The 144179-nt window shown below is 40.2% G+C and overlaps 2 protein-coding genes across 12 annotated transcripts in view; both read right to left on the bottom strand.

Moving 5' to 3' along the window:
* STX17 (syntaxin 17) overlaps window positions 1-34543 on the bottom strand; it is a 77046-nt gene extending 42503 nt beyond the window's left edge. For 2 of the 3 annotated variants that reach the window (XM_017949693.3, XM_031654356.1), the window contains exons 1-3: window positions 34470-34543; window positions 25525-25709; window positions 11846-11911 (exon numbers count right to left, since the gene is read on the bottom strand). In XM_017949693.3, the coding sequence (XP_017805182.3) occupies window positions 11846-11911; window positions 25525-25647 (189 nt within the window). In that variant the 5' untranslated portion in view covers window positions 25648-25709; window positions 34470-34543. The remainder of the gene's footprint in view (window positions 1-11845; window positions 11912-25524; window positions 25710-34469) is intronic. The other variant, XM_017949694.3, reaches the window with a different exon arrangement.
* Window positions 34544-77202: 42659 nt separating this feature from the next.
* Window positions 77203-121466, bottom strand: NR4A3 (nuclear receptor subfamily 4 group A member 3). 9 transcript variants are annotated; one of them, XM_021927319.2, is made up of 9 exons: window positions 120467-121465; window positions 117048-117225; window positions 116084-116155; window positions 113908-114860; window positions 110071-110200; window positions 109440-109612; window positions 98006-98205; window positions 95208-95386; window positions 77203-80667 (listed from the first exon to the last, which is right to left on the bottom strand). In XM_021927319.2, the coding sequence occupies exons 3-9, from the start codon at window positions 116112-116114 to the stop codon at window positions 80420-80422; spliced, it is 1914 nt and encodes a 637-aa protein (XP_021783011.2). In that variant the 5' UTR covers window positions 116115-116155; window positions 117048-117225; window positions 120467-121465; the 3' UTR covers window positions 77203-80419. The 9 variants fall into 9 exon arrangements, with proteins under 9 accessions (XP_021783011.2, XP_021783010.2, XP_021783013.2 ...); XM_021927318.2 differs by having other exon boundaries at window positions 117052-117225; XM_021927321.2 differs by having other exon boundaries at window positions 116088-116155; window positions 117052-117225.
* Window positions 121467-144179: the final 22713 nt, after the last annotated feature.

Here is a 144179-nt window from a genome sequence, read left to right as displayed (position 1 = left end):
GGTAAAACTGAGTAGGAATCTTATTGTGGAAGTATATTGGATAAGGATATTAACATTCAACTAAACTGTAAAGTTTCTAAGAACGAGGATTGTGTCTAATTTCTTTGTCAAATATCCTAATGGCCACGTTTGGTCCCTGGCATATGATATGATTTAATCAATATGGTAAAAGAATGGATGCTTTCTTAATACTTTCCACAAAGTGGCAAAGTAGTAGTCCAACAACATGGATCTCCCAACTATCAAGAAACCAACTAAAATTCTTCCCTAGAAAAGTATAAGTCACTAGCATACGAAACATTCCATGTTTCATTAGGTGGAAGAAATAATGAAAATAACTACTCCTTTGGAATTAATTCTGACATACAAGCATAAAATAATGAAGTGGAAGTGAGACGCATGAGAGAGAAACCATGATGCCATCTTTCAGTTCACAAGAATTAGAAGGAACACTAGGATTAGCGATTCTTTAGGAAAGAGAATTTGATCAAGTTTAAAGAAAAAAGCTGTATGATGCCATAGCAGAAATCATACTGTAATAAAGTTTTTTGAAAAAGAGATAAAGTTTCTAAAAAGTAAAATTCTGGGCCAGGCGCGGTGGCTCACGCCTGTAATCCCAGCACTTTGGGAGGCCGAGGTAGGCAGATTGCCTGAGGTCAGGAGTTTGACACCAGTCTGGACAACATGAAGAAACCCCATCCCTATTAAAAATACAAAAAAATTAGCCAGGCGTGGTGGCATGCGCCTGTAATTCCAGCTACTTGGGAGCCTGAGGCAGGGGAATTGCTTGAAGCCGGCGGGTGGAGGTTGCAGTGAGCTGAGATCACACCACTGCACTCCAGCCTGGGTGACAGAGCGGGACTCCATCTCAAAAAAAAAAAAAAGTAAAATTCTTACACTATACAAACAAGTTAATCTGACACTATAAAAACAGTTAAGCTCACACCTGTACTCCCAGCACCTTGGGAGGCTGAGGCGGGCAGATCACTTGAGGTCAGGAGTTTGAGACCAGCCTAGTCAACATGGTGAAACCCCATCTCTATTAAAAATACAAAAATTATCCGGACGTGTTGGTCGGCACCCATAATCCCAGCTACTTGGGAGGCTGAGGCAGAAGACTCACTTGAACCCGGGAGGTGGTGGTTGCAGTAAGCCAAGATCATGCCACTGCACTCCAGCCTGGGTGACAAGAGTGAGACTGCCTCTCAAAAAATAAAAAATAAGTTAATCTGATAAGAAAGAAAAGAAAGTGGCATCTAAAGAATCCAATATGGTTGTTGCATAAGGTGTGCTATGATAAGTTCAGAATTTTAAGAGACTTGTAAAACAAGGAGAATCTTGTAAGTAAAGTAAGAGCCCAGAATGAGTGGAGGTTGATGAGAAAATGTTAAGAACAATAAAAAGGACTTGAAAAATACATGTAGAGTAACAACAAGAAAGAAAGTTCAGGCCCACTGCTTGGGGCAGATGGTGCAGTGTTAGCAGATGATGCAGAGAAAGCAGAATTATGTAACTCCTATTTTGCTTTGATTCTCTATTAAGGGGAAATATTCAAAATGAAAGGGGCGGAAGGAACATGCTCAAAGGAAATCTGAAACATATCATACAGTAAGGATCTAGGTAGGCTTCCTCAAGGAGGGGAGACTTGTGCTGTCTCTGAAAAATAATACTGGGAAAATAGAACATACTAAATAGGAAGAATAGATTGGGAAAAGACCGAGGTAGGGGGTGAAGCCTTCTAAATACTGTATTTCATCAATTTTAGAACACAGTATCTTGTCCACATTTTAACATCCCTAAAATTGGAAAGTATCCTAAAATAAATGGTAAAAAGCATTGTGCATAGTTAACTGGCAGTACTTTTTTCTTTCTTAGAGGTATACAGAATAACAGTGTGTCTTACAACTGATGATGTTTTAGATTTAATGTCCTCCCTGAGATTCTGTAGAACCTATGCCAATCAGAGTAGAGGTCAAGGATCCTAAATCCTGATTAATCAGCTCATAAGAATTTTAAGGCAAAATTTAAGTTATAAATTCCTCTAAATCTCACAATAAACTAAAACAACTCATACCCTAATAGCATTAATTTTGGAATCTACTCTTGTATCTTCTTTTCCATTCTCTGTCGGTTTTGCTTCTTCTTGTTTCTTCTTTTCTCCTAACCAGTCTACTACATTTGCTTCTCCACTCTCCTCCTTATTCCCTCTCTTTTCTATTGTTTCTCCCTTTTAAATCATCCCCCTTTTAAAAAATTAAAAAGTAGACAGCTCAAATGTTCTACATGTTTCCTAGTAAAATCATGAAAGTCACATCTCACATCTACAAATTCCATGGCTGATTTTATTTTTGTGCATCCGTGTACTTACGGAACTGGGATAGCTTCTCCAAAGCAGTATCTTTCCAAATGTGGTCTGAAATCTACTGAATCAGAATCTCTAATGTGGATCCCAGAAATCCGTGACCTCAACAAGTTCTACATTATCACTATTATGAAGAAAAAGCTAGGCTGGTAGCTTCCTTCCTTCTTCCCTCCCTTCCTCTCATCAGGTCCCTCCCTAAGTCCCTCCCTTCCTTCCTTCCTTCCTTCCAGACAGGGTCTCATGCTGTCACCCAGGCTGGAGTACAGTGGCATAATCATGGCTCACTGCAATCTCAATCTCCCAGGCTCAAGAGATCCTCCCACCTGAGCCTCCCAAGCAGCTGGACTACAGAGCACACACCACCATGCCTAGCTAATTTTTTGCTATTTTTTGTAGAGACAGTTTCACCATGTTGCCCAAGCTGGTCTTGAACCCATGAGCTCAGGAGATCCATCCACCTTGGCCTCCCAAACTGTCAGCATTACAGGTGTGAGCCACTGCGCCTGGCCTTTATGAGATTTCGATAAAAGCCAAGTTAATGTTCTTCAGTGAATTATTACAGTAGTAACAATTCCCAACTCTTTCATTTAGTTTCAAATTTTGATCACAAAATGTTTCTTAATCCTAATGTTTTCTTATCCCAGAGAAGAAAATTGTTAAGTATACTGTATTTGCAGTTTCAAAACTATAATAGATGACTTCTGGTGCTTTCCAAGGTGAGCACAGTTCACTTAATTGGAGAGGAGAGTACAGCACAGGGAGAGAGAGCCCTGGAAATATGCAGAGGGATCAGTGATACATCAGTATTTAGAGGTCACTAAATACCAGAATTCAGCAAAGAACTGATCAGAACATGTATGTGAGGAAATTACCCAAAGCTGGGGAGGGAACCACCTGAACAAGTTAGAGGGAATAGTACCCAGCACTCACTCAACACTGGAGACATTGCCTGTTGCCACTAGCCAAAATGGGAAAACTCTTAATTCACAGGGCATTGAGTAGAGCACTCAAAAAGGTTTTGCCCCCATGATGAGAAATAATTAGCCGCAGACTGAGCAGTGCTGTAGTTAAGCCTAATGGATCATAAGAGTAAGACCCTAAAGGATCAAACAGTTTCAAAGCAACTTAACTACACTCCAGAACAAAGCTCACTGTTTTATATAAATATAAGATTTATAAAAACATAAAAATATCCAGCACCTACCAAAGTAAGAGACCCAATTGAAGATCACTAGACACAAAGAAACAAGGAAACATCACCCATAATGAGGAAAATAATCACTGAACTGAAATTGACATAGAATTGCCATAGATATTAGCATTAGTAGAAAAAGATTAAAATAGTTATTGCAATTGTATTTCATGTGTTCAAAAAGTTAATTAGAGACATAGAAGATATAAAAAAGACTCAAATCAAAATTCTGGAGAAGAAAACTACAATATGTGAGTGAGATGAAGAAAACATTGAATGGATTAATGTCAGACTAGACACTGCCACTGCTAAGACTAATAAACATAAAGGCATGGCAACAGACACTATCCAAAATAAAACACACAGATAAAAAATCAAAAAGAATTAAAAGAGCATCAATGAGCTGTCGGATAACTTCAAGCAACCCAACATATGTGTAACTGGAGCCCTTGAAGGAGAAGAGAAGGGAGGGGACAGAAAAATATATGAATAATGGCCAAAAAATTTCCACATTTGATGCAAACGATAAATCCAGAGGTCCAAGAAGCTTGATAAATTCAAAGCACAAGACACGAAGAAAATGCCACCAAAGCCTATCATAATCAAAGTGCCCAAAACCAGTGATTAAAGGAAAATCATAAAAGTAGTGAGAGAAATGAGACACATTACATACAAAGGAACAATGACAAGAATTAAGGAGATTTCTCATCAGAAACAATGCAAGTGAGAAGACAGCTGAACATGTTTAAAGTACTGAAAGAAAAAAGTCAATGTATGTAGAGCAAAATTTCTTTTAAAAACAATGGTGAAATAAAAACTTTTCAGATGTACAAAAACTCAAAGTATTCGTCACAGCAGAATCACACTCCCTTTAACAAAAATGTTAAAGGAAATCTTTCCAGCAAAAGGAAAACCATACCAGATGGAAATATGGATCTACATAAAGGCATTAAGCACACTAAAAATGGAAATGACACCAGTACATATATAAGATTTTTTTCTTTAATATCTAAATCACTTTTTTAAAATGCCTATTTAAATGTTATTAAGTATATTACGTATAAAAGCTAAATATATGAGAATAACAGCATATAGGCTGGTAGAGGAGAAATAGAGGTGTATTGTTAAGTTTCGTAAACATATGTGAAATAGAATAATACCACTTGCAAATAAACTGTGATAAGATGTACACTAAAGACCCTAAAGGAACCACTAAAATAACAGAGGTATTAGCTAGCAAGGCAAGGAGATAAAATGGAATAAAAATTCACGAAAGAAGGAAAAAAGCCATAAGTAGTTGTAACATTTAGTTATAAAACCAAAGAGAACAAAAGAGAGAAGTTGTTTTTAACTTATCAAAATTCAAAAGAAAACAGAAACATCATTAATCATTAAGCAAATGAAGGTTAAAATCATGAGATACCATTACAGACTTAATTAGAATGGTTAAAATGTAAAAGGCTGACTATATTAACTGTTTGCAAGGACAATGGAGGAACTGGTGGGAATATAAAACGATATAATCATTTTGGAAAACAACTTGGCAGTTTCCTAAAAAACAACTATTATATGTTCTAGCCATTCCACTCCTAAGTATTTACCCACAGTAAATGAAATCCTTTGTCCACAGAAATACTTGTACCCAAATGTTCATAGCAGCTTTATTAGTAATAGTCAAACAGTGGTATAGTGGTATAGCCATACAATAGAATACTATTCAACAATAAAAAGGAATTAAACACTGACACACATTACAACATAAATGAATTTCAAAATATTTATGCAGAGTGGAAGAACCTCAGAAACTTCCAAAAGCTGTCTACTAACTCTGAGATACCATATCCTGCAAGGCTCTCCATGATCTGACCCTCTTGATCTCTTTGACTTCATCTCCTGTACTCTCCTTGCTCACAGTAGCCACACTGACCTCCTTACTATTCCTTGACTATGCCACATCCTCTCACCTCAGAGTCGTCCCTCTGCCTGGCAATTCTATTCCCCATTGTTTATGCCTTCACTTCCTTTAGATCTCTGCTCAAACATCATCAGAAGCCTTCCACAAACACCATTTATTTAAAAGAACACTCAACACCTTCTGTGATTCTTTGTTTCCTTTAACTTGCTTTACTTTTCTTCATGGCATTTATAATCATCTAACATATTACATATTTGTTTATTTTTTAAAAATCTCTCTCTGCTCTCTCCACTTGCCACCACCACAGTTGTATGCCCAGTGTCTAGAAGAGTATCTAGAACACAGTAAATGTTCAAATGCTTCTGCTTTTCTAATAATCAGGTCAGAAAAGCAGACATTGTACCAAATTCTGAAAATTTTCAGAAATATCCAGCAGTTAATCAAGGGATCTATAATCACTGACATAAGTTTTTTAAAAAGAACATACATCAACTTAACAAGCTTTGCAGTGCACAAATAGTAAACTGTTAACTATGGCTACCTTTCAACAAATTAAAAACTACTTCTCTCTTTTGTTCTCTTTGGTTTTATAACTAAATGTTATAACTACTTATGGCTTTTTTCCTTCTTTCAGAAATGTCCCAAAACTTCTGTCTAAAGATTAAAAAATATACTCAAATATATACTTATCTATATGGATAATTGTAAAAAGTAATTATTTTAAGTTAATTGAAAATTCTGAAAAATGGCTAAATATGTACTTAATGATTAAGAGTGGCTATGCATATATTTGCCTTTTTAAAATATTGATTTAAGGATTCTTAATGTGTTTTTACAACATGTAATTTTGAGAACAAATTGTGTACAGCAGAAAACATTTGGTATCATAATAATCTGATTTCTTTACAAACACAGAGCAGAAGTCCACTGGTAAACATTTAAATAACTTAGAGTAAACACATTCTAGACAGCATATAATTTATTGCCAAGGGCTCCAGAGTCATAGCTATTTAATTAAAATAAATCTGGACTATACTTTCATTACCTAACTATTATACTTAAGGCACTGATACTAACATAATGACTTCACACTTACTTCAACATCAAAAGTCACCAAAAAGAATATATATAGCTTAACAAGCATCAACTAAACCACCAAAAAGAGTAAAAATCAATAGAGAAAAAGGTCTCCGTCCATTTATTTAATAAATATCTAATGAGCATCTTATATAGGTATTAAGTGTAGCACTCGAGTCCCTACCCACCTGAATTATTATTCAAAATGTTTCCAGATTAAAATAAAAACATTAGAATACAACACTAGAATGGGTTCTCATTAAAGATTCTTATTAAGTGCCAACTAAGAGCATTGACAGTATGCCAGATAAACTGGTTTCCTACTACTTCTTAGACAAACAATAAATCTCTTCAGCTTTCTAGTATCTGAAAAATGAGGATAATACCCCTTATCTAGCATCCAGATAGCAGGTACTATATCATTTATTGGTCTCTATAACGCAATTGTCAATTAATCATATCTGACTTATATTAACTTTTACTAAGGTTTTAAACTATTGTTTAAATACTTAAGTTTTGTGAATTCCTGTCTAGGTAAGTTCCTTCAAGGAAGAAACTGTGATGTACTTTTCAGAATCCTCTATTATCAATTAGTGTTGTTACTAAATATTAAGTATTTGGGAAGGAGAGCTGAGGAAGACGCAGCTTTGTAAAATATTCCTTTTGTACTTTTGTATGACAAGTGACAAAAATGGGGAAAATAATGTAATTACAGTGTGTTCTAAATTAAACTAGCAAGTCAACAAATAAGCAGCTTTACTTCTGTCCAGATTCAAGAGAAGGGGAATTAGACTCCACCTATTGGTGGGGGAGTAGCAAGGTCATAATGTAAAAGGCCATGTGGAATGGGAGATATTTTTGTGGGTATCTTCAGAAAATACAGTCTACCACAACCTGTATGCAAAAAAACTATAAATATTCCAAAATATTAAAGAAGATAAATACAAATGCAAGAATATCCCATATTCACAGGTAGGAAAACTAGATATTGTAAAGATGTCAATTTCCTCTACCAAGGCAACTCCCAACTTCCCAACAAGACTGTGTATGGACTTTAAAAAGCTGATTCTGAATTTCATGTGGAGGAATAAAGAGCCAAGTATAGCCAAAACACTCCTGAAAAGGAAGCATACTGTGGAAGTATTGTACAATCAGATATCAAGCTTTATCTTAAAACTGTCATAATTAAGATAGTATGTGGAATTTGGTGCAGAATAGACTGACAAATGGAATAGAAAATAAAGATCAGAGACATATGGAATTACATGCAACTCTGGAATTATAATATGCCTCAGAAGTAGCACCACAGAAATCAGGTAATAGTGACATACAAGTGATTTTTCAAGATGGAATAAAACAAAATTTTATTGATGTCTATCTCATACCACCAATTCCAGATGGATTAAAGACTTGAATGTTAAAAGCAAAATATTTAAAACACTCAATTAAATATATAAAGAAATATCTTCTTGAATCCTCCAAGAGAGGATTTCTTGAACAAGCCACCAAAGTAGGAACCATAAAAGACTGATAATTTAAACTATTTTTAAATTGAGAACTTCTTTTTATCAAGACACCATAATGAATGTGACAATATACCTCTTACTATGTAAATCTAATGATGATAAATCTAGAAAATCTGTGATAATTGTTGATGAGATTATTTGTCCCAAAGTAACTTTTACACTAACTAGCAAAGTAGAAATCTTTGATTTCTACAAAATTCAGAGCAGATATAAATAAAACTCACCAAATACCTATATCTAACAATAGCTTCGATCTTACTACTCTAATGGCACCCATAAATCTTTTATGCCAGATGGAGGTCAATACGGTAAATATACATGCAAATTTTAAAAATCAGTAAACAAATACTTTGACCATAGCCAATGTCTCAACCAAATCATGTGATTTTTAAATGATAGATTAAACAGTGAAGATGGTAAGAAATCTAAGTCATAATAATCTCATTAAATCATTAACATGCTCAGTAGCATTCAATAGACACCAAATCTTGCTGGGCACCAGGTGCTGCAGAATATACAAATAGTGGAGACATAGTCTCTACTTGTTAGGCCTATAATCTAGTTAGCAAGCATTAAATACAGCTATAGAGAGATAAGTCAAATTTCAATCTAAATCTCGAATCAATCTGTTTTCCTTCATCTCCACTATCTCTAAGCTACTAACATCTATTTCTTGGACCTCTGTAACCCTTCCTAATGATCTCTTGAATTCATTTCATTTTATCATAATTTAATCACTATACTGCAGCTATAATAACCTTTCTGAATTCAAGAGGACCACAGATGTATTCTTTGGAGCAACTGACTCTAGATTCAGAAACACCAGGCACAGGGCTAAAAAGCCTGTACTGAAGAAAGGCCAAAAGTCTTTATCTAATCTTCCTCTATAACTTTGTAAGATGAGCACCTACCTGCCGTAGGGGGAAAATGAGAATTCTTCTTCAGAAAACTAAATAAGAACAACCTCCAGATACTGATATTTGGAGGTATCCCTAAGGAAAATGCCAGTTTGCCCAAGCACCCTTAAGTGAAGTCCACCAGAAGACAAGCAATCTAGTTTTTAATATCTCAGAAAAACAAGCAAACAAAAAAACCTATTACACCCATAGACACAATGCTATCAAGAAAGGAAAAGAGAACAAGAAAAAGCTCTTGTAAACTAAATATCATAATAGCAGAAAAAAAGAATTCAAAGGGAAAAGTTACAGAGAAAGCTGAGGAAATCTTTCAGAAAATAGAGTGAAAATCAGACAAGCAACCCAAGAGTTCCAACACCCAAGAGAACAGGGACTGCCAAATTTTTTCTGCAAAGAACCAGAGAGTAGATGGCTTAGGCTTCGTAGTCCATACAGTCTCTGTTGCAACTACTTAACTGTGCTGTTACAGTGTGAAAGCAGCCAAAGAAATGTGTAAGCAAATGGGATGGACAGAGGCCAGACATAGCCTCTGAATCAGTTTGCTGACCTTTAGAATTAAAGAGAAAAAAAAAAAAAAAAAGCAAAATGAGAAGACACAGAAGAATAAATGACCAAAGAAAAATCTAAGAAAATTACCCAGAACTAAAGAACATGAATTTTTAGAAAGAAACAGTCCAACACAATGACATCATCATCAAATTTCAGAATACCAGGGATGAACTAATCACAAAAGCTCCCAAAGAGGGAAAAAACAAAACAAACAAAACCAGGACTGGGAAATCAGCTGGGAGCGGTAGGTCATGCTTGTAATCCCAGCACTTTGGGAGGCTGAGGTGGGCGGATCACAAGGTCAAGAGATTGAGACCATTCTGGCCAACATGGTGAAACCCCGTCTCTACTAAAAATACAAAAATTAGCTGGGTGTGGTGGTGGGCGCCTGTAGTCCCAGCTACTCAGGAGGCTGAGGCAGGAGAATCGCTTGAACCCAGGAAGTGGAGATTGCAGTGAGCGGAGATTGTGTCATCGCACTCCAGCCTGGGTGACAGAGCGAGACTCCATCTCAAAAAACAAAAAACAAAACAAAACAAAACAAAAAACTGGGAAATGATATCATACTAGCTTTTTAAAGTATAAACAAAAAAAAGATAGAAAGGCTTGAATATTGAAAGAGAATTCCAACTAGAATTCTATATCTAGTGAAATTAGCAATCACATATCAGGAGAAAATAAACGCATTTTTAAAGAAATACAATTACTTATATTTATCTCCAAAGTACCCTTAATTAGAGGGCTACTGCAAGACTACTCCAGTAAAACAACAGAATAAACCAAAAATGAGGAGGGCATAATACCTAGGAAAATAGAGATGTAAACACAGAAAAGCAGCCAAGGAAAGTCCCAGAACAGGAGTTGCACAACAAGTCTTGAAAGTCCACATAGGAAGTGGGGGGAAGAAGAGTTCAGAAGAAAATCTTTAAAATAAAGAATGGAACTGATATATTTGAGCATATAAGAAATATTATTGGCCAAGTGCGGTAGCTCATGGCTGTAATCCCAGCACTATGGGAGGCCAAGGCAGGCAGATCACAAGGTCAAAAGTTTGAGGACAGACTGGCCAATATGGTGAGACCCTATCTCAACTAAAAATACAAAAATTAGCCAGGCGTGGTAGGCGCCTGTAGTCCCAGATACTCAGGAGGCTGAGGCAGGAGAACTGCTTGAACCCAGGAGGCACAGGTTGCAGTGCGCCGAGATTGTGCTATTGCACTCCAGCCGGGGCAACAGAGTGAGACTCTGTCGCAAAAAAAAAAAAAAAAAAAAAACGGAAAGAAAAAGAAATAATACTGATAGTATGTGACATAGATGTGGAGCATTTAGAGAAAATTAACCGCAGATACACAGAAAGCCAGGCAACTAAAAAATGAGGCAATTATTAACTTTTTAAAAAGTAAAAGGTGGTACTGTATTTCACTATTTGACTTATCAGAAAACAGTATCTCCATAATCCATATGATGAGTTTATATTATATTAATTTAACCAAAAATTGTAATATATGTAATTATATAGGGGAAGGGAAGTAGGAGAGCAAGGTGGGAAGCTAGAGCTTCACATACCATAAGAAAAAAAAATCTAAACCTGATTAATCAACAAATATCAGTCTACACATGTTATTTAGTAATAAAGAGATAAATTTCAGGAAGAAAGGCCAAAAGGATTAACAATGGTTTCTTCCAAGTAGGAGGACTTGTAGGTGGAGAATATAGGATATTATAAGCCATCTATCTGTATTTGGCTTTTAAAACCATGTACACATATTATTTTTTAAAAAGTAAATAACTCGCAGAGAATATTTGCAATACTAATTATAGACAGAAGATCAATATCTTTCAAATTATAAGGAGCTCTCACAAAAGACATCAACATAATATAATATATACAAATATATTAACAGGCAATTAACAAGAAAAAAATTACTGTCCAGGCAGCGTGAAAAAAAGTTCACCCTTCAAAGCATTTACAAATCCAGATTAAAATAACAAAGTGGCACAATTTTAATCTATCAATTAGCAAAAATTTAAGAAATGAGTAATACCAATGTTAAAGGATTTTACAAAATGCATTGCTTGTGAGAGTGTAAGTCTGTGTATCATTTCTGGAGGAAAATTTGGTAATAAAACAAAACTTTAAAAATATGTATGGCATGTGATTCAGCAATTTCTACTAAAAATGTATCCTTAAGGAAATAGTAACAAATGTATATAAAAGGGTTCAGCTGCAAAGGTAATATTTTAGCAAAATTGTCTTAAGACTGTCTTTTTCATACTGATTTAGCAGAAAAAATATAATAGCCTTACCTGAACTGTACGTCCTGCATTGATATGCTCTTCATGCAACTTGTCCCAGATTCTACACCTTTGATACTATACAAAAGAGAGGGGGGAGGTATTACATTTTTCATCACTAAAGGATTATCCCGTTACCACAAAAATTCCCACTCACCTACCCAAACTTCATACGAGCTAGAGAAGATAGTGATTTAGTAGTGGTAATTAATTTTCCAAACACATACAAGTAAGAAATTATTAAGAATACTGCATACAAAATTATGGAAATCATAAAATAAACAAAAAAACCCCACTAATCAGGTTATTTTATTTTACTGAAAAAGAGTATGTATTTTGTCTATGTTGCAAACACTCCTGAAATGGAAAATATAAAGAATGAGAATGTAAAATAATATTAAAAATAAAAAGAACAGTGTTCATAAGATATTCTTATTGTATATGAAAAATTGTACATGTTTGTCAATGATAGTGTAAAGTATTGAAAACTAAAAATCTGAATTTTAAAAAAGTAACACTGAAACCACAGACTAGAGAGTAAATAAAAAATGAGACTGAACTTTTAATATATATGTTTTCATTTTTACCAAGGCAATTGTTACCTTTCAGAGTATCATCCAAAAAGAATTGGGAACAGAATCATGGGAATTTTTTCATTTGATAGGAACCATAGGAATATGTGATAACATTATAGCCGAATATTTATATAGAATATAAATATCAACACCAAATATCATATATTATTTTTATTCAAAATTTAAAAATCAAATAATTAAAATGTTAGCAGATGTGACCAGCTACATTAAACACATTTTTGGTACTTTATACATCCCCAAAAAATCAACCTAGAAATAATTTGAAAGGACAGAAATATAAAAATGCCCTCATATATGCATAGAAAACATAGATTATAAGAGTAGAGCACTAAAAAAATTTCTAGGGCGTTTTTATATTCCTTGTTCTGCACAATTCTTAAAATTTGGTAAAGAATGATGCAGCAAAAACTTCTTTTGATACTCCTAAAATTTTTACATCATCTAAGAACTAAACAATAACTATTAAGCTTAAAACAATTAGACTGGCCAGGCACAGTGGCTCACGCCTGTAATCCCAGCACTTTGGGAGGCTGAGGTGGGCGCATCATCTGAGGTCAGAAGTTTGAGACCAGCCTGGCCAACATAGTGAAACTCCGTCTCTACTAAAAGTACAAAAAAATTAGCTGGGCGTGGTGGCAGGTGCCTGTAATCCCAACTACTTGTGAGGCAGAGGCAGGAGATCACTTGAACCCGGGAGGTGGAGGTTGCAGTGAGCTGAGATCGTGCTACTGCACTCCAGCCTGCACAACAGAGTGAGACTCATTCTCAAAAAAAAAAAAAAAAAAAAAAATCAGACCATATTGAACATGTATTTACCAAACATAAATTTAAAATCACTACCAAACCACTTTCATTTATAGGAAAAATTTAATTGATGCCATCAGATCCAGTGTGAAAGCTCTTTTAGGCAGTGTTATAACAGTAATAAAAGTTTGAGAAAGGAAGCCAGAGGTTCATGTTTGAAAATAAACCACTTTTAAATTTATTGCCCACTACTAATCTGTTGTGATGTTTCAAGAAAAATTAACACTAAGGAAACAGAGTTGAGAATTTGTAGATGTCAAGGCTATCAGAATTCATGGATCAGAGAATACCAGAGAGGAGAGGGCTGCATGGTGAAGGGCTAGTTGCACTGAGAGGAGAGGAATACGCTGAGAGAGAATGCTAGAGATCTGCAGGGTTTTCCTTTTGAGTCTTCAGCAAAGGACTCCTCCACACATGCATGTGAGAGAAGTACCCGTGGTCAGAAAAAGAACAGGTAGAATAATTCCCGGAGATCACACAAGGCTAGAAATGGTTCATGTGACCATAAGTCAGAGTGGAAAAACCTTGGAATACACTGGGTATCAGGTAGACTATTCCAAAGTATTGCTCTTTGTAGGAAAAAATTAGCCCTGAACCAAAGGCTGTTCTGGTCCTAAGCAAGAAAGGTTAAAAGAAAGACTCAAGGCCAGACACGGTGGCTCACGCCTGTAATCCCAGCACTTTGGGAGGCCGAGGCGGGCGGATCACGAGGTCAGGAGATCGAGACCATCCTGGCTAACACGGTGAAACCCCGTCTCTACTAAAAATACAAAAAATTAGCTGGGCGTGATGGCGGGCGCCTGTAGTCCCAGCTACTCGGGAGGCTGAGGCAGGAGAATGGCGTGAACCCAGGAGGCGAAGCTTGCAGTGAGCCGAGATTGTTTAACTGCACTCTAGCCTGGGCAACAGAGTGAGACTCCATCAGAAAAAAGAAAGACTCAAAAGGATCAAACTGTTCCCAACTAAACTGTGTTTCAGAATAAAGCTAAAAAATGTTTAAAGAAATTTAAAAATATTCAGTACCCAATAAAGTAAATTTCACAATGTCTGGTATCCAAAAGATAATTGCCATGCATGCAAAAAAGCAGAATAATATGATTTGCAATGAGATAAACCAATCAACAGAAATAGACCCAGATATGATAGGAATAATGGAATTAATAAATGAGGATATTAAGAACAGTTATTATTATGTGTTCCATGTATTCAAGAAGGTAGAAGAAAATATAAGCACATTAGAAGAAAAGACATAAGATATTTTAAAATATTAAATTAATGGAATTAAAAAAGAGTATCTGAAATTAAAATATGCACTACATGGGATTAATAGCAGATAAGACAATGCAGAAGAAAAGATTAGTAAACCTATGGAAATAGCAGTAGAAACTATCCAAAATGAAACACACAGAGAAAAATAAGTTGAAAATAAATTAACCAAGATCAACAAGTCATGGGCCAAATGAAAACAATATAAAATACATGTAACTGGACTCCATGAGAGAAAAATAATTTGAAAAACTTAATGGCCAAAGATTTTCTAAATTTGAGAAAAATGATAAAACCACAGATCCAAGAAGTTCAAAGGACAAGAAAAATGAAGAAAGCTATACTAATGTATATTACAGTAAAATTACTTAAAATAAATAAAGAAAAAAATCTTAAAAACAAGAAGAAAAAAGACACATGAAGTACCAAGAAACACAGATAAGAATGACAGAAGACTTCTTGTGAGAAACAATCCAAGCCAGAAGACAGTGGACAACATGTTGGAAGTATTTGAAAACGACAGAAAATGCAACCTAAAATTCTATCCCCAGAGAAAGTTTTTTTTTAAATAAGGCAAAACAAAGATATTTTTAAACATAAAAAAGCTGATAGAATCCATCACCAGCAGAAAGGTGTGCTAGAAGAAATGTTTAAAAAAGTACTTCAAGTTGATAGAAAAGGGATACCTGACAGAAACCGGGTTCTACACAAACGAATGAAGAGCATTGAAAATGGCACATACAGATATATATGTAAATATAAATATTTTTTCTTATTTTTACAATCTCTTTCAAAAATAACACAATTTAAAGCAAAAATAATGAAAACAAATGGGGTTGATAACATATGCAGAAGTAAAATGTATAGCAACCATAGTAAAAAGACCCTAAGAGAGGACCTGGAAGTATACTGTTAAAAGGTTCTTATATGTGAAGTGAATTATATAACATTACTTGAAGAGAGACTGTGATGTTAAAGATATATACTCTGAACCATAAAGCAACTACTAAAAAAATAAAAAATAAAAAACCAAGAGGTATAATAAGCCAGCAAAAGAAAAAAGATGGAATCATAAAAAATATTTAATTAAACCAAAAGAAAGAGGGAAAACAGATGGACAAATAGACAAAAATAGCAAGATGGTAGATTTAAAGACAATAATTTGACAAAATTGAACATTTATTCATTATAAAAACTCTCAGCAAACTAAAAAATAGAAATTAACTTTCTCAACCTGATAGCAGGAATCTACAAAACCCCTACATTTAACATCATACTTAAGTGGTGAAAGACCATTCTCTAATATTGGGAAGAAGGTAAGGATGTCTGATCTCACCACTCTTACTCAACTTCATACTGGAGGCCCTAGCCAGGGCAATAAGATTAAAAAAGGAAGGAAAGAAGGGAGAGAGGGTAGGCGGGGCAAAGACTAGAAAAAAATAAAATTGTCTTCACAGATTACTTGATTGTCTACATAGAAAATATCAAAGAATCTACAGAAAGCTACCTAACATTAACAGGTGGCCCAATGATTGCAGGCCATAAACTGAGAATTACTTGTATCTTGAAGATAAATAATATCTACCCCATAGGGTAGTTAAGAGTAACTCACCTCACTCTGCTTACCAAATATCAAAAATACAAAACCAATAACACAAAGGATATATCTCAGAAACGTTCTGAATCTAATGCATTAGAAACTATTAACTGATGGTGTCTGTGATATTATGATTATATAAATATTACATATATATAATAGATACACATTGGTCTTTGTCCACAGTTCCTTGACCATAACTCCCATGGCCCTTGTTAGTCTTTTGTTACAATGCTGGGGCACTTTCAGTGTCCAAAGCAGACCTCAGGAAACAGAACCTCTCTCTGCCCTCCTGCCCTCCGAACCTGCCAATGGCAGGACTCCAAACCCATTGTGGGTCAGAAGGGGTCCTGCCCCATACCCTGGAGGAAGACATGATACATGGAGAGGCCAATAAGAATCTGAACAGACAGGCCTTGTTGGGGTTTCTCCACTCAGTCTGTTACTATTAGACCATACCTGTTTTGTCCAATCACATTTTGACATGGTTGTCCATGCTTCCATCATGCCTATCCAATGAAGTCTCCATAAGAGGCCCAAGAGGACAGAATTTGGAGAGCTTCCAGAGAGCTGATCACATGGAGGTTCCTGAAGGGTGGTGTCTCCAAGGAGGGCATGGAAGCTCTGCACCCATTTCCTCATAGCTCACCTTATGCATCTCTTCAGCTGTATCCCTTGTAATATCCTTTATAAAGAACTGGTAAAAGGCCGGGCGCGGTGGCTCAAGCCTGTAATCCCAGCACTTTGGGAGGCCGAGACGGGCGGATCACGAGGTCAGGAGATCGAGACCATCCTGGCTAACATGGTGAAACCCCGTCTCTATTAAGAAATACAAAAAACTAGCCGGGCGAGGTGGCGGGCGTCTGTAGTCCCAGCTACTCGGGAGGCTGAGGCCGGAGAATGGCGTGAACCCGGGAGGCGGAGCTTGCAGTGAGCTGAGATCCGGCCACTGCACTCCAGCCCGGGCGACAGAGCGAGACTCCGTCTCAAAAAAAAAAAAAAAAAAAAGAACTGGTAAATTGTCTCCCTGAGTTCTGTGAGCCATTCCAGCAAATTAAACGAGCTCAAAAAGGGAGCTGTGGGAACTCCAACTTGAAGCTGGTTGGTCAGAAGTTCCAAGGGCCTGGACATGTGACTGGTGGGAGGGAAGGGCGTGGTCTTGTGGCACTTGGCTCTCAAACTGTGGTTTCCGAGGCTATCTCTAGGTATATAGCATCAGAACTGAATTCAACTGGAAGATACCTAAGCTAGGGTCTGCTGAACTGATTGCTTGCTTGAAATATGGGGAGCAACTCACACACATTTGGTAACAGAAGTCTTCTGTGTTGGTGACTATTGTTGTTGAGTGAGAGTATAAGAGAAAACATGTTGCGTGTTGATTTTTCCATTCACAGTGCCTATGCTGAATGCCTGGGTAGCCTAACTTACTTGTTATATTCTCCACTTCCAAGTATCAACCTTGCATGCAAGCTTTTTTCATATAATATCTTAATCCTTACAATAATCTTATGAGGAAGATTATCGTTTTACTATTACAACTGTCTAATATCATAGACATTTGCAGCTTTCCCATGAATTATTAAAATGTGAATGTTCAAGTACCATGCTCACTACCTGGTGAAATCATTTGTACATCAAACCCCAGCAACACACAATTTACCCATGTGATAATCCTGCACATATACTCCCTAAACCTAAAATAAAAGTTGGAAGAAAAAAAGAGAGAGAGCAAAGGAAAGTGAGAAAATAAATAGAAGAAGGAGGAGGAGGAAAAGGAGGACATAGAAAAGGGAACAAAAAAGGGTTGTAAAAAAAAAAATTGGTTCTATAGGTTTTGAGAGGTTTCTTTGTCAAGGTCATTTGTAAAGTTCCGCCAGTGGAGAGGAACAATTTTCTTCATCCTTTTAAAATTCAGATGAGTTCATTGATCAGTGTTTATACTGCTTCCACTGCCCGGACCTTGGGAAGAACAACTTTTGGCCTGTGTGACAGACACACACCATGGCCCTATAGGTTTGGAGATGGAGCACTCAGTCTAATTTTAGCAGTAAGATTAGACTAGTGAATGATAGTCCCATTTTTTCCTGCTTCAAAAGCATGAATAGGGAAGACCTTCCTTAAGCAGAGTGATTCCATCTTGCCCACCCCTTAAATGGGGCTCTGCAAGTTGCTGTCTCCACAGGGCTTAGGTCCTGGTAAGAGGCCAACTGTGAGACAGTGGCATTTAGGACCACACATGTGGGACACATGACAGACACAGAGGATGACTTGACAGAGATATCTTCAGCTCCCTTCCTGTCTTCTTGATGTTCTCGTTCAGCAAGAATATCCGCTTCTAGGTTGTTATAGTTTGACAGTAGATAAGGACAATTTTAATTAGTTCAATCAATATCTATTGAGCATGTACTATGTGACAGGCACTGGAAATACAGATAGGCGTTGGGGAAAATGTCAAAGTCCTTGCCTCCTTCAGTCTACAGTCAAGAAGGCAGTAAATATCCCTCATTTGCACAATATTTTGTACCCCTCCACCCCACCAAATATGGTCACATTTTCCAATACACAGAATGACTCCTGTTCCCTTTGGGTAAACAGAAAAAGGAAATCTTTGATGACCAGGAGATAAATAATCTGAAAGCCAAAACAAAAACAAAAAACATGTGAATGTTAAATCTATGAACCTTAAGGTCTGTGGCCCAGTACTGTGTAAGGGTGGTGTGTTTATATCTGACTGGGGATGGTATCATCAGGAGTGTTGAGTAGGAAGTAACTGAGCTATGCAATAGAGTCTGAAAGGTGACAAATGATAGGGTGGATATTGTCAATGGATGTAAAAGAGAAAGCAAAACTATTCAACTCTATAGTTTTTCCACCTTCTCTCTTTATTGAGGAAAATGATCTTCAAAATACAAAAATCTAAAATAAAATGATTAAGACAAAAAAAATCAAAGGAAGATTAAGAACAAATCTAGACACTTTAAATGATTTCAAGTCAACAGGCCCAGGGAAATTACACTCGAGAGAACCAAAAGACCTTGCAAATGTGATCACAGAAATATTTCTGCTTATCTATGAAGAACTGCGAAGAATTGGTAAGGTTCCTAGAGACTTGCAAATATTGACCCAATTTTCACAAAAGAAAGTATATTTAAAACACTGCAGGCTGTAAATCTTAATGTGAATCTTGGGGAAAATTCTATACTAGATAATTAGTGAGATGGTTTGGGAGAGCGTGTAGAAATGGTGACAGTATACCAGTATGCTCTGGCCCTTTCCTGTCCAATATTTTCATCAATGACTTCAAAACAAAGAATGCATAATTATGAAATTTGCACATAACATAAATTAGAAGGATTAACATAGATGAAAGATCACAATTCCACATAATAACAAATATAACAATGATAACTGTAAAGTCCAGCATTTAAATTAAAAACAGCAATTGCACCAGTATAAGAAATAGGTGTGATCTGATTCAATAGATATAATTCACATAAAAAAAAAGTCTTATGGAATTCATTTAGTTGATTACAAAGTCAATTTAAAAAGCTGGCAGTATAGAGTGGCTTCTAAAATGATGTAATCTTAGGCTCTATACATGTATATGTATATTCATTCATTCAACACACTTTTTTTCAGAAGCACACTACATTTCAAGCACATTAGAAGTTTAACACATTTACTGACATCTCAAGCAAGTAATTTACTCTAAATCTTTCTCCACCTAAAAAGCGAAGGCAATAACAATAACTAATCTACAATGATCCTATAAGGATTAAATGCTATGATATATAGAAACAACTAACACAGCACTCAGCAAATGAAAACAACAACTACTCCCTCCACTGTTATTATTTTCACACTTGTTTAGAAAACTAGAAAAGATTACTATATCAAGTGGAGGATGAACTAGATGACTTTATTTCTTATTGCAACAAATTATAAGAAAAATAAGGAATAATTCAGATTCCTATTGTTTACTACACGATTTTATAACTAAATTAGGAAACACTATTAAAAGTTATCAATCCAAATGTTTGAGAAGGAGAAAAAAACTTAAAATGATTTAATGATATGTGTGAAAAAAATTACAAGTAACTCCTTACAAATTTAGTTAAGTTGAGATCCCTGACAAGCATTGCTAAACAGCACTACTTTCACAAAATATCATTTTGGTATTGTCTCTTTGCATGGCGGCACTAGAGGGTAGATTAAAGCAGTGCTATAATTTAGCCAAGTACTATGTTTTGGGTTGCAAACAACAGAAAACCCAAAATTAAAAATGGCTTTAATAATAAGTATTTATTATCTCACATACAAAGCAATCTAGAAGTAGGATGACTCTACGTTAGTTTAATTCAGAAGCTCACAAGGTCATCAAGTGTCCAAGTTCTATGTTGCTGCTTTACTACTATCAATAAGGAGCTTTTGTCCTCAGATTTGTCCCCTAATGGCTGCAAGAGGATTGGCTACAGTTCTAGATACAACAGGAAGACACACAAGACCAAGAAGATGGGGACTCTTTCCTTCCATGCATATCTGTATATCTTCATAACAGCAGGAAAATCTTTCCAGTTTCCATATCCCAAACAGGTTTTTCCTCAGGTATAACTGGCCAGAACTACAGGATATGTCTATTGTTCACTGGTAACCAAACATTGACAAGATTGGAATTACCGCATTCATCAGACCATCATCATTCACCACCTGTGCTGAGGCTTGCCTATCTTGAAACACAAAGGAAGGAAACTGAATGGGGTTCTGTCAGAAAAAAGGAACGAGGTTGAGAAAGGTGATTAAAAGATCAAAGCAGATAGTCACACACCAAAAAGAGAAGTGAAAAATACTTTCATTGTAATCACAGATTAACAATAAATAAGACTGATTATGTCTGATTTTATACTACATAGTTCAGATTTCATGTTGCTTGAATAGCTCATGCCATCCATTTTCATAGTAATTATATGCTGCCTCTTATCATTCTTTGACTATTTCCTATCTTATTTCCTTAACTGGACTGCAAACTTCTTGAGGATTGAAAAATCCATCTTTTACATATTCTTCAATGCTAACAATCTAAGAAACAGCAAACATCAATAAATATCTATGAAAAGCTAACATTTATTTCCTATAATAAATAATCTCCCTTCTCATTAAACCTGGCAGATTGAACACAAATATTCAACTCTACTCTTTTCCAAAATCCCACTAAATGACAACAAAGAACTTTAGAAAGTATAAATTCACAAGAATAATGAGAATAGAATAGAAGACATCAACTAACAAAAAAATTTAACATTTTGTAACATTTTGGAAGCTGGAAAGAGTATGGATATGTTGTAACTGACTCAGCAAGCCAAAGAAAGCTAAAATGTAAGCCTGTAGAAGGGGTGCATGGTGGGGGAGAGTGGCAATGAGAAGCAAGCCACAGCCAGGCATGGTTGTTCATGTCTGTAATCCTAGCACTTTGAGAGGCCAATGCAGGAGGATCACTTGAGGCCAGCGCTTTGAGATGAGATGGGCCTGGGCAGCACGGTGAGACCCCGTCTCTAAACAATGACTAAGCAACTGAAGGTACCAGCTACCAGGTAACCAGATGGAAGTGTATGGTGGGGCAAAATGCAAAAGGTTTGGTTGAAAGTTTATGTAATGAAGAGGTAGTCCACCAGATCCCCTCTATACTTGCCCAAGCAACTGCCCTGTTCCACCACTGCACAAGACAATACTATAGGAGACAGCCTCTGGAGAGGCTAGAGACGCTAAGGATCCTGGACACCAAGCACAGCTAAGAGCAGGGATCAGTTACCACACCACAACCAGGAAGATTAAGCCTGGACAATAAATATCTGAATGGTGGTGAGCCTGCTCACCTCCTCCCCTACTTTCCTTCCTCTGGCTTAAAAGGCTGGTCACAAAATTCATACTATATCCACCCCTCCAACCTCCCCACTCCAACCCCTGCCACAACTATCACCTTTGAAAAAATAAACATACCCCAACAGGTAGGAGATGGAGGATTGCTCTTTCTTAAAACTGAACAGCTAAAAAGACCTAGAGTTACTGATATCTAGTGGTTCTCCAATTAAAATAGATTCTCAGCTATTCACCCCTCCAGACAGCAAAGCCCCCACTCTAACCTGCTATCCACATGCATACACACAAACACATTTACACACATACCTTCCAATCAGCACTTTAAAATATCAACAGTCAGCCAAGAAAAGCCTATAATACTATATGCTGAAACAGAAGAAAGAGAGAGAGAGAGAAGAAAGAAAGAAAAAAGGGACTTGGGAAAAACAGGACAAAGAAGCAGAAGAAAACTTAAAAAAAAACTGTAGAAAGATGTTATTATACTGCATCCACAAAATGAAAAGAGAATTCTCTTTAAAAGAAAAGGAGAGGTCAGGCATGGTTGTTCACATCTGTAATCCTAGCACTTTGAGAGGCCAATGAAGGAGGATCACTTGAGGCCAGGGCTTTGAGATGAGATGGGCCTGGGCCCATGTAGTGAGACCTCGTCTCTACAAAAATATTTAAAAATTAGCTGAACATGGTAGAGCACACCGGAAGTCTTAGCTATTCAGGAAGCTGAGACAGGAGGATTGCTTTAACTCAGGAGTTTAACATTATAGTGAGCTATAATTGCACCACTGCACTCCAGCCTGGGCAACAGAGTGAGACTCTGTCTCTATTTAAAAAAGAGAGAGAGAGAGAGACAACAAATGCACTGAGAGAAAAAAGAATATAGAAAAGGTATGATTGTGGTTATTCCATCCAAGCTGGAATGTGGATGTGATGGCTGGTGCTGGAGTAGCCATTTTACACACAAGGTAGAACCAAGTTGAGGATGGGAGAGTAAGATAAAAAGGGCCTGGATCTTTGAAGATTGCTGAGCAGCCACTGTACCCCTGGACTACCTCTGTTACTATGAGACGAAAAACAAAAGCAAAACAAAACAAAAAAACTTCTATCTTATTTAACATATGATTTTTTAGTTTTCTGCCTCTTGTACCTTATCCATATAATTAATACAGTATGTGCTATACAGGAAGTTTTTCCCCAAATCCTTACAATACGAAACAAAGAAAATTATGTTACAGGCTTACTATCTTGTCATTCCTATTAACAATGCTTAAGTCTATCTTACATTAGCCAAGAAAGCTGAATGATAACACTTCAAATTTCAGGATTACATTCTAATCAAGTTTATCATGTATAATAAAATGAAGGACCTATGGAATACAGCTCCAGGTGTCCACAGCACACTACGCTCATTGTTTTCAGATGTTGCAGAATCACCCCACTAAGGCTTACCTTCAATTTCCCTTCAGTCTGACTTTCTTCTTTTAAATTCATATTGGATGACTGATGTCCAGCATAATGAATATTTTATCTTTCTACACCTTTCCTCCAAGAATAATATGCCTTTTTGAAAGTGAGGCACTGTCAGACACCTGGAGTCCAAACTTAATTCTTAACTCTTTTGTCCAGACTGAGCCCTGCAGCTTTTAAATGTTTTTACATTTCTATAACATATCTATTAAAATAAGTTATTCAATCCTATATAGATAAAAAAAAAGTTGCTTTCATAATTAAGCTAGACATCCTAGATATAGTGGAATGATCCAGGATATGGAATAAAACATAGATCAGTATAAAATTAACTGTTTGGCTTAAGATGATATCACCTACATTATAATTATAATTATTCTGATACTGTCTAAAAATTCCACAGTAAGTAAAAATTTCATAAAATGCTAAAGAAAAAAATGTCCGGCAGAGATGGATGGATGTAACTCTAGAATAATCTTCTTGTGACATCTGGCACAACTAATGAAATCAGTAATATAACCATTCTATCCCCACCCACCTGGCTTTTCCATTGATGACTGATTGGGTGGTACATATAGCAAGGATCTGAGGGTACTGACAGCAGGCACTTTTGTATAGAATAAACATAAGAAAAAGAAAATCTAAGACAGACATGCCAAACCTCAAAGGAAAAGTAGGATAATAAAGGAAAGAAATGGCCTTAATTTGCTTCCATTCATGTTAAAAAGAACCCATTTACTAAACAATTCCTCTCCATCCTTAAAAGTCACTGTATTACTTATTGCTTGTAAGTAAAGAAGAAAGAAATGCAGGGATGACAAAATACTAATCCTGAATTCTAGAAAGACTTACATATTTGCATTAAACTTTTCATTTTAATATTCTCAGAACTGATTTTCTCCGCTTTTAAAAGGACTTGAATTCTAGAAAGACAGATGGTATCTATGGAAGAAAAAGGGACACTTTTCTGACTTCTATATGCTACTGAGTTAAGTAATGAATAATGTTTATATTGAAAGGCTTCATGACCATATCCTCTACTCCCAACCTTCAAATGAATGAATGAATGAATGAAGGTTCTGCAGCTTAAGACTTATTCTGGGAAAAGTCTTCTTGAAGCAAAAAATATCACTAACCTGTCCCATGGCAAATAAGACAACATTATCTGCCAAATTAATGCTCAGTACTGAGTAAACTTGATGTTTCCAAAAACGCCACAACCACTTCACCGACCAGGGCAGGTTCTATGCAACCTCTACCATAGTCCCTGAGACTAATTCATCTTCCCTCTACCTATTTCCTCAACTGACTTAGGCAGTATTTCTCAGTTGTGAGCTTTCCTCAAAGGGAAGCAGTGAAGTAAGGAAATTCCCTCATACCTCACAATGATTTACTTCTTTAATGTATGTACACCTAAAGAGGATATGAGTTACCGAAAGACACACACTCAAAGTTCAAAAACTTGCCATGGGGTGAATGAAATTAAGGCAGGTAGATTAGCCAAAGTTCTCTGCCTTTACATTAGAGTGTATTGTCAATCAATTTGTATCTTAATTACTAACTGCCTAAAACCTCAATATGTACAATTAAAAACATATAGACTTGGCCAGGCGCCATGGCTTACACCTGTAATCCCAACACTTTGGGAGGTCAAAACAGGAGGACAGCTTGAGGCCAGGAGTTCAAGACCAGCCTCGGCAAAAAAGCAAGAACCTGTTTCTTCGAAAAATAAAAGTAAGTTAGCCACGCATGGTGGTGTGTAGATAGCTTGAGTCCAGAAGTTTGAGGTTGCAGTGGGCTATGATCCATGCCACTGCACTCCAGCCTGGGCAACAGAGCGAGACCTTGTCTCTTAAACAAACACAAAAGTATAGACTCTATTCCTATATCCCTTCCTAGAAAAAGGAATATATGAGAGGTATATATGCAGAACAGAAAAACTAGCTAAAAAAATGCGTAATGTTGCTAAATCAATAGGAGCTAGGTGTTTCAGCAAAGCCTCTTATCTAATACTCTAAATTTAGCTGAAATGAACAAGCAATATAAATCAGACTATGTAATTATTTCTTGTGGTAGTAAATGAAACAGCTCACCTTCTCAATATTTATCTGGTGCTTTCTTAACCTTTCCAGGTCTGTTGGGATTACTATCTTAATGAATTTCTGGATAGCTGGTTCAAGACGGCGTAATTTCACTTTTTCTTCATCTTCAGACATCCTAAAAAAATGATATATGACCTCCCTGGTAACAGCTGTCTTCTCCACTCATATAGAAAAACCTAAAAGAAAAATATTTCTTTAAAAATGTTTTCAAATTAGTTTCCACTATTTTTAAAAGCCAACAATTAATTAGTTTTACAATTTATTCTAAATACATATCAACTTAATGTTGAGCTTGAGTGACTTGTTTTTTCTTTATGAAACCACTGATTTTTAAATCTTTTTCTCTTTACAAAAATTATATTTTAGAATGTTCAGACAATATAAATAAATGAAGAAAAAAACAAAGTCAGCAGTCATCTCCTCACCTTTTACAAAGAGTACAAAATGCACTCTTTACATTTTGGCATAGGTCTCTCCAGGCCTTTTTCTATGTAAGTATGTATGTATGTTTATAAATACTTTTTAAAAAAAATAGGAGTATACTATCCAAGTTTTCATTTTCTGATCTATCTTGGACATTGAATAACCCTTTTAAAAAAGGTATCAAATGGCTTAACACTGATGCTTGTATCAAACTTCACATCTAATGTCATCATAATGTAACTTTGTAATTACACAACTTCAAATATATTATAACATAATATGCAACTCTTCTCATTGATATCCTTTAAATTGCCTCTTCCATTTTCAATAAAGTGATTAGTATTGCCTATAACTGACTCAAATAACCAGTGACAGAGCTGGAATAAGAACCCAGATTTTCTAAAATTACATTGAAATACTTTTTCCATTCCACCAGTAGTTTCCTACTAGTGTTCCAGAAAGTCCAAGGGTATGCATTTGGGGCCAGAGTACAAGGGTAGGGTATACAGGTGAGCAGGTTCCAGGACCCCACCCCCTACTTCAGTTGTAGAAACTTTACTTACAACTATTTTATGAATTGGAGCTTATCAGAGCTTATATAAATAACGGGCTTCACAGCTTAACCAAGCTTGAAAGCCACCGTTGTAAACCATGCTTTCATGCCATTTCATTAACCACAACCTCACCCATGTTTAAAAAATTTTAAGTTGAGAATGTTAATACTACTGAGTAGTGCTATCTTAGTCCAGGGTCTATAGAGACAGGAATTCACATACAAACTTTGTGGAGCCCCTGAATCTTTATGAAAATTTATGAATGAAGGGGCCAGGTACAGTGGCTCATGTCTGCAATACCAGTACTTTGGGAGGCCAAGGCAGGAGGACCACTTGAGCCCAGGAGTTCAAGGCCACCCTGGGTAATATGCCGAAGTACCATCTCCACCAAAAAAAAAAAAGTGAATGTAGCTTATTTTGGAGAATAGAGCCCATTGTTTCAAGAGATTCTCAGAGATCTATCATCCCCAAAACATTAAATATTTATTCCCTTTCTTTCACAGTTGAAAATCTTGATGTGTTAGTTATACAGACTGCCTCTAATACCTACCCATTAGTAACTTGGTTTTTATGTCTGACACAAGTTCAAAAGTAAAAAAGGAAAATCTCCACGTACAAAAACAAAGAGAGTAAAACAGGTGCAACAGTGAATGGAAACTGGGGACATATGGAGAAATTCATTACCAAAAGAGACCATCCACAGACCCAACAAAACAGGAAAATTCATAGCTAATGGACTAAAGATAATAAAATAATTTTAAAAAGAAAATAAAGAAAGTATATTTTTAAATATCCAAAAACATAAAGGAAGGAATAAAATCTTTTAAAAAATAGATATTATGAAACAGTAAGAGGCCAGCCTGAATATAAACCAAGTAAAACTTCTAGAAATGAAAATCTCAAAAGATGTGTTAAACAGTAAATTATATAGATAAAAGACAATTATTGATTGGAAGAAATCACTCAGAACACCGAGGAATAAAAAGATGAAAAGTATAAAAAAGACATAAAGGATAAAATGAGAAGCTCAGTAACAAGTAGGAGTCCCAGAAAGAAAGAACAAAGAAAATGGTAAGAAGGAATTATTCAAAGAGAATATACTGGTAATTAAAATGTAAGACCTCAAACTGAAAAAGCACATCAGCCTCAAGGAGCATAAATTAAAAAGAAACCAAATTTGCCTAAATACATGGAAGGGAAATTGCAAAATATTAAAGAACAAGAATCATAAAAAAACAAATGAGAGATAAAAGACAGATAAAGCAATAATATCTTGCTTTTAAGAGCAAGATATTAAAAGACAGAAATACCTTCAAAGTGCTGAGAGAGTTGGTATATTCCCAGGTAAATTATCATTTAGAATGAAAGCAAAATAATCATTTTCAGACATACAAGGACTAAGAGAGTTTATTGCCAAGCTCCTCATTAAAAGTACTAAAAGGAATATTTTAACAATAAAGAAAATAAACCCAAAGGAGTGGAATAGCAAGAATAGAATATGGAATAGCAATGAATAGAATACACTGTTACCGGATAGAATAAATGGGTGGATGAAAGAAAATAAAATAAAACATTTATTTGAATAGCATGATGAAGTATAATAAAAATGTTTCCATGTAAATAATTTTCTATAATTACATAGATGCTTCACAATTTTACAAATCGGCTATTGTTGGCTATTTAGGTTGTTTCCAATTTTCCACTATTACAAACTACAGTGTAATTACCCTGCTTACACATAAATCCATACTGCCATCTATAATTATTTCTTTGAAACAATCAACAAAGACACAACCTATATAAAGGGAGAAAGTATTTGCAAACCAGTCATCCAATAAGGGACTAACATCTAAAATGTATAAGGAACTCAAACAACTCAACAGCAAAAAAACAAATAGTTCCATAAAAAAGTAGGCAAAGAACCTGAATAGACATTTCTCAAAAGAAGACACACAAATGACCAAAAGGTATTTTTTTAAATGCTCAATATCATTAATCATCAGGGAAATGCAAATCAGAACCACAATGAGATACCATCTCACCCCAGTTACAAGGGCTATCACCAAAAGGATAAAAAATAACAAATGCTGGTGAGGATGTAGCAAAAGAAGCCTCTTTTTTCTTTTCTTCTTTCTTTTTTTAGAGAGTTTCGCTCTTGTCACCCAGGCTGGAGTGCAGTGGCGCAATCTCGGCTTACTGCAACCTCCGCCTCCTGGGTTCAAGCAGTTCTTCTGCCTCAGCCTCCCGAGTAGCTGGGATTACAAGCACATGCCACCACGTCCAGCTAATTTTTGTATTTTTAGTGGAGACGGGGTTTTGCCATGTTGGTCAAGCTGGTCTCGAACTCCTGACCTCAGGTGATCCACCCGCCTCAGCCTCCCAAAGTGCTGGGATTACAGGCGTGAGCCATGATGTCCGGCGAGAAAGAGGACTCTTATACACTGTTGGTAAATTAGTACAGCCATTATGAAAAACAGTATGGGCTGGGTATGGTGGCTCATAGCTATAATTTCAGCACTTTGGAAGGCTGAAGCAGGAGGATCACTTGAGGCCAGGAGTTTGAGGGTAGCCTGGGCACCACAACAAGACCCTTCTTCTCTGAAAAATTTAAAAATTAGCTGGGTGTGGTGGTGTGTGCCTGTAGTCCCAGTGACACTGAGGTGGGAAGATCCCTTGAGCCCTAAAGTGTGAGCCTGCAGGAAACGGTGTTCTTACTATTACACTACCGCATAGGCAACACAGTGAGATCCTGTCTCAAAAACAAAAAACAAAAAACTGTACAGAGGCTTTTCAAAAAAATTAAAAATAAAACTACCATATGATCCAGCAATCCCACTACTGGGTATTTATCAAAAGGAAAGAAAATCAGTGTATCAGAGAGATACCTACAGTCCCATGTTTATTGCAGCAGCATTCACAATAGCCAAGATACGGAATCAACCTAAGTGTCTGTCAATGGATGAATGGATAAAGAAATTTTGGTATATATACACAACGAAATATTGTTCAGCCATTAAAAAAAAAAAAATGGGTTGGGCGTGGGGGCTCACGCCTATAATCCCAGCACTTTGGGAGGCCGAGGCGGGCCGATCACCAGGTCAGGAGATCGAGACCATCCCGGCTAACATGGTGAAACCCCATCTCTACTAAAAATACAAAAAATTAGCTGGGCATGGTGGCATGCACCTGTATTCCCAGCTACTTGGGAGGCTGAGGCAGGAAAATCGCTTGAACCCAGGAGGCGGAGGTTGCAGTGAGCCCAGATCTCACCACCGTACTCCAGCCTGGGCAACAGAGTGAGACTCTGTCTCGGAGAAAAAAAAAAAAAAAAAAGAAAAAAAAAGAATGAAATCCTGTCATTTATAGCAACATGGATGGAACATGTAGCCTGTACTCCCAGCTACTCAGGAAGCTGAGGTAGGAAGATCACTTGAGCCCAGGAATTAGAAGCCAGCCTGGGCAACATAATGAGATCCCCATTTCTTAAATAAAAACAGGGAAAAAAAGTTGATCTCCTGGAGGTAGAAAGTAGAGTGATGGGAAGGGGCAGGAGGGATGAAGAGAAGTCGGTAAATGGGTACAAACATACAGTTAGATAGAAGGAATAAATTTTTTATGTTTAATAACACAGTGGGTACCTATAGTTAATAATTTATTGCGTATTTCAAAATAGCTAGAAGAGAAGATCTGAAGTGCTTCTAACACAAAAAAATAATAAATGTTTGAGGTGATATATATCCCAAATACCCTGATTTGATCATTACACATGGTATGCATGTATCAAAATATCACATGTATCCTATAAGTATGTAAAATTATTGTGTATTAATTGAAAAAAATTTACATAAAAATAAAAAATAAATATCTAGAAATAGAATTATTAGGCAGACAGATTTTTCAAGGTTTTTTAAAATATATATTGCCATATCCCACAAAAGGTTATGCCTACTATGTTCCTACCAGAAACATAACACGATGTCCATTTATCCATATTCCAACCAATGTACTTAGTATTATCATTCTTAGATATGCCATTGGTGAGGCCGGGCACGGTGGCTCAAGCCTGTAAACCCAGCACTTTGGGAGGCCGAGACAGGCGGATCACGAGGTCAGGAGATCGAGACCATCCTGGCTGACATGGTGAAACCCCGTCTCTACTAAAAATACAAAAAAACTAGCCGGGCGTGGTGGCGGTGCCTGTAGTCCCAGCTACTCGGGAGGCTGAGGCAGGAAAATGGCATGAGCTCGGGAGGCGGAGCCTGCAGTGAGCCTAGATCCGGCCACTGCACTCCAGCCTGGGCGACAGAGTGAGACTCCGTCTCAAAAAAAAAAAAAAAAAAAAAGATATGCCATTGGTGAAAAAAATGATGTCTCATTATTGCTTTACTTTGCACTCCTTAAATTACTAACGGGATGGATTTATCAGCCATTTGCATTTCTTTCTTTTCTTTTTTTTTTTTTGGCCCAGGCTGGAGTGAAGTGGTGTGATCTCAGCTCACTGCAACCTCCACTCCCCGGGTTTAAGTGATTCTCCTACCTCAGCCTCCCAAGTAACTGGGATTACAGGAACGCACCACCACGCCCTGCTAATTTTTGTATTTTTAGTAGAGATGGGGTTTCACCATGTTGGCCAGGCTGGTCTCGAACTCCTGACCTCAGGTGATCGACCTGCCTTGGCCTCCCAAAGTGCTAGGATTATAAGCATGAGGCACCGTGCCCTGCTGCATTTCTTCTTTTTTTAATTTTTAATTTTTGTGGGTATATATTAGTTGTAGGTATATATTTATGGGATATATGAGTTATTTTGATACAGGCATACAATGTATAATAATCACATTAGGGTAAATGAGGTATCCATCACCTCAAGCATTTATTCTTTGTGATACAAACAATCCAGTTATACTCCTAGTTATTTTAAAATGTACAATTGAATTATTATAGTCACCCTGTTCTGCTATCAAGTACTAGATTTTATTCATTCTTTCTCACTATTTTTTTGTAACCATTGCATTTCTTACTTCCATGAATTGCCTGTTCATGTCATACATATCTGTGTTACTACAGAGGATGTCTTTCTCTTATTCTCTCATAAAAGGTTATTGAATGTTAAATATATCAATTACTTGTCTAACATTAACATTTCCCAATCTATCACACTGCCTCTTTTGTTTTCTATACTGCAAAGAGATATCTTTATATCTACCATCATTCCTATCAAAATGTTTTTTGAACACACCTGTTGTTCAATAGATGCTGCCTGAACTAAAATATTTCTTCACCATTGCTAATCCTATCACTCTAGTCAAATAGCACAATATGCATAGCACATGATAATGGAGGAGCTTCAATTAGTCTACCTTTAGACTCTTTCCCTCCAAAATGGAATAGAAACTATAAAAACATAAACTGTATTATAAATGAATAGCATAACCACACTGAAAGAAGTGAGGAAGAAAAATAATCTAAGCCACTTTAGAAAACAATATTTTAACTGAATACTGTAAGACTAGAGACAAAAGGAACTACACTGTCCTCTATTTAGTAAATGTGTTTCTCACAGGAATATAGGTCAGAAATCCTGAAATTATGTGTATACTAGGACTGAAAAAATAAGAAAACATTTTGTAGAATACAAGAGTCAGATTTCTCACTGTCAGATAAAGAAGCTAAAAATAAGGGACAAAACTAGAATGAACCCTCTGGTGTTAGACTAGAAGCAAAGCTACTGGGATGAACTTTTGTTTTTAAAAAATATATGGATAAATAAATACAGAAATAAATATAGATCTTTGTGTATACATGGGTATGCATATGTATAGACTGGTGTCTTCTGTGGGGCCCTGGAAGTAATGTTACCCCAGAGCAATGAACATCCCTAGAGCACAGATCTTTGTGTTTAAATACTATTCTCCAAAAAAAGAAACTGGGTCTTTGGAGAAGTGGCTGATTATCAGGGTTGAGGCACAGAAAACATATGATGAGCCTGGGGCATCATATGGTACCAGAAAATTAGGAAGTTCCAAAAAAGAAAAAAAAAAGGATGGAAGCATGCTGAAAAGCTACAGAAAGCAACCTGAAAAAAAAACAAAAAAACAAAAAAACTCCAATGATCAAAGCTGGAACAATTTCACACATAAAATAACACAAGTGTAAGATAAAAACCAATAGAAAAACACCTGAGTCCACATGGATACAAATAAATAACGGAATACAAATAAACAAATGGGAAAAGCGCAGCTCATCCTCACAGAATAATTTCAATTAATAAATAAAGAAATGAGGAAAGTAGAAAATAATCATTAGAACACCATAGTCATAATTGCTGAAGGCAAGATCCACCAATGGATGTGAAATTTAGCAAGGGAAAGTCTGAGGAGAAACAGGATATGCGTACAGTTTAAAAGCTCCCCCAAGATGTCAATTAATTATAAGGAGAAAAAATAAGACCTTTACATTGGAGAATCCCAGTAGACACTCTCTTACCAAGTGATCAAGAGTAACCTCACAAGCAATAAGTCGTATCTATCAGCTACGCTCATATGATGAACTGAGAAGGGCACACACACTTTTGTGTTCTTAACAAAAAAGCATAGCCTTAATCTACTCATGAGAGAACACTGGACAAACCCCATTTGAGGGGCACTCTACAAAATAACTGACCAGCATTCTTCAAAAGCTTAAAGATCAGAAAGAGTATAAAGACTGAAAAAGACTATCAATGTAAAGACAGGAAAAGACTGAGGAACTGTCACAGACTGGAGAAGACCAAGGACCCAAGAAAACTAACTGCAATGTCGGGTCTTAGAGTAGATCCTGGAATAGAAAGAGGACATTAATACAGGAAAAAAAAAAATCACAAGTCAGTAATTCGGTTAATAGTATTATACTAACTTCCTGCTTTTGATAATTGCGCTATGGTATCTAAAAAATTATTAATGGAAGCAATAGGGAACTCTGTACTACTTTTGAAACTTTTCTGTAATTGTAAAATTATTTCAAAATAAAAAGGTTTTTTATGTATAAGAAGATGTTTCACGTAAGACAGGTAGAAACATTTAGAAGTCAAAGAACTGCAATCGTATTCACTGCATTAATACTTGGAGAGAGAGGTGCCAGGACTATGCCAGGTGCTTTACAAACTTTATCATGTAGTGCTTACAACTAATATGAGATGGGTACCATAATACTCATGTTTCCCAGTAAGTTACTTGGGAGGTTATTAATAAGTGAAAGACCCCATTTCTCAGAAAACCCAGCCCCCAAAAGTGACGAACACCTTCCATCGGCTCAGAGGTCCCACTTTTCGGGATACTGGTGGCGCCCGATTTCTTCGGGCCCGCCGCTTTGGGTTTCTGAGTTATGGAAGAGACAGTGAATTTGGAGAGAAAAGTCAATGTGAGGTCTCCTCTCTGAACCTCAGATAGCTAAAAGGAGGGAGCCAAGGGGTGGGACCTTCTGCGAACCACCTCTGGGTCTGGCGAGCAGGGGCCTTCGGCCTCTCGCTCCCTGTCCACTCCCCACTATCCTCGAGCGTCGCGTCATTCCTCGCAGTGTCACCCACAGCACACCTGGGCCACACACAACAAACGCCCCCACCAGCGAACGGATGCGCGGGTCTGTCCCGGAACCCAGACGCCAGCGACCCTGGCGACCCGAGGCCTACAGCGCACCAGAGACAGGACGCGCGTCGGAAACTTTTCCACCCTGCGACCCCGGAAGGCCGTCCCGCTCGCATCGTCTGCGGCCTCCCTATACCAGTTTCTAATAAAGCTTCCAAAAACGAAACCGAGAGAGGCTCCGCCACTTCTGAAAGACAGGAGCAGCCACCATGGGGCTCGCACTTCTGATCCAATGCCCCACTTGCCTCCCAGCGCCTCTTGCGCGCGCCACAGGGCGCCCGGCCCACCAAGCCTATCAGGGCCCGACGCCCCCAGAGGCGGCCTCCAGAGAGCCCCTTACCTCCCGCCGTGGCGCTCGAGGCCGGTCGGTGCGCACGGCGCAGGCGCAGGAGCGACGGGGCGGGGCATCGCGAGGGGTGGGCTGGGCTGGGCCCCGCCCCCTCCCCGTCCCGCGAGGCAGCCGGGTGGGGTGCGGGGGACGCGCAGGTGAGTACAAATGCGGACGCCGCTCTGAACAGCGAAAGCCTTTTTCAAAAGTGATTTTGATTTACATTATGGGGTTGTGACTCGAGCCAAGAGGAGAGAGACGCACAAACCCTCTTCAGGTCTGCTTGTTGTGTTCAAGACAATTCATGCTTGTATGGCCGACTGCATTTTGCAGTTTTCCTGTCTATTTTCCTCTGTTCTTCCTAGAATTTTATTTGCGGGTTGGGCATGTATTCTTAGCTCTGTTTTGAAACTGAAGCTCGGAAAGGTTTTGCCTCCCCATCCCATCCCCAAAAACCCTGTGAAGTGGACAGGGCAGGAGTGCCATCTTAATTGCAACAGGTGCAAAAATTAAAGCTCAGTCAGTTGTGGTTTCCTCCAAAAACTGGTGGAGGGCTTAAGGCAAACGTCTTTATCCCGATTTTATAGATTATGACTCTGGGGTTTAACAAAGAGTTTTAAGTGACTCATTCCAGTTTAGCCAGCTTATGACAGAGCTGGAACTCCAACTGTGTGTCCTAATTTCCTTCCCAAGTTATTCCAGTTAGACCAGCTGCTACCACATGAACAAGCAGGTGACCGGCTTTGAAGCCTTGTCCAAGTCACAGGTCTTCCTCTCTTCATGGCCTAACTTCCAGATCCAGCCGTTTTTAAAAGATGTCTGTAAATATTCAGATGACGTGCTTAGAATGTATTCACTAATGGTATTGTCTCAGAAGTGATCAGGATGTTCAAACCACAGTTAAGGAAACTCAGTTCTTAGGGTCTTCCAGTAGAATTGGAGGTAGAAATTGTGGACCAGGGAAGATTAGGGGCCCGTAGATCCTTTAAAAAGCCTTGAAAGAGAATTTCTAAAACAAAGCACCAAATCTACCAAGCAATTTGGATTTTCTTTGGAAACATACTGTATGCTAATGTTTGTTTTACAATGAGCCCCAGAATGTGTTTATCAAATTTTGATTCTAAGGAGAAAAATTAAAGTATTAGTCAATACCATGAGAAAATGATGTTTATGCAAGGATCAGTGAAATAAGACCTTCTGAAATGAAAGATCATTTGTGTTAAGTTCTGAAGAACTTCCTCAGGTACAAAATCGGGAGGTGTGTACTCAAAGATTCTAAATTTGGACCTGGACTTCTAAGTTGCTATGTGTATGTTTGCTATAAGTTAGATGTGTCAAAGTAGTAGGATAAAACTTTTTTTTTTTTTTTTTTTTTTTTTTTTTGAAACAGAGTCTTGCTCTGTCGCCCAGACTGGAGTGCAGTGGCATGATCTCAGCTCACTGCAACCTCCACCTCCCAGATTCAAGCGATTCTCCTGCGTTAGCCTCCTGAGTAGCTGGGACTATGGGCTCCTGCCACCCTGCCCGGCTAATTTTTTGTATTTTTAATAGAGACAGAGTTTCACCATGTTAGCCAGGATGGTCTCAATCTCCTGACCTCGTGATCCACCCACCTCGGCCTCCCAAAGTCCTGGGATGACAGGTGTGAGCCACCATGCCTGGCCAAAACCTTTCAATCTAACTGTTGGTTAGCTTGATGTATAATCTTTAAATATTCAAACTTACAGTGTATAGACCTCTTTCTGTAATCTGGGTCATCAAGTTGTTAGGGGCAGGCCTGCTACTACTAGCCAACATTTTCCTGAAGTCCTAACTGAACCCAGCAAGTCCCAACAAAACAAAACATTAAGTATATATGTTGGAAAGAAAATAAAAAATAAATTCTTTTAGAGTATTATGATTGATTGCTTTGTTGGAAAATCCATGGAATAAATTGAAACTAATTCAATAAGGTGGCTATAAAATACCTCTCCTAAACAACAATCACCAATTTTAAAATGCAGTGGGAAGAAGACTGGGCGTGATGGCTCATGCCTATAATCTCAGCACTTTGGGAGGCTGATGAGGGAGGATTGCTTGAGGCTAGAAATTCAAGACCAACCTGGGCAAAATAGTAAGACCCCATTTCTAAAAAAGAAAAGAAAAGGTAGCTGGGTATGGTGGCATGTACCTATAGTCTCAGCTACTCAGGAGGCTGAGACAAGAGGACCAGTTGAGCCCAGGAGTTTGAGGCTGCAATGAGCTATGATTCCACCACTGTACTCCAGCCTGGACAAAAGACTGACACCCTGTCTCTTAAAAAAAAATTGAAATAGGAGAAATATTACATTCAAAAATAACAAAATTCAAGTTTGTGTTTATAAGGAATTACAAGACCTATTTGAAGAATTGAGAAAGCTAGATGAGGGATGGGGTGGAAGGAAAGATCACAAAGGGGCATGAGGAAACTTTGGGGGTGATAAAAATGTTCATTTTCTTGATTGTTGTAATGGTTGCATGGATGTTTATATGTCAAAACTTACCAAATTGTACACTGTAAATACGTTTATGTATAAGTGCTTATTGTGTGTCAATTATACCTAAATAAAGCCATTTAAAAAGGGAGGGGGGAAGAAGTAGCTTTTTATTTGATTGTATATGATGTGTAAAGCACTTGGTTAGGCACTTTACATGCAATATGTTATTTAATACTGATGACAACCCATGAAGTTGGTATTACAATCACCCCCATTGTACAAACTAAGAAATTGAGGCTTAGAGAGTAACTTGACCAAGGTCCAAGTCTCATATACTATATAACAGGAGTAAGACTCAGATCTTACCTAACAACAGTATTTATACTTTAACCTGACTTACATATTTCCATAAAGGATACAAATAAAGACTCGAATATATGGAAAAATAATACAGTCAATATTGTAAAGTTGTCCATTTCCACCAAACTAATTTAAAAATTTAGCAAAATCCCATTGTGATTCTTTCTTTCTTTCTTTCTCTTTCTTTTTCTTTCTTTCTTTCCTTTCTTTTCTTTCTTTCTTTCCTTTCTTTCTTTTCTTTCTTTCCTTCTTTTTTCTTTTCTTTCTTTTTTCCTTCCTTCCTTCCTTACTTTCCTTTCCTTTCTTTTCCTTTCCTTTCTTTTTGTATTTCCTTCCTTCCTTCCTTTTTTGTTTTGTTTTGTTTTGAGACAGAGTCTTGCTTTGTCACCCAGACTAGAGTGCAATGGGGGTGATCATGGTTCACTGCAACCTTGACCTTCTCCCACCTCAGCCTCCCAAGTAGCTGGAACCACAGGTATATGCCACTATACTGGGCTAATTTTTTTTTTCTAGAAATTGGGACTCCCTGTGTTGCCCAGTCTAGTCTCCAATTCCTGAGCTCAAGTGATCCTCCTACCTTAGCCTCCCAAAGTGCTAGAATTACAGGTGTGTGCCACCACACCAGGCCCCCTTTATGATTTCTATAATAAAACATTTTTAAAAATCCAAATTGATTTTGCAACTATTATTCTTTCTTATTAGAATGCCATTTTTTGCCTATTTTTCCCCATCTCATTCCCTCCACCCCAGAGTAAAGAAATTACTCTTTATTCTGTTGGACTCAAAAGTCATCTCACCTAGGAAGCTTCCCCCACTGATATGGTTTGGCTCTGTGTCCCCACCCAAATCTCATCTTGAATTGTACTCCCATAATTCCCATGTGTTGTGGGAAGGACCCAGTGGGATAAAATTTGAATGATGGGAGATAATTTGAATCATGGGGGCGGTTTCCCCCATACTGTTCTCATGATAGTGAATAAGTCTCATGAGATCTGATGGTTTTATCAGGGGTTTCCACTTTTGCATCTTCCTCATTTTCTCTTGCTGCTGCCATGCAAGAAGTGCCTTTCACCTCCCCCCATGATTCTGAGGCCTCCCCAGCCATGTGGAACTGTAAGTTCAAATAAACCTTTTATTCCCAGTCTTGGGTATGTCTTTATTAGCAGCATGAAAATGGACTAATACAGTAAATTGGTACCAGTAGAGTGGGGCATTGCTGAAAAGATACCCAAAAATGTGGAAGCAACTTTGGAACTGGGTCTCAGGCAGAGGTTGGAACAGTTTGGAGGGCTCAGAAGAAGACAGGAAAATGTGGGAAAGTTTGGAGCCTCCTAGAGACTCGTTGAATGACTTTTGACAAAAATGCTGATCATGATATGAACAATAAGGTCCAGGCTGAGGTGGTCTCAGATGGAGATGAAGAACTTGTTGGGAACTGGAGCAAAGGTGACTCTTGTTATGTTTTAGCAAAGAGACTGACAGCATTTTGCCCCTGCCCTAGAGATTTGTGGAGCTTGGAACTTGAGAGAGATGATTTAAGGTATCTGGTAGAAGAAATTTCTAAACAGCAAAGTATTCAAGAGGTGACTTGGGTGCTGTTAAATGCATTCAGTTTTATAAGGGAAGTGGAGCATAATAGTTTGGAAAATTTGTAGCCTGACAATGTGATAGAAAAGAAAATCCCATTTTCGGAGGAGAAAGTCAAGCTGGCTGCAGAACTTTGCATAAGTAACGAGGAGCCAAATCTTAATTGCCAAGACAATGGGGAAAATGTCTCCAGGGCATGTCAAGGTCTTCACAGCAGCTCTTCCCATCACAGGCTCAGAGGCCTTGAAGGAAAATGTGGTTTCATGGGCTGGGCCAAGGGTCCTCGTGCTGTGTACAGCCTAGGAACTTGGTGCCCTGTGTCTCAGCTGCTCCAGCTGTGGCTGAAAGGGGCCAATGTAGAGCTTGGGCTGTGGCTTCAGAGGGTGCAAGCCCCAAGCCTTGGCAGCTTCCACATGGTTTTGAGCCTGCAAGTGCACAGAAGTCAAGAATTGGGGTTTGGGAACCTCCGCCTAGATTTCAGAGGACGTATGGAAATGCCTGGATGCCCAGGCAAAAGTTTGCTGCAGGGGCGGGGTCCTCATGAAGAACCTCTGCTAGGGCAGTGCAGAAAGGAAATGTGGGGTCGGAGCCCCCACCCAGAGATGCTACTGGGGCACTGCCTAGTGGAGCTGTGAGAAGAGGGCCACCATCCTCTAGACCCCAGAATGGTAGATTCACTGACACCTTGCACTGTGCACCTGGAAAAGCCACAGACACTCAACACCAGCCCGTGAGAGCAGCCAGGAGGGGTGGTATACCCTGCAAAGCCACAGGGATGCAGCTGCCCAAGACAATGGAACCTACCTCTTGCATCAGCATGACCTGGATATAAGACATGGAGTCAAAGGATATCATTTTGGAGCTTTAGAATTTGACTGCCCCACTGGTTTTCTGTTACAGGGCATGTGCTCTGTAACCCCTTTGTTTTGGCCAATTTCTCCCATTTGTAACAGCTGTATTTGCCTAATACTTGTACCCCATTGTATCTAGGAAGTAACTAGCTTGCTTTTGATTTTACAGGTTCATAGGCAGAAGAGACTTGCCTTGTCTCAGATGAGGCTTTGGACTGTGGACTTTTGGGTTAATGCTAAAATGAGTTAAGACTTTGGGGGATTTTTGGGAAGGCATAATTGCTTTTGAAATATGGGACATGAGATTTGGAGGGTCCAGGGGCTGAATGATATGGTTTGGCTCTGTGTCCCCACCCAAATCTTATCTTGAATTGTACTCCCATAATTCCCACATGTTGTGGGAGGGACCTGGTAGGAGATAATTTGAATCATGGGGGCAGTTTCCTCCATATACTCGTAGTAGTGAATAAGTCTCATGAGATCTGGTGGTTTTAGCAGGGGTTTCCATTTTTGCATCTTCCTCACTTTCTCTTGTCACTGCCATGTAAGAAGGCCTCTCACCTCCTGCCATGATTCTGAGGCCTCCCTAGCCATGTGGAACTGTAAGTTCAATTAAATCTTTTGTTCTTCCCAGTCTCAGGCATGTCTTTATCAGCAGCGTGAAAACAGACTAATACTCCCACCCTCTCAAGTCCAGGTTTAATGTCCCCTTATTATAAGCTACTACAGCGATCTATGCTTATCCCTATAAAGGTCCTTATCATAATTAGTCAAATTCTTCATCTTCTTTTCTGTCACTCTACTAGATTCTAAGTTTCTTGAGGAAAGGTGTACATTATTATTTACTTAGAACTTAGTATGTTTCCTGGAACATACTAGGAAAACAGTGTATTTTACACGAATTACGAAATAAATTTTCTAGTATCATAAAGCAAGTATATGAAGAATCTGAAATTAAATCCAAATTTGGCATAATGATATAGGTTATCTTCCTGGCCCATTACTTTTCTGAGAACTGCAAAGAAAAGCCCAGGAACTGCTCCTCCCCTCCAGATCTGAATACTAACAGTTATGAGTCTCTGTTGTACCAGCATGAACCCCTTCCTACCTTTGACCAGAGGGAACTGATCCAGGAGCAGACACCTGAGTGGGCTTTTCTTTGCTGGAAGCCTTTTTATTACAGCTTCAATCTCATTACCTATAATAGGTCTGTTCAGATTTTGGACTTCTTCATGGTTCAATCTTGGCAGGTCATATGTGTCTAGAAATTTGTCCATTTCTTCTAGATTTTCCAATTTATTGACATATACTTGCTCATAGTAGTCTCTAATGATCTTTTGAATTTCTGCAGTTTAAATTATAATGTCTCCTTTTTCATCTCTGATTTTATTTCTTTGGGTCTTCTCTCTTTTTTATAGTCTAGCTAACAGTTGATTGACATTATCTTTTCACAAAATCATCTTATCTTTTTATTGATCTTTTGTATTGTTTTGTTTATTTTTATATCATTTATTTCTGCTCTGATTTTTATTATTTATTTTCTTCTATTAATTTGAGGTTTGGTTTGCTCTTGTTTTCTAGTTCTTTAAGATGCATTGTTGGGTTATTTGAAGTTTTTCTCCTTTTTTATTAGGTGGTTATTGCTATAAACTTTCCTCTTAGTACTGCTTCTGCTGTATCTCATGGCTTTTGCTGTGTCATGTTTCCATTTTCATTTGTTTTGGGAAATTTTAAATTTCCTTCTTAATTTTTTCATTGACCTGCTGGTCATTCAAGAGCCTATTTTTTAACTTCTATGTGTTTGTATAGTTTCCAAAGTTCCTCTTGTTTTTGATTTCTAGTTTTATTCCATTATGGTCAGAGAAGGCACTTGATATTATTCTGATTTTTTTGAGTGTTTTAAGACTTCTTTTCTGACCTAACATATGACCTATCCTTGAGAATGATTCAGATACTAAAGAGAAGAATGTGTATTCTATAGGCATTAGATGAAATGTTCTGTAAATGTCTATTTAGTCCATTTGGTCCATAGTACAGATTAAATCCAGTGTTTCCTTGTTGATTTTCTATCTGGGTGATGTGTCCAATGCTGAAAATGGGGTGTTGAAGTCTCCAGCTGTCATTGTATTGGGGTCTATCTCTGACTTTAGTTTTAATAATATTTGCCTTGTATACCTGGGTGCTCTGCAGTGTTAGGTGCATATATATTTAGAATTACTAAATGATCTTGTTGAATTGACCCCTTTATTATTATATAATGACCTTCTTTGTCTTTTTTTATAGAAATTGTCTGAAATCTTTTGTCTAATAAAAATACAGCTTCTCCTGCTTGTAATCCCAGCACTCTGGGAGGCCGAAATGGGTGGATAACTTGTGGTCAGCAGTTCAAGACCAGCCTGGCCAACATGGTGAAACCCCATCTCTACTGAAAATACAAAAATTCACCAGGCATGGTGGCACGGTGCCTGTAATCCCAGCTATTCAGGAGGCTGAGGTGGGAGAATTGCTTGAACCCGGTAGGGCAGAGGTTGCAGTCAGCTGAGATTGTGCCACTGCACTACAGCCTGGGCAACAGAGCAAAACTCCATCTCAAAAAAAAGAAAAAAAGAAAAAAAAAGCATATATGGCTGCTCTTGCTCCTTGTTTGTTTGTTTGTTTGTTTGTTTGTTTCAACTGGCATGGAACTTTTTTTCCATGTCTTTATTTTCGGTCAGTGTGTCTTTATAGGTAAAGTGTTTCTTGTAGACAACAGATCATTGTATCTTTTTTAATTAGTTCAACTACTCTGTGTCTTTTTGATTGGTGAATTTAGTCCATTTATATTAAATGTTACTATCAATAAGTAAGGACTTACTTCTGCCATTTTATAATTTGTTTTCTTGTTGTTTTGTGGTCTTCCCTGCCTGGCTTCTTGCCTGCTTTCTTTCCTCCCTCTCTCCCTTCCTTCCTTTTGGGAAGAGTATTTTCTCTGGTGGTATGTTTTAATTTCTTGCTTTTTACTTTTTGTGTATCTGCTGTAGGTTTTTAAATTTGAGGTTCTCATGAGGCATGGAAATAACAATTTATAACCCATTATTTTAAACTGATGACAACTTAACATGGGTTGTAACAAACAAATAAGCAAAGAGAAGAGTAATAAAGACTCTACACTTCAACTTCACTTTACACTTTAACTGCTTGCTTTTTAACTTTTTGATGTTCTTATTTATATCTTATACCGTCTGTGTCTTGAAAAGTTGTTGTAATTATTACTTTGGATAGGTTCATATTTTAGTATTTCTGCTCAAGATGTGAGTAATTTCCATACCACAATTACAGTGTTAGGCTATTCTGTGTTTGACTGGGCACAGTAGCTCGTGCCTATAACCCCAGCACTTTGGGAGGCCGAGACAGTCTTGGCCATGTTGCCCAGGCAGTCTCAACACCTTGAGCCCAGGTGTTTGAGACTAGCCTCAGCAACATGGCAAAACCTTGTCTTTATAAAAAATTTTTTAAAAATAAGCTGGGCACAGTGGCATGAGCCTGTGGTCCCAGCTACTTGGAAGGCTGAGGTGGGAGGATCACCTGAGCCCAGGAGTTGAGGATGCAGTGAGCTGTGTTATTAATAGCACCACTGCACTCCAGGCTGGGTGGGCAACAAATCTAGACCCTATCTTAAGAAAAAAACTTCTGTTTTTGTCGGTTTACTTATTATTACCAGTGAGTTTTGTACCTTCAGATCACTTCTTATTGCTTAACATCCTTTTCTTTCAGATTGAAACACTACCTTTAGCAATTCTTGTAGGACAAGTTTGGTATTGATGAAATCCCTCAGTTTTTGTTTCTCTGGGAAAGTCTCTATTTATTCTTCATGGTTGAAGGATATTTTTACCGGATATACTATTCTAGGATAAAAGTTTTTTCTTCAGCACTTTAAATATGTCATGCCACTCTGTCACGCCATGTGTACTGCCATGTCAAACCTGTAAGGTTTCCACTGAGAAGTCTGCTGCCAGACATATTGGAGCTCCTTTGTATGTTATTTAGTTCTTTTCTTTGGCTGCTTTTAAGGTTCTTTCTTTCCTTCACCTTTGAGAGTTTGATTATTAAATGCTTTGAAGTAGTGTTCTTTGTGTTAAATCTGCTTAGTGTTCTATAATCTTCTTGTGCTTAAATACTGATATCCTTCTCTAGGTTTGGAATGTTCTCTGTTATTATCCCTTTTAATAAATTTTCTACCCCTATCTCTCTCTACCTTCTCTTTAAAGTCAGTAACTCTTAGATTTGGCCTTTTGAGGTTGTTTTCTAGATCCTGTAGGCATGCTTTGTTCTTTTTTATTTTGTCTCCTGTGACTGTGTATTTTCAGGTAGCGTATCTTCAGGCTCACTCATTCTTTCTTCTGTTTGATCAGTTCTGTTGTTGAGAGACTCTGATTCCTTCTTCAGTATGTCAGTTGAATTTTTTGGCTTCAGAATTTCTGCTTGGTTTTTTAAAATTATTTGAATCTCTTTGTTAAATTTATTGGATATGATTCCGAATTCCTTCTCTGTGTTATCTTGAATTTTGTTGTGCTTCCTCAAAAAAGCTATTTTGAATTATCTGTCTGAATGTTCATGTAATTCTGTCACTCCAGAATTGGTCACTGGTGCCTTATTTATGTTTTTTAGTGAGGTCATGTTTTCCTTGATAGTCTTGATGCTTGTGGATATTCAGCAATGTCTGGGCATTGAAGAGTTAGGTGTAGTCTTTGCTGTCTGGGCTTGTTTGTACCTATCCTTCTTGGGAAGGATTTCCAGGTATTCAGAGGGAATTGAGTGTTGTGATCTAAGTCTCTGTTCACTGCAAGTATATCTGCATTAGGGGCCACCCTAAGCCCAGTAATGCTATGACTCTTGCAGACTCGTAGATGTACTGCCTTGGTGGTCTTGGGTAAGATCTGAGAGAATTCCCTGGATTACCAGGCAGAGACTCTTGTTCCCTTCTCTTACTTATCCCAAGTAAATGGAGTCTCTCCATGATGAGCTGCCTGGATCTGAGGGAGGAGTGACACAAGCACCCCCGTAACCACCACCACTGGGACTGTGCTGGGTTATACCTGTAGCCAGCATAGCACTAGGTCTCACCCAAGGCCTGCAGCAGCCACTGCCTGGCTACTACCGATGTTCACTCAGGGCTCAAGGGCTCTTCAGTCAGCAGGTGGCGAATTCAGCGAGGCTTCTGTCCTTCCCTTCAGGACTATAGGCTCCACTCAGCCCAGGGCAGGTTCAAAAATGCTATCTGAGAGCCAGGGCCTGGAGCTGGGAACCTCAGGCAGCTTCTTAGTGCTCTGTTTTACTGTGGCTGAGCTAGCACCTAAGCCACAAGACAAAGTCCTTTCCTCTTACATCTCCTTTCCTCAAGCAGAAAGAGTTTCTCCCCATGGCCACCACCGCCCCAGGCCTTTGGCAAATACTACTTGGTTTACTCAAGTCCCAAGGGCTCTTCAGTCAGCTTGCAGGGAATGCTGCCAGGCCTGGGTCTCTCTTTAGGGCAGTGTCCTCCCCTCTGGCCCTGGGTTAGTTCAGAAATGCCATCCAGGAGCAAAGTCCTGGAATCAGAGACCCCAGGAGCCCACATGGTGCTTTACCCTACTGTGGCCGAGCTGGTACCCAAGCTACAAGGCTTACTCTTCCCTCTCCTTTCGTTAAACCGAAGGAGTCTCTCTCCATAGCCTCTACAACTGGAAATGTGCTGGGTCACACCTGAAGCTAGCACAGCGCTCAGTCTCATCCAAGTCCTGTGACAAGTACTGCCCTGCTGCTGCTGGTGTTTATTCAAGGCCCAAGTGTTCTTTAGTCAGCAAGAGATGAATCCTGCCAGAACTGTGGCAGAAGGTCCCCTTCTGGCCCACAGTGTCTAGAAATGTTGTTCAGGAACTAGGACTGGTTTGGGGACTTCAGGACTCTTCCTGGTACCCTGTTCTACTGTGGCTGAGATGGTATCCAAGTTGCAAGACAGAGTCTTCTTTGCTGTTCCCTCTCCTCTCCTCGAGTGGAAGGAAGGAGTCTCTTTTGGAGCTGCAAGCTGTGCTGCCCAGGGTTAAGGAAGGTTTGACACAAGCACTCCCTTGGCCACTCCAGCTGGGGTCTCACTAGGTCACATGCCCCCCAGGTCCACTGGCTCTGAGTCCAGCACAGTACCAGGACTTGCCCAGGAAATGCAGTCCTTGTTTAGACTGCCTTTCAAGTTTATTTAGGGTCCTAGAGCACTTTAGCCCATGGTCATGTCGCTTGCTGGAACTCAGGTTCTGACTATTGGGATGGGTGATCCCCCTCTGGCTAGGGCTGATCTAAATGCTTCATCTGTGAGCGCCAGCTAAATTCTTTCTTGTGCTGTTTTCCGCTATGACCGGCAGCACCGAATTCCAGCGCAAAGTCTCACAATCACTGTACTCTTCCTCCCTCATGCATACAGATTCTCTCTCCTCACCGCGGCTGCTGCTGGAGGATGAAGGAGGGGTGGTGTTAGCAATTCAAGACTGTCTTTCCTACCCTCTTCAGTGCCTTTCCTTGATAAGCTGTTTAAACCAGGTACTGTGATCACTTACCTGATTTTTGGTTCTTACAGAGGAACTTTCTTGTGTGGATAGTTTTTCAGTTTGCTATTCCTGGAGGGGAGATGTTCATTGAAGGTGTCTTATTCAGCCATCTGACTCCACCTCCCCCCAATCTATCCCTCATTTTTCTTTAATTGTTTTAACTAGCTCAAATGAACTTCTACTTTCAATCTAGATAATTCTAACTATTGTAGACACAAAAACCCATGTTTCTACTGTCTTATGATATCAATTTAAACATATGTATATATAATGAATCCACTGACTTTAGTACTTAAACCTCACCACTGTCTGCTTTATTGTCCTCTGCCACCACACACACCATCACCAAAGTCTGTTCATATATATAGTAAGGTTAAAGAGGCTTTATAGCAAACCCAAATGAGTAAACACTTTCCCATTCACTACAGAGGAATTTGATAACCATTTTATGTATGGAGTGGCTTAAATGCCCAGACATCTGCTTATAAATTTCATTCCCCTTTTCCCTCTTCCCTTTTTGTTCTTTAGATTAGCTAGTTTAGTTATTCTCACAACTTAGTATGCCTAAGAATTATTGCATAAAATAGTATTTATAAAGTCATGCTTAATGAACCTTTTGGGCAATTTAAAGAATTTTCAAGGGTAATTTTGACTATGTAATTTTTGCTTTGTTCACTGACTTTAATTCCTCTTATTCACATCCCTTACGATCCTAACTCCTCCTCAAAAATGAAACTGTACACTATACTTACAATGAGAACACTGTAAACAAACAGCATTAAAATTATATTAAATGTTATTTTTTACCTTAGCAGTTTACAAGGCACTTTGGATTTTGTAGTACCTTAGTTATTATTATTATTATTAATGTCAATTAATATCACATGATAGATGTACAAACATGAAAGTTAATAGAAATTCCACATGAGCCCAACCTTATTTTCTAACTTTATTTCCAATTACTCTCCATCACACATCTTAAGTTCTAACCAACTTGAAATTCTCAGTGTTTTTTAATCCCAATCCTTTCCCCAATCCTATCCCATGCCTTCCACTTGGGATATTCTCTACCAATTGCTCTCCCCTCTATGCAAGTCCAAATCCTACTCATCTTTTCATGTTCTTACCAAATACGGCTTCTCCTAATATTTCTAAAATTTCTAGATTTAATGCCTCCTTCCTCCAAATGACTACCTTATAATGCAGACTTTCTGTGTTTTTTTGACCCATCAGTCTACATTTTAGTACAGTAATTTGGTATGTGTCCTGTTGTCCCTCTAGTGCTTTAAACCTTTCAGCTCTCTGTTTAAAGTAATAACAATAACAATATATTGGGTGATGATACCTTATGGGTAAGTCAAATGAATGGCATAAATGCTTTAAGGGATGGGAATGAGGAATTGGGAATAAGGTAACTGCACTATCTCTAGAGTGGCATTGTGTTACTTGAAAGTGGACTTAGATCAGTTGTGAATGTATATTGGAAACTCTAAGACAACTACTTAAAAAAATTCAAAAAGAAGTGTAATTGATATGCCAAAGAAGATAGAAAAGAAGGGGGAGCAAAAATAAACAAAAAAACAAATGCAATGAGTAGAAAACATTAGGAACATGTAGATATTAAACCAAATATGTCAATAGCCACTTTAAGTGTGAATTGTCCAAATATGTCAATTTTTTGTGAGTGTGATTGTCAGTCAATAAAAAACAAGATCCATATGTTGTCTACAAGAAACTCACTCTATAAGGACACAAGTAGGTTAAAAGTAATGGAATGGAGGAAGAGATACCATGCTGTATTCATTAGCTAGGTCTTCCATAACAAAGTTCTAGAAATTGGTGGCTTAAACAAGGGAAATTTATGTTCTCACAATCTGGAAGTTAGAAGTCTGAGATCAAGGTGTTGGCAGAATTATTTTTTTCTGAAGATCATGAGAGGAGGATCTGTTCTTAGCCTCTCTCCTTGGCTTGTAGATTTATCTTCTCCCTCTTGAGAGGAATATAGACTTCCCTCTATTCGTGTCTGTGTCCAAATTTCCTCTTCATATAAGGACACTAATCATAGCGGATTAGGGCCCATTCTTATGAGCTTATTTTAATTTTAACTTGTTTAAAGACCCTGTGTCCAAATATAAAAGTCACTTTCTGAGGTATTGGGAGTTAGAACTTCAACAATAAAAATTTAGGGGAGGGGATACAATTCAACCCCTAATATATGCTAACACTATTCAAAAGAAAGCTGGAGTCGCTCTATTAATTGCAGTCAATGCAGACTTCAGAACAAGGAAAATTATCAGGGATGAACAAGAGCACATTACCTAATGATAAATGGTTCAATTCTCCAAGAGGACAAAACAATCCTTAATGTGTACACATCTAACAACAGAGCATCAAAATACATGAGGCAAAAACCAATACAAATGCACGGAGTAATAGACAAGGTGCCTTACAGATAGAGTTCGGGAGCAACTGTGCAAAAATTAATTTCCTTAAACATGTTATTTCTTCCAGAGGTAACAGGACTGTTAAAGAACCAAGGAAGTATAACAATAGGGCAAAATTATTACTGAGATAACAAATATTTCAAGATTCCTGTTGGAGAAGCTGTTGGAGCTCTCTTTTACAGGATTGTAGAATCTATCCTTAGTCCTTTGACAACTGACACTCTCACCAGTAAACCTTTTAATCCCCCAAGTAGTGGAATACATTTAAGGAACTGGAAATCATCAAAATTCACAAAGAGCACTACCCTCTCTCCTCTTATCCCAGGAAGCCCGAAATTCTATTGTCATATCCCTTAGGGGATTTTTTTCCCCTTTTGTAGGCTTCAGTTGTTTTCAGGAGCTTTTTGAGTAAAATTTATATTTCTAGCCAAAGACACATTAACTTTAATATTTCCTTGGCAGATTAGTACTAAAGAGAGAAATGTTGCTTGTTTCATGGAAATAAATTGATAGGTTCAGCAGCTGTCATTTTGCTTATATAAGTGCACACTTCAGAAGAGAAGTGTTTTGAACCTGAGCAAATGGTTTTAAATATGGAAAAAATTTTCCTAAATCCCAGTACCTAAACATTAAAGGACATAATTGATAAGTTTAAATATTTCCAACATCTGGTAAGTGCTTTCTCATTCATTCACTCAGTCTGCAACACCAGCATGTCAGCCACTGTGCTGAGTCCTCGTAATTGAAAGTTTAAAAAGATCCTGTTTCTGTCTTCCAGGGGTTCACAGTCTGGTGGGGAAGACAGACATGTTACTAAATACAGTATAATTAATAACTGTTAGATTAGCTGTCCCTACAAAAATGCTATAGAAAGGCACACAGAACTGGCAACTTAAGAGTTTAGTCAGTACATGGGCATTATCACAGAAGGAAGAAATGGCATTCTCAACAGAGAGAACATATGTAAAAGGCACAGAAAAAAAATGCAACAGTGGTGTGTCCAGCTCCCTCAGAGTAGTGGAAGTAACAAGAGGAGACTCTTAAACACAACTTGATTTAGGATGAATAATTTAAGTGACTTGTCTGCGCAGCTTTCTGCCTCATGGTTAGCACCTACAAGTGCTAAAGCATAAAAACAGAGAAGACTGCCCGAAAACAGGATGAGTAACTACCTCAGATGTATTTATCAAAGTTCATATTGATCATGTTTCTATTTGTTTCAGATCTTATCATGGCATGATTTGGTTTTTAATCTTTGTTGTGTTCTCTTCATCTAAGACACATACCATATAGATATAGACTCACAAACTCATAACCCCTACAGATTACTTATGGGGGCTTCTGAGGCCTTCCACCAATTTTTTTTTTAATTTCAAAAACATTTTAAGAGACAGGGTCTCGCTATATTGTCCAGGCTGGAGTACAGTGGCTATTCACAGGTGCAATCATAGCACCAATGTGCCTGGCTTCACATTTAAATTTCAATCTCCAGCCTCACCAGGTGCAGTGGCTCACGTCTGTAACCCAAGCACTTTGGAAAGCTGAGGCAGGAGTTTGAGACCAGCCTGGGTGACATGAGACCCCATCTCTACAGAAAATTTTAAAAGCAATAATTAAACAGTAAAAACCTCCAGCCTCATAGGCTACTATTTTCTGAACCAGGTTCCTATAATTCCTCAAAATCCCATCCACTTTCTTGCCTCTATGCCTTTGCTCAAGCTGTACTTCTTTGGAATGCCTTCTGCCTCTTTTCCATTCATCAGAACTTTATCCCTCCTTGAAGACCTACCTCAAATGTATTTTCTCCTCCAAAACCTTCCCTTATTTCCCCAGCCTGTGCTCCCATAATAGCTTGATTTAATTTTGCTCTATGTTATTGTAATTCACATACCTGTCTTTCCAGCTCAAGCAGAAACTTTTTGAGGGCAGGGACTTTGTCATAATTATTTTGTGTTCCCAGAACTTGGTACATGACTGGGAATGTGGCACTTGATAAATATTTGTTTTAAATGACTTGTTCGTCTCATTGCCTTTGTGATCTCATTCGTGTCCTCTCCGGTTTCATAACTGAGTTTCTCCAGCTAGGCAAACCTTCTGAAGCTCAATTTATCACTGAGACTGAGATTAGAGGAAGAATTAAAAAACTACCCAAGGCACAGGTTCACCACCCTGACAGCACAGTGAATCACTTAGACACTTTTTAAAAGAGGTAGTTGCTCCCAGCACTTTGGGAGGCTGAGGCGGGAGGATCACGAGGTCAGAAGTTTGATACCAGCCTGGCCAACATAGTGAAATCCCATCTCTACTAAAAATACAAAAAATTAGCTGGGCATGCTGGCGGGCACCTGTAATCCCAGCTACTCCAGAGGCTCAGGCAGGAGAATCGCTTGAACCTGGGAGGCGGAGGTTGCAGTGAGCTGAGATTGCACCATTGCACTCCAGCCCGGTGACAGTGTGAGACTTCGTCTCAAAAAAAAAAAAAAAAAAAAAAAGATTTACTTGCCTGGGCCCCACCTTCAGAGATCTTGACTGACTTGTCCTGGAGTAGAAACCAGGTATCAATATATTTTCTGTAAGCAATTCTAAAGTACAGTCAGTTTTGGGAACTACAGACCTGAAGGGTGGATGGAAAATTGTTGCTGGGCCCCATATATAAATTAGAATAATTTCTAATTTGCTTTTCTCAAAAGGTAATGCTTTTCACAGAAAAACATAGCTAAAAAAATGGAGGCCACACAGTCTGGATGAAGTTGACCTTTTTTTCCAGAGAAATCTTTGCCATCAGGATCCTGAGTTATGCTATGTGAGGAATCACACAATTGGCATGATACTCACCTTTGAGTTCCTGCTTAGCATGTCTAGAGAATCCCGGTGCTCCCCATCATAGACATCTTTAAAATCTTATCCAAGGAAGCCATAAAGTGAACTGAAATCAAAATGCCAAGCACCAAGTCATTAAATGAGTAATGAAAGCTTGAAAGTTCCCAGTTTCCTTGAGGGTCTTGACATGGATGTCCCCTGTGACATGCAGTCAGTGGTACGGGAGGACAGGGCCAGGTACCATGAGGAGGACCCCATGTTGCATAACTCCAAGGCCATGTGCACAGTATGGGCCATGTGAAGAGTGCCCCCTGGAGTTGTGTAGTGCTGCATCTTAGCACAGGGACTTACCAGTCCTCAAACCCAAAAGACTTCTGGTGGTGGCTTCCACTTTGGTTCTGTTCTCCAGCCTTCTTCTGGCTTGGAGCTGTCACTCAGATCCAAGGTGAAGGATGAAGAGTCTCCTCATCAAAATCTCTCTGCTGGAGTCTTTTCCTACCTGAGGATGTCTTCACCAGAAATTCCCCTAACTGGCAGCTCTTGTCAACACATTCTGGATCCCTCTGATGGACTCCAGCTAGACTTGGTTCTTAAATCAGTCCCTGTAGCAGAGTTTCAGAAAGGATTTAAGTTCCTTTTCGTCACCTACTCCTCTTCTCTTTCCCCATTAGTCAAAGTGTACATACAGAAGGAGAGTACATACTTTATTTTCAGGTTAGGGCTGTTTCAGGGTGTGTGTGTGTGTGTGAAATTTAACAGTCTAAGAGCAAATAAGTAAAATAAAGCAGTATTAGCTATTTTAAAATTATCCCCAGAACCTTCCAGAGAGTAGGAACCTTAAAAATGTTAGTTTCTATTGTTCTTGGCAGATGATAAAATGAATGCAGTGATGGTGGTGAAATCTACTGAGTAGCTTTCACTTTTTATATTTTTAGAGAGAGCGGAGAAAGCAGCAGGGTCCTCATAGTAAGGAGAGGATTAATTTTTTTCAGAATGAAGTTGTAAAAATGAAAAAAATAGGAATTTTGGATGAGAAACCATTTTTTTATAAACTATAAAGGACTATATAAAATGAATGGAATTATTTTGATAAGAGATGCCAAACTGAATACCACAAGAGTTTGAAGAAGAGAAAGAGACCACAACCTGTTGTGGAAGTCAGGAAGCAATGGCATCTCCCATTTAATAAGGATGTGATCTTGTACAAGCTGTAGTTTCTGCATTGTGGAGCTGGGACCATGATCCCTGCCCTGACTACAAAGCAAGGCTGATTATGAGAATAGAATTGGATTTTTTTGTGTCTGTACTTGTGAGCCGTAGAACACAATAGAAATACAAAGTGATGTTACTGTAGCTATTATTGGTGATGAAGATATTAGTATTGATTTTGAAGAAATTGGCCAGCATTTAACTGGCAGGGCTGGCAGGGGAAGGCCTTACAGGTAGAGAAAAGAGGACTGGAGAGGTTTCTGCCAATTTTCTTGGTTGATTGAGAGTCCCTGTATGTAAGAGTTGTTTCTGAGCATCTGTTGACACCTACACTGTCACTGGACCTGTGACAATGCTAGAAATACGATATTGAATAAGAAATGCTATCTGCCTTCAGGGAGCTCACCTTGACTTGGTTTTGAGGATGGCTTCAAATATCAGATCAAGAAATGTATAGTTAACGTATAGGCAGTGGAGAGTCGCTGAAGGTTTTAGAGCAGAGGAATGACATATTTTAGGCCCTCCTGACAAAATACAGTTCTTAATTCAGCTTTCAACCAGTTTACCACCAGGAAGTATTTTTGGCTAGCAGATGATTGAGCTCCTCAAGCCCCAGGCTTCAAGAACCTAGAGTGCTGTACCCCTCTAAATAGCACTTTTTTAAAAACTTGTGAATAATGGAACTGATTGTTTCCTTCTTTGCAATGACTGTTAGAAAGCCTAAGCTAAATTTAACCAAGTACATAGGACTTCAAAGCATGAATGTGAATCCCTGCATCAGCCCTGGCTAATTTTTCCCACATTCACTTTATTTTTAATCCCTCCCTTGATTTTATAAAATGTTGTTGAATTATATATAGTTTTGTAAATCAGGTAAAAGATTAATTATAAATAGATAAATATCATTTCTTATTTTTATTTATTTATTTATTTTTTTTGAGACAGAGTCTCACTCTGTTGCCCAGGCTGGAGTACAGTGGCGCGATCTCGGCTCACTGCAAGCTCAGCCTCCCAGGTTCACGCCATTCTTCTGCCTCAGCCTCCCGAGTAGATGGGACTACAGGTGCCTGCCACCACGCCCAGCTAATTTTTTTTGTATTTTTAGTAGAGACGGCGTTTCACCGTGTTAGCCAGGATGGTCTCGATATCCTGACCTCGTGATCCACCCGCCTCGGCCTCCCAAAGTGCTGGGGTTACAGGCGTGAGCCACCACAACTGGCCTCATTTCTTATTTAATTAACTTTTGGTGAAGATTATTTGAAATGTCCCTAGGAGACATTTGCATGGATGAGGTATATTGGAAAAGTAATGTTACAGATGTTAACTTTCTAACATTACTGCTCATCTCCTAACTTAAAATTCTGTTAAAGTCACGTATAACATAACACTTGAATATGATGTGAACCTATCAGCAACAATATTTTTGCATTCAAAGTTTGAATTCTGCTTTCAAAATAATTTAACAAAAAATACAAACTTAAAACTATCTAAATCTTTGTTCTCATGTGTTTTAAAAATTCTGTTTAAGTTTAAATAAAGGAGCTATGATTTATAGCCTATCAGAACATTAGAAGATAAAATCTAATATCCTGATTTAAAAAATCATACATAAAAAATGCATTTGAAATGAAATGAAATATGTTCTGCAACTAAAAGTTACTTATAATGCTTGGATTACATTGCTAGATCAGAAGAAAGGAAGGTATAGAAAAGTCTGTATGTATTTCTGTGTTCAATCAGCCTTATCATTTTAAACTTACATTTTTAAACACTTGAAAGCAAGATAATCTTTAAGAATTTGAAAAGTATTAAGGACGTTTTTCCCTATTAAAAAATTCCTCTTTAGAGATTGCTTTCAGGGCCAATTTACAAGACCCACACTAAATTGGTTTTTTTTAATTTTTTTTTTTTTTTTTTTGGTTTATATGTATACCTTAATCTTTGCATTCCTCTTTCCCTCTATCCCATCCTTCAATTGACTAGGTGATCAAAGTTTATCTCTTTTTGTTTCTGATAGAACTGTTTCCGGAAAAGGTAAAAATATATTCTCCAAAGGGCAGTGACTTTCTACCTGTGAAAATAAAAGTAAACTTCAGAAGAAAATTCTGAAAGAGGAATTTAGAGATATTCCAAATAAAGGTAATATAGTTTCACTGGAACTGAAATGTTGCCTTCCAATTCTATTACAGAAGGCAGAGTGGCACATATGGCACCTGGTTGGGATGGACTCACTAAAGGATTTAACCCAGACTTCTGATCCACAAATATTACTGCTATATTAACTGATTTGCAACAAAGAAAGAAAACATCATCAAGTTTATTTTATTATTTAAATATGGGCTCAAATCTTAAATCTGACAAACAAATAAACATGTCTGAAAAGTAAATAGTAAATGGCGAACTGGTATGGCTGAGGTGTTTGTACTGAACTCATGCTGCTTCCTGAAGATCACTGCATTCTTTTCTGTGCTCAGTGATCTACCTAAACTATGTCAGAGATTCTCCTGAGACTTACTTTCCTGTCCTTTCTGGATCAGATTATGTCTTTATTTAGAAAATCAGAACATTTGTTTGTTTTTAGGCTACAAGCACCTCTTCTCATCTCTGTAATGTCTCCAAATGTCTCAGAGGATTCCTAACAGTATCTGTGTTTCTTGCACATTATGGTATAATTTATCTGTGTCTGGAGATCCGAAGTCAGGCAAAGTAGTTAAGGGCACTCTTTCTTCTTCCTCATGTATCTTGAGACACAGTTCTCTACTCTTGTGGTTTGTCTGACCCTTTTGAGTTCCTGTTATGCTTCCATTTGCACCAGAAGACAATGGAAATCAAGTGAAATTAAGTATAAAATGTCAGAACTAGAAAAGCTATTAGATCAAGTTTAGATAAAGAAATGAGAAGGATTTAATCTGCTTTGTTCCTTACTAAGACATGTACATGGGGCTGTATCCAAGATAAAGCTATGAAACACTTGAAACACTAACTCCCCTTGTACTGAGTCTATGTTTATGTGCAGCAGACTTTTGAGAGTAATTTGTCTTTCTGTGTATATCTGCCTATAGATTAAAAAAATATACTTACCGGAAGATCCAAGACCCAGTTATAAGTTAATAGATGAACTTCCTGGTTTATACATTAGAGCTTGTTAGTGGATGTCCATCCGGGGGTCGGAGAGAGGGAGAGATTGATCCACTGTCATTATGCTGCTAACTCAGGTTCCTAAGGTATAGCCCCTGGAACATGGAGATCACACCAGGGTAATGCCCCTTTGAAGCCTCTTTGGGCACCTAGCACCCTTCTCCATGGTGTACTTTGACTCCATCTTGTTGCTAGTTGTCCACAAATGCCTGTTCTGTGAGACAGTCCACCTCTTGGTTTGTAAGGCCAGACATAAACACAGCTACTTCTCAAGAGGCTGTTACCACAATAGGTTTTTTCTGTTTTTGTTTCGTTTTGTTTTGATTTTTTGAGACAGAGTCTTGCTCTGCTGCCCAGGATGGAGTGCAGTATATGATCTTGGCTTACTGCAATCTCTGCCTGCTGGGTTCAAACAATTCTCCTGCCTCAGCCTCTGAGTAGCTGGGATTACAGGTGCCTACCACCATGGCCAGCTATTTTTTTTTTTTTTTTTTTTTAATTTTTAGTTGAGATGGGGTTTCACCATGTTGGTCAGCCGGTCTTGAACTCCTGACCTCAAGTGATCCAACCGCCTCAGCCTCCCAAAGTGCTGGGATTACAGGCGTGAGCCACCGTGCTTGGTTGGTCATTTCTTCCTAAAGGCAAAACCCAGAATCCTTCCACCTGTTAACACCTGTAAATCTTCTGAAATACTCCTTGGAACAAAGACTGCTGTTTCTTCTTTAGACGTATGACATGAAAATCCATTTTTACAGGCATGCAGTGAAATATGCAGCTATGTGGAGAGCTTCAAGAATAAAGAAAGATTACAATAGACTTCATTCAAAACTTTTTAGGGATTCTTCAAATAATGATATCTAATTGAAGAGTCTGATATATGTTCCACGGCTGAATCCTGGGCCTTTGCAGCAACCAGAAAAAAGGATTGAAGATGCCTAAAAGCTCTAACACTCACTTTAAAAAATGCTTTAAAATTATAATTATTGAAAAATACTATTTGGAACTGTATCATGATTAAGGAAACATCAGAAAATAAAGTAGCTTGGCAATTTTGAGTTACTCTCCAACTAAAAAAATCTGTTTAATGGACTTTGAAATGATTTCGTATTTGTGTTTAAAAAATATGCATCTCTATCCAGGTTGACAGCTTAAGTACCAGGCTCTAGCCAAACAAAATCTGAAGTGACTAAGGCATTGCTTCTCAAATAAGAGCAAATTGGAACTGCCATCTCAAATCACTAACATGTCTTCTGGCAAGACTAGATTAGCACTCACACTCACATCTGATGAGGGAGTCACCTCAAGCTTGCAAACAGCCAGTTTGGATTACCCAGAAAGGGCATGTTAAAACCAGCGAAGGGTTGCCAGGCCTCTGTTCTTTGGCCAGCCTACATAGAATGGAGAATTTTGTAGAGGCGATGTGTTCAACACTTGGATACATTTAAGAAGACAGCTTGAGTCTAGTTTCTTTTGTCTCTAGACCAGCTCAAAATAACCAGGCACATGCCCTTGCTGACCTCTAAAGGCAGGTCACTGTTAAAGTAAGTCATACTGACTCTTGCTTGACGTCTCTTCTTTGTTTCATTCTGCTGCCTGACTTTGGTTCTGCTCCTGGCCCTTTGGAATTGGTGTTTGAACTTGGTCTCTGTTCTTTAGGTCCTGGATTTTCCAAACAGATTCCAATTGGGTTTATCCTGCTGGCTGTCTATGAGCTAGGCTACCCTACTTCTTGCTCTTCTGAGGCTAACTTCCACTATAATTCACTTGGCTGACTGGTTCTTTTCTGTGTCTGCAAGAGTATATGTAAGTGTTTGGTGGAGAGGGGAATAGGATATATGCTCAATTTGAATAATCACTCACTAAAATGAGAGAGAGAGAGAGAGAGATCTAAACATGGAGAGTAGGAAGTAAAACAATTGCTTCTCCTTATTGACCATTCTTAGGTTTGAGGTAAATTCTTAATTAGGTATTTAGTTCCCTCCTAAGTATTTTATCCCAGCCCTCAGATTCTGCTGCCACCTGGTGCTAAAATGTTACAGGTAGTGATGACTAAATAGTTTGACAAACTCCAAGAAGTATCACCTAAATTCAGAGAGAACACATACTAATTAGGAGGCTGGATATTTAACATAGTAAGTAAAAGATATAACATTTTTAAAAATAACAATAGCTTAGCGTAATACATAATGAACATGTTATACCTATGAACAGATATATAAGATGTAATAATACTAAATTACTATGTAGTTCTGAGCTATTACCATCTCTTAGAAGTATGGTCCATGTCAGGGCCAGGTGCAGTGACTCATGCCTGTAAGATCCCAGCCCTTTGGGAGGCCGAGGTGGGCAGATCACCTGAGGTCAGGAGTTCAGGACCAGCCTGGCCAACATGGCAAAACCCCGTCTCTACTAAAATATATATATATACACACACACACACATACACACATATATATATATAGACACACACACACACACACATACACACACACACACACACAAAAATTAGCTGGTTGTGGTGGCACACACCTGTAGTCCCAGCAACTTGTTAGGCTGAGGTAACAGAATCGCTTGAACCCAGAAGGTGGAGGTTGCAGTGAGCTGAGATCATGCCACTGCACTCCAGCCTGGGCAAAAGAGTGAGGCTCTGTCTCAAAAAAAGAAAAAGAAAAAGAAAGAAAGGAAGAAAGAAAAGAAGTATGATCCATCTCTAATCCCCATTTGAGCTGTCACTCCCAAATATGACATTTGAGCTGTCACTCCGAAATATGCTGGTGTTAATTCACATTAACAACAAATAATTTCAGTTAATGGCCTCCCTAACTGAAAAAAGTTTTCTGCCAGCTTCTAAGTTAAGATTGGTTAATTTTGCCCAAGGTTTATTTATATTTCACAGAAATTATTTTTCTTCCTTTTGTGGCTTTTATTGATCTACTATGTCTCCCCACTCTTCATTCTGCCACCATTTTTCTCTATTGCTCCTCCAAGAAGGGTCTGCTTCGATTGCTTCTGGTTCTTCCAAAATTGTTTTATTTCTATTCTTTAATTCTCTGTCTTCTGAGATTTTCATATTCCCGGTGATTACATATCATCCACCCAACCTTTCCCAGTGGAACTTTTACAGAAATGCTGTCCTGTTGGACTCCCACATACAGCAATACTTTACTCATTTGGCTTTTGAGTCCCAAATATTGAGGGACATGAGAAGAATTTTCCAAGGTTCAGGCAAAGGAGAAATTCAGTAGGATCATTCATCTAAGACAGATTATATTTTCCAGAGATGATCAAAAGAATAATTCCCACTTCACATGCTTTTTTTTTTTTTTTTTAACAATATGATTTCTGTTCTCTTCTCATAGAGAAGTGGAATCTAAACTCTCTTCCCTAGAATCTGAGTGGGTTTGTGACTTTGGAAGAAGTGATGGTGTGTGACTTCACTTAGATGTGATTTAGGTTAGATGATAAAAAGTGATAAAGTTTCACTGCCACCAAGCTGTGAGGAAAACCAAAGTAGCTTATACAGAGACACCACATGGAGAGGCCACTGTATTTTTTCCAGCTGACAGCCCAACTGAAGTCCCAGCCACAGCCAGCATCAACTGCAAAGACCCCTCCAGATGACTGCAACCCCAGCCATCAAGTTATTTCCAGCCTTCAAGCCTTCCCAGCTGAGGCCCAGACATCAGAGAAGGTAAACAAGCCGCCTCTGCTGTGCTCTGTCCACATTCCTGTTCCACAGAAACCATGAGGACAGTAAGATTGTTGTTTTATGCCACTAAGTTTTTAGATTGGTTTGTTACATAGCAAGAACAATAGAAATGGTATCGTATTTAGTATGTTCCTCACAAATTGTGAGCAAGTATCCCAAGATGGGTGCAGAGCCCAACTTCCTTCTAGTTCATATATAAGTTTCTTGTCATCCTGAGGCATCTCCCTGAATCAGAGCTTAAGCAGCCTTCATTTCTTCTGATTTTGAGAGTCTTATTTCTGGCATCCCAGAAGCTCCATTACTAATCTGGGACTTGGCATTCTAGTATTTCTATCTCATTCATTTCTGGCTCATTTCTTACATTATCCATAGTTTCTCATTCCATCAACTTCCCCTGGGATTCACATTTTCTTGTGATGAGTGGTGGTGGGAATTTCACTTCTGAAGAGACTCCAACCTATGCACAGCAGTGCAGCCTCACCTTCTGGTTTCAACAAGACAGTTATATCATTGATGACCCAATATCAACTTCAAGATAATAATAATATCTAAAATTTATTAAGATATTACTATATATCAAGCACTGTGCTAAACTTTTTCCATACCCTTTTTAATCCTTAATCCTTTTAACAACCTCATAAAGTAAGAACTATCCTCCTTCCCATTTTAAAATAAAAACAGTGAGACAACACACCCTGTAAGTGGTAGAGGGGAATTTGGATGGCAGCAGTGTATCTCCAGAGCCTGTGTTCTTTTTTTTTTTTTTTCTTTTTTTTTCCCAGAGGTGGGGTCTTTCAATATTGTCAAGGCTGGTCTTGAACTCCTAGCCTCAAGTGATTCTTCTCCCTCAGTCTCTCAAAGCACTGGAATTACAGACTTTAGCCACCATGCCCAGCCAGAGCCCATGCTCTCAACCACATGTCTCATTTCTAGGACATTAAACAAAAGCATGCATTGAGCCAAGCCTAGTCATTTAAAAGACTATTGGGTAAGATGAAGATCTTACTTAAATGTCTCTCCTGCCTTTCTCTTCCTCACAACTTCCCATTTCTGCACATAAGGGCATATACATCTGTAGATGCATAATTCTGGTTGCTAAAACCTAGCCAGGACAATTTATATTCTAGCACAGTCACTTCACTTTTAGGCTGAAATATCTGCATTTAGGTTGCATCACAGATCTTCCCAAGAACAATAGGTGAAGCTTGTTTTATATTTGTATGACTTAAAGGGCCAGTTCAGAGTATTGTCCCCCTGAAATAAAGGATAATCTGCCTCAAAGTGTCTTTTTATAGGACAGAAATGGCTTACTACTCTTTAATAACAGGATTTTGCACTGTTTTATTCAGCAATGTAACTGAGCTGTAGCTGACTTCCTGGGAACAGCCATAGTTCTAGCTCCAGGCCTACTATTGCGACTGCATTCAGCACTTTGACTTGTCTCCAGTATAAGTCCACCTCTTCCATGCATGATGAGAAGTGGATATTTTACTGAAGATTCCATGCAGCTAGTGGAAGAGGTTCTATATTACAATATCATATTTCAAAACGTAATAAAATTCCACATAAGTATGCTCTTTCCCCAGTTTTTCATTATGGATAGCAGCTTTCTTGTCTCTTCAAAAATTCTCCCTGTTCTGCCACAGTCATTCTCCAGACTCACATTTTTCTTCAGCCTCCCATCCCAAGTCATCATCATTACCTCACCCCCATCTCATAGTTCTCTCTACAGTTTGCATTCTCAGACCCATCTCAGCACTCAGAAAAGGAGTCCCCTCTTTAGAAGAGGGAAGAGTGGTATGCATAAAACATACTTTTTTTTCATTCACAAATAATTTTGTTACACATGTCTCTATTGCGGGAGCTTCTAAACATCAACTTTTATATTGGTCTTAAAATCTTCTTTTTAAATTATGAACTAAATTGTACATGCAAAACATAAACACAATCTATATATATGAATGAATAAAAAATAGTAATGCACAAAACCAGTGTACTGTATAGTGCTGGGTCAACTTGGTTAAGCTGGGAACAATGTTTTCCAGTATTCCATTTACTCTGTGACTCAGGGTTAGGGTTGGCCCAAAAGAGAAACTTGCACATATGGAAGATGGAAGTGGGCAGCAGCCATTATTCTCTGAAGGTAACTGTAGTAAAATGTGGTAATGGATGGACACAGAGTTTCTAAATGGGTTCCTACTTGTCCTGCTTTCCTCCACTTTGTTAATATGTCGTCTTCCTGACTGCTTATCCTGCTGCAATTCCAAATGTGGTTTCTTGGCTGAAGCAAAACAGCATATCCTCTGGCAGCTATCGATGTAGCAAATGCTTTTTTCTCAATGCCCATTAGTAAAGACCACCAGAAGCAGTTGTCTGACCCAGCGGATCCAATAGTTCTTGGAGCATCTTGACAGAGATGCATTACAGAGCACATGGCAAACCTTTGTGAGTGAATCATAGTTTAGACTTTTTGGAATTTTGAAGCAAAATTATGTTATCCTCTCCCAGTTGCTATTCTTCTTTTGAGAAACATCTTCTGACTTGCTACTGGGCCCTAGGAGAGACTAAATACTTCACCATGAACCAAGAAGTTAGCATACAACCTGAGCTGCCCATTGCAAAGTGGTTGATCTCTGACTCAAGAAACTATAATGTTGAGTGTGCACAGCAGCATTTCATCATTAAGTGGGAGTGATATGCACGAGATCAGGCTCAACCAGGTCCTGAAGACACAAGTCAGTTGCATCAACAAATGGCTCAGATTTTTATGAATCCTTCTTCTGCTACCTTGCCTCTCCTTTCTCAATCTGCACAAATGACTTCATGGGGTGGTCCCTATGAACAGTTTGATTAAAGAAGAAAAACGGTGAATATTTTACAAATATATCTACCAAAATTGAAGAAGCTCCATTGAATGCCCTTAGCACCATAGCCCTATTTGGGTGTGGCCATGAAGGACAGTGTTGAAAGGAAAGATTTCCAGTGGGTAGTGCACCTAATTGGTTAACTTGCCTGGAAGGAGAGATGGCTAAAAGATATGGTTCTATTAATTCATGAGCAGTGATTAATGGTTTGGTTGATTGGTTATGAACTTGGATGAAAGATGATTAGAAAAATGGAGGCAATGAGGTCTGGAAAATGGGTATGGGGATAGATCTCTCTAAATGACTACAGAATATGACAATATTTGTATCTGAGGTGCAGGCTCACCAAAATGCAGCCTTACAATAGAAGTATCTTACTAATAAGGTAGACAAGATGACCTGTTTTGTGGATGTCAGTCATCCTCTTTCCCCAGTCATTCCTGTCCTTGCCCAATAAATAAAAAGGCCGTGGCTGCAGGGACAGAGGTTATCCAGCAACATAGACTTTCTCTCACCAAAGCCAGTCTGGTTACCTCCAGGCTGAGTCTCCAACTACCATCAGCAAAGACCAACACCAACTGGAGATATGGCATTATTTTTCAGGCCACCTAGTTCAGGCTGATTATTTTGGACCATTTCTACTTGGAAGGGGAAATGCATTGTTCTTATTGAATGCCTTATTTGTCATCATGATATCCTATACAGCATTGCTTCTGCACTCATTTTACAGAGAATAAGCCCAGTACTAGTTTTTATGTAACCTGGAAGAATTGTCTTCCCCCTACCTAGAGGAAGCTGACCTGATAGATTTGTTTTTCTTTTTTAGATATGGGGGGGGGGTCTCCCTTTGTTGCCCAGGTTGGAATCAAATCTGGACTCAAGCAATCCCCCCACTTCAGCGACACCTGGAATTACATGTGTACTCCAGTATACTCAGGTCTGATAGATTTTTGCAATGCCTTTAAAAGACTTAATTGAGTCCCAGATGAGTGACAAAACTCATTTATTGAATCAATTTATCTAGAGGCATGATTTTATAATTGTTTTTATTTGGAAATTAAATATGGTTAAAGAAGTGTATGTGGATACAAAATTGACAAGTGGTGGATTGTGCGGGATTGTGTTATGTCAACATGGACAAACTGAGAACTAAATTTCCTAGAATCCCGTTTTTTGTATGATTGTCCAAGAGAGAAACTTGCGTTAGATTTGAAAGGCAGAAGTGAAGCCATTGTCATTACTGTCTTAAGGCTGCTGTAGTCAGATGTGGTGATGGACAGATTCAGAGGTGTCCAGTGGGTCTATCTTGTTGCTCCTCTCCCATTTACATTTAAACATGTCTTTTCCATCTTTAAAAATCTCTCCTTTAACCTCATGTCTCCTTCCATACTACTTTCTTTTCTTTCATGCTAGCTGTGTCCGTTTTCATTTTTCTACTCCATCCTCTGCTACAGATCTCTGCTACCTGCTTCCCCCTAAAACTGTTCTCACCATTCTTCCCCCATACTCATTATTTCTGGATATCTATTACTATCATATGCTGATGGCTCTCAAGACTATATCTACTGGCAGGGCGCAGTGTCTCATACATGTTATCTCAGCACTTTGGGAGACCAAGGCGGGCAGATGGCTTGAACTCAGAAATTCGAGACCAGCCTGGGCCACACAATGAAACCTCGTCTTTACAAAAAATTCAAAAATTAGCCAGGCGGTGGTGACATGTGCCTGTGGTCCCAGCTACTCAGAAGGCTGAGGCAGGAGGATTGCTTGAGCCCAGGAGGTTGAGACTGCAGTGAGCTGTGATTGTGCCACTGCACTCCAGCCTGGGCAACAGAGTGAGACCCTGTCTTAAAGAGAGAGAGAGAGAGAGAGAGAGAGAGAGAGAGACTACATCTACCCAGATGTCTCCTCTGAGTTTCATACTTTGATATCTAATGAGCTCTACCTCTACCCGGGTGGCAGACAAGCGCTTAAACTCAGAATGTTAATAATTAAGCTCATCATATTTCCCATCAAAACTGTACCTTCTTCATATCTCAGCGAATAGCACCATCATCCACTCAGGTTTCCAAACCAGAAATCAAGTTCGAAAACTCCCATGTGTCTCCCTCCCACTGTCACTTTCCTAGTTTAGGTTTCCTTTATCTCTGGCCTGGAAGAATGCAGTAGTCGTTCCTCCTGAAGTGAAGATCCAATTGTATAATACATTGTGAAGATACCATACAAACATTATGGTTTATCTTCATTATAGACCCATATTATTATATGGATTATTGCCTACTCTGAGAATGTGGGCAATAAATCAATTTTATGGGAGTAGTTGCAACCAATAATGGGCTAAGATGAACAAAAGGAAAATACATTTGCACAACAGTGGATATTTTCAGTGTGTTAGACCTGGTGGCAATGCTGTCCATTTCACAAATATTTGTAATTTCCTACCGTGCGCTAGTAAGTGTGCCTGCAGGAGAGGCTTCCAAGGCACTGATTCACTGTGTACTTTTTCTGGACCCAGCACTATGTGACATGCAGAGGATACAAAACTGAAAAATTCGTGGTCTCTATTCCTAAGGGACACTCAACTTCCTTCAGTCACTACCCATGTTGAATGATGTCCCAGATGTTCCCACCTAATGCTGAGGTCCTTCTACAGACAGTGTGGTAGTGAAGTTCCCTTTGTGGACTTAATTTTTGAGAGTAAATTAAGTTCTGAAGGGGAAAAAGGTTCCCATTTCAAAGTCAATCTAGAGACACGTGGAGACTGTTGTCTAGATGCGAGGATTCTTTTCTGGTGACACACAGGAACCACCTCCTTGAGACCTGAATTAAATTGCAAGCAATTTCAGTAATGAATTCAGCCTTGGGCTCAGCCCATTCCCAGAACCTCTGGCTTAATTATGAGAAGAAAACCTATTTATTCTGGGACATCACCACTTTGGGATAAATTCCTGGAAGCCCTCAGAAAAACAAAGGGAAGATCTTTCTCAGAGTCTCTTCTCTGAATTTCTGAGAAAGAAGTGTTTCATGTTTGGTCTGTCAAGTTGCTTTTAGTTTCAGCCCATGGATTTGCCCCTTATTTAATTATCTCTGAACTTAGGTCTCTCTGTCCATCCAAAGGCCTAGGTCACCTGTGGGAGACTAAGTCAACCTTTCTTGGGCCTTCCTCAGAAACCATCTTCCCCTGAGCACATTCTTCATATCCTTAGTTACAAAATAGAGTAAGAAAAATAATAATACGTATATAGTACTTTACATTTTACTAAACTCTTTTCGGGTGTTTTAGTTCACTTAATTCTAATAGCAACCAGGAGAGGTGCAGCTATGAGGAATCTGAGCCTCAGAGAAAAGTAACTTGTCCATTACATCATGCTACTGAGAATGAAAAAAGAAAGAAAGAAAAGAAAGAAAGAAAGAAAGAAAGAAAGAAAGAAAGAAAGAAAGAAAGAAAGAAAGAAAGAGAGAAAGAGAGAAAGAAAGAAAAGTAACCTGTTCATGATCACACAGCTATTGCATGACAGACCTCAGTAAGAACCCAGACAGTCTAACTCCTATCCTCTTCCCATCTTTTCTCATATATCTGTCCAGGGGCCAAAGTAATTTCTATATCTGATCTACTTCAAAATTATTATGAAAACTGAGTAAACTATGTTGATACTGGGAGTCAAGGAATACTGATGTCTGTCCTGGGACTAGCTCGGTTGTGGGGACCCATTGAAGACCCCTATAAGCCAGGGTCCCAAGGGGATCTACGAAGAGCAAGGAAAGGCAAGGAAAGCTCTCCTGAGACAGTGGTTTGCAAACTTGGTCACATGTTGAAAACATCCCAGGAGCTTTAAAAAAATACTAAAGCTTTGGTTTCAGCCCCAGAGATTCTGAATCACTTCAAAAGTCTTGGGGGCAGCCTTTCCATTTAGATATTTTTAAATCTCCCCAGGTGATACTATAATAATATGCAGCCAAGATTCACTAACTTTGCCTGAGGGCACCCACAGTTTCTTTGTAGGGCTTGTGGACTCATTCTTTCTCTTTTCTATATGCTTATTATACCAGTTATATTTAGTCATTGAATAAAATCTAGAAAATACTGATTAATTTTTGGAGGGTAGTCATAATTATTCCACAGAGAAATAAATTTTGTTAACAATTGGCTGTATATCTTTCTGGGATTTGTCTACATACATACACACAAATAAATAATCCTATGCTTCTTCTTTAATCAAAAATGATATACATGCTGTGTAATATGCCTTTTATCTTTGACTTTTTTTTCCATGCCAACAAATTCAAATAAGCCTATTTTCAAAGACGTTATAGTATTCCATTGTGTGGCTGTACCTCACTGCACCTCTAATAACAAAGAGGAGTTTTCTTTTTATCCCCATATCTGTTTCCCTTCCAAGGAGATGCTTGAAATCCTAGAATCTAGTGGGGAGGATCAGATTTTGTCAATCCTCTTGGCTTCTGTGCCATTTCAAATTCATCTGAAAGATTTATGATTAATCAAACAATATACTAATTTGGGAAAATTGGTTTTTGGAGGAAAGTTTGGAAACTACTATTAAATCCCAAGCCCTAATAATCTTAGAGAATGAAAGAAACTGAGGGTTCTACAACTCTCAGAATTCCAACTTGTCTTCAGTTGCTTGAGGTCCTTTCCCAAAATTGTTTAAGTCTAGTCAGTTACCTGGGTAAGTTCATTAAGGGAGTCTATGACATAATGCTAAAGATAATAACAACAATTAGCACTTGCATAGCACTTTAAAGTGAATAATTCTAACATAAAAACAATACGAACTAACTACCATTCATTAAGTATTCTTCTAGAGAATCAGTGTGCCAGGCACTGAACTAGGCACTTGACATAGTCTTCTATTTGATATCTGTCATAAAGTCGTACACAGTGGTATTAGTATCTCAGTTTTACAGATAAGACAGCTGAGGCTCAGTGAATTGCCTGAGCTCACTTAAAACTAGACTGTAAACATGGATTGTGTCATGGTTTTACTCAGCATTGTATCTCAGAATCTGGTTCAGTGCTTTGCATTGTGCCTAGGAGAAGGTAGGGACTCAATACATAATTGATGAATGAAGGAATAATTAAATCACTAGCTGTTTCTTTAATTCATATTGCCTCGGGGTAATGCAGAGATGCTCTACCCAGAGCAGTCTTGCTTCCTGTTTCCATCCTCCAGTAATAATTCACATAGTAATGATATGGGCCTTCATCCTCCAGCAATAATTCATATAGTAATGATTTGATGGGCTGATATGGTTTGGCTCTGTGTCCCCATGCAAATCACATCTTGAATTGTAATCCCCACATGTTGGGGGAGGAGCCTGGTGGGAGGTGATTGAATCATGGGATGAGCTTCCCCCTTGCTGTTCTCATGATAGTGAGTGAGTCCTCACGAGATCTGGTTGTTTGAAAGTGTGTGGCACTTACCCCTTTGCACGCTCTCTTCTTCTCTGCCATCGTAAAGATATGCTTGCTTCCCCTTTGCCTTCTGCCATGATTGTAAGTTTCCTGAGGCTTAACCATGGTTCCTGTGAAGCCTGCAGAACTGTAAGTCAATTAAACCTCCTTTTTTCATAAATTACCCAGTCTCAGTTCATTCTTTTTAGCAGTGTGAAAACAGACTAATACAGTGGTTTATGGAAATGTGCCTTCATTCTTTACATTCTCTAGGGTAATGGTTCTCCAAATGTGATCCCTTTCCCAATAAATTCATGGACCCCACTTCAGATCACCAAATCAGAATATCTGGTCTCGGATATCAAGAAACTGTTTTAATCAGCTTTTCATCTGTAATCCCAGCACTTTGGGAGACCGAGGTGGGCAGATCACGAGGTCAAGAGATCAAGACCATCCTGGCCAACATGGTGAAACCCCATCTCTACTAAAAATACAAAAATCAGCTGGACGTGGTGGCACACGCCTGTAGTCCCAGCTACTCAGGAGGCTGAGGCAGGAGAATTGCTTGAACCCGGGAGGTGTAGGTTGCAGTAGCTGATTGTGGCATTGCACCCCAGCCTGGCAACGGAGCGAGACTCCGTCTCAAAATAATGATAATAATAACAAGCTTTTCAGATGATTCCAGTGAACATTAAAGATGAACATTGAAGTTTGAGGACTTAATAAATAAATGGCCTTTCTGTCCTGAGACTCATAGTAGTAGTTTGGCCTGGATGATTGGATGGAGGTGCCATTTATAGAGATTGGGGAAACAAATGGTGGAGCAAGTTTGGAAGGAGGTCATGAATTTGGGTCTGGTGTGTTTAATTTGAAGTACCTTTGGGATATCCAGGTGAAGGTATCTGGAGGCATCTGGAGCCTGGAGGTCTGGAGCTCAGAAGACAGGACTGAGTTGGAGATACAGATTTGGGAGTGGTAATTGGAGTCATGAATAAGACTGCTTAGGAGAACAGGAAGCATTAGTTTACCCTAAGTAATAGCATTATTTTAAGAGAGTTGGGGAGGGGTACTGAGAGAATGAAGAATCTGAGGACAGTCATTCTTCCTTGTGAGTGACTTGCATTGGAATGTTTGTCTCATCTTCTCCTCTGGATTATAAGCTCCTTAAAGGCAGGGACTGTGTAAACTTTAATAAGTCCCTCAAACAAAAGTACATTGCTGCACAGGCTGTGAATAATCAGTGAATTCCTTCCAGGATTCTGCTTTGCAGAAATCCAATGTGATCAGAGCCACCAGCAAGATATTTTCCCAAAAATCACTTCTATCATTTCCCAGTGGACAGTATGGCAGATTAAAAATAAGTGAATAAATAAAGGGTATCATTGTAATCCACTGATATCTATGCTAATCACATTAATCAGAGTGAATTAATTACACCTGAAAACAGATGCAAAGTTAAATTCCTCAGAAAATCAATTCATTAAACTCATATTGGAATGCACAGTCAACAACCCCCATGTTTAGAAACTATCAGCATGATTTGTGGCAACTTCTGATTTACCAACGAAACTGCTTAAAACATTTTTAAAGGCAATTACAATTACTGTCTGGCATTTGATGGAAAGAAATCTTGTCAGCATTGTCCCTTGTGTGTCAACTGTCACAATTTTCTAAAAATTTTGTGGCAAAAAATAGGCAGGCTCTACTATTTGCTAGCCTCGATTAGGGTTAATTCAATGTGTGTCTGCAAATAATAGTGTTTAATGTAATCTCTCTAATTACAGATAAAACGCATTTTCAGTCATGCTCATCACTGACAGTATTTTGGGATAAGTTAAACTGACAGCTGCTTTCTGAAGGAAAGGAAAAAACAAACCTTCCTTGGGGTTGTGTTGATTTTCTCTCTCTCTCCGCCCCCCACCCCTTTCTTTTACATTAAAGTTGAGAAAAAGATGAAACTTGACACTTTGGCTCTGGATACCAATTTTGGAAATCATGACATCATCTATCTCTTAGGAATTTGACATGTTTTCCAGCTCCTACTCCCATCAATGGATATCTAACTTGAATTCACTCAACAAGCATTTTCTAAGGGTTTCCAGTGAACCAGGTATTGTGCTAGGCAGTAAGGAAATCAAGAAGGAATGATTCTACCAAACCTGCCCCCCTGCAATTGGCCCCATGAGTCAAGTCAAGCTTCCTACTATACCAGACTTTATAGTCATACAGCCCTTATATTCTCAGTCCCTCCAGAGTGAAACTATTCAAGTCACAATGTTTTCTGAAGGACCACAGATTACTGGATCAGGGACTACCCAAGGACACCTGCTCCTCAGATTGTCCAGGCATCTGTAATGTGGCCTCGCATGACAAGTTGAGCCAGATCAGTCAGATTTTCTTTCTCAGAAATAGAAATTGGAAAATACTAGATGAGGTCGTTAGGGATAAAGGTGAAATTAGAAGGCAGTAAGAGAAAAACCACAAGATAGAAAGAATTAAGACCTTGAGAGGGCAGGCATCATCGGGTCTATGAGACTATGAGGAAGCTGAAACACAGGGCCTAGTTCAAGGTTGAATGAATCAAAGGATGAATAAATAAACAAATAATTGTGACCTACGATGTCTTTGGCTTTTTTTTGGTAGCCTCAAAACATGAGTGATTCACGCTGAGTCACTATCCTTGATACTCCTGACTCTTTTTTCACCTATTCTGTAGATAAACCATGTTTCTTGCATCCTGTGTGTCTCAGATGGAATATAATTCAGGTTTGAGGAATGGAAAAACTCAAAATAACAGTGGTTTAACAAGGAGTTTAATTTTTTTCTCATGAAAAGTCTACTTATATGCAATCCAGCTTGGATAGGGTTGCTCTGCTCCATAAAATCCTCAGGGCTGATTCCTTCCAACTTCCTTTGCTACAGTTCTTAGGAGATACCCTTATCTCCATAGTCTAAAGTGGTATCCATGTTCCAGATGAAAGGATGGAGAGACAGTTGAACAATAAGGGTCAGAAGTCACCAGCCATTGCTTAAGATAAGTTTCTAGAACCTGGGAAAGTCTTATTCATGATGTTTGGGTGGAAATTTTGGAAAAGATGTGAATTCTACTTCTAGAGCAACACGAGAAACAGAGATGATACCAGCGGTACAGCAAAAAAAAAAAAAAAAAAAAAGAAATCGTTAACAGAGCTAATATCAAACACACGTGGGAGCCTGAAGCCAGAGCTAACATAAAAGTTGGCAGAATTTACAGATATCTTGAGGAGGACTTTCAGGCTCCCTGTTTGTGGAACAAAGTGTTTAAAACAATCCCTTCTGGATCCTAAGGATAAGAGGCCCCAGCAACCTATGGGTTACAATACAAATGAGACATATTCCAAGACTAACCCTACACCTAAGCCATCCTAAAATATCACCTATCATGATACCACCCATGACTTTCTCCAAGTTGAAATTTTCATACATAGAGCCACTCTCTGGAGCCAGACAGTACTGATGTTGTCACTAGAAGGCTACTGTCCATTGCCTTCTGGAAGACAGAGAAGCAGAGTGCCCAGATTTCTAGCCCTCAAGATGGTAGAAATTACACCATCTCAGAAGTGGGGGAGCTGGAAAAGGAAGGAAAGGATAGCTAGTTCTGAAAAGTAAGGATGTTGTTTTGAGTATGTTGACTTTGTTCTGTAAAAAGTGAGATACAAAGCACAGTAAGATGCCATTTTATAACCACTGGATTCACAATAATAAAAAATCCTGGGCCGGGCATGGTGGCTCATGCCTGTAATCCCAGCACTTTGGGGGCTGAGGTGGGTGGATCACCTGAGGTTGAGAGTTCAAGACCAGCCTGACCAACATAGTGAAACCCCATCTCTACTAAAAATACAAAATTAGCCGGACATGGTGTTGCATGCCTGTAATCCCAGCTACTTGGGAGGCTGAGGCAGGAGAATCGCTTGACCCTGGGAGGTGGAAGTTGTGGTAAGCCGAGATTGTGCCATTGCACTCTAGCCTGGGCAACAATTGTGAAACTCCGTCTCAAAAAAAAAAAAAAAAAAATTCTGGTGAATCCAGGTCTTGGAGAAGAGATAAAACAGTAGGAATTCTCGTTGTTGGTGAGAATGTAAATTGGTGCACTGCTTTTGAAGAAAACTAATATATCTAGTAAAGGAAACAACATGTATGCCACATATCCTATCGACTCCACTTCTTGGTTGGCCTATAGCTGTGGGTCTCAAACTTTGGTATGCATTGTAATTACCTGGAGGGCTTCTAAAACACAGATTGCTGGGCCCTTCCTCAGAGTTTCTGATTCAGTAACTCTGGAGTGGGGCCTGAGAATCTGCATTTAGTAAGGTCCCAGGTGATGCTGATGCTGCTGATCCTAGGACTACACTTTGAAAACCCCCCAGGCTAGAGAAATTATTTCCTGTGTTTATTAGGAGATGTGTACAAAAATTTCATAACATCATAGCTAGTAATAGCAAGAGCCTGGAAACAACTTAAATATCCCTTGACAGGAAAATTAATAGAGAAATTATCGTGTATTAATTATCGTGTATTAATAGAGAGGTACTACAGAGCAGAGAAAATTAAATTAGAGCTATACAACATCATAGATAAAACAAGTTGCAAAATAATATATGCTTTATGATACTAAATACAAAACTCAAAGACATGTACATTTAAACAAGAAATTACTTAGGAATATATACATATATAATGATAAACCAAAATTCAGAATGGTGGAGGGAAGAGGGAAATGGGATTGGGGAGGCACAGGGATTCCAATAGTTCTTGAGTTGGGTGGTAAGCTCAAATATGTTTGTTCTATTATTCTTTCACATGTATAAAATATTTAACAATTATTTTGTGCTTTAAAATCAGTTTCATCAAGTGTGGTAGCTCATGCCTGTAATCTCAACACTTTTGGAGGCCAAGACAGGTGAATCACTTGAGCCCAGGAGTTTGAGACCAACCTGGGCAACATGGTAAAACCCCTTCTCTAAAATAAATAAATAAATAAATAAATATACAAAAATGGGGTGGGTGTGGTTGCTTATGCCTGTAGTCCTACCTGCTTGAGAGGTTGAGGTGTGAGGATTACTTGAGCTCAGAAGGTCAAGGCTGCAATGAGCCATGACTGCCCCATTGCTCTCTAGCCTGGGTGACAGACTGTGACCCTGTCTCAAAAATATAAAATAAAATCAATTTCACTTTTGTATGTATGAAATATTTCACTTTTTTCTTTTTAATCAGTTTTATATTTTCAACTTCATATTCTTTTAGTTTCCCATAGAATCTTGACAATGTGAAAAGCAAAAATAAAAATATAAAGCTGTATCCTTTTTTTAAAATAAGGAAAAATCCCCTGAATATGTATATACGGATGAGGAAGCATGTAAGCAGCTATGTTAGGATAGTGTGTGTGTGTGCATGTGTGTGTATGTGTATTTATACTTAAAATACCTTTATGTAGTTCTGAGCAATTGATTAAAAACTGGCAGGAGAAAACGAGCAAGGGAAGAAAGGGCTGGGGGGAAGAAACTATGGTTTTAGGAACAAAAGGTAGAAAGTGTATTTGTGGACACGTAAATTCAAAGGGTAAGGTGGAGGCCAGGCTGCCAGGAAGGAAATGGCTCTGAGATGAGCAAGGATTGCCTGCTTCTCTGCGTTTGTTCCGGTATCTTTTCTCAGGGATAAAAAAGGCAGATCTGGCGGGTGATGGCTTTGTGGGGTTTATGAAAGTAACCGGAAGGGGACAGAGAGGTGGTTGCAGAGTCCAAAGGAGAATAACTTGGAAGATGTGGACTACAGAGCCTGAGTGGGAGTTTTAAATCACCTGGAAATTGGGAGGTTGGCTGGAAGCAGAAAAGAGTCATGAGGGGTTGAATGATTGAAGCCCACTCTGAGGATAGGGAATGTTTGTGTTTAGAGATGAAAGGACTAGAAAGGGATTCCAAAAGTGGAGCAGGGCCTCGTTATTAAAGGCTTAGTGGGACTGAGGCTGGTGAGGGACAAGCTTTGAGTACTGTGGGGACAATGGTGGGGACCTGTTGAGGCAAGAAGTCTAAAGAATTCACAAGACAGTTGATATCTCTGACAGGCAGGAATGATGAAGTTGAGTCAGAGTATTGGATAGTAGCTGCGTTTTCGGGTAGAGTTCTTACCATTGTTGATGAGCAAGGAACTGAGAATAGAGGACCCCTGTGTCCTGGGAAGGAACAGGGGTCTAATCACAGCTCCATGAATGCAGCCGGGGGCAGTAGAGTCATATTGACCTGTGTTCAAATTCACTTACTAGCTGTGAGGTCCTGCTGCTAGGTACTTAACCTCTCCTGGCCTCTTTCCTCATTTTCAGACAGAGGATATCACCTCCTTCCTAGAAGTAGCAACCATGAAACTAGAGTATAGATGAAAGGGTTTACTAGAATATTTGGCACACATCATAGATTATTAATAAATGTTAGTGAGACAAAGCAGGGGTCCTTCTTAGGGGCCTAATGGGCCCCCCAAGAGTGGAAATAAAGGAAAAATTTTGAATCTCTTCAAGGGAAAGTCCAGGCACCCAGCTATCCCTGAGAAATAAAAAAGCAATCCCATAAGAAAAAAAAAAAAAAAGGAATAGCATAAACAATAATCTCAAGCAAGTTAGAGTCACAAGGTGTTTTAGTTCCCTCTAGAAACTAAAATATAACACCTTAACATATGTTCTTGAGTTGTTTATTAGAAACCAAGACTCCCACTGATGAAAAATGCTGGCCATTGTCAGGGAGACCTTAGGTAAAGGGGACCTGAAGATTGAACACTGACCACCATTCTTTGTTCTAAGTTTCTTCCTGTGAGACCTGGATAAGAGTTACACCCACAGGCCAAACATTAACCTTCCTTTCTGCTGAACCCAAGTTTTTAGACAAAACCTTGTTTCCTTAACCAGTTGCAAATCAAAGAATTTCTGAATCCACCTCATGACCTGTAAGCCCCCACTTCAAGATAGCTCATCTTTTCAGGCCAAACCAATGTATAATCTCCATGTTTGACTTACAATTTTACCTGTAACTTCTGCTGTCCTGAAATGTACCCCTCCCTTTAAAAACCTTTTTTTGTAAGCCATCAGGGAATTCGGGTCTTAAGTGTTAATTGCCCAATCCCCTTGCTTGGCACCCTGCAATAAATGCCTCACTTTCTATCACTGAAAATCCCAGTGTCAGTGTTTGGCTTTTTCTGTGCACTGAGTGAGTGGATCCGAGTTTGCTTTAGTAACATTAGGTCTGTCTTCTCTTCCCCTCAAATCAAGCACCCTTAGAGGCCCAGCATGGGGGATGGCCAGCACCACAGGAGGTAATCAGAGAAGGGGCTGATGATCCCTGGGCTCAGTGATGGAGCCATGAAATGAGTCAGACAGGGACAGAAAAACTAAAACAGGAAGGACAGCGCACTTGCAACGAAAGCCAAACAAAACAAGCATTGCCCATGTCAGTGTCACAGTGCAACTCAGAGACAACTCTGAGGAAGACTTTGCTGATGCATTTCATGAAGAATTTTGTTCATGGTGAGGGATGGCAAATAATAGAAGGTGCAAAAACCTTCTTTGAAACTGATGGGATTTTCAACTGGTCGGGCAAAGGATGGGCCTTCTTAGAAGAGCGTTCAGAAAAGGTGATAAATTACTTAAGCCTCTTAGATTTTAGTCCTTTCAGTTTTCAGCCTAGCCCTGGAACAAAGGTTTATAAACAGCCTTGTTCATGGAGCAACCTCAGATGCCTCCTGAGATAAAGAAATGGGGAGGCTCTGAAATCAGTGCCTAAGGCAAAAAAAACCCCACATAAAACCAAGATTATTCTTGAAAAGCACTTACATCACACTTAAGCTCAGAAGTCAACAATCAAAATAATGGAAAGCAGGATTTGAAAAGATATTTGCACATCCATGTTCACCGCAATTTTATTCATAATAGTCTAGAGATGGAAGCAACCCAAATGCCCATTGATGGATTAATGGATAAACAAAATGTAGTATGTAAATACCATGGAATATTATTTAGCCTTAAAAAGGAAGGGAATTCTGGCACATGAACAACATGGATGGACCTGAGGACATTATGCTAAGTGAAATAAGCCAGTTATAAAAATGCAAATACTGTATGGTTTTACTTACATGAGTAGTCAAATGTATAGAGACAGAAGGTAGAATGGTGGTTGCCAGGGGCTGCAGAAGGAGGAATGGGGGGTTGTTTAATGGGTATAGAGTTTCACTTTTACAAGACGAAAAAAAGAGTTCTGGAAATTGCTTGCTCAACAATGTAGATGTACTTAACACTCCTGAACTGTACACTTAAAAACAGTTAGGATGGTAGATTTTACGTTATGTGTATTTTACCACAATTTAAAGTCAGAAATTAGTTGCTTGTGTTTCTCTTTGCATTTAACCTATAGGAATTCAACCACAGGCAAGTGCCCCTTTATTTAGCCCTGTTCTTCCTGGACCCTCCCCATTCAAACCACACCTTTGTCCTTATTGTCCCTAGAAGAGGGGCTTAACCCTCTCCTATTTATTTTTTATTATAACCAAGCACTTATATTTGTTTTGTTTTTTATTGATAAAAGCACCTACATTTGAATTTATGTCAGATGGCACTCCACTATAGCTTTCTTTTCTTACTAATCATAGTTTATGGTTGAGTAGTGAAGGTCCTGTTGAGAAGCAGGAGGAAGTGTTTGGCTCCTAAACCAAACACTTGCATAAGGTATTGTCTGTGACATCTAAGTACTGTGTCTGCACAGTACACAAATAATATATTTATAATTTAATGCTGAATAATATTCTGCTGTATTTATATACCACATTTTGTTTATCCATTCATCTGTACTTAGATGTCACAGACAATACTTTATGCATGAACTGATGAAGTAAGTCATGAGAACTCCCACACTTTTGAGTCGTCAACACACAAAAAGCACATTTGCACTAACTCAGAACACATGATGTTTTGGGTAGAGTTGAAGAAGTATTACCCACAAAGAAGGGGTTTCTAAGTAATGTAGTAGTGATGGCTCAAACAAAAAGGCAGAGAGCACTCATCCATCTTGGAGAACTATAACCCTGATTCTTGGGAATGTTGGTTCACAAACTGTATCATATTTTCTTGATATAAAAATGAATCTTTCTTACCTTTAAAGAACACTTTTAGCCAACAAATTTTAGCTCAATTTACATTATATACAGTTGAAAGAAAAATGGGAGTTTCACACACTGTGCATGTTTGTATCTCCTCAAAGCACTCACCAGTGGTTTGCCCCTAGGAAGTAGTCAATAAATGGTGATTGAATTTAGAATGTCCTTCTTTTCAATCAGTAAGGTTTAATATATATCCAATTCAGAAATCCTATTAATTTTTCAGCATTACTATGCCTTTAAAAATCAATTTTGGGGATGTGCTTAAGAGTTCACAGCAAATACTATTACATAATAATTAAGAGAAAACTGTTAAATGAATCATGCTTATTCAATACACCAGTAGCCATTGATAAAATGTAATTTAATTTAATCATTTAAATTTACATTGTTAATGTACAAGAGCATTTCTTTCAAACCACAGGTTAACACACACTAAAGAGCAATGCTGTTAGAGGAGCAGAGAAACTTTGGAAAACTCTGCTGTCTGAAATAAAAGCAAGGCACTCTCCATTAACAGCTGGTGGCTTCCTGATTTCCGCCCACAGAAGGCATGTTCACACTGAGAGAGCTCTCCCACAAGGGGAGGAATCACCTGCTTTAATACATGTTGTCCTCTTCTGTGCTAGTGTGGTCATCCACTCTGTATAAACTTATGTGCAACATTCAGACAAAAAAAAAAGGGGAGGGAGTTGAGTTGATAGATGACTTGGGAGGCTCTCATAGTTGTAATAACTATGGAAGACAGAAGAACATGCTATCATCTTTATTTTTAGCACTCATATCTGGACCTAGTACTAAAAAAGCTTCTTCATTCCTTCCAACCACTAGATTATAATGGCTAAAAAGTCTTTTCCTTAAATCTGATGGGTGTAAAAATAAAAAGTAACGGCATTTCTCTAGGGCTCTGTTTTTGTTTTGTTTTGTTCTTCCTTTATAGACATGACAAAAACAAGGATTAACTTTCCAAATATTCATGGTGCACAAGAAGGTTATGTATGCACAGTATTTCTAATTTATTCAAATTCAATTTGAATTTGGTCTGAAGCTATCTTGTATGAAATGTTAGCTTTCCTGATACTTAATAATATTTATTATGTTTGCATATAAGCTCAAAAAATTAATGCAAAAGTATACTTTACTCGTGGTTATCTTCTGGTAAATATTAGTGGTTATGTTTAAAAGCCTGATTTTATATAGATGGAGTAAGTTGAGAAAAAAAGACTATGGAAAGGTAAATTAGGTCTTAGTCTTGATTCTGTTACTAGCTGTTTGACTTTGATTAACTCTTCACCCTTCAATGGGCCCCAGTTTGCTCCTCTATGAATTTTAGGGGTTGGACTAGTTGACAGGCCAGGCCCCTTCCAAGTCTAACATTTCAAAATTCTAACATTCCAGGTTATATCATCTTGATATATAAAAATAACAATCTTTCATAAAAGCACACATAAACATAACACATAATCAAATATTAGAATGACTCCTGGAAAAAAACATATGATTTCCTATCTGGGTTATACTTTGCAGCAGTTAGGCAATTCATTTGGCATTTGTTTGATTGTATAATTTAATGACAATATAAACAGCATAGTTTTGTTATCTTTCCTTTAAAAAGACTAAAGCAAAAATGATTTAAAGCTAACAAAAACTACATCAGTTTGACATTCAAAGTTTGTTTCTTAGCAAAATGGCCAAAGATATTTTGACTTGATACAGAGTATATAATATAAAGACTTTTAGACCTAAAAATCTTCAAACATTATTCGAATTTAGCAAAACATAAGCAAAATTTTAATATCAAAGTGCTAAACAGTACTGCCTTAAAAGTCACTGCAAATGAACCATAAAATAACGGCATGGGAAGTGACATTTATTGTACAAATGGTTAATAAAAAGACACATTATAAATATATATATGTAACCTGCTATATTTATATATATATATATTTGCTTATTTAATTTCTAATTGGTGTATCCAAGTCACTGTGAACACCCCATTTAATTACTTTGTAACTCAGCTTCCAGGAGCTGGTGGTCTTGCAATAAATACAGGCAAAGCTATTACAATATAACGTGCATACAAATGTTTATACAAATAAGGACACTATGCAACAATTATCTCATAGTAATATGGCATTAACAGTAGAAACATACAAAAGGGAGTACGAACACGGAATGTTGAAACGCAGCCCACTAATCCTTCCTAGTACTCACACTCATACTATTTTTTAAATCTTTTCTAGTATTCACATTCATACTATTTTTTAAAAAGAAGATTTGCTTGCTCTCCAAAATTGTCTCCTTAACAAATAACAAAAATTAAATTATATCTATAAAAATCCTTATTGTCCCTGGTGCTTACCCTGTATGACCCAGTTCCTGCTGATTTGAATGTTCTTATCTAGGGATCAAATACTCAACTGACTTATGGAGCTTCTGAATGAATATACTAGTCAGTTGCTATAAGTGAAACAAGTTTAGGGAACTCTGGTGGGGTTGATAGAACACAACCAAAACAGTTACATGTAATCCAGTTTATAATCTGATCCGCTTTCAGGATAGCTGGACAGTCAGGGCAGGGATCTGGTTCCATCAGGAATGGCCTAAAAATCTTGGATAGGCCATACCTCAGAAGGGATCTACAGGAAAGGTGAACCCAGCCTCTGCTAGGAATATTAGCATGCGTTATTTGCTAACGTGACTGCCTCCTTTTTATTTCCATATAGAATAAAGGAGAGTTAATAAACAAGACTTAGTAAGACAGCACTTTAAAAAATTGCACTTGTTTATGGAAGCAAACAGCCATTATTGTTTTGCTATGTCTGATTTGTAGGTAATCCTCCATCTTTCACCATTTGTTAAAATAAAGGAAGAAGGAAATTAAAAGGAAGTTTCTGCCTTGTTTGCACCACATACGTACCTTTGATACAGGAAGCGTATTTTCAAGGGACAAATCTTTAAGACACATCCTACCCTGGCAAACAACCCTTGGCTGTTCTTGTTTTTAAATACAAAGCAACTATAATTGTAGTCCCCAGAAAGAGTTTTAAAACAGTTATATTATCCTTTTTTTTTTTTTCCTGCTGGGATAGCATTGTCCAAAAGTGCTTTGTTAGCAATTTCTTAGAAAACCCTCATGAACTATACCCCCCTCCCACCCTATCCCCCAATGCCTAAATATAAAACACAACCCCAACACAATACTCTGCAAGTTTTCTGGCTTTAGGTTGTAAGGAAAAGAGCCAGAAAAAAAAGTCTGCTTTCTACAGGAGCTGTTTTTCCTCTTAAGGAAGGACAGGAAATGATAGATTTCCAGACCTATCCCTTTGCTGTGTAGCAAGCAGGTGCTAGGAGAAGAGGCGGCTCACTGCTCAGGCTGCTCCTGATTAGAAAGGTAGGGTGTCCAGGAAGAGCTTGTCGATGACGGAAGGTGGAGACACCAAGTCTTCCAGCTTCAGGTAGAAGATGCGCTGGAGGCCCAGGGTGCAGATCTTCCTCAGTTCTACCAGGGCACCCAGGACCTTGGACTCGGTGGGCTCCAGAGCCTGTCCCTTACTCTGATGGTCTTTTAAACTGCTTGTGATCTTGTTGCATAGCTCCTCGACTCTCTTTGGTTCTTTTAACCCATGTCTTTCTGCAGAGGGATAGAGAAGAGCAAGAAGTTTAGGAGGCAAATACATCTTAAGACACTGAGGTCTGTGTCTCATTCTGCCAGTTTGGGTGGCTTCTTAACAATCAAAGTGCCCTCCCTGTTAGAGGTAGCTCATGGCCTTTGGTATTAAACAACACCAAGGTTTGAATCCCAGTCCCAACACTTACTTGCTGTGCGCCCTAGAGTAAGTCTCTTTACTTCTGAGCACCCATTTCCTTATGAGATGAAGAAAATGATCATACCCAATTCGGGGTTTCTGGGATAGCCAGCTTAGGTAAGTAACACAAGGGAAGCACAGTTCCTGGCACACAGCCACATGGAATGAATGGCAGGGTGTTTATTATTTTTGCATACATTGTCCTACTAAGGACTCACAAAGCCCTGTCAGTAGGCAACTATTTTTCAGAGTGACACAGAAACACATCCAGGCAAATGAATTAATGTTTCTATCTTGACAGACTCACTTAAGGGAGGTGGGGAGGCTGTAACTTCCATTTGCTAATGCAAGGGCTGCTCGAAAAGACCCAACATAGCAAAGTGCATTCCTGTGTTTTCATGCTAACCAGCACTGAGAAGAATTCAGCTTTTCTTTTCCTTGTTTTGTTCCCCCCAACTTGAAACCCCTATTGACATACACCTGGCACTCTGTACAAAATACACATGTCCTCCTGCTGTGGAGATGGAAAAGTCATAGAGAAGGGGAGGAAGCCCAGAAGGATGTGGTGCAGGCACTTTATAATGTATCAAGACACAAATACCAGTATCTTATATTTTACAAAACAATATATAAAATGATCTCCATGTTAAATACTATGATCTATTTTATGTATAAGGTTAAATGAATTTCCCAAAGTCACTCAGCTGCTAAAAGCTGGGATGAGAACCCAGTTTTCTGAGGCAAATATTGGCCTCTTGTGCGATCTTGGCTCACTGCTCCCCTACTTCCCCCCACCTCCCTTCTCACAGTTCAAGCAATTCTCCTGCCTCACCCTCCTGAGTAGCTGGGACTACAGGTGGGCACCATCATGCCCAGCTAATTTTTTGTATTTTCTGTAGAGATGGGGTTTCGCCATATTGGCCAGGCTGGCCTCGAACTCCTGACCTCAAGTGAGCCTCCCACCTTGGCTTCCCAAAGTGTTGGGATTACAGGAATGAGCCACTGTGCTTGGCCTCAGAGCCTCATTTCCAAGGGAAGAGCTTGTCCTCTGTTATCTCAAACTTTTCTTCTCTCAGTACATTTACATGTAAAATCATAATCCTTGAGAGATCGAAGACATCCTTCTAAGGGGAAATCAAGCAATAGTTTCTAATTTTTACGAAATTATTATTATTTTTTTTTTTTGAGTCACGGTCTTGCTCTGTTGCCTGGGCTGCAGTGCAGTGGTGCAATCATGGTTCACTGTAGTCTGGAACTCCTGGGCTTAAGTGATCCTCCTGCTTCAGCCTCCCAAGTAGCTAGGACTATAGGCATGCACCACCATACCTGATTGATTTTTAAATTAATTTTTGTAGAGGTAGGGCCTCACTATATTGCCTAGGCTGGTCTTAAACTCCTGGACTCAAGTGATCCTCCTGCCTCAGCTTCCCAAAGTGCTGAAATTACAGGCATGAGCTACCGTGGCTAGCTCTAAATTAATTTTTTTAAGTTGGAGACATTTTTGTTAGAAAAGTTATTTCCTGCTGGGCGCGGTGGCTCACGCCTGTAATCCCGGCACTTTGGGAGGCCGAGGTGGGTGAATCACGAGGTCGGAGATTGAGACCATACTGGCTAACACGGTGAAACCCCGTCTCTATGAAAAATACAAAAAATTAGGTGGGCTGTGGTGGCGGGCGCCTGTAGTCCCAGCTACTCGGGAGGCTGAGGCAGGAGAATGGCGTGAACCCAGGAGGCAGAGCTTGCAGTGAGCCAAGATCGCACCACTGCACTCCAGCCTGGGCGACAGAGCGAGACTCCGTCTCAAGAAAAAAAAAAAAAGAAAGAAAAGTTATTTCCTTGAAGCAAAAGTTGCAGTGAGCCAAGATCGCGCCACTGCACTCCAGCCTGGGCAACAGAACAAGACTCCGTCTCAAAAAAAAAAAAAAAAGAAAAGAAAAGTTATTTCCTTGAAGCAAAAGCCAATCAGAAAAATGAAGAACTATCCAGATACTTTTCTCTTGTCCCAAATAAGAGGCCTGGGAACCAGAAAATTTGCATTATCCTCAGTTTGGCTAGTTGTGTATGATTTGGGGAAGTTCCTCCCTCTTTGGGGCCCTGTAAAAGGAGAAGGTTGAACTTAATTATCTGTAAGGCCCCAAAGCTCTGAGTTCTGATGTGTGTCTGTCCTTCTGTCCGTCCGTCCATCCTTCCTTCCTTCCTTCCTTCCTTCCTTCCTTCCTTCCTCCCTCCCTTCCTCCCTCCCTCCTTCCCTTCCTCCCCTCTCTTTCTTTCTTTCTTTACTTCTCGACAGAGTCTCACTCTGTCACTCAGACTGTAGTGCAGTGGTGAAATCTCAGCTCACTACAACATCCACCTTCTGGATTCAAAAGATCCTCCTGCCTCAGCGTCCCAATTAGCTGGGATTACAAGTGTGTGCACCACACCTGGCTAATTTTTGTATTTTTAGTGGAGACAGGGTTTCCCATATCAGCCAGACTGGTCTCAAACTCCTGGCCTCAAGTGATCCACCCACCTCGGCCTCCCAAAGTGCTGGGATTACAGGCACGCACTCCTGCACCTGGCCTGATATGTTATAATATCAAAATTCAGGCACACACTCCTGCACCTGGCCTGATATGTTATAATATCAAAATACTACCATGAAGATTGCCAGCGGCATCTCTGTGGATTGTAAGTTGCAGGCATCTTGTCTCAATGCAATATGCTATAAAGAGAAGGGCACTGGCCCTGGAGTTAGACAGACCTGTGTTCTAGTTCTGGTTCTGTCACTTACTAGCTGGGTGACCTAATTTCTCTAAGGCTCAATGTCTTCACAGGAAAATCAGAATTATTGGGTGGCAGATACACAGCCTTTGCCGTATTCTTCCTGTGTGTCTTCAATGTTATGTAATAAATTAAAAGAAAAAGTAAAATGATAATAAAACCCAACTGCATGGACTGTTGTGGCTCAATTAAGATAATGTTATGGAAAAGTGGTCTGTCAACTGTAGAGAGCTATACACTGGAATAACTGGTTCTGGAATAATCAGAACCAAAGACAATGCTTGCCAGTGGGCAAGTGGCTGGCAACTACAAGGTCTAACAAAAGGCAATTAGTGGCCTAATTTCCAAGCTTTGCAGTGCATCATTTTGCTTTCCCTGAGAAACTATTAGCTAATCAGCCCAGGTGCAGACCTGTCTCCTACGGCTTATCTTTACTAAATACATAGGCTCCATGTTTCAGTCTCAGAAGAAGCACCTGAGGGTGAATTTTAAGAGAATCCTGCATGCAGTGGTGTTCTGCCTAAAGTTTTATTTTTCTCCCCAAAACAAAAGAACACGCTGTAAATTTGGCAGTAAATTTCAAGAGCTATAAATCGTCCATAGCCTCTGACTATGTAATCCCACCCTTGGGAATTTATCCAAAGGAAACATTTAACAGAAGAATAAAACTGTATACATGCAGACATTTGATTCATTATTATCTATTACCAAGACAAAACAAAACAAAAGCAAACAAAAAAACTGGAAAAAGGCAAAGGGCTGAAGAATAGGGGAACTGTTAAGTAAATAATGGTATATGGAAGGGAAGATTCTGGAGACATCAAACAGAACAAATATGAAGGCTGTGAAGCAAAATAAAAAAATGTTTACAACATTAAATAAAGAGTAGAGTATTAAATACTAAAGCTGTGATTCCATCTACGCAAATATTATTTCTTCATATAAAGAAGGGTGAAAGAAAATATAAACATGAAAATACCTATGGGGTTTGGGGATAACTTTTTCCTTTCTTTTAAAATGTCCAGGTTGTGCTCTTTGTATAATAATGTTAAAACAGAACAAGATGGATTTCGTCCTTTGTGAAGTCCTTGAGTAGTTATAACATGATCAAACATCACCTTGCTGATACTAAATTCAATTAATAGTGAGAAATATCCAATTAGATTCATAACCTAGGGAGAGTCGCCTTTCTCAGAATAAATACCAGTTCATTGACTTAAGCTTTCCCTTCCTTTCAGTGTCTCATGTCTTACATAACATTCAAGATCTCATATTCATCATCAGGATACAGGAACTGAGCAATATGTTGGCTGGATTTGGGGAGGGGCTAATTGTGGAACCTTGTAACCAGACTTTCTCATGGCCAGACTCCCAGAAGGTACTGCAGAGTTTTCCCTGCTCTCCAACCAGTTGCCACTGCTCAATAACTATGGCAACCATTATTTATTCAGTGAATTCAAGTGGAGATCGATACCTCCTGCCAGCTGGATCAACTCTAGGCCTGGAATTCCTTGAGGAATTCAGAGACACTCCTGTTAGAAGCCAAAGGCACCTCAACCCTTCTTTGTTGTTTTGAACAGCCACTGGATTTGTAGCTTCTTTACTTTTTCAAAAGGGCTGAGATAATATTCAGTCTCCATGCAAACTACTGCCAGCAGCCAAGAAGATTTTCAAATCACTAGGGAGTCACTAAGTGTCTGGGTCCTTCCCTAGTAATTTGAAATCCCTTAAAACCTAATCACTGACATTTTAGTTAAAGGGATCTCCTTTCTTCTTGTAGCTTGGTAAACATGGTTACGGAGCTGATATACAGAGTTCATAAATTCGGGGAGAAATAAGGCATTTGAACTATCCCCCTTCCTAGAGAATTACACACGGAAGATTTTAGTTTAAGGTCTTTGTCCACCATTAAACAAAACAAGCTTCTTAATATTTCTTGCATTTTGGTCTATATAATTTTCATAGAATGCTTCAGTATTTTAACTCTGGCATTATATATTCAAAACTTTAAAACATAACATACAGAAATGGTTAAGTAATTGACTTATATGTCATAATCATTGTATATATAGATTGGAAAGGGTTTGAGTTATTTAGTTCAAATTCCCATCTAAGACAAGAATCACTACTACAAGTTACCATAAAGAGAGTGTCAGGTAGTGGCTGGACTGGGAGTTAACTATAATATTATGCCTTAACAATACAAATATATTTAATAGCACTTTATATAACACTCTTTTACTTAGATTATTTAGATTATTTTATCTCACTCTCACAACAATCCTGTGAATTAGGCAGGACAAAGATTATCTTTAACTAACAGGTATGGAGAGTAAGGCTCAATTAAGTAGCTTGCCCATAGTCAAAATTAGCGAGGGGCTATTTTCTTTCACTCCAAGTCCAGAGATATTTCTCTTATAACAGGATGCCTTCCATCTCTGGACGTCTCTAATTGTTAGAAAGTTTCTCCTCGTCCTGAGATGAGCTAGCCTTTCTGTAACTCTCTCCTATTTTCTGTGCACCAAATTAACTAATTACTTCTTTCAACAACTATTTATTGAGCACCTATTCTGTGGCAAGGAATGTTATAACTACTGGGGTTAGAGATGCGACAGACAGATCACACTCCTAATCCTTGTGTGGTATGAACATCTAAAGACACTGTTGGATTCCTGTGCATTTTAGCTATCCAGGCATAGACATCTCTGCTTAGAGCAAGAGGGAGGGGTTGGGAGGTAGGGGGAACCAGGGAAGAAGGAGTCAGGGAGAGAGAGTGATGGAATGAAATAATAGAGCTACATTTAGGTCTGTGCTCATGTTTTCTCCTCTTCACTTGGTTAAGATCTACTCATTCTTTGGATCTCAAATCAAATATTTCTTGAAGGAAGCTTCCCTTTTTACCCCCATTCTAGATCATGTTCTCCTCTGGCATTCTAATCTTTCCCTTTGCAGGACACAACAGTCTGAAATCAGATAGTTACATGATTTTTCTCCTCCCATTAATTGTAAGCACCATGGGAGCATGAACTGTATTTGCTTAACATTGTATCTCCAGCACCAAGCCTAGTACATAGGAGACACCCAATAAATATCTGTTAAATGGATACACAGAGGATCAAGGATCTGTGAAAAATGATTATATAAGTACTAAAAGGGTAAACTGCTAAGAATAAATATACAGGTTGGGAGTTATTAAGAAGCTAACAACAGTAAAGAACTTTACAAAATCTAAAACCTACCATATCAAAGCTTTGGAATTATATTTCCTGGCTGTAAACCTGAGCTCTACCACTTATTTATTTATTTATTTATTTTTGAGATGGAGTCTCACTGTGTCGCCAGGCTGGAGTTCAGTGGTGCAATCTCAGCTCACTGCAACCTCTGCCTCCCGGGTTCAAGTGATTCTCCCGTTTGGCCTCCCAAGTAGCTGGGACTACAGGTGCGTGCCAGCATGCCCAGCTAATTTTTGTACTTTTAGTAGCGACGGGGTTTCACCATGTTGGCCAGGATGGTCTCCATCTCTTGACCTTGTGATCCGCCCGCCTCAGCCTCCCAAAGTGCTGGGATTACAGGCGTAAGCCATCACGCCTGGCCTTGACCACTTATTAACTGGGTGACTTTGGGTCTGTTTCCACATTTGTAAAATGGTGCTAATAATGGTACCTGCCTTATGGGTTGTTATGAGAAGTAAACGAGTTAGTACATGTCAAGTATTTGGAACCATGCCTAGCATATAGTGAGCACTTAGTGAATATTTGCAAGTATCCTCTCTATCTAAAACTCAAGTCATTACCTTCTCCTTCAAATCAGCCACTTCTTTAAGCTTGTCTACTATGATATTACAGCCTTTCACATCACTCTCATAATCATCTCTAACAATTCCTTCCCTCCGAGCCATCATATTTAATCCATTGCAAGAACTTCCGCTATTATCTCTGTGATGTTCCTTGCATTTATATCTCCCTCTCAATACCCATGGCCTCTGGACCAGGATCTTCAATATCTTTGCTATCTAGATCATTTTAATAGCTCTTGACTGATCTCCATGCTTCTGTATCTGCTGTTAGCCATTCCAGGTACTTCCAAGTTTATTTATTAAGCAACATTAAACAAAATAACACATGTAAAGCCCTTGGCACAGTGCCTGGCACCGAGTATTTTAAAATGGTAGTTATTAATTTCATAGATTGCTAATTACCAGTAGGTTCCCTTGTTCCTTGCTACTTAAGGTGTGGGCCCCAGACCAGCAGCATCAGCATCACCTGGGAGCTTGCTGGAAATGCAGAATCCGTTTAGGTAGGTCCTGCCCCAGACCTACCTAACCAGAATCTGCAATGCAACAAGATGCCCAGTGATGTGAACACTGGAGAAGCTCTGCTCTAGTCAATCCTAGTACCCATAAGATGCTTGACTCAGTCCACACCTAGTGTTCATCTAGTCTCTGTAAACCTCATTCCCCAAAGTGGGAACTCACTCCTCAAGGCAGCTTATTCCAATTTCAAATGGTTCTTTCTATGAGAAAGTTTTTCTTATATTGAGCTAAAATTTGCCATCCTATGTATCAGGGGTCCCCAAATGGTATTGGTCCATGGCCTGTTAGGAACTGGGCCACACAACAGGAGGTGAGCAGCGGGCAAGCAAGTGAAGCTTCATCTGTATTTACAGCCACTCCCCATTATTTGCATTACCACCTGAGCTCCGCCTCCTGTCAGATGAGTGGCGGCATTAGATTCTTATAGGAGTGTGAACCCTATTGTGAACTGTGCATGTGAGGGATCTAGGTTGCACGCTCCTTATGAGAGTCTAACGTGTGGTGATCTGTCACTGTCTCCCGTCACTCCCAGATGAGACCATCTAGTTGCAGGAAAATGAGCTCAGGGTTCCCACTGATTCTACATTATGGTGAGTTATAAAATTATTTAATTATATACTACAATGTAATGATAATAGAAATAAAGTGCCCAATAAATGTAATACACTTGAATCATCCCGAAACCATTCCCCCAACCCCAGTCCAAGGAAAAATTGTCATCCATGAAACCAGTCCCTAGTGCCAAAAAAGTTGGGGACTGCTGTTATATGTAGTTCCCAGTTCTGCCTCTTGGGCTTATATGAGAAATGTCAAATTCTCTTCCTCATGGCAGGGAGTAGGGGATAAAGAAAGGGATGATAGTAACCATCAGGAGCCCCACCAAGGGGAAAAGTAACTCCCCTTTCTGAGCAGGTGTTAGGGCAAAGGTTAACTTGGTGACAGCAATGCAGTTCCAGCCAAAGGGGAAGGAAAGGTGGGCCCCTGGAGAGAGAGGTGTGTGTAGTTCAAACACCAACAAACAGGACTCCCCACTCTCAGCTCTACCCCTTTTTCTGGGAATTCACCTTATTGCTACCACTCATGCCATATACAACATCCTTTACTGATGGGCAGTCCCAGAGACATTGAGCCCACGCTGGTCAGGAAGCCACAAGTCAGTCAGCAGTCTGTGGTGAGGCTGATTTAAATGGTACTTTTCAGTCTGACTGTCTTTGATTTGGTAGAGTATGTGTCTGTCTCTCTCTCCAGTGAGACCACAGACTCTTTAAGGGTAAGGGAATGTGTGTCTGGTGCACAGTAGATGCTCAATAAGTATTTACTGGATTAATCTGAATCAAAAGAAGGCAATTTTCAAGAATTCATAGTTTTCTCATGACTGTGGTAGGCTAAAAATTAATTCAGATTTTTCTAATTTGGGAGACTTCCTGATACTCACAATTGGCCCATTCATTCAATGAATATTTGTCATATGCCAGATACTTGTAAATGGTAAAGTAATTTTAAAGATACTAATAAGACTCTCCCTGTCCTTAAGAACCTCACAGTCCAGCTGGTAAAGAAAGACACAAAGACATTCCTTAATACAATGTGTATATTCAATTGCAGGGATGCATGAACACTTTTATGGATTCCTAGAGAGCAAGACAGCTGGCTCTTCATAGAAGTGTGTAAAACAAATAATATAATAATAATAACAATGAAGGTTTGTCTAATTTTTTTCCTGCATAGTACACATTAGTTCGTTCAATCTTTATAAGAAACCTGCAAGTAGACATCTTTATCCCTGTGAGAAAGAAGGAAACTGAGATTCAGAGAGGGTAACGAACTTGTCCAAGATTGCCAAGACAGCACATTTCAGGGTGAAGACCTGAACTCAGATCTCCGGTCTCTAAATCCTGTGGCCTCTCCCCTCTCCCACCTTTTTAAACTATTTTGCCCTGCTAAGTTTTACATTTAGTTTTCCTTGCAATGTAGCTGACGGCTTTATTTGATGCAAAAGCAGGGGTAACCAGGTAACCATATACAGTGAGCAGTGGAGCTCTGGAAAGACAGATGGTGGAGGGTGTGGCATGGTCAGCCACCTGTCTAGTCCTGCTGTGTCACTGTTTCACTACTTTCTGCCCTGGTTCTGCCCTCCTTCCACCTTCTCAGTCTTAGAGGTCATGTTTCAATAAGACCAGGAAAAAGACTACAGTCAGAAGAGAAAGGAGTCATTTTCTCACCTGACAGATGACCTGAGTAGGGAAAAGAAAGTCATGGGGAACAACAAAATGGCATTTGAGCACTTGAGATTCCCTCTGCCATCTGCTTCAAAACTACCTTTCCAATCTTATTTCCCCTATTTCTCTACAGGAAAAGCATTGTGCTCTGAGGTTAGGTCATCACATCAGGCCAGAAGGTAAATAATCCATACAATGACTTTTATCCCTGAAAATCCTTTAACTTTCCCAAAAGCACAAGACATGCTCTCAGCACTCATCACCAGAGGCAGAGAAACCATGACTTCCAGTGGATTCATATCTTCTCTGTCATGCTCACTCCAGGACATACAGTCATCCAATGCAATAGCCTGCACTCTTAATTTTTCTCCTCTTTCTACTTGGATCATATATGTGATTTTAATATATGCACAATGCAACTCCACTGTAATTGTTTTAACCCTAAACTGTACTGAGGCATTCAACTGCCATGCCCTTGCGGTTCTCTTTCCTTCATCTGGAATGTTCTTTATGTCTTCTCATGTCTAGATACTACCTCTTTGGGAAGTCATTCATGACCAACACTTCTACCTTCCTTCACCTCAAAAAAGTTAGCGGTAATCTGGACTTACCCTGGACTGCCTCTGTGCCTTTTCAGGACCTGAGCACTAATCGCTATACATCAAGTTCATATATCATAATCTATGACTTCCTAGTAGACTACCCACTTCTTGACAGCAGAATGCATGCCTGGCTCATCTTTGCATCCCTAGAGACTGTCACAATGCTTGGTACATAGTAGGCCCTTATGCTTATTTAATGAGTGGATATTTATAAAATGGTAATTCCACACTAACTTTGTTTGGCGGGGGGGCTTCTTATTTATGAAACATTATTAACTGCAACCAGGTATCAACTCATTGGTATCCCATCAGATTCAAACCACTTGCATTACTTCAGAGATGCAGCACTGGCAAAGGGTAATGGTTGGGGTAGATAAACAGGGAACCTGAAAAACGTTTGAAAACCAACCACTGTGGGGAACCCCCTATTTACTGCAGGAAAGGAGAGTGATCTGAATGAAACCATTTCCTGCCCCACTTTACCGCCTAGTTTTTCATGAGGGGGTACAGAGAGAGGAGGAGGACAAAGAAAAAAAGAATCAGAAAAAAAAAAGCCATGTTTGTGCAAACCACCAATACTGTCCAGATTCTTAATACTTTTCCTGGAAGCAAGCCTAGTTAAACTTCTAAGATGCCATTTCCTTTTCATGAGCTCTCCTCTGTGGTTTAAGAAAAGACAATTTTGGGATGAATTCTGTAATGTAAATAGCCCAGCTGTTACTCCACAATCACCCTTTATGATCAACGAAGCTTATTCAGAAGTCAAGATCCATGGCAGCTCATATTCAAATGAAAATTAATATCCACAGCAATGCACACTGTTTCCCAAGCATCGCCTTTTCTGCCATTTCCTGATATTTTCACACTTATCAAACCCACTTTCAACCAGTAAGTCACAAAGAGTGTTGTAAGGTACAGAAATGAGAGAAGATGGCTTATTTTTGTTGTAGGCTAAAACCACAGCAGGAATGAGGCAGGAAAGGGAGCTACCCGCTCGGGAAGGCCCAAAGACACCACTGTAGTTCACTTGGCTTATTGTAAGTGCTCATTATGTGCAGCTTAATTAGTTTTATATCACTGTCCTCCTTTAAGCCTCTCTCTCAAGCATCCAAGGAGACTGTCACCAAACATACTGCCTTCTAAAGCCACCACCTGTTTCCTCATGCCACTGAGTTTGATGCTTCCAAGGGGCAGGGGAAGGCATATGCCTAACTTGGACTCTGTCACTATCACTCCAAGGGGGATCATAGGTGAATTCAGAGTTGCCTATCCTGAATCCAGTTTGGTTACATCACCAACTGAATTTTCTATAATTCTCACTGCTGCCCTATGAAATAGGCATGGTTATCCCCATTTTACAAATGACAAAACTGAATTTCAGAGAACTGAAATGTGTTCCCCAAGAGCACCTATTTATTAAACACAGGACTGAAGATTAAAATCTGGGCGTGCTCAATTCCAAAGTCCAGGCTATTTCTGCCATGCCAAACTGCCTCCTCCCCCGGCCAATCTCCACATAAATGGGCAGCGGGCTGAGCAGCTGTAACTGCAGGGCACAGAACAAATGGAATGCAGAAAGAGGACCAGCACCACCCTTCTCCTAATTTCTACTCTATATTCTCTGTACTGAACTGCCCAGTCTCTCCAGGTTGGGTCTTCCTGGCACCCACACATCCTGGCCTCTTAGATATTTGTCAATTTCCATTTAAAAAGTGAAACAAAGATATGGCCTTTCAGGGATGGGCCATCCTCTTGAATCATGGCTTTCAGACCTGGACTGACCTTTTTCCTCTTAGATTCTTTCTCACTCTAATCTGTGCCCAAAATGCACTGACAGGGTAAATCTTTCTAAAATGCAAACCTGACCATCAGGCTCCTTTGGACAAAACCTGTGGATCCTTGTTGTGCTCAAGATAAACTCTGCTCCCCTCACCTAGGCGTGGAAGGTTCTTCATGTCCCGCCTCACCCTGACCTATCAGAACAGTCACATCTCCTGCCACTCCAATTTTCAGTTGTTTCCTTTCTGAAACTTAGCCATATTTTCAATGGCTTTTGGCAAATGTTTATTTATGCCTGGATTCTCACTTGTTCCATTTTAGCTTGGAGACATCCTCTGCATTTACAAAGGACCAGCTCCTGTGATCTCTTCTGAGAAGACCACCCCCACCTGCTATCTCTGGGCACTTGAAACTCACTCCCTTGTCTCCATAGTGGCACTCAACACCCTACATCAACTGTAGTACTTTGCATGCCTATCTCCTCTAGGGATGTGTGTTATCATCTCTGAAAACCCAATGACATGCAGCACAGTGCCTAGGTCAGTGAATATTTGTTGATTAACTAGACTCAACACTTGTTCCCATAGAGATGAAGCAATGTACTGCTTTTACTTGTGGGAATCCAAAGCTGGATCTAGACTTTTGTTTTTGTCTTTTTAAAATGAACTGAACTCCATACTTTCTAGTTTTGAATGTTTAACTGACTTAGGAATTGCTGAATGGTTTTGAAATTGAACTAAAGAGCTTCAGTTCAAAGGCAGCCTTGAACCAGTTTCCTTCCAGTCCTGATGAAGTAATATACTTGTGCCTTAAATCTGTTTATTTTCTTCAGATGCTCCAGTATGCCATTTGAAAGCCCTCCAAATGGAATCCATACTCTTTGAGACTGCCTTGGTTTTTGTTTCGTTAATGGCTCTCTTGGAAGTCTAGCAGCCCCATTTAAAAAAAAAAAGTGAGTTTCTCATCCTGGACCAAAGACCAAGAGGAAGTCAGTTTCCATTTGGAATACTGAAGGAACGGCTAGTGTCTGAGTCCTCACTGCAGCCATACCATTTGCTTGTCTTTGCCTGCATGTCAACCATCAAATGACGAACCAGCCTAGCCTCTTAAGGCACAGATGCATCTAACTTTAGCTAATAGGAGATATCCCAAGAAATACAAGTGAACAATGCTTGGGCAAACCAATGTACATTTCCAGTGAAACAGAAAGAAGGGGCCATCTGTACCAGAGGATGCATTTGATGCTCTGGAAACTCACCACCTGCCTGAGAAACATGTTTTCTATAGCCAAGAGCATATTATTCTGAACTTGAACTCTCAGTTCAACAGCCAAGCCTGTGCTTGTGTCTGACCAAAAGGACAAGGATGAGCCCCTCATTTGGCCACTTCTGGAGCCCCCACCCTCTGTCACCACCTCTCCAGGCCCCAGTCTGACCGGAAAGAATGAGGTCTAACAGGAAACTCTCCCCCAGGGCAAAGGGAGCTGGGGCAAGGTCCTCCATGGCCACGGGGAGATGATATTCTTTCCCTTGCCCAACATGCGCCTTTCTCCATCCCACCCCACCTTGGGATCCTTTATCTCCCAAAAGATAGAAAGAGAGAGATCTATAGGGGAGACAGGCATAAATCAAATATGTTTTATGCTTGTGGTTAAAAAACTGCTCAGTTGGCCAGGTGTGGTGGCTCATGGCAGGAATCCCAGCACTTTGGGGGGCCAAGATGGGTGGATCATTTGAGGTCAGAAGTTCGAGACCAGCTTGGCTTGCATGATGAAACCCCATCTCTACTAAAGATACAAAAATTAGCCGGGTGTGGTGGCAAGTACCTGTAATCCCAGCTACTCAGGAGGGTGAGACAGGAGAATTGCGTGGACCCAGGAGGCAGAGGCTGCAGTAAACCAAGATCACATCATTGCACTCCAGCCTGGGCGACAGAGCGAAACTCCATCTCAAAAATAATGATAATAAAATTTTAAAAATAAAAATAAAAACTGCTGTGTTGAGCCATTTTTGCTTTCTCTCAGTCCTTTGCCAATCGAAGTTATTAAATCAAGTTGTATTTGATATGTCTATAGTGTTTTGGTTTTACTTTAGGTCACTAGCCAAGAATTGGGGACACGGGAAACCTCATCACCTCTGCTCCACAGGAATGGGCTGGGTAAGGTAATCTTCCTAGGAAAGGCTTTGTAAAAAGAACTCTGAACCAGTCTAGGCAATAGGGTGAAACAGGGCTACAAAACAGCCAAATGTGTGGTAGCGTGTGCCTATGGTCCCAGCTACTCAGGAGGCTGAGGTAAGAGGATCACTTGAGCCCAGGAGGTCGAGGCTACACTAGGCCATGATCACACCACTGCTCTCCAGCCTGGGTGACAGAGCAAGACCCTGTCTCAAAACAAACAAACCCTGCAGCAGCTAGTCCCACTGTCCACAGATCTCTGGTAGGAAGTTAGATTTTCATATATTGGGCTTATTGACAATGACAATTCAATAGACTATGGATTCTCTTTCCTAGAAGTTTATGACAACAAATTATAGATGCATGTTTCTTTGCTTAAACTAGGTTAAACTTGACAGATTTCAGAAAAAATGGTAGTTATTTCCCCACTTTTCTGGTGTATGTGGTGGTCAAGGCCCACCATAACAAAGGGAAGGAGAGAAATGAGGATGTGGTTTTGGCAAGGTGGTGCTTACCTGTGATCATGCTCAGTGCTGACAGGCAGGCTAAGGCTTGGATATCAAGGTTCAGGCTCTGCAAATTTAAGGAAAAGTCTTTAATAGAGTCGAGCCACTCCCCAAATCCACGAAGGCACTGAAGTCGATGCAGGACAAGTCCGTTGCAGAACACAAACTTATCTTCAGCAGTGTTTGACCTGGGAGGTGAGAGGAAGAGAAACATTAAACAGGTCTGTCCAGTCTGTCCAACATGATAACATTACGACACACAGGCACCCAGACAGTCATGGGGCAGCATTGGGACCCCAGTGTGGTGCTATGAAGCATGCCCAGATACTCAAAATGAATAAGACTATGTTCTCCGGGATAAACAACTAGCACCACTTGTCTATGCTAATGTCTTTAGTGAACATCAGCCCAGGGGAAGATACGGGCTGTGGCACCTGCTGTCTTATTAGTAAAATCAATTACTGGCTTTCCTTGGAACAGGACATGGGGGAGCAGGCACTCATGGGTTACAGAGGTGAAGCCCAGTGCACCCCTCTCTCAGCAATGAACATGAGACTGTTCCCTCCAGGGCTCCTGAGACAGGGCTTGTCCTTGATTTTCTTAAATGTTAAAAAACTGCCAAGGCCTGAGGCTAGACACTACAATTCCATTGTGTAAACTTTAAAAATACCAAGTCCCTGGCCAGGTGCGATGCCTCACACCTGTAATCCCAGCCCTTTGGGAGGCCAAGGTGGGTGGACCATCTGAGGTCAGGAGTTTGAGACCAGCCTGGGCAACATAGTGGCAACATTTTGTGTCTCTACTAAAAACACAAAAATTAGCCAGGCTTGGTGGCATGCACCTGTAGTCCCAGCTACTCGGGAGCCTGAGGCAGGAGAATCGCTTGAACCCGGGAGGTGGAGGTTGCAGTGAGCCAAGATCGTGCCACTGCACTCCAGCCTGCGTGACAGAGTGGGACTTTGTCTCAACACAAAAAAAAACAAAACAAAACAAAAACCAAGTCCCTGTAAGTGCCAGAAGTCTATCACAAATTAAAGGGTGGCCTAACAGAAAACAAGTCCTTATTTTGTATTACCTTCTCTGCTTTTAACATTGGGGCTGTGGAGGGCTATTTTTAAATCTGTCCTGATAGTTTACGTTATGTCCATCATCATCTCATTTTTCTTTCATGAAAGGTGCCTTGGAACTTCCACGTGGACATCACCATTTAGGGGTGTGGCTTTGGGTGCTCCTTAAATCTCTCTGGACTTCTTTTTCCTTGTTTATAAAACAAAAATTCTAATTGCTACCTCCTAAGAATGTTGAGGGAATTAAATAAAAGAAAGGATTTGAAAGCCCATGCATGGTGCCCAGTACACAGGACGGTTTGACAAGTATTGGGTATAACAAGTAATGGGCTGAATTATATGTGGTTCTTCCTTTAATTTTAGATTTCCTTTAACTTTCAAATCTCTTGCCACAAATTTATCTATCTTGGCCTGTTGTATTCACAAGTCAAATAATCTCGTGTTGCTTCTTGGATGAACAGCTTCATTCATTCCTTCACTCAGCCAAGTGTCTACTGAGCCTGAAGCACGTGTTATTCCTGGAGCCAGACACTGGGAGAAAACATGGTGAATAGGACATATATGGCACCTGCCTGCATGGAGTTTACAGTCTACTTAATCCTTTGTTGCATGTCTAATAGATGACAGCCACCTTGCTGGCTCAGCTCTGGTGTACACTAGATTGGCTACAAATTAAGCTATTCCTGGCACTCTAGTTGTAACTCCACCCCATCTCTCCTACTGATCCCATCACAGAAGGCATACACAGGACAGAATGATTCAGTCTCAGAATATAAAACATGGACCCTGATGACATCAGAATCTGATGGCATCAGAATCATTAAAGCATGAGTTAAAAATGCAGACTTCTGGACTTCTCCCACAGTCCACCAAACCAAAATAGATGGCAATGAGGCCTGGCAATTTGCACCGTAAAAATTAAACAGGAGTTTCTGGTAATGATATGAAATTGGGGAGGGGATGGCAGGAAAGAGAAAGAGGGGAAAGATGGATTTTTCTGATATTTGGTATAAAGTCGGTATCATCTCCTAAAAATATATAACTGAAAGGAAGCAAGGAAGATGGAGTTAAACAGGCTATTTGTGAATAAAAACAATAATAAAATAAAGTTTAAAAAATTTACACGTGGAACTTACTAGAGGAGCTTCCAAGGTTCTATGTTTTTGAAAAATCACTTTTCCTTTTTGTGTTTGGTGTCACTGACTATGATAGGATGGACTAAATCTTTCTATCTAAGAGTGTTCTCTTGGAATAAAACTGGGGGTTGAGAACGTGTGGGAACTCTTTAGGGCCCCATCAGGTGTGCTAGAATAGTAACTTGTTAAACAGAAACCCACGAGGTAAATACAATGTTCCAAAGCAAACACTTGCTCCCAGGAAATAGCTTACGCACCATGAGGATCTTTCCAGAATCACAGAGTGTTGGAGCTGCGAGGGACCTCAAGAGATCATCAAATCCAACCTCTTCCTTTTAAAAAGGAGGGATTTGAGCTTCCGGTCAGGCAAGTGACCTGCTCAGGGTGTGACAGCAAGTTCACATTAGAACTGGGACTAGAACCCAGGGGTTCTGGCAGCAAGCCTAGTGCTCCCTCCATGACTTATTGCTCAGTTTTTTTAGTGCCTGATCATATTTCACATTTGCTTCTTGAGAAAACGTTTCACCAATGATTCAGTTACAAACACAGAAGGTTTCAGGCTTCTTCTAAGGAAGTAGACTGAAGATAAAATAGTAGTAATTACCTGATGGAAAGTCTGAGGACAAACAGCTCCAAAAAGGCTGATTCAATAAGTAATGTCTGATCTTCTTTGGGGAGATCAGTAAATCCCGGAATCTTTTCTGCCCAGCTTCTGGATACATCAATGGAGGCTGTCAGGAGGTTGTAGAATTGTTGCACATGCTCAGCATCTGTGCCTGCAGCAGCCTGGTCAGTGGGACAGTACTAGAATGCAAACCAGAGAGAGCAGCATTATCTTGCTTCAGTGGGGATAATAGTATCATTTGCAAACAGGCCCTTCCAAGACCATCAATGCCTAAATTCTTACTTTTAGGTGTCACAGTTTATAAAACCCCTTCACATTCATAGTCTCATGTGATTTTCACAATGGCCCTCTGATACAAATACAGCAAATTTTATTGTTATCACTTAATAGACAAGGAAATTTGCTTAAGTCGAATTAGCAAAGTGGTTTTCACCCTTGACTGTGCAGTGCAATCACCTGGGGAGCTTGAAGGACACAACTCTTGTCTGGGTCCTGCGCCTAGAGATTCTCATTTAATTGGTCTGGGGTGGAGCCTAGGGGTCAAGAATTTTTAAAGCTCCCCAGGTGACTCCAAAGTGGAGTAGCTCAGTTGAGAACTACTGCCCCAGGAGTTTGTGTCCAAGTAGATCTCCAGGGTCTGCTCATTTCACTATGGCACAGCTGTCTCCCCATGAGATACTAAGTTAACCCAGTGGTTCTCAAAGTGTGGTCTCCAGACTGGCAGCATCAGCAACACCCAGGAATGTGTTAGAAATGACAATTTCGGCCTGGTGCGGTGGCTCATGCCTGTAATTCTACCACTTTGGGAGGCTGGGGGGTGGGGGGTGGGGGTGAATCACCTGAGGTCAGGAGTTCGAGACCAGCCTGGCCAACATGGTGAAACCCCATCTCCACTAAAAATATGAAAATTAGCTGGGTGTAGTGGCATGTCCCTGTAATCCCAGCTACTCAGGAGGCTGAGGCACGAGAATTGCTTGAACCTGGAAGGTGGAGGTTGCAGTGAGCCAAGATCATGCCATTGCACTCCAGCATGGGTGACAGGGCGAGACTCTGTCTCAAAACAAACAAACAAACAAAAAAGTGACAATTTCAGGCCCTACCACAGACCTACTGAATTAGAAACTCTGGGGGTAGACACAGCAAACATTAAAAAATTTTTTTTTTTGTAGAAATGGTGGCGTGGGTTGGGGATGAGTATCACTGTGTTGCTCAGGTTGGTCTTGATTTCCTAGACTCAAGCAATTCTTCTGTCTCAGCCTCCCGAAGTACTGGGATTACAGTCATGAGGCACCATGCCTGGCCCACCAAACTGTCTAATCAAGATCTCCAGGTGATTCTCATATACAATGAAGTTTAGGAATTGCAGAAATAATCAACAAGACAAAGAATGATTTTTGCTTGCTGTTGATGGATTTCTGTGAGATAAAACCAACCAGGAAGTAGTGGAAGGAAAGGTCTCTTTGGCAGAACCCAGGCAGCTGTGTGCCATTAGACTCAGGACTGTGGCTATTTAAGTTAATACAAATTAAATGAAATTAAAAATTCAGTTCCTCAGTCATGTTAGCCATACTTCAAGTGTTCAGTGGCCAAATTTGGGATAGAACATTTCCATCACTGAGGGGAGGTCTATTGGACAGCATGGATCTAGAGAGTCCAAAGAGCAGAAAGATATAAGTAGGAATAAAGTCTTCACCCAGCTTTCAGAAATTCTGGTAGAATCAGAGTTTTTCTTGAATCACGGGAGGAAAGACTTTTCTGCTGCAGAGAGGAAGACTGATACAGCAAGATACTAATCAAGGGACAGCCAACAACACAGAGATTTAAGAGATACGCAGAAACACGTAAATAGGCACATCATTTCCTACACATTAACATGGCTGTGCATCATTGTGCATTCCTTTTCTGAACTGATCCTCATGGGGTAAGGATTTTAATCTTTATTTTACAGATGAGAAAACTGAGGCTCAGAGAAGCTAAGAGATTTTCTCAAGTTACACAACCAACAGTGGTACAGCCAGGACTTATGCTGACCCTGTGATTTCAAGTTTTACCCCTCCTAGCTGTTAAGTATGTCTGATGTTACTAGATGGTGGGATCGTTTATGAAACCTTTTTTTTTTTTTTCCCCCGAGATGGTATCTTGCTTTGTTGCCCAGGCTGGAGTACAGTGGTGCGATCTTGGCTCACTGAAACCTCCACCTCCTGGGTTCGAGCGATTCAGTGCCTCAGCCTCCCGAGTAGCTGGGACTATAGGCATGTGCTAACATGCCTGGCTAATTTTTGTATTTTTAGTAGAGACAGGGCTTCACCATGTTGGCCAAGCTGGTCTCAAACGCCTGACCTCAAGTGATCCACCTGCCTTGGCCTCCTGACATGTTGGGATTACAGGCATGAGCCACCGCATCTGGCCTATGAAATCTTTAAAAAGCATTTTGCTTTGTTCTCACTGGAGCTCTCCAGGTGCATATTCATTGGTCCTATGTTTCTGTCAACAGTACAGTGACTGGCACATAATTATACCTCAATAAATAATTGCTGAATATTTTTCCAATGAAAGAATAGTCAGAAGAGTGCTTAGGTTTGCTGTAATACCCTAACCTGGTTGGAGAAGAAACAGCTAATAAGCAACTAGGTGTTTACTGTGGAGCTACCTAGGTGAGAGGAAATGAGATGCTTATTTAATTGGGTCTTTTTTTCTTTGTGTTTTCCCAAGAAGCAGTATTAAATAACTAACTATAAAAAAAAAAAAAAAAAAAATCAGAGTCCACTTACTTTAATCTCAATTTTGTTCTGGCCCCTAATATGTGAAATAATGTAGCATCATTTAACTTTTTTGAACCTCAGTTTTCTACTCTGTAAAATGGGGATACGTTCCTCAAAAAAAATTTTTTTTTGAGACAGGGTCTTGCTCTGTTACCCAGGCTGGAGTGCAGTGGTGTGATCGCGGCTCACTACAGCCTTGACTTCCCCAGCTCGAGCGATCCTCCCACCTCAGCCTCTTGAGTAGCTGGGACCACAGGCAGGAACCACCATGCCCATCTAACTTTTTAAAAACTTTTTGTAAAGGCAGTGTCTCACTATATTGCCTAAGCTGGTCTTGAACTCCTGGGCTTAAGCGATCCACCTGGCTGGGCTTCCCTACAATCTCTACTGGGATTACCAGGTGTACCATGCCTGGCCTTCCTCAAAATTTTGTTGTGATGATTCAATGTGATAACATATGTGAAGGGCCTGATATATAGTACATGATTAACAAATGACAGTGATGATATTGATAGCAGTTATGATGTCTGAAATAATCACCATCCCTCAGCTTCCATATTTATGAAATGGAATGGGTAGAAGTAGAAAGTTTTTGATTTTCAGCCCTGATGTTCTAAGATCCTATAGCATCTGGTCCAGTTCAGAATCGTGGCTCCTCTGTTCCCAACAATCCTACACAGTGCCTGGGATTCCATGAAGTCCTGAATATTCTGTTGTGCTAGACCATGGGAGCAAAGTCCAGGAGAAGGAAGCATGGCGGCACGATCCTATGTCATAGACACTTCCCACTACCTCCTGGCACACAGACTCTTTTTTTTTTTTTTTTTTTTTTTTGAGAGAGAGTCTTGCTCTGTTGCCAGGCTGGAGTACAGTGGCATGATTTTGGCTCCACGCAACCTCTACCTCCCAGGTTCAAGCAATTCTCCTGCCTCAGCCTCCCAAGTAGCTGGGACTACAGGTGCGCGCCACCACGCCCAGCTAAGTTTTGTATTTTTAGTAGAGACAGGGTTTCACCATGTTGGACAGGATGGTCTCGATCTCTTGACCTTGTGATCCACCTGCCTCGGCCTCCCAAAGTGCTGGGATTACAGGTGTGAGCCACCGTGCCCAGCCGGCATACAGACTCTTAACTGGAAAAGAGTGGGGAAAAGGGAATTAACTTTTCTCTTTTTTATTTTCTCCTTATTTATAAATCTATTTAATAATTAATTCCACAGGCTCTCCAAGAGCAGAATGAAATTCAGGGCAGATCCTCCCTTTCAAAAGCTGAGGGAGCTACTTGTGAAACTCCCAAATGAGTGGGAGTAAAGGAAAGTATGTTGGACCAAGCAGCATGTCATGGGGTCCTCGTCCAGGCTCTGCACTGACTTGCTGTGCAATTCTAGACAAGTCACTTAACTGCTCTGAGTCAGTTTCAGCCTCTGGAACAGGAATAAGTGGACTAGCTGATCCCTAAGATTCCGTCTGGCTCTTGCACTAAATGATTCTAAATATTGCTAAATCACACCAGGTATGATGTTATTGCCCAGAACGTGACACTGATTCAGCATTATTTTGTTTTAAAACAGTGGGTTAAATGGAGAGAAAAATACTAAAGAATGAATAGTTTCCCCTGAGAATGGATCTGACAGCTACCTCCTGCGCTGACTCCCCTGAATCCGTGGCTCACAACTCAACAATCTCTCTGCTTCCAATATTTGTTTAGAATCCACCAGAGCATGTAGCTTTCACCCAGGGTCCTCTGCAGGCTTCTGCCCCTGCTGGGCTCACATTTCATGCCTCCTGCACACAGGGAAGTGAAGTCCCTGCCCACCCTGTGTGTGTACTTTTCTCCGATGGAGCCCAGCAAGCAGGAAAGCCAGCCGGCCTGGCCTGCCAGACTCCAGCCAGATCCTCTGGGCTTCACCTGCAGTGGTTTTGATCCAAGTCTCAGAATTTTGGAGCCAAAGTGAATTCAGCCTGAGCCACCAGTAACTTGGGGCTGACTAGAGGGTCAGCATCCAATGCTGGAGGAAAAGAAAAATCTCCTCTGTTGGACATAAGGTTTAAAGGAATGGAACAAAACATTTTAGATTTTTTCTCTGCCTGGCCTACCAGTTTAGAAAAACCTCAACCAATGAATACTGGTCCTAGAGTTGGAAGGACTGGACCCCCAGCTCTGCATCTCTGCTGCCCTACATTGATTGCTCTGTCTCTGGGCTAAGTAGGTTTGGGGTTTGACAAAGAAAATCTAGAAATATTTGCTTACTGATCATGCCAATCGAACATAGGTCAAATGCAAAAAGATTTTTTGTAATGAACTTTTTTCCTGTTTATACTAATTTTTTTTTTCCATCTTAGAGGTGTTATTTTGATCTGTCAGAACTCTGGCTTTCTCACTAGTTAAAGACACGGTATTACATTTACTGACAGCCAATGCCTAAGGAAGGTTTCTCTGAAGCACCAAGAATGACAGTCTAGAGCTGCAAACAACAGCAATGGATATTATTTAAACTAAAATGGGTCTGCGTGTTTCATATGGCAGTAATGCAGCTATACAAGCCAGACTTCAGCAATAGCCCAGGCCCCAAATGAGATATTTGTGTGGAAATTAAGTGAGACTCATGGAAAACACCACCCCTCAAAAATTAGTGATGTGAGGCTTTAACAGCAGAGTGGAATCTAATATTTACTCGATCTCACTTTCAGCCCTGGCTAAGTATGTAGACTATGCTAAGGAAACGTTTTTCTCCCCTTAAAATGCTACTTTTCTCAACTATAGCTCTGAAAATTTTAGATGTGATCATTGTATAAGTCAAACTATGTATACATATTCTTAGGTTCTTACACTTTAAAAAGTGACATTTTAAAAATTGGCAATGAAAACAATTGGCAATGAATATATTTCCCCCCAAATTTTTCTTTGCTGATCTAACTCTATGCCCCCCACTCCAAAAAGCAAAAAGCGAAAGACACCTCTCCTCCCACAATGACATCACTGCAATTGTATATTTGTTTACTCTTTTTCTCCTTTACTAGTATGTAAGGTTCACGTGGATAAGGGCTTTGCCTTACTCAGCAATGTGTCCATTGCCCTGGAACAGTGCCTACTACCTAGCAGCCATTCAATAAATATTTGTCAAATGAATTAATTGCTTTTAGGAAAATTTATATCTCTATTGCTCATCCCTTCTCAATCCCATGAAAAGCTGGAAAATTCAAGGTAAAATGGAGTTGTTATTATAAACTATATCAATGGTTCTCAAACCTTAGTGTGCCAAAGAATCATCCAATGGCACTTTTTAAAATACAGATTTTTGCCTGCCTCTCCTTCTTCCCAGTCCTAATTCAGTATGTCTGAGAGGGTGTGGCCTGGGAATCTGCATTTTAAAGCAAACACCCCAGCTCTTTCTGGTAGGAGCAGTCTGGGCACCATGTTTTAGGAAATGCAGACTTGTACTCATAGTGGAACTACAGCAGGTATTAATATTATGGTCAGAATATCAGGGAATGAGAAAGCTGGAGGAGATAATGGGAATGGATTTAGCTTAATCTCTTTACCATTTGGATCAGGTAACTGTGGCCCACAGAGGAGCGGGAACTGGCCTGAAATCATCTAGTGAATTGGTAACAATTTGAGAGGGTCTTCTAAGATGCTTCATGAAACCACTCTTTTTGCAGCTTCATTCTGTTTACCTTGTAGATCTAATGTGTCTTAAGCCACATTGTTTCATAGGCTATCTTGTGAACACATTTAAATGCCATTTGCTGGTGCCTGGTTTTATCTGAGCAGTATCTCTTGTATTTGCAAGTCTGTTACTCCATTAAGTGGCACTGATTACCAGAAAACCATCCTAGTATGCTGAAAAATACTTGAAATGATCAACTAATGAGGACACTAAGTATGTTTTCTCATTAGTAATTATGCAGGCTCTGAAGCCAAGCCCAGTATCTATACATACTTGTATGGCTAAATTAAAAGCAACTGTGGTGCAGAGAATAGCAACATTTTGAGGAGAGACAAATCAAACATGACATGTTTTGACTGCACTGATGTACAATGATCTGAGCTCACTTTTGAGGGAGAGAAGTTTGGCCCAAAGGAGAACTGAAGGTCCCAGAGCCAGGAACGCTTCACAGAACTCAGGAGCTCTTTCTGGCCTCTAAAACATTCATTTCCTCTGTGACTTGGAACAAAACCCCTCCACCTCCCATTCCCACAAATGGAGAAAACTGCTCACTTACTACCTTAAAGGAACACATGCTAGTGCATGAAGATTAAAACATACTGGGCTGGCAACACATTTCCTCCTTTCTCTATTGACCTGACTCATTGGGGGAATCTAGCATCTTTAATAAATTGTAGGGCTCAAATCAACTCTCAAAGTTGGCAGCGAAAATTCTTATTTATAATGTAATAAATTATGGATACACACTAAAATACTGCTAAGGAGTGGGATCAGGCAGCTATAAATGAAGCAGAGACTTTCGTTTTTCATTTTATCCACTTGTAAATGGTTTGCCTTTAAAAAAAAAACCCTATGGAAATATATTACCATTATTGTAATTTTAAAATATTTAATAAAGTTTATATGTTCAAAAATATAATAAATTGTCATTAAATAGAAGTGACAGTATGATAAAATAGAAACATACTACTTTGAGTGATGAGATCTGGATTTTGTCTTCTACTCTGTCACCGACAATAGGCAAGCCAGTTAACCCCTTTAAGCCTTAATTTACTTTTCTGAAAATATGGGACTTGGATTAGATGATCCCAGGGTCACTCTAGTTCTATGAATTTGTATATGTAAAACTTTAAGAAGGAAGGTATTATGAAAATTGAATTTCAGTGAATGACAGTATTAAGAAAATTACTCAAACCATAAATAATACCACACAGACCTAGAGCCTTAGTGAAATTATGTAAGAATATATGTGATGGTCAGCAAAGGAAACAATTTAAAAAGTGAAATACTACAGAACGGGAGAAAATATCTGCAAGCTATCCATCCGACAAGGGATTAATAACCAGAAGATATAAGGAATTCAACTCAATAGCAGAAAAAAATAATCTATTTAAAATATAGGTAAAAAACCTAAATAGACATTTTTCAAAACAAGACATAGAAATAGCCAACAGGCATGTTTAAAAATGCTCAACATCACAAATCAACAGGAAGATGCAAATCCAAACCACAAGGACATATCATCTCATCCCAGTTAGAATGATTATTATTAAAAAGACAAAAAATAAATGCTGGTGAGGATGTAGAGAAAGGGGAGCACTCATATACTGCTGATGAGAATGTAAATTAGTATAGCCATTATGGAAAACAGTATGGGGGTTCCCCAAAAAGCTAAAACTAAAACTACCTTAATTACTCCTTGTGTTGATGAACTCACACTTCCACAGTAGCTAGTATGGTCAATACTTGTTATTAGACAAGTGAGTGGGAAGAGGCCCCCCTCCTTCTCTCTCCAGATCTGTCTTTGGGAGAATAGTTCTTTTTGCCACAGGACAAAAGAGTGACCCAATTTCACCAAATCTTTTCCCTTCCTGCCTACATATTTCCATTTCCCCCAGTCATTCATTACAAGTTCCCAGAAACAGTAAATCCCAGCTTAGAACTGAACTCAATCTGTGAAGTACAGTCTGACAGGACAGAGTCCATGCAACCATCATCAACTTGGGTCTGGTCCCATACTTCTACTACTGCAGCTGAAGGTAATGTGGCATCCCTCCCTTCTACCACACACGTTCTTTGTTGGTTCATTTTGAGTGTATATGGAATAAACTCCCCAGATCTTCTTAACATGAACCACTGACAAGCCAAGGCTCTCCCATTTGTTTAAATTCTAAATGCCGAGCTTCACATTTATTTTTGTTAACTTTCTTTGTGATGGTTTCAGCCCTTCCTGTTCCAACCTGTCGAGATCACTCTGAATGTTGATACTGACATCCATCATATTAGCGATCCCTCCCAGCTTTCTGTCATTTGCAAATGTGATCAGCATGCTCCTATGCTTTCATCCAAGTTTTTGATGAAAACTCACTGTATTTTTAAAAAGTCTTTTAATTTAGTTGATTTGGGTCCAATTTTTGATAATTGTGTAATGCTATCTAAAAGCAGGGGAATCCAAGTTATGAGGTTCAACCTGATTCCAAAATAATGCAATTAAAATAAATATGCTTTGCAAAATTGAGCCAGGCCCCAAAGGTAGTACCAATGTGACCTAGACTCTGGCATGGTCAATCTGCTATTTTGGACAAAGCTAACAATTAAATTGGATAAATGTTTGTTGATGAGGATGATGACTCTAGACTAACAGACTGAATGGTGCAGAGGCAAGCAAACATACTAGATTGATTTTTCAGTGTGGAGACAGTTCCCAGCTGGGACAACTCAAAGTGCTGGGAAAGGTTTGCCATTGAATGACTAATTAGGCCATGTAGACTCATAATTGGATAATTGGGGGCCAAAAAATCACTTTTGAGGCCTAAATTATCTGAAGTGACCATCTATTGTGCTTTCAAATGCCCTGGAACAATGTCAGATTGCGTGCTATAGCCTTAGCCTAGGCAGTGCTAAGAAGCTTCACTAATTCAGATGAACTGCATATGGAGAGGCCAGGGTGCTTCTGGGAGGAGAACTCTTCATTTCTGCATACTTTTCTAGCACCTACTCTCACTGGAAGTAGAGAGGCAGTGAAGGCTGGTATTAGGAGCACAGATTTTAGGTTCAATACACTTGGCTCCTAAAATACTTGGCTCCTAATTCTGTCTCTGCTGCATATTAGTTCAGTGACCTTGGGCAAGTCAGCGCTTTAGATTCTCCCAGTTTAAATTTCCTTATCTGTGAAATAGAGATCATAATACTTACCTCAAGAGTGTTCTGCATGACACCTAACGTGTAGTGTTCGTGCTCATTAGGACATTCAACAGATGGCAGAGTAAGAAAGTTTGGCCAAGGAAATAACATACAGGGCACTGCGCTAAAGCTTTGACAAGTATAATTGTAATTAATCTTCACAAACAACCCCAGGAAGTAGATATTACTATTACCCTACAACACAGAAGAGAAAACTGAGCAATCAAAAGGTGTAATCAGTTGCTCAAGGTCACTTAGCTAGTAAATGACAGTGTTGGGATTTTCATCTAGGCCTGCATGATTCCAAAGAAGCCTAAACTATTAACTTAGTTTTATTATTCTGCTTTATTCTCTTACACTATTATTTGAGACTTGATTGTAGTCAAGAGCCACTACTTATAATCAGAATAAGAGTCCTCAGCCTTTGATGCTAAGGATCTACCATGCTTCTCATATGATGTTTTGTGATCAGGTGCAGAGAGGAGGCTTCGCAGCCTATAATGAGGGTGGGGAAGAGGGAAAGAGGATCACAGCAGGTACACTAATCATTTCTATCAACACTGCAACCTAAGAGAAGGGCACATAGCAGGGACACACACTGTTTGCCAGCCATTCAGCCAGAAGCTTGAAACACTGATTAGACCTGGGGAGGGCAGTTTGGTAGTAGCTACCAAGACAGATCAACCGACTGGGGGCCTCTGGACTGGTATTTCTTTATCTGAGTGCAAGCTGTATTTCTAAGGTGTTGTTTTTTGTTTTGTTTTGTTTTTTTCTTCAAGCAGGAGGGATAATGATGCCTACAGTTCATGGTGGTTTAAAGGATTAAATGAGATAATGTACCACAATGTCTAGCATATAGAAACTGCTCAGTAATTGTGATATTTTTTTCCTTCCCTTCCCTAGTCATTGAGACCCTGTTTTGCTAGAAGTTTGCTTTTCTAAGTCCTTTAAAGAAATTGGTTACAGAGCTGTTTATTCATTTGCTCAGAAAACCCTTTCTCATGGTTCTTCTCTGTGGTATCCAAATTTTGAGGAATTTGCAGGGTTCAGACTGATGGGATTTTACTATATCCCATAGGAAATAAAAATGTTGATATGTTTTGGTTGACTTAACTATAACAACACCAATCATTTATGGTCTTAAAAACGTTTTCACAACCATCATTCTTGTGCGACTGGTGTTCAGAACACCCCTCTGAGGTTAAATATTGTAATCATCTCCACTGTAGGCAGGAGAGAGCCAAAAGCAGGAACCAGGTGACACAGGCAGGAAGCAGCAGAGGTGGCTTTCCGTCCGAGTCCTCCTGACATCTGATGTCACAGCCAGAGCTCGCTCCTCTCCACCAATGGTCTAATCCCTCTGAATAAGCACCAGGTCAATCAATGCTGATGCAATTGGATAAACTGCTTAAGAATAACTTGAGGCTCACCCAGATGGTTTGAACACAATATGAAAAAAAACAGTAGTCACTTTGTCTAGATCATGAGAGAAATCTACAAATTGTAGTTCGCCTGTGCAGATTTTCATTGGCACAACCACCAGGAATCCTGCAACAATGTGTATGACAGGTGCAGCACTGTCAAGGTCATTTGTTAAGGCATTTAGAGATTCAATAAGGCAAAAATTATTTGGTGCAATGGATGCATTGAATTGCTAAATGAAGCGAGAAATATAGAAAAAGTATGAAAAGTGTCTAACATGATGCCAGACACAAAATCGTTCAATCAACTCTTATTACTAGTAGCCATAAATAAGAGACCCTGATCATTCATTTGAAAGAAGGAAATCATAAAACTTACTCTGGAATAATCAAGATCTCTGGGTGTTGAGTCTGTTAAAGCTCGGACAAGGGCATTCATCATGCAGACTGGAGGAGAAGGTGGAGAGGGCTGAGAAGGTTCCTGTTGTAATGGGCTCTTTGGTTTGGAAGGCAGACGACCTCTCCTCCCTTTCAGACTATCTGTACGGACAACTGATGCCAAAAGAGACAAAACAATCTTCAAAGATTATGGACTGAATGACCATAAATCACAAAAAGGAATAAAAACACATTACAGTTGAGCAATCATTAATGAGACCAACCGTTTAAAAGTGGTAATAAGTTTGGAATAATATTCACACAATGATTTCATGAGAGTTGAAACAAGCAGCATAAAAGCCACCCATATTTACATTTGGTAATGAATTAGCCCTAAAAGTCTCCTTCTTAAATAGAGCAAAGATGTATGTATACAAGTCCCCTATTAATTTTGAGAAATTAGAATAAATAGTCCTAAGTTATTTTAAAATGTAGATATATATGATAAAAATAAAATGTTGAAAGGAAAAAGGAACTAGTAAAATTCACCATCCCAATGTAAATATTAACTTTTTTCAGTGATTTCTGAGAATACGTATAAGCAAACTGCGTAAAAAGCATTATATCCATACCTTCTTTTACCATTCCAACACTGAGACACTTCTGAAATCGACAGTACTGACATCGGTTTCGACGTCTCTTGTCTACTGGGCAGTTTTTATTTGCCAGGCAAACATATTTTGCATTTTTCTGTACTGTTCTCTGAGAAAATATAATACAAGATAGTCAACTGATAGTTTCTGGAAAGAGGTAGGACCTGACAAGATGTATTTTAATTACAATGTGAAAAGCGACAGTGCAATTCGTATAATTCGATAAATTTAATTTCCTAACACGCTAGCCTGCAGGAAAAACAATTTTATTAGTGTTAGCCGCTGACAATGAAAATCATCTCAGATTGTTCTAAAGCAAGTCTCAGGAGACACCCAACTCTGAATGATAAAATCATATCTGAAATTACCAGGTCAACATATCATACCTTGGAGAATTAGATTATCTCCACTTTTAATATCCCTTTGGGAACAATTTTCTACTTGTTCCACTCCCCTGATTATTGCTGACCTTATTAAAATAAAATCAAAATTATCTGGGATGTACTTTGTTTGCTATCACTATTGTAAGTCAAATATCACAGTAACTGGCTTTGTTACCCAACAGAGATGAAATCATAAAAAGCAAAATCAGGATTTTTCTAATTAAAACATATAGGAAATAATGTTTTAATGCAAAATAATTCACTTAATCAACCTGTATAGCTTATTTTATCTTTAAAGACCATATATGATAAACAGTCCATTCCTGACTTTTCAAAGCAAAATCTTAAAAGCAGTTATTACAAAGCATTATTATATCCAAGGAAGAAAACAAAAAACCTCAAGGGACAAAAGAAAAAGAGACAAAGAAAGATATATGAGAGCCATATATTTTCAGTGAAAATTCCTATTAATAGGTCATTTCATAAATGTCTATTGACATAGACTCAATAACCATATTGTAAAAAACATAATAAAACTTAAGCTTGGATAGAAAAACGATGTTGGATTTTTCAGAATCCATATAATTTGGAAATGACACATGGAGAAATAAACATATTTCATCCTCCAAATTTAAACAAATGCTTGCTTTTTAAATTGAAAACATATGTGCAAATGAATGTATTTTTACCACTTAGGGTGAAACTATTCAGAAATTACCTGGATCTATACAACTCCAAATAGAGCAGAAAGTTGAAATTTATTTTGGAAGCCTGGGCTGCATTAAAAAAAAAAAGAAAATAAATCCAGGTAACTTGGGCTTCATGATCTATTTTGTGTTCAAATATCTAGATTCGCTTTCAACCTTTACTTTCAGTCATTCTCAACCCCCATGTTTCAGTTTTACCCTGTTACCTTTTAATTTCATTTTAGGGGATAGTTTCTAGATTGCTTATATAAAACTTAATGTAACAAAGCCAACCTATCTCAAGTCTAAGACATGTCTCCCCCGCCATAGTAGGTGACTTTAGTTTAAAATGCAAAATTCTGAAACACAGGCATACTTCTGAGGTTCCAGCATTTAAATTCTTAGCAGTCTGTAAGGGTAGGAAACGTGTATTTCCTGAATAAAGCTTTCATTGAACATGCAGTAATTTCTAACACTCTATTTCTTGCCATCATCCTCAAGGCTGTATGCCAATTTGAGTGCTGATGGCATTTTGCTTCAGGTATACATTTTCCCAATAACCTGAAGCCTTTCGTACATTTGTGTGTGTGCACAGTTTAAGGACAGGGAGAGATCGTTATGGTTCAATCACCGAATTCCTATCATTAACTGCACTTCATGTCACATTTTTAAAGAACTCAATTTAATGGTAGAAAGCCACTGGGTAAAACCTGCTCCGGTTCCCTTAATTAACAGATCTGTGGGGTGGTTCTCCCCCATCTTGCCCCCACCCTTTCAAGTATAGATTTGTTTTCAAGGGATTGCTGCAGAAAAGGGAAGCTGTTGGGGAACACTTAATTGACATTTCTAGACTCAGAATGTATTACCACTCTGGTATTTTGGTCAACTCTCAATTATTTAGGGATAATTATATTTGTAGATTATTAATAATTCTTGTTTTTTTCTTTTCCCTCTTCTGCTGCCAGTTTCACGGTCCTTCAGCATTTTCCACTGAAATCCTGTAAAAATCAAATCTGCTAAAGGAATGCAGTTACTTGAAAGTAGCTCTGATAAAGCTTGAGTAGTTAAGACAAAAAATGGCTAAACTCAGTGGCTAAAAAATAAAATAAAATAACCAAGATTCTGCATTTAAAACATCACAATCCCAAATATCTGTATGGCACTTAACATATTGCAGTTTTTCCACAAACATTTTCTTGTTTATCTGCAGAACTCAAGTAGTGATATAATTAGTATCTGAAGATCAAAAATAACTGTTGCTTGTTGCTATGTATATCCCTCCACAAATGTGTATTTTTACAAATACTTTATAGCTTTTGTTTAATAATGAACTATTTGTATAGCCCTTTAAAGATTATAAAGCGCTTTCATATATATTTCATCTCATTGAATACACAGCCCTTCTCTGAGTTTTATTCACTGATACGGAAACAGGCCTAGAATGAAGGGTCATGCCCAACATGATACAACTGGAAGGTGGAAGATTAAGGTCTTCTATTTGAATCTTCTCTCTCCAATTCTGGTGTGCTCACAGATATATCCTATTGGCCTCCCAAATCCAAGTTACCCAATCAGCATCCCGCTTCCTCTTTCTCTCTACCCTGTCCAGCACTAGAGGATAGGGAATAATTTGTGTGGGTTTGTAAATGACTGAAATAATGGCCAGTGGGGTGGGGAGTGAGAAGGATGGCACAGAAGTACGTGTCTGATAAAGTCTGGGAGTCAATAGCAAAAGGTAGCACAGCAAAAGAGCAAGGTCTTTTCCCTAAGTGGCAGAAATAACACTGAACTCAGGAGTCAGGGGAAATCAGCTGGAAACATCTCATGGGCAGCTAAATCACTGCTTACAGCCTGCATAAGGCTTCACCGCTCCAGGCCTCAGCTTCCTCGTGGGTAAAATATGGGGCGGGCTGATGGCCCTCCCACTGGAAAATTTCTCCGTTAGGCCTATGAGGGAATGAACTATGTCTACACCTGGCACCGTATATGGTACAGAGGTAGGGAAAGGTTCCTAGAGGACACAAGACCCCAAGTTCTATCTTCTATGGAAAGAGCTGCCTCTTTCCACAGAAGAAGACAGTTGTCCCGTCTCCCAGAGCTGCAGAACTGTGAAAAGGGAGTGGACTTTGGGGTCACACAAACATGGGTTGGTACCCTGCCTCCATCTCCCTTCTCTGAAGGTGTGTCCTGAGGCAGCTGATTAACTTCTTCAAACCTCAACATCCTCATCTACAAAACAAGGATAATTAATATCTACCTTTAAAACACTGTTACTAAAAATAGCTAGTGAGTGGCCAGAATTCAATCTTGGATGTGTCTGACTCTAGAGCCCCAGCTCTTACTGTAAGGATTAAATGAGACACAAATGTCCAGGGCTTGGTATGCACACCCTATCCCCTCAGACACCCTGGATGGACAGACAAAGCAATGAGGTTTTTGCATTTTCGAAGTCACAGGTCCTTTTAAGACTCTGCTGAAAGCTCTCCAGAAAAATGTTCATAGGGCAGTGTCCGGCCAGGAGGTTCACGGACCCCTCGGAGTCCGTCTGGGGCGGCCTGCTGTACATGGACCGCAGTAGAAAGTCCCTGAGAAAATGGATGTGAAGGTGCTAGGAAGGGCTGCAATAAAGCATGATGCACCGATTACAGCTCTCAAACAGGGAAGAACAAGGATGCTCCTACACCCACTTAGAAGCTCCCTTCAGTGAGGGGTCTGGGTGCGGAGGGGAGGGGACGCCGAGCGCTCACCTTGAAGAAGCCCTTGCAGCCCTCGCAGGTGCGCACGCCGTAGTGCTGGCAGGCGGCATTGTCCCCGCACACTGCACACGTGCCCTCGCCGGACGACGAGCTCCTGTTGGGCGGCGACGGCAGGCTGGGACTCTCGCCCAGCAGGCTGGACGCGGTAGGAGAGGGCGTGAGGCCGAGAGGCGGGAAGGCCAGCGGGGCCGCCCTCTTGGCCAGCGGCAGCCCGTACGGGTGGCCCTCCAGCGCGGCGACCTGGCTGCCCGCGGCAGCTGCGGCTCCCAGAGGCAGGCTGAGCGCGGCAGCGGCCGTCGGGTCGTAGCCGAGGTGGTGGCCGCCGGCCGGGCTGGGCGCTGGGGGGTGAGGCGGCGAGGGCTTGAAGTGGAAGAGCGGGAAGCGCGCGCCGGCCACCGTAGGCACCGCCTTCATCGGCGGGTCCAGCAGCGAGCCGGGCGCAATGCAGCCGGGCGCCGAGGGCAGCGCGTCGTCCCATAGCGCCCCCGCCTGCGGGGGGAAGGCCGGCGTGGTGGGGGTGGACGGTGGGGACTGTTTGAAGTACATGGAGGTGCTGGGGAGCACCTCGTCCTCTGGGCTGGAGGCGGGAGGAATGGATGGCTGTTGATGCTGCTGCTGGTGATGGTGGTGGTGGTGGTGGTGGTGGTGGTGATGGTGGTGGTAGCTGGGCGCCCGCCCCTCCTCCACTTTGATCAAGGGCCGCTGCATTTGGTACACGCAGGAGGGCTTGAGTTCGTAGTTGCTCGAGTAGCCCTCGACGAAGGTACTGATGCTGGGCAGGGACGTGGTGGCCGTAGCCGTGATCTCAGTGCTGCCGAGGTCCATGGTCAGCTTGGTGTAGTCAGGGTTCATGATCTCCGTGGTGTATTCCGAGCTGTATGTCTGCGCAGCATAACTGGAACCTGGAGGCGAAGGGCTATATTGGGCTTGGACGCAGGGCATATCTGCAGGGACCGAGAAAAGGGTCTCTCAGAAGCAAGTTAACACTTGTTTTCTAGCCAACAGGCAGCACTGAGTTCACTGTTCTCTAATCTGGGAAATAGAGAGGAAGTGTCATCCTGTCCTCCTCCTGGTAGCACAGACACAAAGCCCCACACTTATTTACTTCATCCCTAGTAAGGAAGCTGAATTCTTGACAAAGGGGTGCCAAAACCTGACCTCCTGTGGACCTCTGTGCCTATCTTCCCTCCCTTGCCCTGTCCTCCACCAGATTTGGGAAACTTGAAGTCTTTCCTCATAAGCTCACAGATGTTTTTAAAAAGAGGCGTTGAGTCCTGTAAACTAATTGGAGTGGCCTCCTCAGCTATAACCTAGGAGGACAAAGAGAAAGCCAGCGGTTTATTTGGGGGGAAAGAGGCCATTGGTCCCCCAAGGCACACACATTGATTTGTAAACCTGAGTTAGTCAAAAAAAAGCTACCCTGTGAGAGATTTAGTGGCCAAGGGAGAGAGTTGACATTCTAACATTTTATGAGTGCCAATTGAGGCTGCCCACACACGTTGTGGTTGCTTTCTCCCACCCCCTCCCCACTCCTCCAATAGGGCTAGCAGCCTGCACAAACTGGACCCCTGTTGATAACTTCAGTCAGCTAGGTGGGGACATAGGCCCAGGAAATGGACTCGGGGGAGTTTATACCATCTGCAAAGAAAAAGATCAGCAGCTGCAACAAAACACCCACCCATATATATATATACACACACACACATATATATATCCCAATTCTAACTAATAAAACAAATCAGTGGCTGTTTTGTGATAACAGTTTATAACTATTATAATAGGCAAGTTAGTATTGGTATTTCCTTATGACACTAGAATTAGTACCCCGATAAAGAAAAAAGCAGTTTCTGAATAGACTTGATTTCTCTGCCAGTTTGACTATGTTGCCCCCAAAGTGGCTGGTATCCAGGGTGCTTACTATTGTTCAGAGAGGCTGAACTGAGTGAGAAGGCTCTGAGAATTATTAGATGTTGTGGATGATTTATCTAATTATTTTCCTTTCTTTATGGCTAAATATAAATGGTAAAAAAACGGTGGTTTCTGGTGGTTGGTTTTTCTGAGCCAAAGGAAAACCAGGTGCTTAACGCCTCTTTGGAGTCTATGGTGTAAAAGGTGTGACTAATAGAGAAGTGAATACTTCACATTTCCTTTGACATCTTTCTCTTACCCACATTTCCAAATCTGATTGAGTCATGCATGTATGGGATGAAATCTTGACTTGAAAAAAGGTGATGAGGGCCTGTTGGAAGAAGCAGTGATGAGGAGAGGCCAGTTCAAGCTTTTCTTTAACAAGCAGGGCCTTAAAAATACACTCAATAGTTTGAAGTCCAGTTACTTATCTTGCTGTCCAGTTGCTGGGATGAAATGAAAGGCTAATCATTTAAAAGAAAGAACACTGCCTGATCTTTCATCTATTCTCCTTCTCCCTTCAGCACCTCTAGGATTTCTCCCTTAGTCTTTTCTGTCATTCTTTCTGGCCAGTCCCTTCCTATTGCTCTTATTTGTGTCCTTCTGAGGTTTCTCTCTAGAAGATGAGCTTGCTGGGATTGTATTCTATTTATCTGCATTATCTATTGTGCCCACACAGGCTTGGCACCTAGTATTCCTTTAACAAATTTGTAAAGAGGTGGTACAAACCAAACGTGCAATCTGTTCTTTCACCAAACTCAAATTTACTCTTTGGTTTTCAGCTCAAATGCTTTTCTCCTTCCCTCCCAGCTTCAATCATCCAAACTTCTGCACCCAAATGATTTGAGTTGTATATAAATGAAAATGCTCAGTATTGCTCTAAGTGATTCCATAACTCTTACATGTGTACACTGACTACAAAAGAAGAGCAAAAATGAAATAAAAATGTGTAATATACCCTAATCTATTGGTGTATTTGTATTTCTCTTAGGAAAATTAATTTTGAGCAATGCAAGCTTAATTTAATTTGGCTGCTCCACTCAGTAGCAACAGGGTGTGGTATACAGAGGAGCTTCCCATGAGGAAGCCACCTGTGTTGTGAAATTCGCGGCCAGCCGTCACTGTCCTGGCACTGGGCAGATCGACCACGCTGCCCGCCGAGTGTGTGGTTCCCCCACCCACTTCCCTCGGCCAGGGAGGAGAAAAGGGTCGTGCCTTCGTACCTACCTGGAGGGTATCTTGCGCGCTGAATGGTGGGGCTGGGGGTCTCTCCAGCGGAGGCTGAGAGTGTAGGAGCAGCGGACGTCCGGTGAGGCGAAGTGCCGGCAGTGCTCCCCGGCACCGCTGAGGGTCCAGGCTCAGGGCCCGGGCTTGCCGGGCTGCGCTCTTCCACAGTGGGCTCTACAGGCACGGGGAGAGAGGACATAGGTCACAGTGAGACCAGGATGGGTCACTACGACCCGGGCTGGGCGCATTGGGGACTGGGGGAATTGGTTGGCGACCTCTAGAAATGCTACATTAATTACAAAGAATTATCATAAAATTAAGGGTGATTAATAAAATTAAGGAGTCCCCCTGGGCAAAAAGCATCACACAGCCTTGGGGAAGCCGAGGAAAGGTTGTACGAACCCACTGCGCCTACCACTGTTTTGTGGCACTGGAACCGAGGCTAAAAAACGCGCAGCCTGTTATCGCCCAGAAATTGATCTCTCTGCCCCCACAATTGATTCCGAGCTTGCGAAGTCAGGAAAACCGAAGAAAGCAGAACACTTGAAGAACGAGCTCCGCCGGAATATGGGGGTCAGTGAGTGTTCACTAGCGGAAAAAAGCCATTTTCCAACTCCGCCCGCCCCCATCCCTCAAATACAAATTTTACACGTTGCATAGGAAATGCACAAGGTCCGGAACGAATGCATGAATGCCCCAAGGAATTAAGAAAGTCTGCGCTTTTCATTCTAAATGCTAATGGAGCTTCGCTTCTATTAGCCGCGAGTTTCAAGGGCCAGGGGTCAAGCAAACAAAAGGGCACAGCAAAGGAAGCCTGGCGCTGGAAGCAAGGGGACGAAGCGGACGGCGTTCGCGGCCGATGGGGCGGGCGAAGGCAGGTCCCCTGTGCCCAGAGGGCGGTGTCTTCGAGGGTGGGCCGCTTAGAGACTCCCGGCCACCCAGCGGCCTAGAGGGGGCACATTCCTGAGGGCGCCCATCGCGGCTCCGGGACCAGCGTCTCAGCGCACAGCCTCAGCGAAACTTTGTAGCTGAAAGCGCAGCTCAGCAGGCCTCAGGGAAGGAACTGGGTGCCCCAAACTCCGGCCTATAGCGCCCCCTTTGCCCGGGGTGGGCACAGCTCGAAGAGTGGGAACATGCATCGAAAAACCCCCAAATCAAACCAAGCCAAAAACCTCTGAGGTGCGCGGGGCCACGAGGGTCGACTGCTGGCGCCCCTGAGCCCGGGGCTTGCCTGCAGGAAGAGAGAAAGGGACTCGGAGCTCCAAGGCCCAGGTAACCCTCAACGGCCAGGAAATGGGGGATTCCCTTGCCACCCTCAGCCCCAGCCAGAGCTGCTCCGACGGAAACCTTTCGCTCGCTGTAGAGCGGGTAGAAGCGGATCTTCCCATGGCTGTAGCGTGTGCTTCCCGTCTCCCCGCATCTTCAATGGGGGTCTCCAGCAATCCCCCACCCGCCCCTTCAGTGGGTGCCCGCAATCCCGTCCCGCATTCCCCGAGGGCCTTTCAAGCGGAGTCGTTCTCTGAGGGGAGGCCTCTGAACTCGGGTGGGCGGGGACCGCCTCTCCCCAACGAAGGAGTTCCCCTCGAGCGCCCAGCGTTCGCGGGAGGGCCCACACTACCTTTCCTCCAGCCCAGCCCAGCGCCCCGCCGCTCTCTCCGCCCCACAAACGACCGGTTACCTAGGCAAAGCCTCAGCGCCTGGAAACACGTTCTGCCGCTCCGGTTTGCGGCCGCCGGGGCCAGGAGCACAGAGCCTTGGGGTTGTAAATTAGTAAGAAATAACTACCTCTGTCAAAGCCCCTTTCTTTCTCGTGGGCAGACGAAAGGAACACCCCCGTGTTCCCCTCCCCGTGGTGAAGTGTGTGGAGGAAACCGTGAAACGCACCATTGTGACCGGGGCTCCTCTGCGGAGTTTCCAACCCTGGGGAGCGGGGGCGGAGGTTGGGCGGGGGCAAGAGCAGCGAAGGAGAGACTGACAGAAAGGGAAAGACTGAGATTCTCAGAAAGACCGAGGGAGACGAGACAAACCGCGGGGAAGAATTTCTGTGAGCGCACGGTCCCAGGGAACGGGGTGGGTGGGTGCCGGGCGTGGGGGCGGAGCGGGCGTGGAGGTTGCTGTGGCCTAAGGAGCCTTTGATACTAACTCTGCGAGCATCTTGTTCAGCGAAAATAACTCGAATAAAGTAACTTCATTCATTGTGCCCATTAGCCACGTTGGGCAGCTTTTTCTTTCCCCAGCTTGGTTCTATAAAATATTTCCCAGTCGTGGGAAAAGGAGATCCGGCATTGGACTCGTGATGGAATGACTGACGGCTCCCTGTACTTATCTCCCGGCACCGCAAGGCCCTGGGATCACAGCCCGACATTTCTGATTACTAACTCCTCGCAGCTCTTCGCTCTGGAGAATCCGGACGCATAAATAAATAAAAGACAATCTCCAAGAACGTTTTTGGAAATCAAGGGACAAATGCGTTCTTCCTCGCCTCTGCCCCGAGGCTTCCAACAGGTTGGATAGGTGCCTTTGGAAGTCAGTCTCCGCAGACCGCGCTCGCATGACCGCTTTCGTCTCACCACCGAGAACTTTCCTTTCTACTAATAGTAAAACACTCGGAGCAACTTCTCCAAAAGCGCGAGTTCTGTCAGTGAAAAAGTAAAGCATGCCTTTCCCACACCGAACCAAGGTCCGGAGGAGAGGGACACCGTCCCCACACGTGTCAGCGCGCGGGAGTCGCCAATTACACCCGATTTACCTCCTAAGGGAAAAGTGTAAACCGGCATGTCAGCGACGCCAGGCAGACGTGCCTAGTGGAACCCCAGGCTCATTTCAATACAATAAGCCACATTCCTACAATTACGCCCTCTTTCCTGAGGTCCTCCGAGTGCCTCCGCAAACTCTGGCCACGGCTGCCTAGGCCTTTCCCTCCCAAGCTTCCTTCCAGAGAACCAGCTCGGTGCCACCATTAGGAACATTTTCTTGGACCCACCAGAGCTCCTATTTTCAATCCTACTTAAAAGGCAGGAAAATTACTGCCGTTCATCACCGGAGCTGCAACTCCCTGCCGCTGCCGCCGCCGCCGCCGAGAGCATCATTACCATGACAACTAGAGCCGAAATACCCTGAATTACATCGCTGGAGCCGCTATTGCACAAATCCCGGTCCTCCTCTTTGTTAGAGGCTTTTCGCCTCTTCGAGTGGGGGAGGAATCCCACGAGCTCCGGAGATCCTCGCGGGCCCACTACAGGGGAAAAGTTTCAGATCAGAACCTATGGGCCGCTGGGCTAGCAAAGCCGGAGCCGGGCGGCAAGGTCGGGGAGGGAACCCCACACTCAAAGTTGTCAATTTCAGGAGCGACGCTTCCCAGCAAGCCAACTTTTTTAGCAAGTCCCCTTATTAACTGGGCGAATCTCATACGTACTTGAGTGCTGTGGCGGTTCCGTCTTTAGAGCGAGTTTCTAGAGAGCTGTCCCGAAATCTGCACTGGTGGGGAGTCACAGCTGCTGTCCCGGAAGGGCTGCGGTGTACAAGCCCAGCGGCTCCCGGAGGCGGTGAGCGGCTGGTAGGGGATGCTGCGATCCCGACTCATGGGAGAGCACAGCCGAGAGGTTCCGCGGGCGTCCTGGCTCGGGCTGTGACCAGGGGGGAGGATGCCGCCGCTGTTCCCACCTCCACGGCCACTGCCGGCACCGTCAGCGTTGCAAAGTGAGCCCGGGAGGGGCGTCCGGCTGCGGCGCCGCGCTGCACCAGCAAGGGCTCAGGTCAAGAGGGGTGTGAGCGCGCGGGAGAGCGAAGTGTGTGTGCGGAGCGTGTGTGCGCGCTTGTGTCTGTGTGTGCGAGTGAGGGAGCGGGTGTGAGCGCGTCTGTGTATGGGGAGCGGAGGAGGAGCAGGAGCTGGAGGGGTGGGGGGCGGGAGGCAGGAGACTCCGCTCTCCCGGCTGCGCGTTCGCTCGCTCTCTCGGCACGTCATTTATGCCACAGGAGCCCTAGCGGCCTCTCCATAGAGTGCCTGGAATGCGAGACGTCAATGTGACGCCATGGGACGCTACGTCACCCTCCTCCTCCCTCCCCTGGCCCAGCCGGTTCCGCGTGTGCGAGGGAGGGTGTGTGTGTTCGTGTGCGCGCGCGCGCGTTTCTGGGCCAGTCGCACGGCTGCACAATGGAAACTCCGCCGCACGGCCGACCGGGGGCTTCTCGGACCCGCGGTGCCAGCCCTTTTGCAGCGGAACCGCTCGCCAGGGCGTGCGTCTGCGGGAGGGTGCAGCGGCCTGCCCACGGGTCAGGCGGGACCGCCCAGCTGTCAGGCTCGGGTGGAGTAGAGTTGGAGGAGTGCTGCTGGCGCGCCTCCGAGGCTGCCCCGAGGCACGGAGCCAGGGCGAGGGGGTAAGGGAGAGGACAGCTCTTCCGAAAGGGAAGGCTCCGCCAGCCAGCTTCTGACCAGCTTCAGTGACCTGGCAGCCGGTGCAGAAGGCGTCTGGCACCAGCCCGAAGACGCCCTGAGGTGCAGCTGCACTTTCCTCATGCAAAGGCTCTAAAGCTGTTTACGTCTCTCCGGTCCTCTGCGCCCAAGCTAATCCTCCCTCCCCGCATCATTTACTGGGTGCGTGTTTCACACAGGGATGCAGATAGTTCCGGGGATAAGGTTTGATTTCTTTACACGTACGGCGTGGGTTTCTTAACTGGACACGTTATAACCCAGCGAAGTGCACATCCATCATCCACACGCGCGCTGCAGCAGAAACTACTCAATGTGTATAAAACAAACACACACGTGTTGAACAGCTGAGCGGGTCTGACTACTGCAAATCATTCCTCCTCCCCAGCACCGGGTCAGAAATGGAACTCTCAACTAGCACTTTCACTTTTTGATGGTTGTAGATGCCCTCCGCCCACATCTCCCAAATTAAACATTTCGAAATCAATCAACAGGATTTATTAGTCAGTCCCTCGCTAGGGGATTTGCTTTGGTCTCCTGGGACACATTTGTCATGAAATGGTGTGCCGATAGCCTGGGTGACTGTATGAGGGAAAGCAATTTCTTCCTGGAAATGATAGATTTAAGTGTAAATTTCTTGATGAAAACAAAATTTATCAGAGTTAAAGACCCCTAGTCCCAAAGGTTGCTGCTGAGTGAACGCAACCTCTTTCAGAAATGAATTTTTGGAGAGGAGAAAATATTTCAGTGAAACAATGCAGATAGAGTGGTCCCCATGTGGTCCGCTTGAATCACAAATACCATTTTATATATTTGACCTGTCCCAATTTGTGTGTGTGTGGTGGGGGCGGTGGCGGGGGGCGGGGTGCGCCGAGGGGAGATAAAGGATTCCTTCGTAGACAGCGCACGTTTCAGAATCGAAGGTTCGAGCTAGGACCAGAAACTTGAAAACAAACTACACATAGGTAAATATGGCATGTATATCTTTCTCCGCCTCCACTTCCAATTCATACAGGGTGGTGCGGAGAGGATCGTGGGAGGATGCCCCGAAAGTTGACCCAGCCGAGAGCAACCGAGTCTCTGCACCGCCGCGGGTTCCAATCCAGCCTCGGAAGGAAGGAGGGCGCTGCTACATTGTATCCATTCAAAGGCTGGAGGGGGGGAGCAGGACCTGGAGCCGCGCTGCGCTGACGCACGCGAGGCGCGTGATTGACGCAGGCGATGTTACTAAATTCGGCGGTTGGCCGGGACCCGCCGCCGGCGCGCGCCGCAGATAGCGGAGTAGGTTCCCCTCGGTCACCCCCGCCCCTTCTCCATTCAACGCCTCGCGGGGCGGGGCAGGGCGCGCGGGGCGGGGCGGGGCGGGGTGCGCGCGGCCGCGCCGGGATCCGGCCGAACCAAATATAGTCGGGCCTGGCTATTTTTAGCAGGGTCTCGGGCGCGAGCCCGCCGCGTGAGGGGGCGCCCTGACCCCGCCGGGAGTGCGGAGGGGGAGGGGGAGGGGGAGGGGGCGGGGGCGGGGGCGGAGTCGCCATGTTGGACTCGGTTCGACCCTGTCTGGTGACCGGCGACGCGGGGCCGGGCTCGGCGCCGGGGGTTGGGGTTAGTGGGTGCGAGCCGTGAGAGAGAGGACGCCGGCGGCTCTCTGCGTCCAGCGCAGGCTGTGAGGAGTGAGCAGGGCCAGGCGCGGGCATGTGTGTGCGCGCGGAGGTGGGTAGACGGTGATCCCCGCCCGCCCTGCGGAAGGCCCGGCGGTCTTGCCACCCGGCAGCCCGGCCAGCCCCGAGTCGAGTGGGGGCGGAGCTGCCCGCGGCCACCACTTCCTGAGTGCCGGGGATACCCTTCCCGGACGTCACGGAGGAGCCGAGGCGGCGGTGGCGGCCCGGGGCTCATCCTGCACTTGCATCACGGGTGCAGCAGCAGCTGCTCTGCTCCTTTGTGGCTTTTTCCCCTGTTGAGTAACTGCTTTGTTAACTGAAAATACCATGACGGGCCAGTGTGATCACCAGCTCCAGATCTCAAAGAAAGTGAAGCTGTCAGGCAAGAAGAGGGAGACTCCCCCAGCCGGCTGCGATGGTATCTGGTGGGTGGATGTGTAGAGAAGCACTTGACAGTTTCCACGTATTACTTCTTGCCTAACTCTTCACCCCCAAGAAGATTTAAAAATACTTTTATTTCCATGCTGTAAAAATTTCATTTGTGTTCTGCACCTCCCTCACCCCCCTAATCCCCTTTCAATTAAAACTCTCATGCAGAACTGGAATCACTGTAAGCAGGAACCCTAAAATTAGGTACAGTTTTTAGGAAACATGACATCTTTCAATGAATTTATTGAATAAACTACATTTTCTAAATGTTAATATAGATGAAAGGTCCTTGTCCACTCAGGGTTGTTATAAAGCTACTAAATTGTTCATAGGAGTTGGGCTCCAGTGACCGTTTCAAACCAGTATCCTTGTTTACTTAAAAAAAAAAAAAAATCTCGTCTCTCTGGCTGAGAACCTCCAAGTAAAGTTTTCTCTCTTTGAGTGGGTGTGTCTTCTGGACCTCTGTCTTGGTTACTTATGTGGATCCTCCTCCCTTCTTCCCTCCACCTTCCTTTACATCCTTACTCCTTTACATCCTTTTCTTCCTATCAAGTGGCCAATATCTGTTCTTGGACTGCTCTGTGAGACTGAGGGCTGTTGTCTGACCTCCCTGAGCCAATCCACTGTTCCTGGCTCAGTGCTTCTCTGGGTAGGATGCGGGACTGACTGCTGGAGAGGTCACTGAGTGGCAGCCTTTTAAAACTCAAATAGAAATTCATGGAAGCAGAGACACAGCTCTCTCACAGACGGAGACACCGTCCTCTGCTTAATCCTATGTCCCTAAACGTATGCTGTTCTTTAGATGACCCAAACAGAATTAGTTTTTCTCGAGTCTTTTTTTTTTTTTTTTTTTAGAATTAGTGTCTACTGCTCTATATCTTTTCAAAAGTCGGATTTATTAGAAACCAGGCATAATATTATGTAAGGCATATGTAATGTGACTATTTCAGTAATCTCAATTTCCTTTTTAAGATTTTATTAACTTTTTAATCTCTTCTTTGGGGAAATCAAATAAGACTACCTTAATCTGTTAAACGTTGAAAACTTTTTTGGCTCAGTCCTTTTTCTATAACAGAAGAGAGACATTTATATGTCACCAGTTTACATACACAAAGTTAAGTTTCTGCTTTCATGATGCTTATAGCAGCCAGCCTGTTAAAGAACTCTCTAAATTAACCATTACAGATTCACTGGATAGTTACCTTTCATTTTGTTTTGGATTTGTAGGCCTAATCTGCCTGCAAGAAAGAACTATGTCTCTTAGAAAATAAAATATGAAATTTTGGGGAAACTTATGTGTGGTATAAAGCAATTGTTTTAAATTGCTTTAAACGCTGTTCTGATGAAGTAATGATGTATAATCTTGTTGCTTTTGCTAATATATAAAGATGATGATTTCTTATTAATGCAAAGATTGGGTGAGGAATGGTGAAATAAAAATTCTGAGCCAGAAGTTATTACCTAGGGTGAAAACAGGAAAGAAAACTAAAAAATTGTAAGTTCAAGTTTTCTGGAATCAATGTAGAAGTTCTATATTATATTTAAGGTACATATATAAAATTTAATAACTTCAGCTGACATTGATTTATACACTTAAGATGTACCTGGCTCAGTAACCTGCAATCATTATAGTAAGTTTCTATCTCACCTACATGCTTGCCATTCCTTATCAATTCCATCATTGCCAGATTCGTCTTCCTAAAATTTAGATTTTGTTATATAACTTTTGGCCTCAAAAGTCTTCAGCAGCTGGATATTTTCTCCAAAATCAAACCTAGAGCCTCTTTTATTTCCACAGAATTTCCCTGTCCTAGTCAAACTGGTGTTCTCACTGTTCTTCAAATGTCCTTTCAACCTCCCACATTTGTTCATAGTTTTCCTTTTTATGGCATCCCCTCCTTCCTCTTCTTCTCCACTAATTGAAATTTACCCTTCCTCTAAAACTAGCTCAAGAAGTGAACTCAGATTGTACTTTACAAAGTCTTTCACAGAGTCTTTCACAGAGTTCTTATTTTTCTGTCTTCTTTTTGTGCTCTTGTGTCCACGGTCTATTCCCTTGTCAAACTGTAAGCTTCAAAAACATGCCCCACACATCTTTGAAATCCCTGTGGCCCCTAAGAATGTTCAATATAGGTAGTAAATGTCCATAAAATATTGCCTCATTTAATTTGGATATGAATAGAGAGAATAGCCATATTGTAAGTAACAAATTATATGGATTAGGGTGTTTTTGTTTTGTTTGTTTTGAGATGGAGTCTTGCTCTGTCACACAGGCTGAAGTACAGTGGGACGATCTTTGCTCACTGCGACCTCCGCCTCCCGGGGTTAAGTGAATCTCCTACCTCAGCCTCTGGAGTAGCTGGGATTACAGGCGCCCGCCACTGCACCTGGCTAATTTTTGCATTTTTAGAGACAGGGTTTTCGCCATGTTGGCCAGGCTGGTCTCCAACTCCTGACCTCAAGTGATCTGCCCACCTCTGCCTCCCAAAGTGCTGGGATTACAGGCATGTGCCACCATGCCTGGCTGGATTAGGGTATTTTTGGCATGAGTGGGCATGTATGTTTATTCATTAGTTGCTTTCTTTACTTCAACTTGATGCTCCAGATAGAACATACCTTACCAAGGTGCCTGCCACAAGCCCAGGCAGCTCCGTGGTGATAACAAGAAAATGGCAGTTTGGTTTGTATCTATTGTATCTGCATAGGAAGATTTGCTATGATTTTTTTGTTTCCCTGATAGACTTTTGGTTTGACTCTTATTCTAACCTCTTTCCCCTCTATTTGTGCCTTCTCTTATGCTGCTTTCTCTCACTTATGGACTAGAAGCTATAGGCTAGGAAATGTTAATATCAGTTTCTTTTGGAAAAAAATTTTTAAGGTTTGGAAAATTGAGAACCATGACATTTTTGTATAACCAATTAAATATGAAAATTCTTGAATCTCTTATCTTTTCCAAAATATATTGAAATAGGTTTGCATGCTACTATATGCAGAAGTAAAATGAGCAAAACAATTTTGGATTACGATTTTTTAGAATTTTAAGATAGAAGCTCAATAAGACTGAATATTAATATAAATGACTGAATATTAAAATTTACTTTAACAAGGAGAAAGTAATATAGTAGATCAGGAAAGACTTTCTAATTGTAGAAAATTTTAGAAAAAAGTAGAAACCTGAGATGGTAAGATTACTTAATAGTATAGGTGCCAATAATACTTTAAAATCTCATTAAATAATGTCTTTTCATCCATTAGAAATAATAAGAGTCAGGACAGGCTTGCAGTCTGGTTAAAAAGATAGTTTATTTCTTAGTCATATTTTCCTCAATCATTGGTAAACTCTGGAAGACCTCAATAATTTGGGGGAGAAAAGTTATTACTCGTGTGATAAACCAATTCAGGATATTATTTATGCCTATGAAATAAGATCTGCCTTTTAACTAGAGTTGATGGATGAAGTAAATACGTCTTTCCAAATATAACTGTATAACCCTTTCCCATCATTTCAACTCTGAAAAAAACAAAAAGATTTCCTCACATACAAGTTCAGTTCCTTCAGCATATTCTCCAACAGTGAGATGGTGTATGTCACAAAAAGCACTAGACTGCTTCTCAGAGGACTGGGTCTGGTTTTGCTGCAATGAAGGTGCCTAGCCTTGGGTAAGTTCATCTTTTTGGGGGGCCTAAATATTATTTGTAAAATGACAGTGTTGGGTTCACTTTATGATCTTTAAGGAAACTTCAAGTTCTAAAGTTGAATGCTTTTTTAGACACATTAAATATTGTGAATCATGAGTCAGCTGTGCCCTGGTCTCCTAAAGTGATTGCTATGGCCAGGAGACTTATGAACTGTCATGTATACAACATGTGTGCTTTTAGTAGTAATGTTATATTAAACTGCTTTGGCCTGCATGGTAATGAACTATAGCCACTGAGTGGGATCTTGGTGGCCTGAGAGTTAATGCTGCCAGCATCACAGCCTTCTGTCCATGAAGTAGAAATGAACAGAAACCTGGATAGTCCAAAAGTCATTTTGTATTTAGCTTTGGAATTTGTTTTTGTGCCTTCATTTGAATATGGATGAGTCACAAATTGACTTCATACAAATTAGCAAACTTTCATTGGAATGGATTCTGTTGTTTGCTCCTCTTCAGTTCCTTTCTGATCCTCACTGCATGCAAAGCACAAACCATTTCTTAAGTGTAGCAGTGGAGGCAGAACTGTCCTTTTTCTGCTTCTTCCTAGAAAAGGCTTGATGATGATGGAGTTGCAAGTCTACATCTCCCTTCAGAGTGTAAATAAATAGTGAATTAGTGAGAAGGCAGGTCACAAGGAAAGTACCAAGTAGGTGTTAAGTTGAAAGAAATATTGGCAAAACAACCAGGATGAATACAGTAGGCTGTATTTGCAAACTTGTTAAGTTTGTGGATGGATAGACCTTTATAGATAAGTAAGAGCTGACTTTGTAGGCATTGGGAAGTATCTGAATTTTAGCAGATTGCAGGTTGAGGTATCATTTTAGTTAGGTTTAGATAGTAAAAACATGGTTTATCTATTCTTTAAATGCCTATTCTACATATTTAGGTATCTGGTTTCCTCCTTAGATCATGTAATTAGTAACCAATTCTGATTTTTTTTTACCATAATACATTTTCCAGTATTTATTCTGCATGTTTATAGTTCACTACTGGAAAAATTCCTCCCTGACATCTGTTCTGAATTAGTTCCCTTTTCCAGTTATGTTTTCCTGTTTTATCAATTGTGGTGAGGAGAATAGAAAGCCATATTTTAAAGATTTCTGCTACTTATGTTTAGTAAAATTGAAATAAACTACCTAACTTTTTCTAATTTCTAGAAATTTGCATGTTAAATTACTGGTTTCATTTTTTTAAAACAACAGCATAAACTGAACAAAATTTGAAACCCAATCACCGTAGTCTTTCATAGTTGTCAAATTGACTTTTCTATAGTTAAAAAAGTTTTTTGAGAACAGCTTCTGTTGTCTCAATGTCTTTAAAAACGTCTTTTTGTTTCAATTATCTTGGACTTGTGTATTCTTTGGGATGAATCTTCTTTGGGATGAACTTATTGAGTACTTAACAGTTCTTGGCATGCTAAGAGTAGATGTTAAGAGGAAGAGTGGTGCTCATTAAACATTTGATGAATGAATGAAAGCAATTTTCAGGAAGCTTTATCCAAAATATTCTGTTTTCTTTATCTTAATGATCCTCACGGCCTTAGAACTTTTCTGGGATAGTCTCACTCAGGGGTTAGGCATAAGGGAGAAGCAGAGAAGGCATAAGAGAGGAGCATACATCACTGTGCTGCTGCTCCTGCTTCTACACTACCCTCTTCCACCTTTGCACCGAGTCTACAGACACTTCTGGTTGCCCAGATTGAGGGAGGTACCCCTGAGTTATAGCACTCTGGGACATCTGTGTTTGAACTGAGAACCAGTTCAGGTGTCCTAAGGAATTGTTATGCCTCACCTTTTGACCCCAGACACCCCCAGGAATTAATCTCTGGCTTCTCTCTTTATTTTGATATGCCACTTCTGCTGCAGTACTTTCACAAGATTGTGTTCTTTTCTCTTTTCTTCACTGTCTGTGCCTGGGTGGCATATATAACCTATTCATCAGTGAGTTCCTGAACTCTAATTGATTTCCAGCTGTAATCTTCACTTTGCTTTCCAGTTTTAGACGTTACTATTCAAGGCCTCGAAGTGCATAGTTACTTGTCTACTATATCACCCATAGACTGAGGGACTCACATGTAGGGTATTAACTAGGAACTCATATCTACTTAACATATTTAAACATTTTAAGATTTCATTTTTGAAAAGATAATACATTTACATGATTCAAATGACAAAACATTTAGAAATGAGAAATTTACTTTCCACTCCTGTCCCCTACTAAATGACCCTCCTTCCAGAGTTGTTGTTGTTTTTGAGACAGAGTCCTTTTCTATTGCCCAGGCTGGAGTGCAGTGGTGCAATCTTGGCTCACTGCAACCTCTGCCTCCTGAGTTCAAGAGATTCTCCTACCTCAGCCTCCTGAGTAGCTGGGAGCTGGGACTACAGGCGCATGCCACCAGACTCGGCTAATTTTTGTCTTTTTAGTGGAGACGGGGTCTTACCATGTTGGCCAGGGTGGTCTGAAACTCCTGACTTCAAGCAATCTGCCTGCCTCAGCCTGCCAGAGTGCCAAGATCCTTCCAGAGTGTTTTAATGCATTTCCAAGACAGTACAAATATAAATTGTTTCCCTTTCCTTTTTTATACACATGGAAGCTTACACGTATTGTTCTGCCTTTTTCACTTAACAGTGTATCTTGGAGTTCTTTCCATACAGTGGAAAAATATCTGGGATATATCTGAGATATATTTCATGTATAATGTACCTTGGAGATCTCTTCATGTCATTGTGTGAATATATCATTATTTAGCCAGCCCCATATTGATGGACATTTGGGAAGTTTTCAATCTTTTGCTGTTTCAAGTAATGCTACAATAAATACTTTTGTTATATAGATTACTTTGTACTTGTGCAAATATATTTGTAGGATAAATTCCTAGAAATTGAGGGATACAAATTACAAATAATGCTATAATAAATACTTTTGTTATATAGATTATTTTATACTTGTGCAAATATATTTGTAGGGTAAATTCCTAGAAATTGAATTACTGTGCCAAAGGGTATATATCATAGTAGTTTGATAGGTACTACCAAATTGCTCTCCATAGAGATTGTACAGTTAACACTCCACTAGAAATATAGGCAAGTGCCTGATTACCCATATTCTTGCCAACAGTGTAGTATTTAACCTTAGGTTTTTTCCAGTCTGGTCGGTGAAAATGTTATCTTAGTGTAACTTTAATTTCTTTCTCTCATGAGTAAGTTTGAACATCTTTTCATATGCTTAACAGCCATTTATATTTCCTTTTGGTGAAGTGTCTCTTATATCCTTTGCCTATTTTGGGAGGCGGGGGTGGTTTAAAAATCACTGTGTAGTTGCTGTTTATAATATGGAGATTTGCCCTTTGTTATATGAGTTGCAGCATATTTCCCTGTAGTTTGTCATTTGTCTTTCAACTTTGCTTATGATGTTTTTGCTATGTAGATTTTTTAAAAAATGTACTTGAATTTGTCAGTCTTTTATGACTTCTGGATTTAATCATAGTTAGAAAAACCTGTACTACTCCAAGGTTATGAAAGAATTCCCTCATGTTGGCTTTTACTACTTTCATGGTTTCTGTTTTACATTTAAATTTTTGATCCATTTTTCCTGGTGTATGGTACGAGAGGTAGGTCCAACTTTATTTTTTTCCAAATGGCTATGCAGTTGTCTCAACACCATTTGTGAATAGTCTACCTCTACGCTGTTTTGCTTCTTACTCAAAACAAGACTGATTCATCTCCTTTTTTTTTCACACCTACTCTGCTGTGACTGAATATGAATACAATTCTCTGCTTTCCTTCCTGTAGAACACCTTCTTCAGTGGCAGAGATGTCTTTCTCCCTGCTGCCTCCCTGCTTTCATCAGAAACACCACATGCAGCCTGGCAGCCAGTTAATGTTGGAATCAATACTGGGTACTCAGAAGGCTCTCCAGGATTTTTCATTGAGCAATGACTGGTTAAAAAGAAATTCTAACTGTGATCAGGTTCCTTAGAAGACTGTTCAAACTGGAGATGTCTTCGGGCTCTCTATAGTCATGGTGATCAGTTATTCCGGAAGCTAAAGGTGTACTACCTGGGTCCTTTACTCTAGAGGCAGTCCAATTTGGGTTGCTTCCCTCCATGCAAATTACTCTCATCTGCTACCTCTGCTTTGTCTGACAGCATGGGATAGTACCTTCTGTAATTTGAGATGGGAACCATAAAATGCCAACAAGGTGGTGTTGGATTCTCCATGATGCAATGGCCAACTCCAGAACCTCCTTTACTTGGAAAATGAGGCTGTGGATAAATGATTTTGGAAACATTCTTCCTCAGTTTGAGCCCCAAGCAGATGTTGTTTCATCTGTGGAACCTAGGGAAAACCCTAGCTTTGTTCTACTAGGTGAGAGTGTCCAGGCAGGCAGATGAAATTGAATTTACTTGATACCTTTCCTTACTAGCATTCTCTAAGCTATGTGGGCTAGTTTTATAGCTACCTGATAAAAGACTTCCTTCCACTTTGAACCATTGCCCTAGGCTATCTTTCCTTTCTAAACTTGTTCAGGCCATCTTGCCTGTTCTTTATTATTGAGCCTTACCTTTTGATCCTGTTTCTTATCTCTGCCTTCCGACTTACCCCGTGATGCTGGTAGTACCCTCTTTGTCCAGTACCAATTTTACTTAAAAGTTATTTTGGCCAAAAGCAATTTGGTCAAGTACAATTTAGTTGAAAGCAAGCTGGTTAACTGATTTGTTGTAATCAGCTATTAATTGAAACAATGATTTGGTCAAAACAATTAGTTGGTCAAAATGAATATCCTGTTAATAGTTTTTGAGAAGTGGTAATTTCAGTGTAAAATGATTAGATACTTTTGGTCCATTTTCTAGGGACTTTTCCAGTATTTTTCTTTTACAGTTCAAGTTAGCTTTCAGCTATGGCAGCATTTTATTGCTTGTGATTTCAAAAAGTTAAAGCAACCTAGCTACCTAGTAATAGGAGAATAGTTGGACAAGAGTAATCTTAACTAAAAGGCAATAAGAGGTTAATTGGAACAAACACTCAGCGATAAGATAAAACCATGTTTCCTGTATTATTTTTCTTTTCCCCTCATAAAAAAGGCAGTGCATGTGCAGTACAGGACATTCAGAAAAATGTAGATAAAGAATAGAAGGAAAAAAGAAAATAGCTGTAAATTGAATCACCCAGGAATAACCGCTGTTGTCCTTCCCTATCCTTCTAAGTGCATTTTATACACATAAACTCTACCTACAGTTTGCAATTTGCCATAATGTATTTAAGCATTCTCCAGTTAGTCACTTTTGTTCAGAATCAGATTTTGGTTCCTTTTTGCAACTGTGGGCCAGGCTACCTTTAGTTGGGAATAGATTGCCTTTCTCTTTTCCCTTCTGTCCCTCAATCCTGCCTAGGCCTGCATCCAGCCTGGGCTCTCAAGGCCCCCCTGCCTGCTTTAAGTGAGACACTTTGTAAATGAAACCATTCTGCCAAGCCTTTCTATGGTTACTAAAGAGGCCTGGTTCCAGAATTCCTGTGGAAGTCTCTGGTTATATATAAAAATTTTTTTGGAGTTCATGCTTGATATATGTTATATGTATATGTATGCAAATTAGATAGGGAGAGTGAAGAGATGGGAGGGATTATATTGGGTCTCCATTAAAATAAGAATAAAGAGGCATTGCAGCAGAGAACTCCATTATCAGTGGAGGGAAATTACTTAAGAGATTTTCTCTGAAACAGGGTTGGCAAATATGTGCTATATGTTGTTGTGCCTGAACCTGAGTCATGGTAGACTCACTAATCAGTCATGGCACCATTTCTCACTAGATTGAGACTCAGCTTTAAGTCTTTCTCAAGGTTGGGTTCTAGGTGGCTGTATCCACTGTAGCTGCTGTGGGAGACAAACATTACTACTCTTGCTTCTAAAATGTTACATTAAAGTTATTTTGTCTTACAGTGGATTGACCAAGAAAGTTTTTGTTTGTTTGTTCGTTTTTCTTAGAGACAAGGTCTCCATCTGTTGTTCAGGCTGGAGTGCAGTGTCTAGACCATGGCCCATTGCATCCTTGACCTCCCGGCTCAAGCGATCCTCCCTGCTTCAGGTAGCTGGGACTATAGGTATACACCATGCCACCACACCTGGCTTTTTTTTTTTTTTTTGTAGAGATAGGGGTTTCCCTATGTTGTCCAGGCTAGTCTTGAACTCTTGGGCTCAAGGGATCCTCCCACCTCGGCCTCCCAAAGTGCTGGGTTTATAGGTGTGAGCCACCATGCTTGGCCTGACTGAGAAAGTTTTAATAAAATGTTTTCTATCTGATAAATAAGTTCATGTTGAAAAATATGGGATGTGAGCAAAGAGTAATTATCTGGATCTCAGGCAAAGCACATGCCTCGTAGTTAAGATCATGGAAGCAGCATAATCACATTATGGATTTATTATGGAGTGAAAACAATGTCATAATAATACTCATCATTATAAATTGCCCATGGTGTGGTCATGGTGATTGACTCCTCAGTATTCATTCCACCACAGGTGATTAGTCTAAGCGGTCATGATTAATCCCACTTCCCTTGCCAATGAAGAGTTAGGAATGGCCTGTAACCTATTCTGGCCAATGAAATACAAAGGAAAAGTCTGCAGAGGACTTGAGTGCTTCTGGGAAAGGATTTATTGATCCTAAGCAGAGAGAAATGAAAGAGATGATGCCTCGTCTCCCTGTAATTTTATGTTTGAGTATGGTGGCTAGAACTGCTCTATCCATCTTGGGACCATGAGGGAAACTAGCTTTGAGGGGTGCAGCTGATCTAGATGATGACAGAACAGAGATAGAAGAAACCTGAGCCCTTGATGACCTTCCTGAATTGCTGATTGTATTGTACTTGGTCTGCCTTACCTCTGAACTTCCAGTTCTGTGAGATAATACAGTTCCTCATTGTGTAAGTAGGCATGATCTGCGAATTTGTCATTTGCAGCCAGAAACATCCTGATGTTATACCCACTTTGTCCCAAGCAGATTCACGTCAGGTGGATTTGACATTATTTGGATAGGTTTCTTTTTGTTGGGGCTCTTCCCTCCCCATGTCTTCCGCCGTCATAAAGTCCATGCAGATTCTAACTGGCCAGGTCTTGTCTCTATCTTTTCTAAGGGGCTCTGCCTTAGACCAGGGATCTTCACAGGAAGCAGCAAGGAATCAAACAGCACTCATTATCTCTTCCAGAGTCTTTTGGGTTGTTCGAATATCTGATGGTGTGACTGCTACCATTTGTTCTTCATTCCTTCTTTTTCTGATTCTGATTTCTTGCTGAGATCTTGGTCCTCACTTTTGTATATTTTGTGTCTCATGCCTAACCTCAAGATTGTTTGATAGATTTATTTTCTTCTCTTCCTTCTCTCTGCAGCAACTCTTTCCCTTTATCTCCGTCATCCACTCCTTCCTCACCTTGTGACTTTACTTTGTGGCCAGTGGAGACTATTCTAAGCAGATGTAGTATTTATTGTTTGCCAGGAGCAATAGTGAATTACATGAGTAATCATACGTCTATTTGCTCTAGACTGGTAGGGTAAAAAGGAAGAGTAGTTCAGCCCTTGGTCTTCTCATCTAGTACCTTTCACTCATGGCATAAAATAATACAACTGGAAATGGTCTAGGAGTCAGAGCATTTGAGTCTTCATTATGGCTTAACCATTTGCTACCTGAAATTTTGGGCAAGTCTCTTAAGTATATTTTTTTCCTTTAAGTTTGTTACTAATGTCTGTCTAATTTTAAAAATAGTATTATAGTGATTCAAATGAAATAATGAACCTGGCAAATGAAAAAATTTTTTTTTTAAAAAACTCAAACTTGGTTGGATTTTCTGATTATTTTCAGTGAACTAATGTCAAAGTCTCTAAATTGTGTAGCTTGTTCATCTCTTTGTAGAAAGGCAATGGAGTATGATATGGGGCATAATAATACAAGTAATTAGGGATTGAAATTTATATTTTAGTGTTAACTAAGGCCCCAAAAAAAGGAAAAGGCCACATGATATTAAAAATAAAGGTCAGGATGTTGATCTTGAGGCTTATTTCTAGTTCAACCAGAAATTCTGGTCAGCCGAATTAGGGGGAAAGAGAAACCAATAGAAGAAACACCCCCTCTAGTGGCGAGGGGCCAGATTCTGCACTTGGTTGCTAAGATGGATGAGGGGAATGGATGACTTCTTAGGATGTTTTTTAAGTTTCTTAAGAATTCTGAGGTTGTAGAGTTAGACTACTTAAGGAAGATCTTAGTTCAGGCTTTACTTGTCAGGAAACTTAACACATTTCTCAGGATAATTCATATCTTGTCAGTCTCATGTGAAATTGATTGAAAAATGTAGAGGCTACTTGGAAGAGGTTCACAGCTTACTTTTATATAGGCCACGTGGAGATCATGAAAATTAGGAGACATTTGTTGCTAAACTTCTTACTGGTGTGAGATGATATAGTAGGTACCTTTATAATCCCATTCACAGGGGGATAAATCTTTAAAGTTGTGGGTTATGCCACAGAGTAGTATTAATCTATGTTTATACAAAATAATGGCTGTGGATTTCCTCAGTTTTGATTTGAAATTTTTACTGGTGATCCTGAGAACGAAATGTTTAACTTGCATCTTGAGAATGATTTAATTGCTACCTATGGAAAGACAGTGAAGTTAAATATATTAAAATAACATCACCCATACTTTAGTGACTCAGGAGGAGCACCTAATGCTTTTTTTTTTGAGACAAGGCCTCACTCTATTGCCCAGGTTGGAGTGACGTGGTGCAGTTTCGGTTCACTGCAGCCTTTACCTCCTGGGCCCAAGCAATCCTCCCACTTCAGCCTCCCAAGTAGCTGGGACTACAGGTGTGCACCACCACACCAGGCTAATTTTATTCACTTTTTGTAGAGATGAGGTCTCCCTGTGTTGCCCAGGCTGGTCTTGAACTCCTGGGCTCAAGGGATCCTCCTACTTTGGACTCTCAAAGTGTTGGGATTACGGGCATTAGCCACTGCACCTGGTGCACCTAATGCATTCTTGAAGGACGTTTCATCTGAAGGCTAAATCGTTAATGATAATGATTGTAAGTGATTGTTACATTTGCAAATCTCAGAGTCCACTGAAGTTTTTACTGTTTCAACTTCTGTTTGGGAAAGATTCTTTTACGTTTGTTTAAAGATTTGTGAAGAGGCAGAATTTCAGAAAATAATATTTTTATGATACTCTGTTAGATCTAAGATTTGAATGCCATTCAAATTCAATATAGAAAAGAGTGGTTAAAAGGCATAAGAAAATAAATTCTCATATCAGACTGCATTATCAACATGTCATTTTTTTATTTTTAATGTCAAACTTCCTTGCCCTGAAGGAAAAAAATTGAAGCTTGCAGTTGACCAGCTATTCCATAACTTGGAGTATGTTTGGTGACCTTTCTTATGAAATGGTAATGGAAAAATTCTATAGAAAATATAAACTTCTGTGTGAATGAAGTGAGATTATAGAGTTACAAAATTAACTTTTGTGCATAACTTGTGGAGCTAATAGCCTTAATTTATTATTGTATTTCATAAATATACTTTATTTCAGGGAAGAAGAACTAGGTCTGGCATAGATCAGAGTCTACCTGTTGGAGAAAACCAGAAATAGGAAAGAGAGTTATTAATGGTTCATTCTTAGCTGAGAAAAATTCAGTGTGGAATAATTAAGGTTAGTTAGAGAAATAATTATGATTATGTTAAGGAGTTCACAGATATTATTGAAAGTAAATTGGTTAAAACTGATTTGTTAATGTAAATGGGGCCAATAAACCAATTAGATAATCTCTCTACTAAATTGATGTGATAATAGATGATATCTGGAGGGAACTAAAATAGAAGACAAGGTTAGTGGTAATGAGACTTCATTAAATCCTAGTACTAAAGAGATACTGTGTACATTAGTGACAGCTTAATTCTAGAAATAAAAGTTGATGTTAAGAATTGATATGGGGCCTGTGGTGACTCACACCTGTAATCCCAGAGACTTGGGAGTCTGAGGCGGGAGGATTATTTGAGGCCAGGAGTTCCAGACCAGTCTGGGCAACATAGTGAGACCCCATCTCATTCACTCATAAATAAATAAATACATAAATAGCAAGCCCAATGTGGTGGTGAGTGCCTGTATTCCCAGCTACTTAGAAGGCTGAGCCAGGAGGATTGCTGGAGCCCAGGAATTCGAGGCTGCAGTGAGCTGTGATTGCCCCACTGTACTCTAGCCTGGGGGACAGAGCAAGACCCCATCTCTAAAATAATAATAACTGATATAATGTTGGCACTGCTGAAATTAGGCAGGTATTAATTTGTGTGAAGGGCTGTAACAAAGGACTTGAATAAAGAGCCCAGGTTCCAAACTGATTTGAAATTCCAGGTAAAGTGTAAGAATAATAATTCATATTTGTATGGGACTTTATAATACTCTGAATGTTTTCATATACAAGATCTCCTTTGATTCTTATAAGAACTCAGGGTAATAGTACAGGTTTGGAGGTTCTGAGAGGCTAACAGACTTACTGAAGCAAATAGGGACTAAATGACAGGAGTGGTACTTGAACCCAGGGCTCCCTACCAAAATGTTTTGCTTACTGCATTGCTTTTTTATGGTTGCTGTAACAAACTAGGTGGCTTAAAGCAATAGAAATTTATTCTCTAACTCTTTTGGAGGCCAGAAGTCCAAAATCAAGATGTTGGCTGAGCCACATTCCCTCTGGAGGCTCTTTGGGAGAAAAATCTGTTCCTTGCCTCTTCCAGCTTCTGTTGTGTATGGGCATTCCTTGACTTGTGGCTGCCTCACTCCAGTCTCTGCCTCTGTGGTCATTATAGCCTTCTTTTATGTTCTGTGTCTTCTCTTCTGTGTGTCTCAAATCTCTCTCTCTGCCTTTTTCTTCTAAGGACTGACTTTAAGAGAATCTGCTTGTCACTGGATTTAGGGTACACCTGGATAATCCAAGATGATCTCACCTGAAAATCCTTAATTACATCTGCAAAGATCTTTTCTTCAAATAAAGTAATACTCACAGGTTCTGGGGATTGGGACATGGACGTGTCTTTTCAGGAGCCACCATTCAACCCACTAAATTCGTTATATGCCATTTAATGCTTTATCTTCCTTTTGGATTGAAGAGATACTCTTCTGTTTGAAGATGGGCAAGTGGGCTGGGGAATTTTTGGCTAGTAGGTAGAAAGAAATTTTAAAAATATTTCTGGTTGGTGCTGTTTAGTAAGTGCTTATTAAACTTTCAGAGGTCAAATATCTCGAACACAAACTGGAGGAGTAAATCAGTATAAAGTGAAAAATATGATATTTTCTCCAAAAGGCAGTCACTGACTACTTTGGCAGAAAGAAGAATTGAAGTGATTACTCAAGAGTTCCACCAAATTGTTGTGCTAGCTTTTACATTTGCAAACTATAGAAAACGGGACTAAATTAAGTAGCAACTGACTTTTCATTATTAACAATATTACAAGTTGACTTTTTCATTTCTTGTGTAATTGAGATAAAAGGGCGGTGGGTGTGTATGAGAGAGAGAGAGAGAGAGATTTTGTTAATGGTTTTAGTATGATTCATTTCTTATGTCATATGGGCATTCTAACTTGAATCATATTAATTAAGGTGATCTATGTATGTAAACTCTTTGAGGGAGGGACTTGGCGTGTCTTATATACAGCTATATCCCCAATGTAGTTCCTCACATGTGGTAGATGTGCTCAGACAACATTAGCTGTATTAATGAAAGGACTTCTTATGATACCCAAATCTCGCAGCCACAAGTCTCATTACAATTTACTTTATGGAGCGTCCCTGATGGTAATAAGGTCTATTAATTGTAGAATTGTCCCTGCTGACTTTAAGAAACTTCACTGTGTGTCTTTTTACCCTGACAGAGCCTACAACTTTTTTCATCTCCAATAATCTTCAGCTCCAGGCCAAAAAACTATTGTTCTTGCCCTGCTCACATTAATTGAAATAAGTCAATGAGATTCCTTCTGCCCACCAGTTCACTTCTCACTAGCATGGGGCTCAGCTACCATTAGAGATGTTAGGGTGGGGCCGTTGTGCAGTTCTTCAGACTATTAGTGCTGTACGCTATGTTCTGAGGAGTGTTCAGGCTTTTGTCTTCTCAAAAGTGTGTAAAATTTTGACTCACTGATACAGCTTTTGATGTTAACAGATAGAAGTATACTGACTGTATGTGCTAGGCTCTTCCATGTATTATATCGGATGTTGCTTCCAGCCAACCTGAAAAGCTAAGTAGTAATATTGTCCCTATTTTACAGAAGCATAAAGAAGTTAAGCAAACCAACCCAAGTTCACACCAAAATTTGAACCCAGGTAGCCTTACTTCAGGGCCTGTGTTCTTAACCATGTCCAATGACAGCCTCATGCTCATTTGTTCATAAGTAACCTGTTCTTTCCTTCTAAAAGCTTTTCTGTTTTGTTTTGAAGCTCAGAAATTAGAAATTTGACTAGGATATATACAGGCATATGCCCTTTTCCATTTATCCTGTCTGGTACTGAATGAGCCCTTTTGATTTCATAATTCTAATCTCCTCCTGAGGGAAGTTTTCTTGTATTATCTTTTGATTATTACTTTTTCCGTTATGGTCCTTGTTCTCTCTCTGAACTTGCCTTTTATTTCCAATTAGACCTCCTGGACCTGCTGCTTAGTTCTCTTATCTTTTTATTCAAGAATTCCATTTCATTTCTTTTTTTTTTTTTCACTCCAAGTAATGTCATACACATTCACCTGCTTTTCCAGATAACAGATTTGTTCTTTGGAGGGTCTCCTATACTTTTTGCTTCCTCAATTGAAATTTAAAATTTATAAATCATGTTTAAAGAATTACCTAATCTATTATTTTCTTCCAGTTATTCCCTTGCATTCAACAGCATATACAAAATAAAATATATAAGTAAACATGGTTTATTTTAGAAATATGAGACTATTTCAACATTAGGAAATATTAATGTAAGATATCACTCTAATAGATCTAAGGAAAAAAATTTAGAATCATTTTCACAAATATTGCAAAGGTATTTGATAAATCACTACTCATTCTTGATAAAAACCAAAGAAACAAAAAACAACTCTTATTAATCCAGGAAATGAAGGCTATTTTCTTAATGGCACACCAATATCATAGTTAACATTGAAAGTTAATTTTGAAATACTTGAGCAATATTCCCTAAGAGTATCTTCAGAACTGTAGATCTGATGTTTATATAAAAAAGGGTATCTTGGTGTATTAGGGTAAAGCAAGATGTTACAACAAACATCAACATTTCAGTGTCTTAGTAAAATAGAAATTTATTCTTCCCTCATGTAATAGTCCACTGCGGATGTTTCTGGTTGGCAGACAGTTGTTTTTTCTGTGTGGTAACTCAGGGACTTAGGCTCCTTCCATCATAGGGATCCACCATTCCCTAGGGTCTTGAATTCTTCTGTTTCCAGTCGACAGAATTGCAGAGATAGGGTGGAGAATGCATACTTTCTTCTCAGTTACCTTGGCCTGGATACGACACACATCAGTTCTGTTCACATTCCCACATTCCATTGGCCAGAACTAGGCACGTTACCTCACCTGTCTGCAAGGTGTGTGTTCCAGGAGAGGGAAACGGAAAACATTATCTGGCTGGGGAGCCACAGGTGTGGAAATAGTCTCATTTGTAGTTGGAAGGAGTAGAAATTAGGAACGCCTTAATGGAGGGCACTGTGTGATATCTGTCAAATTTTAAGACATACATGTTCTTTGACCTCAAAATTCCACTTCTAGCAATTTTTCCTACAGATATACCCACAAACATATGCATGTTTACATTTGGAGGGTATACCTAGCAATACTGTAATAGTAAAAGATTGGAAGCATTCTGAATGTCCATCAAAGGGGACTGAGTTGGAAACATTCTGAATGTCTATCAAAGGAGACTGAGTAAATTATTGTATATCCATACATTGAAACACTGCTGCCACTGAGAGGCAGTGATACATGTACCGACTGGGGAGAGAAATGCAAGGTATAAAACTGTGTTCACAGCTACCATTTACTTAAAAAGAGAAATATATACATGTATGCTCATATATTCATAGAATATTTGTGGAGGGATCACAATAAACTGTGGAAGGATCACAAAAAATGTAACAGTGGCTGCTTCTGGTTAAAATTATAAGGTCATGTGGCATGGGATGAGAGAGTCAAGCTTTTACTGTGTATTCTTTAATACCTTTTGATGTGCATCTATTTAAATATAAAAGTCAGTTGTAGAAGTATAATAAATAACATGGAAAGATGGCTATCATATATTGTTGCCTAAAAACCAGCTTACTGAAAATTAGGTACAATATGTTCTCACTTTTATAAATAAATAAATGGGATATACAGAAATGTATGGTTTGTGGGTTTTCTTGTTTTGTTTTGTTTTTTTGCTTATCTGTATTTTTGGATTTTTTGTAGTAAACATGTATTACCTTTATAATTAAAACAATTATAAAATGAAGAAACACAATAAAAACTTTCTTTTCTTAGGAGTCCTTTTTGGCCCTGCCATGAAACTTGGGCTCAAGCTATCCTCATGCTTCTGCCTACCTAAGTGCTGGGATTACAGGTGTGAGCCACCGTGCCTGGCCGAATGAGTGAAGTAGTTGTGCACTTTTTGCCCTTGTGTTACGTAGCCTGTATTCAATACTATACCCCAAATATCACTGACTTGTTAGCAATGCCATTGGCTTATTAGGTGCAGTTCGAAATCCCATGGGCCAAAGGTTTCCTTTCTAAAATGATATTGGTTGCCTTCAGGAATCTGTCTTTGCATCCTAAGTTAGCATGGGTCTGTTATATATGTAGTCAGAAATGAAAAAGTTAAAAAAAAAAGAATAATCAACCTGCTGATGACATGGTCTCTGCTCTTATATAGGTGAATACACTTCTATCTGCTTGGTATTATAATTTAGAATAGTTTCTTCCTATTTTTCTTTCTCTACTATTTTCCTTTCTTCATTTCTATCCTTTTGCTATGATCCTTCCTTGTACACACATAGTTGTAATTTTGCTGTAGGTTATCAAGGGTCATTTATGAATAAATGAGAAGAAATACAAATAAAAGAATTGGGAGCTGAACAAATTATTTGCAGCAGTAAGATTTTTAATTGGAAATTGCCTGAGAATAGATTATCTGTACTTCCATTTTATTGCTACTATGTCCTTATCATTCATGTTTCTTCCCTGTGCTCTAGTCACAGGGGTCTGCTTATACCTCAGGAGTTTTTTCCTGGGGCTTTTTTATTTGGAGGTCCTTTTTTGTTGGAGGTCCTCTGCATGTATCCATTGATTCAAATTCTGTGATGGTAATTTTTTTTTTTTTTTTTTTTTTTTAGATGGAGTTTTGCTCTGTTGCCAAGGCTGGAGTGCAGTGGCATGATCTCAGCTCACTGCAACCTCTGCCTCCCGAGTTCAAGCAATTATCCTGCCTCAGCCTTCCAAGTAGCTGGGATTACACGCGCCTGCCACCACGCCTGGCTAATTTTTGTAATTTTATTAGAGATGGGGTTTCACCATATTGGCCAGGTTGGTCTCGAACTCCTGACCTTGTGATCGGCCCACATCGGCCTCCCAAAGTGCTGGGATTACAGGCATGAGCCACCATGCCTGGACTGTCATGGTAAATTTTATGTGTCAACTTGCCTGGGCCACAGGATGCTCAGATACCTGGTTAAACATTATTCCTGTGTGTGTCTGTGAGGGTGTTTCCAGAAGAGGTTTGAACCGGTAGATGGAATAAAGCACATTGCTGTCCCCAATGTGGATAGGCATTAGCCAATCGGTTGAGGGCCTGAATAGAACAAAAAGATGCAGAAAAGAAGAATTCCGCCTTTCTGCCTGAATGCTTAGGTCTTCTCCTGCCCATGGGTCTTCTCCTGCCCTTGGATTGGGACATATGCCTTATGCCTTTCAGTTCTGAGGTTTTTGAAGTTGAACTAGAACTTATGCTATCAGTTCTGGTTCTTATGCCTTTGGACTCAGACAAATTACACCACCACCACCTTTCCTGGGTCTTCAGCTTGCAGACGGCAGATTATGGGACTCCTTAACCTTCATAGCCATGTAAGACAGTTCCTCCTCATCAATCTGTATCTCTGTCTATCTCGATCTCTCTTCTATTGGTTCTGTTTCCCTAGAAAACAACGATCTTCCTATAAAGAACCAATTCAGATACTACCTTTGTCAAGTCATCATAGACATTCAATTTTTTTCTCTTCTCATTATTCCATTAAATTATACTTGCCTGGCATGTTGGCCCATGCCTGTAATCCCAGCACTTTGAGAGGCCGAGGCAGGAGGATAACTTGAGGCTAGGAGTTTACAATCAGCCTGGGCAACAAAGCGAGACCCTGTCTCTACAAAAAGAAAAGTTAGTAAATTAGCCAGATGTGGTGGTGTGCCTGTAGTCCCAGCTACTCAGGAGGCTGAGGTGGGAAGATTGCTTGAGCCCAGGAGTTTGAGGCTGCAGTGAGCTGTGATTGCACCACTGTACTCCAGCCTAGTCAACAGCAAGACCCAGCCTCTACAAAAAAAGAAAAAACAAAATTGTGTACTCTATTAGAGTACTAATTACAGTTTGTTCATCTGTTCTATACATTCATTGAGTGTCTACTGTACGTACGTTGTTCTGGGAGCTAGGATGAGACCACTAAGACAGTCTGCCATTGAGCAACTCAAGAGAGTAATGGAGGAGGCAGATAAGCAGTTTCAGTGTAATGTAATAAGGGCAACATATGTGCAGAGGATTATTTGGGAATACAGAGAAGGAACAGCTAATCTAGAAGGAGGTGAGGAATAATCTAGAAGGAAGTGAGGAATTCCGGAAAGAGTTGAGTTGAATACTGAAAGTGGAGAAA

The sequence above is a fragment of the Papio anubis genome, chromosome 13 (assembly GCF_008728515.1).
Source record: "Papio anubis isolate 15944 chromosome 13, Panubis1.0, whole genome shotgun sequence".
NCBI lineage: Eukaryota > Metazoa > Chordata > Mammalia > Primates > Cercopithecidae > Papio > Papio anubis.
This window is presented reverse-complemented; position numbering and strand designations above follow the sequence as displayed.

What these genes read in the sequence shown, in the direction of transcription:
- NR4A3 (XM_021927319.2), bottom strand. Translation starts at nt 116,114, where the DNA reads ATGCATGACTCAATCAGATTTGGAAATGTGG. An exon ending in TGTTGGAATGGTAAAAGAAG is followed by an intron (nt 109,613 to 110,070) that starts GTATGGATATAA and finishes TTTTGGCATCAG; the next exon opens with TTGTCCGTACAGATAGTCTG. An exon ending in AGCACTGAGCATGATCACAG is followed by an intron (nt 80,668 to 95,207) that starts GTAAGCACCACC and finishes ATCCCTCTGCAG; the next exon opens with AAAGACATGGGTTAAAAGAA.